Source organism: Diadema setosum, chromosome 1, assembly GCF_964275005.1.
Source record: "Diadema setosum chromosome 1, eeDiaSeto1, whole genome shotgun sequence".
In the NCBI taxonomy this organism is placed as follows: Eukaryota; Metazoa; Echinodermata; class Echinoidea; order Diadematoida; family Diadematidae; genus Diadema; species Diadema setosum.
In genome coordinates this window covers 10047225-10151812 of record NC_092685.1, presented here as the reverse complement: position 1 = coordinate 10151812, position 104588 = coordinate 10047225, and the positions used below count along the sequence as shown (strand labels likewise).

The following is a 104588-nucleotide window of genomic DNA, read 5'->3' as shown; positions in this document are numbered from 1 at the left end:
GAGGGTCTGGAAGTCAGACTATATTTGGTACTGCATTTGGCCCAGGTTGCGTTTACAGTGTGAAAAGGCCAGGCTCGGCCACAGCCGAGCCCAGCCCTTTCACTCACTGTAAACGGGGTCTATGTTATGGCTGTACTGTTCCTGGATGTCAAGAAGATGCCATATAAATTTCATTCAGTTTTTGGCTGGGTGGATGGGGGAATCATTTCTACATTTTGGACAACTTTGTATCCCCTGCTCCCGAAAATGATTCCTGTTTTACTTAAAACTAAATCATGCATTTTCAAAGGAGATAAAAATGTTTGAAAATGTTTATGCCAAGCCAAACTTGATGAAACTTTAAATGCCCAATCAGGTTCCCATTGTCACTGTCATGAACGACCTCTATGAATATCTAAACATTATACATCCTGTACTACTGCTGGGTCCAAAGATCTCTGAAATTTATGTAGTCTTGGGCCTTGGCAGCACATTTTGGGCCCTGGCAGCACATTTTGGGCCCCATGGGAACCACTTTCACCATTTCAATAACTTGTCTCCTCTTCCCCTGCATGCAAGCATAGCTCTTGCAAGCCTGGTAAAAATCTGATCATTGGTTTTGGAAAAGATGATGAAAGTGCAATAAGCTAATGGATGATTAACGATGGTATATGAATGATAGACATGAAGTGATTGAGTTTACCCAAGTCCTTGACTCTAGTGTGCTAAGAAAAAACAAAACATCCAAAACAAACAAAGCTAGGAATGACATAGGTAAATGCCATAACTAACATTGGAAGACATAAACAAAGCCTTTACAGCCCCACCAAAAGCAACCACAACTCATCAATTTGCCATAGAGTGGATACCTGTATGTAACTAAAAACTACAACAATGAAAGTTTATGTCTCGGGGCACTCTGTTAGAAGCTATATTCTGTTGAGACTGTAATTAAGAAAGAAAGAAACATTGTAATGATTTCCTGGCTGCTTTGTTTTCAACCATTGTGGCACTGACAAATCATTGACACATTTGTTTTCATGTCTAATGTATTGTGGCATAACAATAAATCTTGAATGTTTCTCTTTTCTTTCCTTTAAGAAAGCAGCAGCACTTGTGAGGAAAAGAGTTGAAATGCCTATTGATTATTATGTTTTTCATAGATCAAGCTTTAACATCATGGAGAACATGGTCAGCAAGAATAGACAAGGGCTTGCACACAGTTATGCCAAAGAAATTGTGTTAGAGAGTGCAAGTGGAATTAATGAACAGCAAACACATTCAACCACAAAAGAGAGAAGTTACCATCGCTTCTTTCTATCTCAGGTCATAAAGAAGCTACAGTGTCAGTTTGAATTACATTAAACATCAATTTCTGGATAAGCTTCATATTTCATATCACTTTGAATTTGTTATTTAGTGTTCTTTCCAGGTGCTGTGCAATCGTCAACTGCAAACAAGTCATTGAAGTACAAACCTTCCTACCGTTCCACCTTCTCCTTTAAGTGTATTCCTTGACAACTTCAGCGTGAATTGGCCAAATGAACAATACAGGAAATGCTGCTCCATTAATTTCAACATGGAAGCAAAGATGAACACTATAACAAAATATATACCGAATTCAATAATCATTAGCTTCAGGAAATTTCTCCCCTCGCATCGTTGCAAGCAGGCTAGCATCGATTGTGAATCCTACTCTGGTCTGTGTACCAACATGAACAGCTTGCGTCACAGCCTTATATTGCATCAGGGGGCACCTACAATACTACAGTCCTGGAGAGCTTTCTCTGTAAGAATTCTCCTTGATAATGCTGGATCAATACAGGAAATATCGGCTCAATGCACATTGCAATTTCAAAGAGTGGTGCTATGCCAATAATGCCTCTAATGAAAGAATAATCTACCCTTTGGAAAAATTCCCCTAAAGTGGCAAAAGTAGTAAAGCAGCAGGTAATGATAATAATCTAATTGAAGTCACAAAATATTGATAAAGTGAATGTCATTTAAAGGTCACAGAAAAAATATATTATACCACTGATAAGTTGACTACAGGCACTACAAAAAAGCCCTCCTTGGTCTTGTGGCATCTCACATGCAGTATTCTTAATTTCTTTTGCTGACCATGTTTATTTTATGATTGTTATAACATTATACAAGGCATTCAAAGTTTACATCCTGCTAATTCAGTGGCTTTGTCCAATAGGAAACTATCTTATGCTGTCTTTGACATCCATTTCAAAGGTATTGTATATGGATATTTGAGGGATTCAAAGATTATGCAAAACAGGGCAAGAAATTCATACAAATCACTGCAAAAGTAGCTTGTTGTTAAATAACTAACAGTGCTACTAAACAATAAGTATATCATGTTTATAGATGGTGGAAAAGCTTCAAAAAGTCTTTTTGAATTAATAAAGGTACATCATTTTAAATGTTTGTCAGAAGGACAACACTAACAGCTTATTTCTGCTGGATTTATCCACAAGCACTTATCAGTTTGATGATAACTGTCATGTGTGCTACAGAATGACACATGAATATCACACACTATGCATGAAACATGCTTTAATTACAGCAGTCGTTGCATGAACTATGATTATCAGTTCATGCACAATGACATCATGCACTCATGCAGACAGTGAATTTGTGTACAGGGTAACCAGGTTAAAACGAGCTCGCTCTTGAGATGCCACATTTTAACAAATTGAGGTCCGATTTCCCATTGCTATTAACAGCTGGTCTCTTTTTCAGTACATTTACAAGGTATTGATTAAATCAAGGTAAAATCAATAGTCCTGTTGACTTCATTATGACAAGGTTACATGGCTTTGAAAAATGAATGCTTTTGTTTTTATGTTTTCCAAAAGCTATCATACGTTGTTGTCTCAGAATAATGTGGTACATGGAGGTATACACCGTGGCACAAAAAGAGTTAAAGGGAAGGTAAACCCAAAGAGCAATGTGGATTGAGTGAAAGCAGCAACATTAGCAGAACACATCCGTGAAAGTTTGAGGAAAATCGGACAATCGATGCAAAAGTTATGAATTTTTAAAGTTTTGGTGTTGGAACCGCTGGACAAGGAGACTACTAGAGGATATGACGTATGAGTGGACAATAATACAAAGAAAATATAAAGAAAATTCAACAAAAATTCACTTTTCTAGAATTATGAAAGAGCAATGGACCAACCACTTTCAGAAAGCAGGGGGAATAATTGCTACCCTTAACATATGTCAATATCAAGTTGATGGAATTTGTAATTTTCATGAAAAATGGATTTTTGTAGTATTTTCTTTATATTTTCTTGGTATTGTTGTCCACTCATACGTCATAACCTCTAGTAGTCTCTTCATCCAGCGGTTCCAACATCAAAACTTTAAAAATTCATAACTTGTCCATCGATTGCCCGATTTTCTTCAAACTTTCACTGATGTGTTCTACTAATGTTGCTGCTTTCACTCAATCCACATTGCTCTTGGGGTTTATCTTCCCTTTAATATGCTGTCATATCTAGAGGTCACTGACATGACTCAAGAATGTGCCTAGTATCTTGTGTGTAGTTCACTAACATTCAGCAAAACTTCCTGGTGGCAGGCTATTTACCTGACTCTGGCTGCCTTGCATTTTCTCCCATCTTGGCAATTATACCCTCAGCTCTCTCCTTGGCAAATCTTGCGTCGATCCCGCCGTTAGCACCATTCGTAGAACTCAAAACTAGATCTCTGTTACAAATATAAAAAAAAAAAGAAATCAAGTCCTTCATCAAATGATAGAATATGTGTTTTCTTTCCAGGGTTAGACATGTAGTGACATATCCTTATTTTGATTTGCGAAACAAATTGAATAAGAAAAAAGCATTGTATCAGAGAATGATGGTATTCAGTGCTCAGAAAAAAATTCAAAGCAAAAACAGCAAGAGCAAACTTGGAGAAAGTACCTTTATGACATTTCCATGACTTCCTCACTCCTCTAGATATTCCTTTCTATTTTTTTTTTCTTATTTTATTCTTTTTTAATTTTTTTAATTTTTTGTTTAGTGGACTGTACAGCGTTTACACTGCATGTTGGCAAGCACATTTTTTTTTTTTTTTTCTGGATTATGAATCAGTTTACATAACAGTTTATAAAAATTTAATAACTAAATGATCCCTCATACATTTTTGACAAATAACCCAAGATTAGTGCCACTCACCTTAATTCCTGAGCATGCTTCTTCAGTTCTTCATTTTGCTGTCTCACACTGTTCAACTCCCTGGCCAGGGTCTCCAGCTCAAGGGACTTGATGCCTCGACTCTGGCTGGACTCCATGGCAGGAAAGAAGGAGGAGGTGAGGTACACCAGGCTGACCAGCCAAATGGCTCCGAGGGCCAGGCCAACTTTGTAGTGAGTTCTCATGATGGTCACGCTGGTCAAAGCTTATTGCTGCGTTCACCCCTATATACTCCTACTCCCTTTTACACACACACACACACACACATACAAACACCCACAATTGATGCTTTCCTCCTTCCTTCATTCACATCGAGATCAGGCTTGCTAGCCGAGAATTTGTGCCACTGCAAAGATAAAAAAGAGTGGAAAGCAGTCACAAGATGTGCACAATTTGTATATTCATTTCATGATCAAAAACAGATGCTGAAAATGGAAACTTCCATTTCCTTTCAAAGATCACATACCAATGTACAAGAAACATCATAAAAGCTGTTTGCAAGTAAACCTGACTTAAAGGGATCGTATAGTTTTGGTTGAGACCTAATTTCAGGTTTCTAACATTTTTGGTAAGATGAGAAACCTCTTGTGAAATATGAAAGAGCGTGTAATTCCACAAGGAAGTCAACGTTTATTTGATGAAAATTGGTTTTGAAATGGCTGAGATATCCAAAACTGAGTGATTCTAGTAAAGTGTGGGACCCACACTTTATTACGATCGCTTTGTTTTACTTTGTTTTTGGATGTTTCAGTCATTCCAAACCAGATTTTCATCGAATAAACTTTGAATTCCTCCTAAAATGGTATGCACTGTACTATTTTGTAACTGTGTTTTCTTGGTATCTTGCAAAAAGTTAAAAGCCCAATTCTCATCTCCACCAATACTGTACCATCCCTTTGATATTTAACATCAGGAAAGTACAATTTAAATTTGACCTGTTGGACTCAGTCAGATTATTACTGTAAAAGTGGAAATTTTCGCGGTGTTGAAATTTTCGCGCATTTCGCGCAACCAGAAACTAGCGCGAAAATAAAAACACGTGAATATTTTTGCTTGCCATACGTTCCTGTGCATGATGTCTTGATTCCGCGGAATTAAAAACAAGCGAAACTCTTCTGACCCGGCCTAGCGCAAAAATTAGTCGCGCGAAAATATCCACTTTTACAGTATGTTTTCCAAACAACAAATTTGCTGGTCCATGCAATAAAACATACCAAAATACTTGCATCATCAAACATCAAAACAGATCCTTCGACAAATTTGTTTTCAAACATACATATATGTATCACTAAAATATCATTTTACCATAATCATTGATTGTACAATCAATAAACTTATTAATTTTAAATGCATGTATCAAAACATACTGTATGCTGTCTCACAAACTTACAGGCTTGTATGAAAGGCACACACAAAAAAATGAATGCCTGGGATAGTGTAACAGTATTCTTCCTCCTAGATTTCTACAGGACATTCCCAAAAATGTGGTCTACAAGCTGAAAAGATATGATTGGACAATGACAGTTCTAGCAAAAGATCAGTGTACTTTGACTGTGAAAGATTCAGTTCTAAATCTCACTTTAACTTAATCAGCATTATTGGGTACACATGAAACAAAACTCTACTAAAAGATTTGTCTGTACAATCATCCTTTTCAGTGCTGCAGAAAACAAAGAGAAATCTGTAGGGTCTTCATACAATGCATTTCACACATTGTATCGTCTCTGCTGGCAGGGCAGTCTTTTTAACCACTGTAAAAGTGGATATTTTCACGCAACTAACTTTTCGCGCTCAGCGGGGTAAGAAGAGTTTCGCGTGTTTTTAATTCCGCGGAATTGATACATCAACTACTGGAACATATGGCAAGCAAAAATTTTCGCGTGCTTTTATTTTCGCGCTAGTTTTGGGTTGCGCGAAATGCGCGAAAATTTCGACACCGCGAAAATTTCCACTTTTACAGTAGCAGAAACTATAAAGCCAGTATGCATGTCAAACCAGTCTACAGAGAATTTTATGCAAAGATTATGTTCCCTCTGTGCAAAATCTGACCAAGGCCATTATGGTATACAACAACATTTCATTCCAATTTAAATCAAAGCATGATAAATATTACTTTATTAGACGTGAACATGAAGTCGGCAGAGCACGAAAAATTACTCGCACACGAAAATATCCACTTTAAAAGTAGAAGCCTTTTGCAACTGATTGACAAATTGCCCTACATCGACGTAAATAAGCACTGAATCGAGATGAAAACATCTCGACAGAAGAATTTCATGAATTTACATAGAAGCCTTTTGTTTGTTAACATCATCAGCTTCCAGCCAATGCTGTTGATCTCAAATGGAACTGCATTTTTGAAAGTGAATTATGTTTAGAATGGAGCATGTAGGTAAATTTATATGATTATTCATAAATATGTAAAAACAACTTGTGTCATGATAAAAGCAATACTTGACACAAATGATGTCTCAATTCTGGTATAAATAATCTCAATCATAAAATTTCTATAGACAACAGTGCTAATAATCATGATAGCAACAATAGAAATACAGAGAAGAATAAAATTTGACCATTTCCCTAGTTTGACATTCAGATACGTCAGCTTGCAACGGTAAAATGTAGGCCCTACATCGTTATTTCACAATGTTCACATATTTCACAAGTCCACAAGGTGATATGACTCAATCGGGAGCGTCTGCCTCCAGATCCAAAGCCAGGACACCGGTTCTATTCCCAAGTCTTTCTTACTGAGCAATGTTGTGGGTAATCATCCTGTCCCCTCTTAAATGGTAAAAACAGTCTGTCCCTAGAATAGGACATCAGAATGGAGGTCCCGTATGTGAGTCACAACTCATGCACATGCACATAAGCAATCTCGCTTCATTCATTCATTCATTGCAAAGAGCAAGGTAAAGTTAACTATACACAGCCCAGTCGCTGTACATGGTACGTCGCGACAGGGCTGTACGAGCGCGACCACCAACCACTAGGAGAGCGACGTAATAGACCTTATGCATATGACGTCACACGGTCTTACTAACTGAAGGGCGCCCTCCCTCAGAGGGCAAGCGATGCGTTGCTAGAGCGTGCTTTTACACGCGAGGCAATGGGCATTTACACACAACATCGGTGTTTCTTTTACTGTCTTTTCTATTGCATGTAATCTACAGCCCTAGATCGGGAAATTCAAGCTTGTATAGCAAAATCGACATTTGATGTATGCATTGCACTCACCAGGTTAATGATATATCCAACATTTTGGCACAATTTTCATGAAAAAAGATGCAACTACCAGCGGTCGTAACAGCTCATCAACCTACGAATCCGTTAGCCAATCACATGCGAGGTAGATTTCTACGTGTTTTTTTACTAAAACACGTACCTCGCATGTGATTGGCTAATGAAATTCAAAATGGCGACACACATTCAGCGAACGGCGATGTTGCGCTATGGATACAAATTTCTGCGATATAACCTATGAATTCTGTAGTTACTGTGAGTATTTCGATTGCACAATGTGAGAAAATTACCCAAATATTGCTGCATAATGTGTCATGTCATGTCAAACTTGTTTGATGGTAAAAAAAACCTGCCACTAGCCTGGGGACTGGCGGCGAGTGAGGCGATCGCCGCTAGCGCGCATAGGAAAAGCACATAACTAGCTGCACGCCTCTGCGATGTCAAGGACTTCGCTTGCCCTCTAAGATGGCGTCGCGAGAGGTTGTCAAGCGAGTGATGACGTCAATGCATAAGGTCTGATACACGATAGCTTTGACTTTTGATACTTACGATCATTTTTGTTACCTCAAACTCATCGAGTATACTCTTCAATATTTACTCTACATCTGATGCTATCAGTATTCAAATGTACGTAATGAAACTTACCGAAATTGATCATCATATCCAGCATGTCCACACCGTACACAATCTTTCATATCAGGCCAAGTTTAGATATCGGGTGGTCACGTGATGTGAATGCCCTTTCAAAAGGTCGCGCTGTCGACCGTGCTGCTACACTCAAGCAGCGTACGCACGGTTACTAGTATACAGCTATAAACTGTACTGGGCTTGGCGGCGGCTGGCGTCTGGTCGGGCGAGGAACATTGAGCTCCATACCACGCTTATTGTGTAGCAGACGCCAAGGTTTGTTCGACACTTTCAACGCACACGCGCTCGCTCTGGAGCACATCCGGTCACGCATGCGCATAAGTCAAGGCGCCATTTTGAATCCTGCAACGACGAAGCCCGACGGTCAGAAATTGCGCCAGAAAGTGTCATTTATTTGTTCCACGGACTTATCGCAAGTGGTCTCCATGGACCCAGTGTGGCGAACTATTCTTCTGTAATAGAAACATGCATTTAACGCGAGTAAAGTATTCTGTTTAAAGGAGAAAAGTATACATGTTCCTAAGTTTTGTAGTTGTGTTGAGGTTCCTCACTTCGAGGCTGCATGCCGTGCTCGTCAGACGCTGTTTTCGCATAGCGTAACAGTCAGTGTCTGGTCGGGCTAGGTAAAGTGGACACCTGCCTACATACCCACATAAAAACAATGTGATTATCTTAAACTTCTCAAACATGAAGGCTACACTTTTGTGGAAGAAAAAGAAAAAGTGGCATTCATGATCATGGCATGCACTTATTCATTCAGCTAATGTTATGGCTATGCGTACAAAATTGATGGGCCGAACTGATTAACTCCGCTTAATTTACTCTTGTTGTACTAGGTAGATAGCTAGATCCCTTTTTAGTTTTAGGCATCTCTCACTTAATTTTACTAGTCTACTAACAAAGTTAGAACTTGATTACGATCATGAGAGGATAGGAAAGATCTGGCAGTAACACAACACACCCCTGCCTGCCTGCGCATGGAAGGGTAGCTACACATCACCGACCCTTTCAATAGATCTATGTAACTCTGAGGAGGTGAGGTGACCGACCCATCCAACTCCAACTCAACTGACTTAATATGCTTAACCGTTAGTGAGATAGTAAACACTTGTCTATACGTTTTCATACGGCATGTTATAAAAGTTACTTACTGAAAACGGCTTGATGCCCGAACCAAACTCAGACTCAGAGACGCAAGACAGCTGCCATAAATAACTGCAAAACTCTTCCCTTTCTCGTGTCGTCAATTGTAGCTCATAAAAATTGTCTCGCCTGTAATGTGTACGGTCATCATCCACTCTGTGTGCACAAATAATTGAGAAGGTGGTAGCGCTCCACGTAGGTCACCATGTACCAGCTAGCTAGCTAGCTCTACACGCTTCGGTTTACACCCCCGGGATGGGCCGTATAGAGTATAGAGTACCCATACGATCGACACTCACTGTCCGTGCGTACTGCGATCGTGGCGCGTTCCGCTATGTGCATAATTTAGATGCACGCTCCGCAGTAACGCGGCACGTACGGACGAGGTTTCCTTAGCAGACACCCAGTCCAGGCCACGTACTCCGCCAGAGTTTCGGCTCTTGCGTTGCCTCCCACTCCGTGTGTAGCCTCAGCTAAGCTGCTAGAACGATCGGTGTGTTGTCCATGCCCAACTATGGAACGCCCTCAGTTGAAAGCAGAATAATGTGCTGTGATGCCTGAGATGCCATTGCTGTACACTGAGTCACCTCCGATCATGCCATCATGCATGCTATGTATCTCCAGCAAAATTAATCAAAACAAATTAAAACAAATGCAAACAACTGTGATAACAACAAGCGAATAATTGAGCAAAAAATAAAAAGAAGAAGAAGAAGAAAGAGACGTTGATCCGCATTTTTACAGTCTTAGTTACAGTTTGTTTTTCTTTGCCAGAATGACAGCTTTATGGAGCTTCACCTTATTAACCCATTGAGGACGGGCTGATTTTGCTACAACACGCATTTCCCATAGACACCTGCCCGAGTATACTCGGGACTCGTCCTCAACGGGTTAAATCTCGACGATCCGCGTTTTTAACGGCGGGGGGGGGGGGGGGGGGGGGGGGGGGGGGGATGGGAGGGGCAGTTATATTTTGGGGGCCACTTCCGGGTTTCATCAGCTGTTCCTGAGTTAATTGGCTGACAAGCAAAAAAGAAAGGGAAAAAAGAAAGAATTAATGCTTATACGCATTTCTAAGACTTCCAGGTAAAAAAAAAGCGTGTGTGTGTGTGTGGGGGGGGGGGTAAATATTAGACGGTGTGTTAGACCCTACGTAGGCCCTACGTATTCCTATGTATTATGAAAACAAGTGGGGGGCCAGGAGCCCCCAGCGTCACCCCCTCCCCCCCCCCCCCTGAGTTGCGCCCGTCGGCCCTAACAAAAAGAAAAAAGAAAACATCACAATCACACAATTGCATTTACAAAAAAAAAAAAAGGCCTTCAGCGCAACTTCTGGTACCACTTTGAGGTTTCTTCAGCTGACAAGCAAAAGAAAAAAAAAGGTCTTCAGCGCAAAAAACTAAGCTTCCTACTGCGCTCACAATTCAAGGTTTCTATCTATTTCTTTCTAGTACCACTTACGCACTTCCGGGATTTAAAAAAAAATGGGGGCCCAAAGTGGTGACACCTTATGTATTCCTTTGTATGGTGCACAAAAAAAGTGGGGGGGGGGGGCGAGCCCCCCTCTCCCTGGCCCCCTGGTTCTGCCGGCCATGGTATAGGTTTTGTTTATCAAGGAGCTCTTTTGTGAGCCTTATGAAAAGAGCTATTTCTTTAATCTTCACACTAAATGAGTAAGAATCAGTGCAGACAAAAAAGATCATGAACAAAAGAAGTCTATATGAAAGTCAGATTTACAGAGTGTGGATGTCAAATGCTATCTTTGTTTAATTCCCTACGAGTTGAAGTTAACATTATTTATCAAAGTATAGGCCTAAGCACACACACACACACACACACACACACACACACACACACAGGAAGAGTGAAACACATTATATGCCGAAAATAAAAATGATTGCATGAGCGAAAGTTTGTGGAAAGTTAGTCTACTCAGAAATTATTTTATTTTTTCTTTTCTTGTTGTTATCACTAGCCCAGATGTCGCAGGCATATAAAACACTCCATCCCCCTAAAACAGAGTGTGACAAATTAACAGTGTCTGTCCATCAGAACATCATTTACAAATGAAAGCTTTCCTTTAAAAAAATCGCAATGTGACATCAATATGAAAAAAAAAAACTTGACCATCTTCTTTCAGAGGGAATTGTAATGATACTCATAACTTCTGCTAATTCAGTGTCAAACAAGTGGAGGAAATGTTCCCTTTTTCACTTTAAAGAAAAAGAAAGAAATTTTGTGCAATTCTTAAATCTTCCTAGTATAATTTCGTTCTGGCTTGATGTCACAAATTATTTGAAGTCCCTGCCACAGTGGTGATCGACACACATAAAATTCATCAAAACCTTTGGGATAAACGCACTTTCTCCCATCACACACTGTGGGCATCTCTTTATTTACCGACGTACAGAGATTTCCGCTTTCATTTCAAAATTCTCGCTGTTTTCATTCTGCTTTTCCGATTCCACCAAGGCAAAGATTCTACGGTATCTATTTTATTCCACTTTGTATCAACTGGCGTACCATATATTATATTCAAGTTGGCAAACCACGACTGAAAAGTTTTATATCTCAGTCAACCTTGTCTTGGTAGCTTACTCTTTTTAGAACATGGATTCTCTCAAGTTACTACTAAGCTACTTCAAGCAGAGATGTAGAGGTAAGAATAAGAAACACGATTTACGATTCTAGGAATGATCTAGCTCATTGTTTTGAGTGTCTTTCACCGAGGCGTATTCGGCGCAGTCCCATATGTAATGAATGAGGTTGGGCCTTCGCCTTCCCCATGTAGAACCTAGGCCGAACTGAGCTGAGAGAAGCTAGTCCGACCAGACGCCGCGCACGCGCACGTGTGGTGGTTGTATGGCCCGAATGGCTGGATATTCTACAACACACTTCACGCGTGTGACTAGACTATATCCATACATGGATGGAGGAGAGGCTGGATGTGGCATGGCTGGTGGCCTTCATTACATCGACAAAAAATGTACTTCACAATAATAGTAGGATGGGGGGTTGGGTGTCCGGACACTTTAAAGACTCTCGCGTATCGCGTACTGACTTGCTTATTTTACTTTGAATACGCATTTACGCACAGCTCCTCACTGACATTTAGTGACAAACAACTGTTCACGTAGGCGCGTCATTGTCAAACCAGACGCACTTTACACTACAGTACTCGTCCGGTCCCACAACCTGTCCGGACACCCAGCATGACTGGGTATACATCCATGCATAGTCTAGCTAGTAAAAGATTAGTAAGTTTAATAAACTTTTACTGCTAGATGGCTGTCTGTCCATAGCTCAAAGCCCGTGAAGCCAGACGCAGTCTCCATGGAACATATCCCCGACAAGATACAGACTGATCTTTCAGTCAAATCACAACATACCACCTTGCATGAACAAATGATGAATGGCAAAGTAAAGAAAATAAGTTCATTTTTTCATAATTTAGTTCTAAGCAGCTTAATTTTTGTATGTTTTTCCCTCATTCTTCATTCTCCTCGTTTATATCTATGAATTAAACAGATCATTTAACACTCGTACAAAAATCATAATTTATAGACACACGCTAGTTCCATCTACTGCTGTGTAATGGGCCAGACACTGAGAAGCATTGTTGCAAAATGCAGCTTTACTGAACCAGTATACAAGCTTAAGAACAGTGGGTGACAGACTAGAGTACATTGTCAAAGAACTCTGACCAGAATTTTTGCTTTTTGATGAAATGTGTCTTTATATTTACTGAAAGGTTAGGAGTGTTTTGGCTGTAAGGATATGAAAATTGATATTGCTGAAGAATTCTGGGACTGTATTGCACAGAGGAATTTACCCTTGACAACCACAACTGTACTTTGTCAATATCAGGGGATTTTATGTACTTCCATTGCCACCATTCATGTGTGAAGGGCAAAGAGACAGTAAACTATTTTGTCTTGTAATTTGCATATAAATCTAAAAAGAATTGACATATCAGGGCAATTACCCCCCCCCCCCCCCCCCACTAAATACTGGTTAGTGATAGGGTTAGAGTAAAGATTAGGGTTAGGTTTAGGGTTAGGGTCAGGGGAAGGGTCTGGGGTAATTGCCCTAGACCCAGAATAGATTAAGTGGATACTGAGTAACATGAAGAAGCAGATAATGATCATAAATTTCCATTTGTGGCATGACTCTTGTCAATTTGCATCCATAGGCATTCTTGCAAGTACTGGTGTAAGCTGTATTTAGTGTATAGATGCAGCAATCTACTTGAAGGAATGATAAAGGTCATACTGAATGCAGTGTGCAAGTATAAGACCAGATTATTGCATTCTAAGAATATGATTTGTGGTGTAAACCATACTTTTGTCTTATCACTTTCATCTCATGGTATGTTGCTACACTGTTAAATGCCACCTGCCTATTTGGTGACTTATGCAAAATTACATTATTACCTCTGGTCAGATGAGAAGAGTAATTGTGATTCCACGTGAATGCCATCAATGATTTGCTTTGCTTACATCTATAGATGCAATTGTACATACTGGAACATTAAGTGAAAAGCATTACCTTTTAGTATGTGTATCTTTTGGACTAACCATTTTTTTTTTCTCTATGTCCTACCAGATTTTCAAAGTAATGATGGGAATGTAGATTTCATATTGCAATGGGTAACATTTCTGGATGAATTGGAGCAGTGCCATGGCAGCCAGCAAGTTTCAAAAATAAAAGAGGTGAGTTTGTAGAATACATTTGTTACTTCGTAAAATAATGGAACATATGTAGTACAAGTCTACCTATACACCTGAACATGTAACCATTGACAGGGTAAGTAAAGATGACGCTGCACGATGACAGAAACGGAGAAAAATGACTTGATTTGTATTTTGTTTGCATTCTTTTACCTCAAAATGTTTATGTTGACTCAAGTAGGGGATCCTTTATTGGTGTAATTGTTACTACATTCTTATTGTTATGACTATACGGCCCTCATTTGCGTGTTTGTGGATTGCTAGAAATATTCATCTGCTTTCTTGTGATGGGAATGACAAAAATTACTCAGATAGTTTAGTAATTTTTTTCATTTCTAGGGATATTTTTTTTTCTTTCTTTTTTAATAAAGAGTTGCAGTCTGTTTCATCAAATTTGGAATGGACACAGTGGCAGCTGACCCTGAAAATTATGAATTGAAATTATTAGTATTTACTTTGTATGGCAGGATGCATGGTATTAAGTGCCATCAGTCACTCATCCTGTTCTAGTGATACCATGCTGTGCTCAGTAATAGATGTCAGAAACTTTGCAGTGACAGCACCTTGAGTTCTAGCCAGTTTGTTATAGAAAAACAAGCAAAAACAAAGCAAAATATATGGGTACCCATGACCCCATCAATTCGATAGTGAAGGTTTCTGTGTCATTATATGCTGAGATAGTTCAGTGCAAGCTGAGTGCTGGTTATTACAGCCATGAGCAGTTGGGCCACACAGTGCTTGGGGCTCAGTTGGAACTAAAAGTGACCCATCATTCTAAGACTAATATTTTGAAATACCCTGTCAAGCCTGTAACATGATCTTCTACTGAAGAATACTTGAGAAACTAAATGTGGATCACACTGTTTTTGTAGACACAGATGTTACAGTTACTCTGTACTACTGTGTATACTGAACCACCTATTTTGAGGGTCTTACAGTGAGCAAGAGTATTGTTAGTCAATGTGTCAGTGCATTTGTATGGTAAAATATGTCCATAGCATGTAGTATATATGCATAAAATATAGGCTACAGATTGCAGAGATTGTCCACATGATGGGTACTTGCAGTGACTTGCTCTTTCTCAGTAGTTTCACCTACTTACCCATACATTCTGTTCAAACAGCACTTTTGTTTGTATTAGCAGGGCTAGACATAATCGGTGGCCTGGTGGCCCAGGGCTACAAAAAATTGTTGTCTGGCCACCAAATTTATCTGTAGATGGCCCAATTGGGCCAAAGATTCAAAATATGTTGTTATTTTTGCTTTTATTTTGGGCCACCAAAATGTCAGATCTAAAGATTTTCGGATATCGGCCTGAATGGATCACTAGACAAAGAAGTTAAGGTCAAGCCCTGATGAGTATTATGTAGAATAACAGAGCCCATGATTAGGTGAAAATGAATGAAGAAAGTACTCTGTAATGTCAGAATCGTATAAATAGTGGCAAAGGAAACACATGACTGTTTCTCCTTTTTTTTTTTTCATTCTATCTTCCTGTCTCCTCTCCTTTCCTTCCTGCTCTTTTTTCAATCTCTGTCTTTACTTTCTCCCTCCTTCCCTACCATTTCTGTTTTAGTTTGGAGTGCAAGTGAGGAAACTGGAATGGAAGGCAGTTAGTACGGAAGAGAGGGAATTACTGTTTGACTTCCTCACAAGACTACACATGGTTGTTGATCCCAAGGGAATGGCTTGCAGAGCCATTGCCAGGTAAGCCTTTCTAGCCAGTTTGTTTGGCGGCATGGATTCTTTTATGTGCCTCATAGTATTTATGTAACACCTGGAAAGGCAGAAATGTAGATTTGTAAAGATTAATGAGTCACAATGTAATTTTGGATTGATTAATATTCACTTATCCACTCGAACAATTATGCCCGACTAACAAAATCATCTTTCCATCTGAATGTATTCAATTTCTTTCACTCATTCAAGCATTTTTCCGTTATTCAGGGATGAATTCTCCCACATTGAAAAGTTCTATCACAGATGAAATAACTCATTGTCAAACACTTACAAGACCATGAAAAGATTGAAAGAGCTTATGATATTAACCTGCTTCCAAGTTTACCAACAACTTTTTTTTTTGTGTGTGCATGCTTGTATTGACATTTTCATTAAAAAAAAAAAAAAAAAACATGTTTTGTTCTTACAGTATCATCCAGGGCATTCCGCCAAGTTTATCCGATGATATCCTGAAAAATTTGGCTTCACATTTCGGAGACTGTGTCACGTCCACAACATCAACTTCAGACCGAGTGGCGATGCAACATGTCATTGCTGTGGTGGCATCACACCTGGAAAACTTTCCTCTTGGGGAGGAGTGTGTGAAAATACATGTCACGTCAAGTAAGTGTGTGAATCTTGGCCAGAGAGTTGAAAGAGACTCTATTCCCCGATATTCATGGAATTTGTTTGTGGTGTAAACAAATATATTTATGATTTAAACAGCATTCAGGATCATCATACACTGCATAGATTTCAACAATCTTTACCCAGTTCAGATGCAGTACAGCTATGTCATATTGTATGAATATGCCCCTGGAGAAGAAAAATGTAAGTAGTTCCCCAGAGGCCGGAGCACTGTGAGTTTTAACCCTAAAAAGACTGGGCTATTTTGGTAGCTTGAAAGACTGGGGGGGGGCCTAAAGGGCCCCCCCGTAAGATCTCGGCCGTGGATTGCGCGATCGCCGCGGAAATTTGCACAATGGTAATGTGCGATGTAATCTACAAGATTGTATATTTAAATTTTCCAAAATAGTCTTATTTTATTTTATTTTGATTAATTATGCTAATTTATGCGAGAAATCAGACTCTTTGATCTAAATCAGTAAATAAAGCTCCAAAAGTGCTCATTTTTGGTCTAATTATTCTTTGTGGCATTCTTCGCAAATGTACTTGAAAAAAAAATCGGTATCAAAATTAATTTCTTATTTATTTTATTGTTTTATGAATTTCTTATGTATTTCTTTGTTTTTTCGACCTTTTGTTTTTGCTGTTTTTTTAAACAAAATTTGTGGCAGACACTTTTTGAAGCATAATACTACTAAAACAAATTAATTTTAGCCATTGAGAGTAAAAATAAGCATATTTATATGAACCATGTGGAAAAACTCAATTTGCATTGACTTTGTACACAAAATCACATTTTTGAGCCATTTTCGGTCTCACGTGCATGTACAAAAAGTTATGTAACTTCAGAACCGTACCCCTGGGCGTCACAAATTTGGCGTCAAAATGTGCGGGAAACTCGAAAGAAAAAAGTCATGGAGCATCACGGCGAGAGCATTGCGCGTTGCAGAGTAATCGCGCAAAATGTCGAGGGGGGGCCTTTTAGGCCCCCCCTCCAGTCTTTTTAGGGTTAAGCACCATTTCTCTGTCCAGTAATACAGGTAAATGGCATTATCCAAGGTACCTTTTAACCAGCAATGGAAAATAGTGTTATGGCCTGTGAAATTGTAGATTATGGTTAAGGCAATGATTTATCATTGAGGGATGCAAGAGGATTGTTATATCAAAGTTAGATATATCATTTGTCAAAAACTCTTTTCTTTCAGTTCTGTCATTCACAGAGGAGTCCTTGAACACCCTCTTGCAGCATACCAGGTAAGAAGTGATTGTTTCAATGATTCATTGTTCTGTTTTCCTGTATTTTTCTGTCGCATCTTAAAGAAATATAAGCATTATATTTCTTTATTCAAAATGTGACAGACAAATACAGAAAAACAGAACAAGTGGACTTATCATCTTTTTTTAATTTAATTATTGTGTCTTTATAATTTCTTATGCGATCTAAAATGTTGTAGTTTCTGTTATGACTGCAAATATTATTTTATCTTGTGGGAAAAGTTGTTTGATTGTGATTATTTTGATTGTTACCATCTTATTGTCACAAATGCTGAGCTATTTTTTGTTCATGGTTTGTGTGGAATTTTGCTGGAAATAGATCTCAAGGCAGTGCAGTAGGCCAGACACAAGCCATGAACCAGTGTTTGTCCTTGGTGAAAACTAGTATGACTGTCATCCAGAAATCTTATGGGGTCCTGCAGGAAAGAGTGGGCTTGCAGTCAGACTCAGTCACTGCACCCCTGGAACAAATCCTCAGGTTGCTGACTGCTATCTTGAAGACTGGTAAGTTAAAGCATTTCTTTTGTGTTGAAACTTACAGTCACAAATACATTTTGTGCATTAGCCAGTATCTTTGTTGATGATAATGATGATGACTGCATTTTGCAGAATATCAAAACTATTGGATGGATTGATTAATAATAGCAGTTTGAATATACCAATTTTGTATGTGTGCAACTTCTTGATTTAAGATTTTTTGCTGGTGTTTGATGGTTTATATGTAGTTGGAAGATCCAACTCTAGATTGTTCAAAGGCAAGGATAAGGCTGTGAAGTCATCTTTCTCAGTAATAAACTCATATTTAATTGTTTGAAACCATATTATAAGACCAAAGTGTCAAAAAAACCTATTTTGTAGACCTGTTTGAGTGATGTGTTTTACAAATTGGAGTTTGTTTTCCTTCCTGGTATGCTGATCTGCAGACACATTTCTGGCTGACTGCCAAGCCGCTGCTGGAATGCTCTTTGCTCTCATAGTCAAGGTGTTGAGCCGTCCACTGGAGAGAGTAGAGTTGGTGAGTTGACTTGTTCCCCCTGAAAGACTCTGAAACGTCCAGTAGACTGTGTGAAACACACCTAGTTCTTTCTGTGGGCATTGGGTTATATATCAATCCAAGTGCATCCCACCAGGAATCTGGCCATCAGGATGTGTAGTGTCAAGAGACTAAATCATTTTTTTTTTCAGTGGATACCGTTCAAAGGAATTGATTCATGCATGCAAATGATGTGAGAGACTTGATGTCACCCATCTAGATTAAGAGTAATCTGGATGATAGTCATTGTAAATGATTGTGTCTGTAGACAGAGAAAAAAATAACGACCAGGACAAACTTTCACCAAGTGCTTTGCTATGCTCGTATGCCACTATTTCCTGCAATGGCCCACACATTTAGGTCATTACAGTGCTGTATTTAAGGACGATCAACCATTTACACATACATAGAGAGCCACCTACCGTATGCTAGAGTATCCAGCTGTGGAAAGATTCTCTATTGCACAAAAGAATGCCTTTCTCAGGTGTTCTGAGGCAACTATATGACTCTGATAGCATCAGGCTGCGTTCACATAGAAGTATACTATTCGGGTATTCGGGCTCGTTTTTCGAGGGCACGCGAATAGCTTTGAATCGAACGATAGGATTTCCTCACACCGGTTCACATAGGAGGGCACTATTCGAAAGTACCGAATAGCTGCGAAAAGTATAGCAAAGTGGGAATCGAACTTGTTCGATTTTCTTGCAGCGTATACCGTCTCTCGTGTATGAAATAATGACAATTTTGGTCTGGATTTGCCCTTTAGCAAAAATAAGCATGTAGACTGACATTCTGATGCAGTTTAGAAATTGTTAGTAAGATTTGCTAGGATGTAGGAGGAAGAAATCCTCACTGCATGGGATGGTGAGTTGACGGTGCGGGTGATGGTGTATTCGGGGCCCGAATAGCGAATAGCGAATAGCGAATAGCGAATAGCGAATAGCGAATACTTCTATGTGAACGCAGCCTTAGAGTTTGAATGTTGTTTTTGTGTCACCATGTCTTTACTTTTTACAGCTTCTCTCAAAGCTATCCTGTATGTTTGTTAGATAACACAGGTGATGCAAGTAGGTTAATTCACAAATATTTTCAAGTATATTGTTTAACTGATGCATAACCTGAACATGTTAGTAAGTTGGTTTATAGCATCAATACTGTAAAACATGACATTTTGATGGCATGAAATTTTCGTGAATGGGAGCCGATGGCCTTACTTGCAGCATGAAATTTCCGTGAGTCAATACTCCCATAGCACCATCATTCAATTAGTCCCAATAAAACCTGATTTAATAGTGAATTAGATGAAACTCAATGCACCCCACTCATTCTATTTCAAAATCTTGGGTTAGATTTGCCTTTGGCTTTCTCAATGTAATAAAATGAATGCATAATGAATTCTAAACAAATTTACTGATTTAATGGAGGCAGGTTAAGTGGATAAGCATTTAGACTAGATGGAATGATGCAATGACTAAGAGGAAAACTGACTTTTTACTCTGACTGATTTTACTTATTTTACTTGGACTATTATTGTAGTGGGCAAACCTTCCTACTCTTATTTGCCAAAGTGAACTTATTTACAATTCATTGCTTTCTTCACCCCTCTCAATTACATGTTTTTCAATCATGCTAGATTTCATCCAGCCTGTACCCACACCACATAGAACACAGTCCCACCCATACGTCCGATCGTTTCGTAAGACTCCAGGGGCTCCTGTCAGCCCTAGACGTGTATGCCAGTTCTGCTACCCTCTCCCGTCTCTACGTCTGCCATGGCTTCCTGGTCATGCTAGATCCTGGGGATCTCCTTCAAGAGCTTGGGACAGAGGGGAGAACTTTGTTGCTTGATGTCCTCTTCCCAGAGATTTATAGTCTTAGTTATGGGTGAGTGTCATCAATATAACTGGCTGAGATTACTCAGTGAGATCTACTGTAAATGCCAAACATTTCAGCTGGTTTATATCCATTAATTTTGTGATTCAAGAAATGTGCAAATTAAGCAACAAGCCAAAACATTACCCTTCGGTTACGTGAGTACTATTAAGTATGACAATGAGTCTTTTTTTGTTGTTGCAACATTTACGTATCAGTTGTAGAACAAACTCCAATGAAGTTCAGGGGTCAATAGTTAAAGGTCAAAGTCTGACACTCCCTTGTCTTTTGCTAATGGTTCATGTAGTAGATTCATAAAACTCATATTGTGAGGCCTCAGTTAGAAGTAGTCCTTCAGCGTCATGTATTGCAGCACAAATCTCTTCAACCAACTCAAATCAATCTTTTCTGTCTAACAGTGGTTCCCTTCCAGCTGCAAGGACTCTGTCTCAGTGGGTGACGGTGGCAGTAGAGGCACTGACAGCCAATGATATGTCCTCCCATCTGAAGGGAGCCCTCTCTGGCCACTCTCCAATATCCCAAAAGCTACTGGATTATGTTACGACCAACTGGGACCATCCTGTTGATGTAAGTTCCAGAATTATGCACCTGCATCTGTGAAGAGCATACAGAAGATAAATGTTTGATATTAAAAGTTTTAAAAGAAAATTCATTGCTTGAAGAAAACAAGGACCCTCTTGTTTCCAGAAAAAATATAGCTGTTATTACATTCTTCCAACTGTTGGTAAGTTAAGAATTATTACATATTGATTGGCATTTTAAGGAATTAGTGGGCATACATTTTGGACTGGATTAATCCCTATTTGATACTGTAGACACATCAAAACACAGCTTGTCACTCTGCTGTAGATGCTTACTCTCATTAATTGTAGGAAACCACTGGTTACTCAAAGATGTAAAGCTGTTTGTTTTTTTTTTTTGTTTTTTTTCATACATGTGCATACTAAGGTCAATGAGTTTTGTATTGCAATGTTTACCAGTTTTCTTGTGTATCTATTCAGCAAGTGTCATTAGTTTCTTTACCTGAGTATAGATTATTTATTCTGCTCATCTTTCTGCAATCTCAGGGCCTGAGACACCAGACCAAGTCCATCTTTGAAGGTTTGGTGAAACTGCACATATCAACTTTACACGGAGGTAAGTCTGAAATGAGCAGACAGGATTACATGATTAAATCTACCCAGCTGTGCTCACACATGGCTAGGTGCAATCTTTGCATTGTATTTAATTACAGCTTTGATTTCATCTCCTCAGTATCCTAACAATTTGTTCCACTTGGTAATCTGATCAGTGTCAATGCAAATACTGACAGATATTACAATCAATTGCAGTTTCTATATGTCCTAATAAATGGTGGCATTGTTTGCCTGAGCTGAGCTGAATGAGATTCAATATGGAATCATGAAAAAAAAAATGAACACAATGAAAAGTGGTGATAAAATGCTTTGGGATTTAATATCTTGATAGATCATGATTTCATATACTTTTCTAGTAAAATTTTTCTGTGTTACAGAGAACTCAATTCTGCTCCATTCATTGTATGCATTGAGACAATACATTCCTTTGATTGCCAAATGTACTTCTACATCATCTTATAGCCAAACTATGTATCTGGAATTATAATGTAATCATTGCCTTGTATTCTGCTCCATCTGTGAATCATAATGATGTGTAGAAATGTATTCCAAAAACTGGTTTGCCATTATTTTGGGATTGAAATGTATTTTAACATATTGGTTGCAGCTGTTAGAGTTGTGTTACTTTCACAGAAAATCTTGTCAGATACTTGTAGAAAGACTCAATATTCAACAATACAAAACTGAAGGGGCAGAATAAGGTTGCCTCATTAGGCATTGACAAGAGTCGTGCAATATGCCAATAAAAAAAGTAATGTATTCTTCTCTGTCGGCTATTAATCAGTTGAAGACCAGTCCCGGGTATACTTGGGGATGGTGTCTATGAGAAATGTGTGTTACAGCGAATCAGCTTGTCCTCAATGGGTTATTAAAGTTAGGAAATGTCAGCAAACTCTTGAAGCTCATGTTGCAATTAATTCTTTGTTTTTTGTGTTTTTTCTTTTAACAAGATACTGAAGCTTGTTGCTTGTGACATTATGTTCTTTATCCCCTGCGTAAACAGCAGCACCCCATATGGACCCCTTCCTCTTGACCACCCTTGCACGGCTTGTGACCACTGACCGGCACACAAGGGGCAAGTACGCCCCTCTTGGGTGTCTGGCGGAGGCCGTGGGAGCCCAACATGTGGCAGCCCTGTACCCAGGATTACTGGCCCAGCTCCTGGATGTAATGGGAGAACACACCATGGCCACACATGTGAGTCAAATCTAGCTTAGTATCAGCATGATAAATAATTTTCTGGTGTGCAATTTACTAAAATCAAAGTGTCACTGCAACATCAATCATGGACGTAAATAAGCACTGAATTGATCAGTGTTTTTAGTAGTAGCCATGATCAAAAAAAAAAAAAAATCATGGGCGTATGTACTCGAGCAGGATTCGAACTTACGACCTCCTGATCTCACCTGATCTCCGGACAGGCGTCATCTCCACTAGACCACCGTGCTTCCGCCCGACAGCAAGTGTTGATTCTGATCCCTATAGCATATAGCGGGTACTGCGTAATCATTCAAATTCATGAAATTCTTCTGTCAAGATGTTTTCATTGGAACTGATAGTGCTTATTTACGTTGATGTAGGGCAATTTAACAATGAATTGTCATGAATTTGAACATCAATCATATTTTGAACACAACAGAGACTCCAGCCCCTAGCTTTTCTTAACCCGTTTCCCATAGACACCTGCCCGAGTATACTCGGGACTCGTCCTCAATGGGCTAAATTGGAGATTTGCCTGCCTGCCTGGACCCCAAGCAAACTGGAGACTCTGATCACACAAAACTTTACTCAATATCATGTACGCTATGTCCACATTACTAGAGTGAAGCATGGTGTTCCTTGCCTCTGATGTCCAAATCTAGGGTTAAAGTTATTCTCTGTTGCCATCTCCAGCCTTTTTTTTAAACACGTATGACAAAAAAAAAAGTTGGGTAGGAGAAAGCTAAATTTACGCTGGAGCAAATACACCTTAAACAGGAGACTCATGTCTGGAGGGGGAGGGAAAAAAAGAGTAACATGTCAAATTAATATTGCCATGTTGGATCTCCTTCTCATTCATGACACAAACTGCTTCTATTGATTGAGTTCTGTTTGAAGGTTTTTATTGTAATGAGGTCTGTGTCCTTTATCTATTAAAGAAAAAAAAACACAAAACAGAACTACCAACAGGACCTACCAAGTATGTAGAAAGCAAATGTAAAGTAAAGAACGTTGTTCTCTAATTTCTAACTTGGCCTGTCCCATGTTTTAGATTTGTGTCAACAATTCTGAACTCAAATCCTGATTTTTTTTAAAGCAGGTTTATGACCTCGTACCTTGTATCAAGACAGGGAAACTGAAGTCTTAACTTGTCTTAATTTTGCATATTCTGTAACATAAGTGTAATGCTGTATTCTTTCTCACTTTCATCTGCTTGCTTTAAGGCTTGTGAAGTCATTGAGAAACTCTTTACCCAACACAAGAGGACACTGCAAAGGGGTGATGGTGACTCTCTTCTGGAATGGCAGACAACATGGGTGGTTCCTATCCTGCAGGAGTTGAGTGACCAAACCAAACCAGACAAACAGAAGGGTTTTATCATTGATGTAAGTGTGCTAGTATCCTGCAAGCCATCTGAAATAACGCAGGATTTACATTTGCCTTTTGACGATGTGTGGCTGCACAATGTATTGAATATGACGAGTATGCTTGTAGATATAAGTTTACACACACACACACACACACGCACACACAAAATGCAAAAATACAAAGAAAAATAATAATAGTAATGCAGTTTCTAAAAGAGGAAACAGGACTTGACTTGACAGTTGGTTTAAATATTTCCCAGTGAAATTTGAAACGCCATCAAAAGTGGATAGACATCCTGTGATGCCCTGATATCATTACAGAGAAAAGATAAAAGTGCTGTTCAAGAAGGAATATTTTGTGTATAGGAAAGAGCCCAGGTAGCATTTTTTCTAACTACTTGCTTAGGCAAACCTCAGGCTGTATATGCTTCAGATATATGATTCATATCCCAGCATGTCAAAATCATAGTTATATGGTCTTTACTAACTTAACCCTAAAGGGGCCGGGCTTTTTTGGCTATGCTCAACCCGGGGGGGGGGCGCGGATTCCGCCCCCCCCCCCCCCCCCCCCCCCCTGAGATCTCGGCCATCGATGGTGCGATCGCGATGAAATTTTGCATGCGTGAGACCCGCGTCATAATCTACAAGATTGTGTTATAAGATTTTTTGAAACAATCAATTTCTAATTTTAATTAATTAATTATGCAAATTAAGCTCAAGGTGATATTTTAGCTTAATTAAAAGCATTGAGAGTCTAATTTTTGATCTGTAAATCTGTTTTAGCATATTCAACAATTGTACATCACAAAAACTTCCAAAACTCATTTAAATTCTTATGTATTTTATTGTTTTCAGAATTTCTTATGTATTTCCTTGTTTTTTAACTTTTGTTTTTTCTTTGTTTTTTCATTGGAAATTGTCACTGACCACTTTTCTACCATAATTAGCACAAAATTAATCAATGAAAGTGATTAATTGTAAAAATAATCAGGTTTTTATGCCTTTCATGACAGAGCACTGTTTTCCATAGGAAATGTACACAAAATCACAAAATTGTGCCCATTTTGGAGCGACATTCCGTTACAAAAATGGGCGTGGCTTCGCAAAAGTATGCGCGGACGTTGCAAATTTGGTCTCAAAAGTTGCGCGAGACTTGAACGAAGAAAGTCAAGAAGCCTCGCGATGAGGCCTTCTCGCGTTACAGAATTATAGCGCAAAACGTCGAGGGGGGGCGGATTCCGCCCCCCCCCCCCGGCCCTTTTAGGGTTAATGATTTCTCACTCTATGTAAGCACTTGTAATTTGATGTGTATTTGATTTCATTCTGTTGTCATTGATGGATGTTGCTTAATATGTAGTAATTCATGTTATTAAGAGTTTGTGGCCACTTGTTTGAATGAAAGAGAGAATGATGCACTTTTTAATTTGTCAAGGAAAATATCATCTTATCTTTCTCACTCTCTCTTTCCCCTTCCTCCTCCCCCCCTATTTTTTATTTTTTTTTTTTTTTGCTCCTGTAGTATCTCATTCCCAAACTATTGAAAAGTAGCCCTGAGAGCCTGGTATTCATTATCAAGCACTTAAGCGGTCATACGTTTCCAAGCATGAACAACGTAACTGTGGAAAGTTGGACTGCTCCAGGGGAGGAACGTAGAACGAACTCCAAGGTCCCGGATGCAGGGAAGCTTGGGGCGCTCCTCTCCTGCCTGAAGACGTCCAGGGTGTTGGGGCTTCTCCCTAGTAGCTGCGAAGGGAGGATCGCCACCAGTGACTGCAGGCTTGGGGAGGGAGGGGTGTCGGGAGGAGAGATGCTGTGGAAGGGTCTGGTGCCAGTGTCACTGCTCCAGCGAGCTCTCTGCCACTCGGTTAACCAGGTATGGTATTGTGTTTTTACAAGTCAATAATCATACGCTAACTTGTTTAACTGTATGTCGCAAGATTTAACTCAATATCACACTACCACCTCAGTGGATATGTGACCACTTTATTCGTCCTTCTGTTACTTCTATTCCCAAAGCATCATGATAATCACTGATCATGATTTATCACCACAGTACAGTACCAAACATCGCTACCAACATCTAAATCCTCATGGTTCCCAAGGTCATTTTCTTTTCAAGGTCATTTGACAAATAGATCTTGTGTACAAGTGCTTTATCAGAACCGACCTGATTTGTGAATAAACCACTTGCTGTCTGACACATAAGCAAGGCATTCATGTGGGATTTTTTTTTTTTCTCGGAGTCAGTTTTGGACATGCAGGCCAATCATGTTTCATGAATTCTACCCTTTGGGGTCAAAGGTCAGTGAAATGTGCAAATGATGTCAAATTTTATGATTCTTGATAAAGTTAGATGGGATCATTAAATTCATACCACAAACAGTAGTAGCATTGCTGAGACAGTCTACATATGGTTATACTGTAAGATTGTCACCATGATTTCCCTCAATCATGACTGGACTCCATGAAGTCTGTCAGGTACATCTCAGTTAGCTGCAGTGCTATATTTCTTAGTTTGTTAGTTGTGTAATTTCCATTGTGTTTCATTTTTTTTATAGCAATGTTGTTCCCTGCCACATAATATCCACATGAAAATAAAAAAAACAACAACAACAACAACAACAATAAACAAACACCAATTTCCTCATGAAGTCAAAATAAATGAATGCTCCATTCCACACTCATGTTGTGTGTAGATCCGATTGGATGCCATTGGTCTGCTGTGTGACTCCAGCAAAACTACAGAGGGCGTGATACCAGCGGAGCTTGATCTCCTCACCATCAGCATTCCCTTCAATCTCAGCAACCCTTCTCCATCCTTCAGACAGCAGCTTGTCACTCACATCAAGAAGGTAAATAAAACTTGTTGAATTTGAATTAAAGTCGCCCAAGCTTCCCATGCATGTCGTATGGAAAGTTTGTTTCACTTTGTATTTCTCTGTAGAATGAAGTATGGCCATATTCAAATCGGCAACATACCATCTGTGATAGGTAGAATTGCTACTAGCCATGGGTTACATTTACATAGTGCTTTGTATCATGGATGATCAGATAGGACTCATAATTAGCTAACAACAAGCTGCACTCAGTGGTAAAATCTGAGAGTATAGTGCATTGCATGCTTTGACCCCGTTTAATGAATACTTAGTGTTTGCGTAAAACCTCCTTGGTAATGGTGCGCAAATAATTTGAGGTGTTCTTATACCAGAAGTAATTCCTTGCTCAGAGGGGTTGATCTTTACCACAAGCTTGTTGATACCTACATTCACTTAGGCTGCTCACTGCGATGCTTTGTGAGGAATGTAGTTATCGTGAAAGATTCATGACCTATAAACCTAATATATATGTATATATATTTTTTTTTGTGTGTGTGTGTGTGATTTTTGTAGGAGCTTTGCTTATAACTTCAAGGTAGCTAATTGAGTTATGTTCACATGGGACCCTATGGGTTTTCTTATTAGCAAGGCCGGCTAAACTTCAATTTGATTTGAAGTGTAATTAATATATCACACTGTATAAAGAGTCCTTACATCTTACTGATGTGCAGCAGATTTAATCTGTCATGTCATGCTATTGTACAAAATGACATATCCAGACTCCTAGGGGGAAATGATAATTACCATTTTTTTTTTCTTTATTTGTCTTTGTCAAATTTTGCAAAAGCATAATTTTGAGATGAGAAGGGAGCTCCACCTCAGTCATGATTTTGTAAATGTTTATGACTTGAAGGTTGCATAGTAAAGTTGTGAAACTCAAGTAAATAGACTTGTTGGTATCCACTCTTTAGCACATTTGTATTGGTTTTCTCTTACGGAAATGTCAAAACTTGTTTTTTCCTTATTGTCAGCTTCTTTTGCGACTCAGGGAGAGTGGTAGAATACTTTTGAAGAACAGCAGTGAGGCAAAATCAAGCTCGTCTGACAAGACCACCTCAACAGACATGCAGGTGCAATATCAGGTAAAGTATAGAATGTGTGAAGTGTGTCAAAAATGCTTGGGGCAGAACCATTCTTTGACAAATGAGTTATTGTTCATTTTTTTTTTCTAGTTTAGCAGTGCAATTGTTTTGACAGCAAAATGTATGTCACTATAGAAAATGATGTGATCTTTAAAAAAAAAGAAAGAAAGTATAAGCTTACATGATTTCATGTGATGCATACATAATAATGTGAATATCAAAGTATGCTGGGCTTTTTTTTTCAGTAATGAATATTAATGCCATGGGCAGAAGCTACAATTTAATTCAGGTTACAAAATCTTACATGTTAAGTGGCTCCCAAAAGCAAGTACGATGAAATTCCATAAAAAAATCATGGTGCTTTCAATGTCAGTAACTAGAAATATGGGCATACAGTAAACCAGAATTCTTCTGTTTCTTCCTCCACAGAATTTTCTTCAGTGGCTGTGCAGCATTGCCTTCCATGGACTTGCTCCTGGATTTGGGTATGCCAGGCGGGCGACTTCTTTACACTTTCTCGCAGCAGTAACAAACACATTCTCTAATTCAGCTGAAGGTGAGTGGCTGATAACCTTGATGTTATCTCTTGAGTAAATGTAGAGGGCATGGATGACATAAAAATGTAGATCATGAACTGACCTGAAAGCTTTTTGTGCTACAAAGTAATTGCCATTTGCAAACTCAGTGTCTTGCGATTATTAGCCCTGATTGGTAGAACCTCCTCAGGGGTCTCAAACAGAAATAAACTCACTGTAGATGAAATAAATAGCTCATTTGGTAGGCATCACAGAGTCCACCTCATGGTGTATATGAGGTAGTCACCTCATCATGTAGACACTTGTATCTCAAGGTAGTTAGGAGATGTCCACCATGAGGCAAGTGTGATAGGATATTCAAACAGTATTCAGGTTTACCTCAGTTTAGTTGACATTGGCAATATGAGGTGAAGGTTTGCCTGCGTCATCCTAACAATGTTGGCTTCTCACAACTTTTGATAGAAACTTTGAAGGCTTTCAAAGAAGGACTGCCACCTAAGGCAGCAAATAAGCCTGATTTTGGTTCGAGTGAAATACGTCAATTACAATGACCTTTCATGATTTGTTTGGATTATCACGACAGCGTCTTTTTTTTTTCCATTTTTAATATAGTGTGACCTGTGTTTCATATATCATGACATACTGTATACACCGAATATTTCACGAGGTTTTTATTTTCGCAAATTTCGCGAGTCGGCTGCTATTCGCGAAATTAAAGGCATGCCAAAATATTGACTCTAATGCCAATATGAATGTGACGTATGCGTATACATTTTCTCCGTTCAGTACAGGACTCCACGATCGTGAATTTAACCGCTCGCGAAATTGTCAGGAAGTCCCGATTCGCGAAAATTTAGACTCCCGAAATATATGGCGTATACAGTAGTTCATATGTCTGCTTTGGGAAGACGTCTTTCAATCATATGATCTCTTTAAAAAAAAAAAAAGGAAGAAAAACGACAACAAAAAGACACCGTGATAGCTATGAAATTGCAGCTTTCAGGCTTGATTCAAATTCCAAATTCTCTGGTTACTAGCACCAAAATGGTTTATTACAGAATTTTGTAGATGATCACCTGTCATAATTGTTCTAATCACTAAAATTTTTATCGTAAAGTCTCCTACGAAAAAGCAGTGCATTCAAATAGTTGATGATTACCAAGTATTCTTCATGGTTTGTGATATCTTCTAGACAATTTCTCGTAGTATTAATGCTGTAAATCTCATAAAATTTTAGTAGATATATATCTACAAACAAACATACGTGTGTATGTTGTTGTTTAGGAGAAAGCAGCAAGCTGATACTCTGGCTGCTTTAGTTATATATCTCTATGATTATATCCACAGGTCTCTTCAAGATCTCCTCCATATGGAGCAAGGAACGAGTAGCTCTGATGTTTGCAATGCTGAGAGACAACTATGAGAGCAACAGAGACATGGCCTTCAAGATGCTGTGTGGTCTACCACAAGATGTCCTAGGATTGAAGGTAAACCAAATGTCTCAGTGCTAGTAGTCTGTCCCAAACATAGCTTCTTCTTTTTATGCCTCCGCAACGAAGTGGCCAGAGGCATTATGTTTTCGGGTCGTCCGTCTGTCCGTACGTACGTACATCTGTCCGTACGTCCGTCCGTCCGTCCGTCCGTCCGTCCCGTTTTGTTTTTGTCGATATCTCAAGAACCATGTGGTGGTTTTACATCAAACTTGGTATGAGGGTATATCCTTAGGGGATAATACTTTGTGTGGATTTTAGGGTCACAGGGTCAAACGTCAAAGGTCACAGGTTATTTTGTGAAAAAAAAATTGAAATTTCATGTTTTTCTCCATATCTCGCAAATGGTTCAAGGTATCTTCATGGAACTTAGTATATATGCTTGTTCCGATGGGCAGTGATTATCTAGAGAAGTTGGGGGTCATGGGTCGAAGGTCGGGGTCAAAGGTCAAGGTCAACTTCTCAAAATATCACTACTTTCCTTATATTTATGCAATGAATGAAGGTTTTTTTTTTTTTAACTTGATGTATACATGTATTACCCAATATATATTCTGTGGGAGGTTTCTTGCCAAAAGGTCAAAGGTCAAAGGTCAAGTGAAAGTGCTGAATTGCACTTTTTCCTCCATATCTCAAAAGTAACTCAAGGTATCATCATGAAACTTACATATTTATGCATGTTCAACCTAACAGTGATTCTCTTTGGAACTGTGAGGTCAAAGGTCAAAGGCCAGGTTTAGATAATGCTATTTTCCCATTTGATACTGAAATTATACTTTTTCTCAATACCTTGAAAAATTACTCGATGCATAAACTTATAAAAGGGTCAAAAGTCAAGTAAAAATCATCAGTTCCCCAAATACCTGCACTCTGACATTTTAATCATTCATCCAATTGAACCTAGTTCTAGGAAAGTGAACATTCAGCACATTTGTGTCAAACCTGTCATTTTAATATTTTGCCAATTGTTTGAAACTGTCATCACACATTGTCAAGACCTATTAGGAGAACCATGCATTATGGCGGAGGCATATCAGTCGCTGTAGCGATATATCTAGTTCAATCTCTTGAACACTACATAGTATGTTTTATAGAATTTGCAAGTTATATTTTGCAGTTCCAGCAACTTCTGTACACGCACACACACACACACACACACACACACACACACACACACACACACACACAAAATCATTTATTACAAGCTGTGGCAGCCTTTTTTGCATACCCGCATGGCCTACCTGGTATGCAAGTCTTGTAACATTTTCATGTGAGTGTGGAGAGGTTTTTCTCCTGTTAGCAGATCCAGTCAGGAATGCTTTTTTTTTATGATAAGTGCTGATGAAGGACATTAAATGAAGATGATGATGTAACTACTAATTTTTTTTTTTTTTTTAGCTCATCATTCCTGTTGCAAGGTCTCAGCTTGCTTGAAGTAAAAGCAAATAAGAAAGTATGAGGTAAAAAATCTATTATTAACAAAACAAAATGCTGCAATTAGTTGATATATAATATAGGAATTGTGACTGTTGACTGCACACATTTTATAAAGCTTTTCTTTACAGACACTTTTTTCCCATGTCTGATGTGTGATGTAACAAATATAACACACACAAAAAAAAAGATTGTCAATTCTTGGTCTACACATGCAGTTCAGCTACCACTTTTATACCATTTGTAACATAAGCCCAGTAAATGAACTTATTCTTGAATTTAGTACAGAAATGCAATATTTTTTTATGCCTCCGCCAACGAAGTGGCCGCAGGCATTATGTTTTCGTACGTACGTCCGTCCCGTTTTGTTTTTGTCGATATCTCAAGGACCGTGTGGTGGTTTTACATCAAACTTGGTATGAGGGTATATCCTGGGGGGATAATACTTTGTTTGGATTTTAGGGTCACAGGGTCAAAGGTCAAAGGTCACAGGTTATTTTTTAAAATGTGATTTTCAGGGTATTGGTACACTTTAACATAAATGCACAGGAAGGATAGTACACTGTTAGCACAATTCCCGCCAAGGTGTCAATCTTATGGTAGTGCTCTGATCCAGCACCTTACAATGCAGCACATCTATATGAAGGTCTTGGTTTCACTTTATTCAGACTTCGGGAATTTGTGATGATGCATGCAAAGGAAACAAGCCAAATAGCTCAATCACACACACACACACACACACACAGACACACACACAAATCCAACTCAATGAATTGTTGATGGTTTTGCAAGCTCTGTTTGATAGCCAACTGTATGTTTTCCATCTGAAGAGGGCTGCATACCTCTACAGAGTTCAGAATAACAAGCATTGAGTCATTGAACTGTACATGTCTTTCAAGTATTGTTGAATGGTGTGATCTTTCTCCATTGGCTGGTTTAATCAAGTAGCATACTGTACACATGAATGTATGCCATTTATACATGCATAAAATTTGCTATGTATGAATGACTGCAGATCTGACAATGTAACAGAATGGGTGATCACATTTATATATTCATATATGATAATATATATTCACATACATTGCATATATTCATATATTCATATAATCATATATTCATATATTCATATAGTCCTATATGTAGTATGGACCTGTTGATCATTTGTGATTATTTGTAATTATTTGTAATTATACAGTTACAGACAAGCCTGATTTCACATAGACCATGTACAAAGTACAGGCGGGCCAAAGGCGGGGCCTAAGGCCGGACCCAAGGCCACGGGCCTTAGCCCAGAACCAGGGGCCCAGAGCCCAAGTGGGCCCAGGCCCAGGGGCCCATAGCCCAAGTGGGCCCAGGCCCAGTGGCCCAGGGGCCCAAGGCCGGGCCGAGGCCAGGAGCCTAAGCGCTGGCCCAAGGCAGGGGGCCCAGCCAAGGGCCACCAGACTGAGACCACTAAGAGTACCAGTCATGACTTGCTGTGATAATGATGTGACAGGCCTGTTCATACACATATTATGTAAATACACTGTACAGGGCTGTGCATATTATGTAAATACACTGTACACTAACTATACACAGTCATGACTTGCTGTGATAATGATGTGACAGGCCTGTGCATACACATATTATGTAAATACACTGTACACTAACTATACACAGCCCAGTCGCTGTATAAATCGCGACAGGGCTGTACCTGAGCAGCCCACAACACAGAGCAAACACAAAGCAAATTTTACGATTGCATTTAGTTTTGATACTTAACATCATTTTTGTCACCTCAAACGCATCAAAGACAATCTTTATTAATGAAACTTCATACTGTACCTGTTTTCCTGGGGTTATTTGTCGGAATTCTGCGATCTGGGTACTATTCGCAAATCTAACATGTGAAAATATCAACTCCTGATCATGTAACGTGCATGTGTACATTTCTGTGTTTACTGCTGTATTCCATGAACATGAATTCAACAACTACTGTTATATCCTGTAATATGAGCTGCCAGGACAAAACTCACATACGCTCTGATTCTGTATAGCAATCACTTTCAAAGCAATGTATTGATACATTTCTGCCAGCTAAAAATTCTTAAATGTTGGTTCACCCATGTGAACGGGTACAGAAACTGAAGCCTAGGTGGTGGGTTAAGCAGAATTGCTGCTGTCCTTGCAGTCCCACTCATATGTTTTCATGTTAGTCTAATGCTAGTTTGTGGCAATAAGAGAGTGTGCCAAGCAGTTTGCCAAGCAGGGATTCAGCTGGATGTCGAAAGTGATTAGCCATTCTGATACTTGAATTTAACAATACCATTTAACAATTCCATACCACCTAAAACCCCAACCCTATCAAATTCTTTAGAATTTCTGCTATCAAAACAATGATAGGATAATCTGCAGACAAAGTAGATTTTTTCTGTCACAAATCTGCTGTACTGTGTTATTACCTCCGCCAAGGGGGAAGGTTATGTTTTCGTGACCGTTGGTTTGTTTGTTTGTTTGCTTGTTTGTTTGTTTGTTATTTAGTTTGTCTGTGTGCAAAATAACTCAAAAAGTAGGTAACGAATTTGGATGAAACTTGCAGGAAAGGTTTAGATTGATACAAGTAACAGATGATCAAATTTTGGTAGTGATCTGAGAATTTGGAGGAATTTATGAAGGATTTTTGATATTTTGGCAGGTAGGGTCAATGAACTTGGGAGTTCAGGCTGCGCGTATTTGAGGTTTGCATGCGCGCACTAAAGTGCGTGCTCTAGTTTCTGCTAGGGCGAGGCGCGCCGTGCAGCTGAGGGTTTATGACGTAACAAAGGCTTCTATATTGGGAAATTGGGCGACTTTCAGCACACAATGCTATAAGTATGTATGGGTGGAAATCACTTCTATGGAAGAACAAGATCAGTGGTGGAAATGAGCTGCATGCTTGGCGGAGGTCTGCGCGCTCAGAGTGCTTCTGTAGTTTTGAATGTCTTCCTCTGTGAAAAATGTGAAATCAATGAAAGGAAAAAATATGATACCTGGTAAATATTAATACAGTATTCATCGCATAATCGGGCATCTGATAATCGGGAACCTCGCTTAAATGACATACGCTTCCCAGAAACACTTCCAATGCACGTTATTTTCACTGGATAATCGGGCGGGGACCTCTGATAAACGGGACAATTTTTCTTCAAGCGATCTCTGATTTTTTTGATATTTTACACAAAAAAATCTACCAAAATACCACAACAATATTTCAAAGATTCCCTATCAGTTGTCGTTTACATCAAACTTACAAAGCAAGCTTCGGACTGGTGTGTTTTGACCTCCGTCTATCCAGTACACGTACATTTCAGCTCGCTGCCCGCCCTTGCTTTTCTGTACATGTGTATACTAGTATATGGCGAGCTACGTAGATCGCTACATATTGACAACACATGTACAGTGCAGTGATCGCGGCAAGTAAACAATCAAGCCGTATTGATTGAATGATTGAAGGACTTTTCATTGACGTTCCAACATCAGTTCTGGGTAATCATTTCCCATGGTTGTGGATATGTATTTATACGGAACGCCCTACGTGTCCAAGAATTCTACGAATGTTTAAGAAAGTGCTAGCTTCTATTCCACATATTTTGTGTTCGAAGAGAGGTGACAGAAGAAGAACCCGGTTGCGATTACTCTACATCATTGCGAAAATGCAGGGATAGCTAGAGGGTCGCGCCGAGGGGTAGCGTGGTTGTGTATTCATGTACATGTACAGTACGTCAGTATGCATGTGTGTGTGTGTGTGTGTGTGCACTGCATGTACATGTCGTATGCCGTTAGTGTATGGTAGTGCTCATCGCGAAATCGGGCACTCCCCTTAAAGGGGCCGTGTTTGCTACTCCCAACCTGTCTCGATTATGCGATGAATACTGTAGCTGTGCACATTATTCACACATGTACTATATAATGTATGACAGTAGCATATATTCACTCACAAAAAAACACTGATACATGTAAAGGAGTTAAAGAATCAGCAGACATAGTTTTACAAGATGTATTGCAGAGTTCAGTTAGTATTAGTATTAGTATTAGTATTAGTAGTAGTAGTAGTAGTAGTAGTAGTAGTAATAGTAGGAGAAGTAGCAATGATAATAATAATGATAATAGTGGCTACTTGTATAGCGCACAGGTCCGCTTTTTAGTGCTCATGGCGCTTCATAAATGAAAAGGTAGATATAACACATGTTCAAACATGACAACAGAGAAGAAAATGGCAAACAACAACAAACACATACCAGATACCAGATAAAGAATACAATTGCTCCGAACATTATAGACTGCAATTATAGTCCTCAGTGTGAGAGGAATAGGTAAAGTTTTGAAGTTTGGATTTGAATGTTTCTGTAGATGACAATTATAGCTGTACACACAGAGAAAATGTTCCAGTTAAAGAGGAACGTAGTCATACAAAGTGTATGTATTTCACAATTTTCAGTATTTTCAATCTTTCATATCCATATGCAATGGGCATAATGGACTCATTTGCATATCATTTGCATAGTATGCTATCATGGGGTGTGAAAGTATGCTGAGTGTTGACATGTAGGTCATCCACTCATTGTATCCCCCGAACAGAGTTCGGAGGATACTATGGATTTGGCCTCGTTGCGCCGCATCCGCCGCAGAGATTTTCTTGTGAGCACTCTACTGGCTGCAGTTCTTCTTAGATCATCTTCAAATTTGGCATGAAGGTGTGTTATGGTAAAACGAAGACGCCTATTGTTTTTGGCGATGGTGCCCTTGCTTGTTCCGTCTTTATACATGAAAAAGTAAATTTAACAGGGTCTGTTTGTGTGTGCGACGCTGGCCTTGCTTCGTGACCAATTTTTTTTATGCCTCCGCCAACGAAGTGGCCGGAGGCATTATGTTTTCGGGTCGTCCGTCCGTCCGTACATGTACGTACGTCCGTCCCATTTTGTTTTTGTCGATATCTCAAGAACCGTGTGGTGGTTTTACATCAAACTTGGTATGAGGGTATATACTGGATGGATAATACTTTATTTGGATTTAAGGGTCACGGGGTCGAAGGTCAAAGGTCACAGGTTATTTTGTGAAAAAAAAGGTTGAAAATTCATGTTTTTCTCCATATCTCGCAAATGGTTCAAGGTATCTTCATGGAACTTAGTATATATGCTTGTTCCGATGGGCAGTGATTATCTAGGGAAGTTGGGGGTCATGGTTCAAAGGTCAGGGGGTCAAAGGTCAAGGTCAACTCCTCAAAATATCACTACTTTCCTTATATTTATGCAATGCCTGAAGGTTTTTTTTTTTTTTTTAACTTGATGTATGCATGTATTACCCGATATATATTCTGTGGGAAGTTTCTTGCCAAAACGCAAAGGTCAAAAGGTCAAAGGTCAAGTGAAAGTGTTGAATTGCACTTTTTCCTCCATATCTCAAAAGTAAATCAAGGTATCATCATGAAACTTACATATTTATGCATGTTCAACCTAACAGTGATTCTTTTTGGAACTGTGAGGTCAAAGGTCAAAGGTCAGGTTTAGATAATGCTATTTTCCCATTTGATACTGAAATTATACTTTTTCTCAATACCTTGAAAATTACTCAATGCATAAACTTATAAAAGGTTCAAAAGTCAAGTAAAAATCATCAGTTCCCCAAGTACCTGCACTCTGACATTTTTAATCATTCATCCAATTGAACCTAGTTCTAGGAAATTGAACATTCAGCACATTTGTGGCAAACCTGTCATTTTAATATTTTGCCAATTGTGTGAAACTGTCATCACACATTGTCAAGACATTGTACTATAGACCTATTAGGAGAACCATGCATTATGGCGGAGGCATATCAGTCGCTGTAGCGATATATCTAGTTTTTTTTTTTAAGGTAGAGTGAACCTAACAGCACGTGGCAAATTATTCCGTTTAAGCACAATTCTATTTTTTTTAAAAATGAACAATTTCATTGAAACTTAAAAAAAAACAAACAAACAAACCTCCCAAAATCCAAATGGAGAAGTTGGCCAGTATAGTTGTGTGATAGAATGAAAAATTGTGTTTTATATATGAGTATTCACACATACTGTCATGATATCCCACACCAGTTAGGGTAGAGTCTGATGGAAACTGACAGGACTCGAGTGAAACAACTGTTGGCATTCAAGAGATATAAATATTAAAGGGATCGTACAGTTTTGGTTGAGACCTAATTTCAGGTTTCTAACATTTTTTGGTGAGATAATGAGAAACCTCTTATGAAATATGGAAGAGCATGTAATTCTGTGAGGAATTCAATGTTTATTTGATGAAAATTGGTTTTGAAATGGCTGAGATATCCAAAAAAGAGCGATTCTAATAGCGTGTGGGACCCACACTTTATTACGATCTCTTTGTTTTACTTTGCTTTTGCATGTTTCAGTCATTCCAAACCCGATTTTCATCAAATAAACTTTGAATTCCTCTTAAAATGGTATGCTCTGTACTATATCATATGTGTTTTCTTGGTATCTCGCAAAAAGTTAAAAGCCCAATTCTCATCTCCACCAATACTGTACTATCCCTTTAATATTGATAGTGGTATTGAGGTGGATGCAGTGGACACTGATCTTCAGCCAGTGTACTCAATACAAACATTGGAATGTCAAAACATTTTAGCAAAGTTTTATAGCTTGAATGCATTGACATATACCAATGCACAAAAATGTACCCTTTCAAACAAAGCTGTGAAAGATGACACCAGAGAAATAGGAAAGATATTTTTCACATATAGGTGGACTTTGCACAAAGGTCAAACTGCATGTAAACAGGTCTGAAGGGAATCACATTGTCTGCATTGGTTGTCAAAGCCCATTCTTTCATCCCAATGATTTTTCTGCAACGTACTGGGTTACACTGTGCAGGTGTACTGGCATTGTGTTATTCCTAGGGTACAGTATTTAAGTCAAAAGGAATAAACCTGAATGCCATTTTATAGTAATTGATCGCACTGCAATTGCATTCTTATGTTGAGACCTCAATTTACTTTGATTACATAAAATGCAGGATCAAGCATCAATGCATTCGCTCTACACAGCAGCAGTGGACCTGGCCACCAGTAGCAAGCCCTACAACTGTGAGACAGCGGCCTACGCCCTTCTCCTCCTGGCCCGACAGACATCTCCCGGACTGCCGAGTCAACCCTCCTCCACGGTGGAGACGAACACACTGTGGATGATGGGAGACCTCAACTCACAGCTGGAGGAACAGGTGAAGGTAGCTAGGCGGAGTCTGCTGGAGGCTTCAGTCCAAGGTCCAATGTATGGTCTCCTTCACTGCCTACGCATCCTCCTTGGAGTCACAGATTTGAGGTAGGGGAGGGACATGAAAAAAACAAACAAAAGAAAACTTCTTTGATAGAAAAAATGATGTAAATGAAAAGTGATTTGTATCTTTATATTGTGATTAATGGGATTTTTCTTGTGGAAAGATATAAATCATATTTTTGCATTAATCAATTCTTTCACATGGCACACTGTGCCATGTTAACACTCAGTCCACTTGGAAGGGGTAGGATGTAATTCACCAGCTTTCAAGGATGTATCTGGGATGAGCTACTTCAACAGGCTTACACCTTCCTCCGTACGTGGAAAAGTGAAGTGTTATTTGAGTACATGTACATGCTTGAGTTTTGACTCTCTCACATGCTGAACCTTCACTCTATGTCCTATCCAAGGGACAGAGTGTTTTACCCTTTTTCACAGAGGGGACAGCATGAAAAAAGAAACACAACATTGCTTCATATAGCTTCGCTCAAACCTGAACCATCCCAATGTCCTTTGAATTCAGCAGGGAATTACGACTTACTCAATGTACATGTAGACCTTGACATGCAGTAATAAATGGCTTAATCATGCTGGAACTTATATCATAATTCATATTATTAACAATGCATGTTGTGGAACTTGTTTTTACTATATTACCTTTGAAACTTTGGCAACCACGTCAAGATTGTAGTGTGTTCTGTCATAAAGCAAAACAGTCCAAAAGAAAAAAAAATGTATCTGCAATAGGCAAAAACCAGATGATTTAATACAGCAGCTAGGGCAGGTGTATTACAAAGTTTTCATATTTTTGAGTACCGAAACAAGATTTTAAACAGTGTCCTGCTGAAAGAGTTATATTAATTCAGTGATAGCATCAACAAAAAGCCTACTTGACTTTCTTGATTTCGGGGTAAAAAAGTGAGGATGACGGACAATGGCTGGATATATTTTTTGAGAGGAAAGGAAAAATGACTTATCCATGTTGATTTTCAGATGCCTGCAGGCAGTGGAATCTTGGCGAGAAACTGTTGGAAAGATTATCAGCCTAGCATTGCGTGTTGCAGATGTTGCAGCAACTGTGGTATGCAACTCATCACCTGAGGGCTTTATACCATCAGAAGAGAAGCCAGGTGATCATTCTTTGAGCATTTTCTCTGACTACCAAGTATTTTGATGCAAATTCAGGAAATTTGATTATCTTTGTTGTTATATCTTTTGTTTGAGAGGTGTGATCTTAATGGTATTTCATGTTAAGAGTGTCATTTGCATAACGTTGAAAGCTGCTTGACCCATTGGAGCACAATATCATGACTGATATAATACTGAAATTAGTTTTAAAATGCCCACTTTCTCTGAAGAAATTGGACACTTAGTAGACCCTTGTGAAGGCACAGCTTTAAGAGGATAATTTACTTTAATTTCATTTTGATGAGTTTCTGTTCCCTATCTGTGACTGTGAGAAGTTTTATATTTCTCTGCTAATATTCAAAATTTGACAACAGTAATGAGCATAACATTTGGGATATGCATAGGCTGTGACGTATTATAATTTTTTTTTTACAGAAAAGAGCAAAGAGAGATGCCGCTCCAATTTTTGTTTGTGGGGGATAATGATTATTTTGTCATGTCATATATCAAAATTGCTTTAAAGCAACTAGAAATATGGCATGTTTGGGACTTCTATGAAAAATATTCCCCCTCAATGAATGCAGGTGTAGAGAACAACCAGCACGAAAGACAGCCACCCACGTTAGTTACAGCTGCCACAGTGACGAGCACCTCGCAGCTGGAGACGTTCCACGTGACGCCACAGATGATCCTGGTGTGCTGCTGGCGGAGTATGAAGGAGGTGTCACTACTCCTTGGAGAGCTGTCCCTGAGGGCACCACTGATGCCGGAGACCAGTTCCGAGGGCTCTTCAGAAGGCATCATCTCTAACAGTCAGGTATAGTCCTTTTGGAATTCACCCAAAATTGTGTCCCTTTTCATGGTGCTGCATAGGTATGATGCCAGTTGCTTCAAAAGTAGATAGACACAGGCTGGGAGAATGGATTTAGTTACTTCGGTGAGCTGATCTAAAAAAATGGGATTCTCTAAAAAGTTTGAATGTCTTGAAAGTTGAACAGTTTCCATGAATGTTGTTCTTTATTTCATGTATGTGTCGGCAATACAACTGATTAAACTTGCAATGCCTGTTTAGAAATTTGTCCGTTGCCAATAATTTTGTTATATTCATCTAACTTTTGATTATGCCAAGTTTGGCTTGCTTAAACTGGAAAAACAAAACAACACAAAACCCAACACCTCAAACCTCAACTCTGTAAGAAACTCAATAACCTTTGTATGATCACCAACTTTTATACTGTTACTTCAAGATGTACTCAAGCTTTTAATTTACAAGATGAATTTGAAAGAAGAAAGAAAGGAAGAAAGTAAAGGATTAGGTACTTAAAAAAATAACAAATTTATCCCACAATAATGAAATTTCTGAGCAAAATGGGTGCATTGAATATTCATGTAAAACTCTTGAATCAGGATTTGCTGAGTGAATGGCAGTAATATTTCATCGGTTTTCCCCTTGTATTCTGTCACAGATGGAATCTATTGGTTCATTCTTCATGAAACTGCTGAAAGAGTCCAAGCATAGGGGAGCATTTGAACTTGCCTACGCTGGCTTCATCAAACTCACAACAAGACTTTGGAGGTAGGTATTCACAACACCTTTTTGCCAATTGAGTCCGATTGCAACAAACTAGGAATTTGCATTTTCAGTCTAATGGAAAGATTGTTTGAAAAAAAGAAAAAAAGAAAAAAAAAAAACACCAAACACTATACTGCCCTGCTGCTATGCCATGTTACTTGTGAATGTTGAAATCCAAGTGCAGTTTCTGTACGCCATTGTCATGTGCATACATGTATGTGTCATGCATATGATCAGGAGATTCCTTAAATCACTTGCCTGATGCTTTATATCTGGTGTATTGGATCAGGATTATAACATCTATACAATTTGAATGTATTTTTTTTTCTCCATCCATAATCCTAATCTTTGCATTGTGTTCTTTACCCGTTTACTGTCCATGCTATGTTGTTATGACAATGTAGTTTTTATTTCTTGAGTGATTATCAGGATGAGAAAGACGGTGTCTGTCTGTAAAAGGCAAAGCCTAGTTTGAGTTAGCAGAAATATTAATGCTGGTATATCATCTATCTAATTCTCCCCCTCCCCTCAATCAGTGAGGAAGGCTGTCTCCATCAACTATTGTGGCACTGGTTGTCTGGACTGTTGCAAGAGATCACCAGCAACCAATCCATGTTGTGTGCAACTCGTAGGAGTGCTGGAATTCCCTTTGCTATTCAGGTAAATGGACTGATACACATTTGTTGTCATTTCTGATGAATACAGAGAAGTGTTATTACTCACCACTATTTGTTTAATGCCTCCACCACTATAGATTGCCAATTGTTGTTTCAACTATTTCAAAGAAAATGATGCCTTTATTTTCAAGCAATAATTGCCTCTCGAAGGTTGATGATAGACAATTGAATGAAATATGAGAAAATGCTAGCCAAAATCAAGTCAGACTGAAAAATGTGTATATTCAATATTACAATATGAGGGTGTTGATGTATATCATTTACAAAGGGTCATGTGATAAAATGTCCAAATGGCATTTTGATAGTTAATTAATGAATCCCCATTGTTGGCATGCTCTTGTTTCTTCAAGGCCCTGGTAGGACCAGAGCCCAAGGAGCTGGGAAAACCTTGCTTCAACCAGTCAATGAAGCAACTTCTCTCCCTAGCAGAGCCATCACAGCAGCAAGATGACACAGCAAGGGTATGTATCATAAGAAGTGACAATCATTTGAGCATACAAGTAAAATTCTTCTCTTTTGCTTTTCTTCTGTTGTGGACAGCATTCTCTAAAAAAATCCCCAAATATTAATAAGTTGGTTCATTCGTATCATTCGTACCATTTGTATGCTTTTCATTCAGACAAAAGGGAATATGCTATTGTAATCTAGTCAAAATATATAATGTATTCTGAGGCCAAAACTTTTATCCAGTCATACAGTTTTTGTTTGATTTTTTGCTAAGTGTGACTCTGCACTGGTATTGAATATCTGAATTCATTATGAATTCATCTATCTATCTCAAGATGATGATGATGATGATGATGATTCACAGAATTTGTATGGTCCCGTATATCTGTTTTATAAAACGTTCAAAAGTTCAGACTCCTTCAAGAGAATTAGTAATTGCATGTCTGGATTAAAAAATGTGATTCTTGAGTAAAGCTTAGAAGTGCTCCATATCGTCAGTGTGCTTTCATGCTCTCATCTGAGCCTAGGTCCATGCCCTCAACATCCTCCGAGCCTTGTTCAGAGACACCCGACTGGGACAGGAAGTGCTCCCCTACGTGGCTGATGGGATGAAAGTCGCCATCTTGGGATTCGCCGCCAAGCTCTGGGCTGTGAGTGTGGTTGTCCTTTCTGCCCTGTACACATTGAACTGCTTTGTGCCTCTTTTAACATTTGAATGGGTTGCCCTTCCAGAATTAAATGTTTTGATAGCCTGGTGCTAGTTGTGAGAATATCATGGATGCCTTCTTCATTGTCCTGCAAGTTTCAAATTATTAGTTACCAATGCATATTTTGGCAAGATGTTTGCAAAATTAAAAGTACTTGCTTGTCAAAGGGAAATGCTCACTCTTTTTTTCCCATAAATTCAATTTTGTACATTGCGTACACTGTTTCACTTATACTAGTATTTTCTCACCATTTATTTGCATCCGTGACTACATTTCTGTTTTTGTAATTTTAAAGTGGCTGTGAAATTCTCCTCCCTTGTTGTTGTTGTTTTCATCCAGGTCAGGAACTCTGCGACAATGCTTTTCAGTGCTCTTATATCCAGGATATTTGGTGTCAAACGGGCTAGAGATGAGCTAGCCAGGAAAAACTGGTGATTATTATGTATTTTTTAGCATTTCACAGTTTGTTCTTGTTGTGCACTATGATAAATAACAAGTCTGCAAATCTAAAATTCTATGAATTTTCATCAGGCAAATTCAATTTACCTGGTATAACTTGTTGTTTTTTTTTTTTTTTAAGAATGCAAGAAATTTGTGCATTATCTGTCAAAATAATAAAGTGAAAAATATACCTATCAAGTAATTCATTATTTTGTTAGCTACATCACAATTGCCAATGATGATTCTAAAATCAGAGAAACTGTTCAGGTTCTTACCCAGTTGGCTGCCATTTTGATATGCTTGTTTCTCCTCCTCTTTGAACAGCATGACAGGCACAGAGTTCTTCACTCGGTTCCCATCCCTGCATGGCTTTCTGCTGGACCAGTTCAGGCAGGCGGAGCGGGTGGAGAAGAAGTCCAGGTCAGTTTATTGTCTCTGTTTCCACAGAGCACTGGTATGCAAGGGTGGTGAGGTGGCTCAGTTGATAGTATGTCTGCCCTGCGAATGAATGGCTTGGATTCGAGTCCCAGTGATCGAACTGAGCAAATTTTGTGTCGAAACATGCTGTCCCCTCTAGTAAGAGTAAGTAGCACTCAGTCTCTTGGATAGGATGTAAAAATGGAGGTCCCTTGTGTGTGAAAGTTATGACTCGTGACCGTAAAAGTTTCCACTTAAAGGGACTGTACAGTACTGGTTGAGGTAGGGATTCATGTTTTGAACATTCCTAAGTGAGATAATGAAAAGCCTCTTATGAAATATGAAAAAGCATGTAATTTTAAGAAGGATTCAAAGTTTATTTGATGAAAATTGGTTTTCAAATGGCTGAGATATCCAAAAAAGTGCTAATAACAAAAGGCGACATGCCCCAACTTTATTAGTATCTCTTTGTTTCACCTTGTTTTTGGATATCTCAGCCATTTCAAAACCGATTTTCATCGAATAAACTTTTGATACCCCTTAGAACTGCATGCTCTTTGACATCTCATAGAGTGGTTTCTGAATATCTCACAAAATGTTAAAAGCTAAATCTTCACCTCGACCAGAACTGTACACACCCTTTAACTAGGATGCAAACCCAGTGAAGTGGTCCCCCCTCCACCCCCACAAACCCACGCCTGAATAATGGGGGAATAATGCTGACCCCTCTCAATTTGCCATTGGAGACAAGCAATAGTTAGCAAATAGTATCATCCTAATCAATACAGAAGACTGGTATGCAACATTCCCCCCCCCCATGTATCATTCTGGTCAAATAGAGTCTCTTGCTCATTATTCAACTCAAAACTCAAATTTCCCAAGGTCCAAATTTAATCAACTGTTGAGTGTAACCTACACTTTAGAGGAGTTATGGAATGTCATGAAAATGAGTAGGCTTGTGTAGTGCAGGTACCTCTATGGTGTAGCTAAATGCAAACTCCTGCAAAAAACAAAACAAAATAAGAAATGCTTCTATTTTGAATGATATAGGGTATATTACCATCTTTTTGAATAACGAGAACAGAGAGAGCTTATGACACAGTGACTTTGAAATTTCTTTTAAATCTTTTCATGCATGCATATAACTTTGAGGTGAATGGATGCCATATAAATGAGCATGACTATATTAAATTCTATAATCTGTATTCACTTTAATATCTCTTGTCCTCTATGAGAGTGTCTTAATCTCACCCTGGTATTCTAAGCCCTTCAACTGTTGCAGTTAATTAATTAAATAAATAGATAAATAATTGAATGAATGAATGAATGAATGAATGAATGAATGAATGAATGAATGAGTGAGTGAGTGAGTGAGTGAGTGAGTGAGTGAGTGAGTGAATGAATGAATGAATGAATGAATGAATGAATGAATGAATGAATGAATGAATGAATGAATGAATGAATGAATGAATGAATGAATGAGTGAGTGAGTGAGTGAGTGAGTGAGTGAGTGAGTGAATGAATGAATGAATGAGTGAATGAGTGAATGAATGAATGAATGAATGAATGAAAGTTATTATTTATTATTGTTCTAAATTTTTGTTCCAAATGCAAATTTTGTTTGATTTCTGCAGGCAAGATGTCACAGTCCTGCACCCAAGTCTGTTCCCATGTCTGCTGCTGCTTTCCAAGCTCTACCCATCATCTAATGATAGCAACGATGCTAACATGAGCATGGCTCCATTCCTGCCATACATCATTTGGTGAGACCATCATGCTAACTCTTGGTGTTTTCGTAATGAAGCCAGCAAGTTTCCTCCCGTACTTGTATGTGTGTTTTACAATGTAGATTTTTTTTTTTTTTTTTTTTTTGTTATGACAGTCCACTAGCAGTTTGACAGTCACTGGCAGAATGGTGTGCAAGTTACCACAACCCGTTGAGGACAGACTGATTTTGCTATAACACGTATTTCCCTTTGACACCTGCCCCAACAACAAGACAACTTTTCATGAAGATCAAATGCTTCAATAGTTTACCATACAGTTTTACTTTACAGATGCACAGACAATGAACAATTAGTTGTGTTCAATTTGCATATCATGCTCAATGAGTTATTATTGGAAGCAGACATAGACAGTATTTGCCATATTTTATTCTAGAAACACAACCAATACTCTGTCTTTGCCTTCTCACATCAGTGCTGGATGTAGTGCAGTGTATAAGACACGTAGCATTGCAACCACTGCCCTGGTTCCGCTGGTGCCGCTGGATCAACTTGTGCCCACACTCCTCCGCTTGCTGGACATGCTTCCGGGATCAGCAAAGGAACAACTGTCTCAGAATACCATCCATGGTGTCTTAATGCAGGCAAGCAGTGATGCAATGTTAGGATAGGAGGAATACAACCAGATAATGTTAAGAGGGTGGGGATATTTTGTTCATCACCCATATCACACATCTGAGCTGTGGTTCTACAAGAATGTATTCCCCTCATTTTAAGTGCCAGCAGGGAAAAGATGAGTATATTTTTCATACCCCCTCTTTTACAAATGCCTATGGGATGTAGGTGTTGAAAATGAGGGCAATATACTATCCAGGCACTTGAGCATCTGATGATGAAAATTTGCTGTTGATGAGAGTTTTGTGATAGAGGGCAGATTCCCATACGTTAACACGTAAAAATAGAGGATGATCGCTGCATTTGCCTTCTATGTGTCAGCGTGTGTAGCTGTGCGCACTGGCTGTAATGTGCTGCTTGCCTGAGCTGTAAGTATGTGTGTGCATGGTATGGAGGCAGCACATTGGTGTGGAGCTAGAGCTGGCGCCAAGTATAAATTGTTATTGGGAAGTTGTAAAAAGTTTACATTTTTATAATTCTTATTACTCCTCAAGATACTCGGAATGGGTAATAATAATGATATGGACTGGCTTCTTTCGGGGGATACGACATTAATTGCCCTCACTAGAATTGTATTGCCCTCATCTTCCACTCGGGCAGTACGATTCAAGTTCAGGCAATAAATGTCATATCTCCCTCAGGGCAAATCCATATCATGTTATTATATATCCCTCATTAATGAAATTCTGTTCGTTGATTGGCTTACATAGCATCGTGTGAGCAAACATAACATTGCAATGATGTCAATGTTGAAAATAGAATGGTGATAGAGAAAATGTGCTAAACTGTGATAACAGATATGGTATAGTGCACTATATAATTTGTATATATATACCCTTGATTTATATGTGTTTGTTTGTTTGCTTTTTTTTGGGGGGGGGGCTAAAGTATGATTCAGCTTGTTATCCACCTTCAAACTTTGGGGGTTGTAATTTAATATAAATATGGTGGCTTAGAAGTCATCAATACGATTATACCAAAATATTCCGAATCCATGTAGATATAAATATGCTGACTTGTAAGTATGAGAACTGCATTCAGTCAAGTTAAATTTCTCCCTTTTTTGACAATGATCATTCCAAACAAACACAGATCAATGGCCTGCTGTCGAGGCACAGCCGTGATGCCATCATTCCTGGCGACATTGCCGAGGACATCGTAAGAACTGTGCTACCTAGAATTCAACAGCTCATCTGGCTTGCATCAAGGTATAAAAGTGTAATATAGACTCTAAAAAACATGATACCGTGTAGGTTTGAAGGACTAATGTATTCTTCCATAGTCCAGAGTCCTAATTGTAGTTTCTTTGAGCTTTTGTGGCATTGTGATGATCTACAATCTGGCTTGCCTGCAGTATGTCAGAAAGCTGCAGCATGTCAGAAAGCTGCAGCATTTCAATACTCAACTCACTCTATTTGCCTTTTGCTTTATTGTGTGTGATCATGTACACACATCAGTCTGTCTTTGGTGTGTTTTTTTTTTTTCTTTCTGCTTTGATTGGTAGTCATATACAAGTGCTCACCACATCATGCTGTTCTAGTTACTGTGTGTTTAGGAAGAGACGATTACATGCTGTTGAATGTGATTTCCTATCCTTAAGAATATGAATGCTGAATTAGTATATTCTTTTGCAATAAGCTGTTGTCCACGTACCAGGTATCTCTTTAAGAAACTAGATATGACTTCAAGGTTGTCATCCTCTTGAGACCCAGAAACTTACTATGGACATGTTGTGTTTTTAATTGTTTGCATAAAATGATAAGAAACAAAATTCCAGCCAATGCAAGTGTATGACATTTAGATTCATTTTGCTCACTCTGTATATAAAGTCAACATTAATACCTTGAATAGTCACACAGTACTCATAAACGTTGAATCCAAATATAGTGATAGTTATGATGATGTTGATTGTTTCTGTTTATGTGGTGATTTCTACATGCCCTCCTCTTTCTCCATATTGCAGCCAGAATACCTGCTTCGTCACTAGAGCTGCCTTTGCAGCCATCATCAAGGACTTCTGCCTGGACTGTCGATGGTTGCAGCAGCTTGTACCAGCATCTCAGCGGTACTTGAAGAGAGATGTCGGCCCCGGATCATTCCTTGGAGCAGTGGTGGAGTTGATAAAAGCAGAGATTCTCGGTGGAGAATTTCATTCTCATCTGCCTTGCAGCCACCCTGGTTTTCTCCTGTGGCAAGCAACGTTTACGTCACTTTGTTTGATGGTCCACAGCACCCTTGCCTCAGCAACATCCCTACAGCAAGAGGGTTATAGTGACTTTTGGAAAGCTGCTGATACTACACACTCTACAACGAGACCATGCCTGCAGCAACACCAACAACAATGGCAAAGTTGTCCGCCAGACAACATACCAGCCCCCCAAAAGCAACCACATACAGGATCGCCTTCTGTTCCCAACTCATTACACAGTACTAGCGCTAGCAGAAGCCCCTATTTATTTTTCCTCAGCTCACCTTTCCTGGAAGTCAAACTTGTCACACTGACCCACCTCATTCAGGAAATGGAACACTCCAGCTGTACAGACAACAGTGGAAGACCAAGCCACTTCCAACATCATCACAGGGGTGTGCAAAATGCCTGGCTATTATACCACAGACTTATGGATATGTTGATGGAGGAACATGAGCCTGAATGTCTATCCAAAGTGAGTTACAAGGTGTCAGATATGTATCCATAATCATGCCATGATTTTGTTTTTCTTTTTGTGCTAGACTGACAGTAATTATTCTAGTTCCAGTGCAGCAGCCAGCATGGCCACATCAACAATTCACTAGAAAGAGATATATTTCATTTGAGCAAATAGTTGACAACAGATACTAAAGTGCATACCTGGGGCCTGTTTCATAAAACTTGTCATCAGTGACAAGTTGTCATAGATGTGACAAGCTACTGAAATCCTTGCATCTGATTGGCTGAGAGCAAATATGTCATAGAAATGTGGCAGTTGTCACTGATAACAAGTTTTATGAAACGGGCCCCAGGTATTCAATTTATAAATGATAATGATGAGATTAACAATAATGGTCACGATGGTGGTAAGGAGACGGAGGAAAGAAGGTATGAAAGTAAGAGAAAGAAGATGCTAATGAAGATTTTATACAGCATTTGCTCAAAACTGTTATCTCGTATCTTGTTACCTGGTTTGATGCAGAGCGACTCTTATTTCTATCTCTCATTTCATGTGCTGAAGCTGTGTCAAGCACTACGCTCCCTCGTCCCAATGATGCACCATCAACCATTCACATCTGATACCTCATCCTCTGGTCCCACGTTGATGGAACCTGTCAGCTGTATTCGTCTATGCCTACACCTTGCCCAGAACCACACAAAAAGGTACCTTGACCATGTCAAGCTTTCAGTTTAAAGAGGACTTCACCTTTAAATCAAATGTGAACAAAATTTTAGTTTGAGTCTAAAACATTTAGTCTAAAACACTTCGAAAAAGACTTTGTTATGACAAAAATTTTGCTATAACAGTGTTCGTTATAAGCAAATTTTGTACCATAGACTTTAATGGTGACAATTTTGGGAACAGAAGTTTAACTGCGTTGTAACGAAATTTCGTTATAACCATGTTTGTTGTAACGGGAGTGCACTGTATCTAGATACTTGTAGAAGTAAAGAATATTTATTGGTGACAATGGCTGAGGTGGCTTAATTGATCCCCTAATGGGATTTCTTGATGGAATGGGGGTGAATTGTTCAAGTGCCAAATCAGGGTCAAGAAGCAAGGTTCCAAAACAATGCCCTGAAGATTCAAAACATTGATAATAAAAGCATTTTCTCCAGATCAAGTAGTACATCATAGATGTACCTGTGTTTGTAGATTGTTGCCAGTTTCCAGATTCAGGGCAGATTCAGAGGGAGTGCCACACTGGGCTGTCAGAGAAGAATCAGCCCTTAACTTACTTTCTTCAAGATGCATGATCATACTAGGCAGGATTCCTATCAAGGGGATGGTGAATGCAGAGTGCCAGAATACTAAATGTCAAACATCAATTGTTCTCTCCTCTCTATTCAGCCATACAGGTAAAATGTATTTTATGTAGCTACCTGTAATGATAGAGAATGATGACTATCCATGGGTTGAGAATCTAAGAGGTGCATATACAATTTAGTGTAATCTGTTACCTTCGAGGGGCACAGCAAGAAGGCTGGATCAAGGGTAAATTTATCTACAGCAAAGATTTACATGAAGACCCCTTACGGCTCAATTTAATGGCTTACTGTGTTTTGATGGTTTCCAGGGAGGAGATTGTGTCTGCTGCTGTATCCCTGAGTGGAGCATTCCTGCCTCCAGTAATAGCTGCCAGCGGTCAGGTAAGAATGCATGTCTGGTGGATACATTCTGCAGCAAAGTTTTGTACACTTCCGCCTTCAGTCAGCTACTAAGTGGATGATTATGTATGTTTGTACATTTACAAATTTTAAGACTGAGAATAAGAAATTGATCAGTATTAAAGGGAAACTCCTTTCTATGTTCACCTTACCTTTGATATAGAAATGACTGAAGTCAAAACTTATAGAAATGAGTAAAGTTGAAAAGGTGTTTCAGTATTTGGCCTACAGTGATAATGTTGAGAAATTCCAAGGTTTCACATATTTCAGTGAAAGTGTGGTGCCAGGCACAAATACTCAGGCCAATAAGACTGGATGATGATGCCCTCACTCAATCCTTCAATAGCTTTGTTGTACTGTAGAAAGGATGGAAGTACCATTTTTATGCCTCCGCCACGAAGTGTCGCCGGAGGCATTATGTTTTCCGGTTGTCCGTTCGTCCATCCGTCCTTCGGTCTGTCCGTCCTTCCATCCGTCCGTCCTTCCGTCCGTGATTTTTGTGAACAGCGTAACTAAAAAACTGTTTAAGGTATCCTATGAGACTTGGTATGTATATGCATGAGTGGGCGAAGTTGTGCCTATCAACTTTTGGGGGCACATGCTCAAGGTCAAAGGCCAAAAGGTCAAGGTCAAATGCTCAAAACTTCACTATTTTTCCCATATCTATGCAATGCCTGGAGGGTTTTTTTCTGGAAACTTCGTGTATACATGTAATACCAAATAAAGATTCTCCAGAGAGAGTTTCAAGTCATGAGGTCAAAGGTCAGAGGTCAAGTGAAAATATTAAAATTTCACTTTTTTCTCCATATCTTAGAAATGGTTCAAGCTATCTTCATGGAACTTAGTACGTATGCATGTACTGACTAGCAGTGATTATCTAGGGAATGTGGGGATCATGGGTTGAAGGTCATGTGTCAAAGGTCAAGGTCAAATTCTCATAATCTCATTTTTTCTCCATTTTATTGCAATACTAGCCGGATTTTTCTTGAAACTTGATATCATATACATGTATAACCCAATAGAGATTCTCTTGGAAGTTTCTTGCCCAAAGGTCAAAGGTCAAGTGAAAATGCTAAATTTCATTTCCTGGTCCATATCTCGAAAGTGACTCAAGGTATCATCATGAAACTTAGTACATATATCTATGCATGTTCTACCTGACAGTGATTCTCTTGGGAATTTTAGGGTCATAGGGTCAAAGTTCCAGGGTCAAGGCCAAGTTAGAATGCAAAAATGTTACTATTTGATCGTGAAATTAAACTTTTTCCTCCATACCTTAATCAATGCATAGACTTATAAAAAAAAGGTTCAAAAGTGAAGTAAAAATCCTCAAATCCCCAAATACCTGCGCTCTTAGGCAGTATAGCCAGCCATCCAATTAAACCTAGTTCAAGGAAAGTGAACATTCAACACATTTGTGACAAACCTGTCATTTTAATATTTTGCCAATTATGTGAAACTCATCACACATTGTCAAGATATTGTACTAGAGACTTATTAGGAGAACCATGCATTAAGGCGGAGGCATACCAGTCGCCATAGCGACATTTCTAGTAATCAATGATTTAATGAATTTCCTTCCCCGTTAGAAACAATTCATTCTAGCGTATAATTAATGCAACACTGGAATGATCTGATGCAAGGAGTTATTTTAAGCCCCCTTTCAAAGAAGAAAAGGAAGCAATTTTTAGCGCAAATTTTGATTGATTGCTTGGGTGACAGGATGGCACCGATGAAGAGCAAGCTGTCCTGTTGGAGTGGACACAACTCATGATGTCCTGTAGTGACACAGAGAGAAGCTCATGGCTCAGACTTAGTGTGGCACAGCTCCTGGCTGACCTGGCACTGCCTCTCGTGGTGGAGGGACCAGTCCTGCACAGAGGTATGCCGTAACTGTTGAGATCTAGAGACCACATTTATATAGTGCCTCTGGACATTTACCCTCTTGACGATTACCCTAGACTCTTTCTCTGACCCTAACCCCAATCCTAATCCTGAACCTAATCCGAACCCCATTTCAAATTCTAACCTTAAAGGGAACGTATAGTTTTGGTTGAGACTTATCTTCAGGTTTATAACATTTTCTTGGTGAGATAAAGAGAAACCTCTTATGAAATATGAAAGAGCATGTAATTCCAAGAAGGATTCAATGTTTATTTGATAAAGATTGGTCTTGAAATGGCTGAGATATCCAAAAAAGTGATTCTAATAAAATTGACAGGCCACGGCTTTTATTAGGATCTCTTTGTTTCATCTTGTTTTTGGATATCTCAGTCATTTCAAAACCAATTTTCATCAAACAAACTTTTGATTCCCCTTAGAATTGTATGTTTTTAACATTTCATAGAGTGGTTTCTAAATATCTCGCAAAACGTTACAAGATGAATCCCCACCTCAACCAGTACTGTACAGTCCCTTTAAACCTATCCCTAACCCTAATCTTTACTAATCCTATCACTAACTAGTATTTAGCCGGGGGGGGGGGGGGGGGGGGGGAATTGACCTCGGAGGGTAATTGTCCTGATACTTTCTAGTTGGTACTGTTTTTTTTTTTTTTTTGTTGTTACAATATTTACTATTCATTTTTGGTGTTTCATGAGGTAAAGTTAAAAACTACTGTAAAACCGGAAACATTTGCATCATGAAACTTACACAAATCACCAGTGGCATTCAATGCATTGCGTAGACTAACACTTTCGTGTACACTTAACTTCTGTGAATCTTGGCTCCCTGCAAGATTCACAAAAGTTTCATACATGCGAAAACTTTTTATTTCACAATATCTTTCATTGGTGCCCATGTATGTTCATTCCCTAATTCTTTGTTGCATTGGTAGAATTTTCAAACAGCACTTATGTCCTAAATACATCTATTTTTTTTTTTAATTGGCAACACATTTTAGAAGATTGAAGTTCTTATATCTGTCTCAAATTGATGATTTTTTTTGGTAAATTTTTCTTTATGCAGATTTAATAAATGTTACCAGTTCTGTTTAATCCTTCTCCAATGTAAGATACACAGTGCTATTCAGAGGTGCTAAGTTAATGAGGAGAGGATAATATCTCTGCAGCAGAAATACCTCATGAGACTCCATGGGGTAATTCTCCCCTCCCTGATTTCATATACTGTATACGCTGTTATTTTCGCGAATTTCGCGAATTGCAGTTGGGTCGCGAATTTAACAACACGCGAAATTGTCTCCATGCGCTTTCTTAATAGAGCATTAACGTAAGCGTCGGCGTCGATTTGCAAAAATAACGGCGTATACAGTACATGGCTTACTGCCATCGTTCTGTGTATTAATAGCAAGGTAGTGCTTGGATTCTTGTGGCAGGTGAAAAAATAGAGGATATTACAGGGTGTTGTATATCTTCAAATGTGCAGTGTGGCACAGACATAGACTGAATTTTAGTGTAACCTGTGTTGGCATATGTCACTGATCGAAATGATTGATCTATATATGAAGTTAGGCCGACTCAAAGGACCAATATATATGCTCTGTACATTTCTTAACCCATTGAGGACGGTTTGATTTTGCTACAACACGCATTTCCCATAGACCCTTGTCCGAGTATACTCGGGACTCGTCCTCAATGGGTTAATTTTTTTGTGAGATTAGATAGAGTTGGATTTTTTCTGGCAAATGAAAGTTCTTAACTCTTGATGTGCCATGGTGTAAACCCTCTGTGTGCTACATTATTCTGAGACTGCAACATAGTCATGCTTTGGGAAAACATTCTGTTTTTCAAATCTACCTAATTGTAGAGGTGTGACTTTTCACACAAAACAGTGACGGAAACGTAGAATTAACTTGTAAATCCAGTTGGGAACATCACTTGATAGTCAATCACCACATTAAATGCCAACTATGTGTCACAGGAATGGAATCGTGAGAAACGCTTTCATTATACTGTGGCATTTGGTGGTTTATTGATTGGTTTGGGCGGGTTGTGTGTTTGAGCAGAATATGCGAACTTGGCATGCTGTCGACCGAGTCAGACGTGCGAACGTGGCACATAAAGAGTTAATCACAGCGTGTTACAATGGCACCGACTGCAGAGCTTAACTCATTTCACCATGGCAGTCATGTGACTTGTCTGGTAATGTGGGCTGTAGAGTATTACAGAAATTTTCTCTGGGAAATGAATGGGATATTCTTGGGGGAAGTGAAACTGATTGGGGAAGGAAAGGTTATGTTTAGAGAAAAATATGCCATTAACATTGCACACATATGCAAATGACGGAAGAGATCCACTTCTTCCACAGGTTCCATGCGCTGCTCTCTTTTGGGTGTCCTTGTACACCTTCTCCAAGATGATGACCCCAGAGTTCAGGGGGCAGCTGTCCAATGTCTGACCAGAGTATCAGCAGAAGTCTACGCTAAGCTCAGGGCAAACAGCAAACAGGGTGAGTGAGCTAAGTCCTAGAAAAGGGAAGTTTTATTGATACAAAAGTCTTGGCAAGAAGCCTTTGTGTGGGTGACCATATGGTATTCCTTCATCTATTTGTAAATGTAACAGGAAGGTAATCTGTGTATCTGTTGTTTCTCCTTACATGCAATCTGTATTCATCATTGATTATATTTGCCCTTTTTGAATTGTGTCACTTGTTTGGTTTTACTGTGACTATGCTTAGCAAAATTACTGGTAGTGATCACACAGTGAACGACTCTTCACACCTTGGTTTACACTCAAAAGAGCAAAATCAAACTTTATCACCTAGTTTGAGGTCTGCCCATCACTTACATGTGTAGAGCTTGAATGAAATTCATGGCAGATACCAGTAACTGAGATAAATATAGATATTAATCAAACAGATGGCTTCCTTTGTCAAATACATGTAAAGATCCTGTTTGTTAAATCTGCACAAAGCGAGTTATCAGACTTTTGTATACACCAAAATGCCAATTCTGAAGGGAAGTGATGTCCTTGAGAGCGGGACTGATTTGGCGATGGCTTTGGCAGTCAATAGTGTGAGGGCATTTCTATTGCCTGTATTGGAAGTGATGATACCCTCAGAGAAAATGGCGGGGGGGGGGGGGGGGCTGTCTTGACCTTTCTGGCTCCAAATTAAAGACAAGGTGCAACTACCAGCATGAATGTATGGTGTATGGCCTGGAACCAAACCAACAGCTTACTGGTGCTTCCAAACCATGATTCTACCTGCATCTGCACCTTATCATAAAGGCAGTGTTGTCTTTTCCACAGACTTTTGGTAATTACCCATGAAACATTCAGCTATAGGCGGCAACCCTGCTGACTGCACACTCCAGACTTGCTCCTTCCTCCTTTCATATGCAATGTCTGGTTTAAATTAAAACTAAAACATAGTTCTCCGAAGGGCTCAAAATCAATCATCCACCATTTGGAATTTGCTTGCAATACATCAAAAGGGTGTACCAAGAAACTTGTCTAGATGACAGGGTTTGCCAGGATAAGGACTTGTTTTGGAGTATTGTGAGATCAAAAGCGTAACATGATTTCGATCATATGCATGAAAGTGCCCTCCCCATTCAGTAGATGGCAGGTAGAATGTTAGGTGATGATTGACCATGCCCCAGCCATTGTGTGTTTAAAAAGCTGCATTCATTTTACAGCAGTGCTGAAGATCAGGGAGTCTGCTGTGGCCCAATTATTTGATTGGGTTATTTAAAAAAAAAATGCAGCAACCATGATCAGGTGTGCTCTGAGACTGTAGTACTTCTCACGAACCTTTTTGGTCAATATTTGGCATTTTCATCTTAGCCCAACTGAAATGTGTCATTATAACATCATTTCCCCCAGTTCTTATGCATATGTGTAAATTTTAGAACAAAACTTGGCTTTACGCTAGGCATATGTGAACTATGTTTTCACTTCAACCACTCAATGAAGATACCCTTTTATTTCCATGCAAGTGTGGCAGTGCCTGAAACTGCACCAAGTGAACTTATGACAACTCAGTAATATTATAGTCACAGGTTACCGACTAAAAGCAGCATGAATCCGTCGATGGGCGATATTCTTTAATGCAATCTTTTGATTTGGCATGCAAAGTCAATTCAGATTTGCCCCAGATAAAGTGGTAGGGGAGTATTAAGTATTATTACCCTTATCAGGCATCTGAGCTGTGGTTCTTCGAAATTGTATTCCCCTTGTGTAATACGTGTAGAATTATGCGCCAGCAGGGAGAAGAGGAGCAATTTTCCATATTCCCCGCTTTGAATAACGCCTATGGGATTTGCGTGTTAAAAGCGAGGCGAATATAGCATCCGGCCACTTGAGCTCCTAGTGAGGAAAATTTGCTGTTGATGACAGTACAGTTTCTCGCTGAGTGGTCTTGCGACGAAGGGCAAATTCCCATAGGTTAACACGTAAAACTACGATGATCGCTGTTACTGTGTGAGCCTTGCTGTTTCTACGCACGCCGCATACCCCGAGTTTCGCGACAGAAGGCAAATTCCCATAGGTTAACACGTAGAAATAAGAGACGATCCCTGCGCCTGTGTGAGTTAGCTGTTATACGCGCGCCGCGTACCTGAGCTGTGTATAGGGATGCAGCGCGCAGTGTGGTGTAGAGGTGTAGAGAGCTGGTACCGAGTGGAAAATTGTTGAAATTTACATTGTAATGATTTATTTTGCTGCTCAAGATGCTTGAAATGGGTAATAATAATGATATGGACTGTCTATTTTCGGGGGATACGACATTAATTGCCCTTACTAGAATTGTATTGCCCTCGTCTTCGACTCGGGCAATACAATTCTAGTTCAGGCAATAAATGTCGTATCCCCCTCAAGGCCAGTCCATATTATATTAAACATTCACACTAACTTGGTACTTTCTTGTAACAGACTGGACATCTGCAAGTTGAGTGTCATTATCTATCTGTGCCAGTTGTGTATATGAATTACAATATTCATACTCTATTTTGCTGTGCCTTGCATCGCAAGTTTTGTAGACTGATTAAGTGAAAAATCAATGAAAATATGAATGCAAATTTTGTGATTACTAGATGTGTTCATGAATGTCTGTGAGGGCTCCTATATATACACTTGAACCTCTCGTATCCGGACAAGTCGGGACCGGGGCTCATCCGGATAAGGGATTTGGCCGGATACGGGAGACTCAATGCTTTATACATGTACATACATACACATGTACTGATGTAGCCCATTGTAGTACCACATGTAGTAATGTGTATACTGCAACCTTTTCATTGTTACATTTGGGGATGTTTGGGGATGGTAAAATGTCTGAGGGTAAGCAATTTGGAAGGAAATTTGATGTAATGTATGTTAATCATGTTGGAAGTAATATGTAATTCATGTGTGTTTGTGTAGGAGTTCTCAAGGAGTTGGGCAAAATCACGGCGAGATTGCATCCGGATAATAGAGAGATCCGGATAAAGGGAGGCCGGATAATAGAGGTTCAACTGTAATCAGCTTTTAGAAGATTATATGTGATCCTTTGTATCTCCTCTCAGACGTTTTCCAAGGCTTAAGGGAGGTGGAGAACATTGAAAGTTTGCTGGATCATGTCATGCTGGACATCACCACAAGTGATCATATAGATGAGGTATGAACAAAACCAATGTTTCATTTGACTCTCGCTTGATATTCATCATTATTCACTTCTGCTTTACAGTCGTTGTGGACATCATATTGTATTTGCAGTGCTCGACACTATTTTCTCCGGTGACCTGTCAGGGCCATTAAAATCTTACATTTGAAATTTTGGTGGCCGAAAAAGAAATGTATTGGCCCAAAATACAAGGAAACATAATGAGTCAGTTTGAATCTTAGTTGCCCAATCGGGCCAGCAAACAACCTTTTGGAGAATTTGGTTGCCTGAAATCAATTTTTAGTGGCTCAGGGCTATCAGTCCCCTGCTAATGTCGAGCCCTGCTGTATGTAATGTAAATCTGAATAAAGCGTTTTTGCAGCGCCGGGTATAAGTAAAAATCAATATGTGTGCGGTTCTCCTTTCTGTATTTTAATGAATACTTTTCCAAACATTTGGAATCAAATCAAATAATCTAATGCTGTGCGACTGCTCGTGTTTACATTGTCAAGGTTGAATTCTCAGTGTTCTTGCAGGAAACAGGAAGGAAATGGCCATTGAAAAATTTCATCTCCACAGTGCAGAATGTATTGGTCTGGCATTGATCCCACTCTGCTTCTATAGCTGTAAATGTTGTAATATTTTCATAAATAGTGCAAGGCTTTTGCATGAAAATTGCACATTATCATACAAGTATGCTTGGAGTATTGAGGCATGCAATGATAAAAAAAACCCAATCCATCCCAGTAGGATGAGTCTGACTTAACTGCATTTATCTGGTTGGTGTTTTGTTTTTATTATTGTTTTGTTTTTTTAGTATTTTTTAACTCAACGAGTAAAGGACTTGGAACTCTTTGCTTCTCACCAAAGCCTGTGATTTTCATGTTTATGTGACACTACAGATTAACTTGATCTGGTCTGCAGGTTCTTTGGGATTTTCATAAGATAAAAAATTGGTTTGAAGAGTGTTTCCATTTACGGAACTGATGCTCTTATATGTTTGATGCTAGCAGCTTATTTTACCCACATGCCCTCCCTCAACCATGTAGGAACATATGCATGGTGAAAGGCCTGCCACTTTTTGAGTCATGTGTTCGTAGTTTTCACTTTCTTTAACCTGTTTAGGATGAGTCCTGAGTTTACTCCAGCAAGTGTCTATGGGATATGCATGTTGTAGCAAAATCAGCCGGTCCTCAACAGTTAAAGTATGTGGAAAGTAGGAGAATGTCCATGTGGCTATCGGTCAAAGGCTATTCATTCATCATAGGGCCACGTCAGTGTCTCATCCTCGTGGTCAAACTTACTTTTCAGTGAATCTTAGCATGTGTAGTAAGTTGGGGGATTGGTCTTGTCATCTAGTAAGTCAGTAGTGGCATTACTCAACCTTGTATATATCAAGAAGACACGAGAGAGATAGAAATATGTTAATATTTCATGTTTGTGTGTGTGTGTGTGTGTGTGTCTCTGTATGTGCATAATAAAGACAATTCCTGCCAGACAAGAAACCTAGTTCTGATTGTCAAAGGTAGATCTTGCAAATCATCCAGTTTACTACAGTGCTATTTTTGTGTGTGTCAGGGTTTGTTTGTGAGTTGTTGTTGTTGTTTTTTGTTGCTCTCCCAATCAAATCTGTATCATTTTTACCAATTTGCGTCATTTCCGTGGGTTGACTTTCACTTTGGCTGTGTTCACCAGAGCACTATGGAGCAGCTGTCATGTGACTGGCCTGTGCTACTGGGTCTACAGGAGAGCAGTGTTGTCATGGTAACCACCAAGGCACTTCTGGAGCCTTTTGAAGCTGTCTTCCGGATCATGCTATGCTGGGAGCATTGTAGCCTGCCAGGTAAGGAGACAGCAGTAAAGGCTTGCACATTTAGAGATAGTATGTATTGTTCTGTTTGAGCTGAGAGAACATCTTCTCTGTGCTGAAGATTTTACAGTGACAATTTTTAAGGGTAAGGGACTCTAAAGACATGTTGCTTTTACCTTCAAGGAGTAACTCTTCATATGTCACACACACTGCTGCATTTATGGTCTCTTGTGCACAAATGAGCAAAAGCAGTGATTTGTCAAATCAAGAGCTGCATTTAGTTGGTTGAGTTCATTAAAAGAAAAAAAGGACAAAGCTACTTTCTGTGGGTTTCTGCTGACAATAGACTGTTCATGTGTACAGTAACCAACAATGCACAGACTTGCATGTCTCACAGTGAAATAGAATTCCACAGACTTGATGTGTTGATTGGAACATTAATGTCACTCTCCACGATTTCACCTTGATAAATTTCTGAGAAACTTGGATTTTGATAGTAGTACATCAAGTGTGTTTTAGATTTGAGTGCTGAGAAGCAATTCAGTGGACAAAATGTAGAACATGTGCTAACTCATAGTTCGTCAAGTGTGTAAAGTGCAGACAAAGTTGTTGCCAATGTTCAAATCATCAACATCTGAATGCTACATTTGATTAGATTAATATTAAATTTACTATCCAGACAGTTCATTGGTACGATGTACTATATGCTTTCATTGTCATCTTTTCTGCTACTCTTCTTTCTCTTAATGTGCATCATTCATCATTTCCCTACAATTTATGCTGGTATCAGACCTTCTGGCATGGGATTTACACCCCTGCCTGCTGCTGTATGTGGCTCCATATCTCCTCACCCTACTCTCCCCTGTGGATACCATTATTGACTGCATTAAGCTGCTTCACCGATGGGCAACAGAAGGTGTGGAGAAGGACGAGTCTTCTGCTCCAAATGAGATGACGGGCAAAGAGGAGGAACAGATCAATGCAAGTGCTCAATTTGTTTGTCAACTACATTCTGCCAATAATTTCTTTCATCAAGAGGAAACATGAACAACAATCAACAACAACAACAAGTTGAGCAAAATATTGTTTGACTATACGTACAGCATCACACCTTAAACAGCAAACTTTTGCCAGGGATTTTCATAGATAGTTGATTTGGCAGTATCAGGCAAATTGTATGTGGTGTATTCTGATATTCCACCCTGAGTATCACTACTTACCATAACTGCTTTGTATGATCAAGCCCTCAATATACTTACTCTTAAATCCTTCTATCACATAATGTGTCATCTTATATTGTGCTGTACTAGAGTATTCTCCTGTGAAGTAAAGCTCCAGCATACTGGCATCATGACTGAGTAGTGACTTTACCACCTTTATGCTGCGCACTCTCTCTGACAAAGTTTTAGTAACTTTCCGCATACCGGGTAGTTCTTGTCCTCCATGTGCAGTTTTGAATGCCTGGGGGTAGGCCGTATGTCATGATGTCTGCTTTGTGTGGTTTGGATGTTTATGTGTGTGTGTGTGTGTGTGTGTTTGAGTGGGATATGATGTGATAGCACTAATATGGACAGATGGCAATGTTCGATCTGTAGCTCTGCAAATGAAGAGAGAAGGAAGCACTCTCAGGTACAATATGCACATACACACATTCGGTGATCTAGTGAGAGACCACCAAGTAAGGTGACAAAGTGACCTTGGAACACTGGATTTCCAATTTAGGTGTCTCGGTGAGAACATGTATTGATAGAAGGAGTTTTCTTCAAACCCAATCACTTGCTGGCCGCAATGAATATAATTTCTGCTGACTCCCTCTGGACCCCAAGAGCATTTTTGAAACTCTTTTTCATTTTCAAGTTGACCTTGTTAAAGATATGAAATACGAATTAACAGAAGATCGAAAGTCTCGTTCCAATAATCTTTTAATATTTTCACGAAACAGTCGTATTGGTCATGATTATGTATGCAAATTAGATGAGGTCATGATGTCATCAGACTACAACTCTCATATTGGTCTGTTCTTGAAAATATTGTGAATTTTTAAGTACCTGCAGTGACTCCTTTGTTAGGGCAATTATTGCTAAATCATTACAACTGTAGAATGGTTTGATGCAAGGATATCTTATTTTCTTTTTGGATTTGTTTAAAAAAGGAAGCAGAGAAAAGATAAATGTGCAGAACAATGTGTCAGGCTGTGACATTGTCCCTTCATGTAATTTACATGTACAACTGTTTGACCAACATTTGACTACATTATGAAATCATAATACTTTGAAATGATTCCTTTCCATTCATTTGAATCGAGTTGTGGACATTCACTTTGAGATCTGCTTGTGATTTTTCCATAAAGGGCATGCACTTAATGTGTGAGGTATTGATTTAAAGAGCTCGAAAGTATTGCCAAATGATGTGCATAGGGAGTCTTCAACAGTGCATGGTCAGGATTCAGTCTGATGTTGAGGCTCAGAGGAAATCACTGCAACATTTTCAGATCCACGTTGGTGTAGACAGGGAACTGGAGCATCAAGGTACCTCAGTGGCCAAGGTACCTCAATGGCCAATCTACCATCCAGCGCATTGCTGTCAATCTGTTGGACTCTTCAATTTGTGGTTTTACATCTAGGCATCCTGTTTCATTCAGTCGGGTTTCGTCAGCTGTCTGCTCAGAGAAGCTAAGTAGCAGGAGGTAAATTGGCGGGAAGTGCAACACCAGAGAGCTTTTATAGTTGGGTGAGTCTAAGTTTGGTGTAGGTGTTTGCGGGGACAGTAGGAGATGTCGAGGAAAGAAGCCAAATGTCAAACAGGATTGCCTGTCACGCAAGAAGGTTGAAATCGAAGGAAATTCGATGACAAGTGGAGATGTGGGAGAACTCTAGCACGTCAGTTTGACAATGAAACCATGCCTCAACCACCACTGAGGGTGTCATATGCTGACCCCCGGAGTGATCTTGGCCTACTTTCACTCCCACAAATTAACTTAGACAGGGTCTTTTTTTTTTTTTTTCGTCTGTTGTTGATAGTCATTTGGAAACACTCAATACTCACTGAGGATGTTATGACTCTTGATGTAGTTGTCTTCATTTTCTAGTTCTATTCCTTTTATTCCTGGCAGGCAGTGTTGGCAAAACCATGCCTGCATTGCAAATGAGTAGTAAAGTTGCATCAAAGAGGAACAACCAACTTTGAATATGCAGATTGTTGTTTTAGTCAACAACATTTTCTGAACAGGTTGACAGTCCATGGTAGGAGTGGCAGTAGACCTGACATTGAAAATCTGATCAAAGTGTTGCCCGACGGAAGTGTTTCGCTTGACTCTTGTCAGAACTTGACTGAGAAAGAGTACTAACACTCCTTTCACAGGACTGCCATTCATGATGCATAGCTTAACATAGACACTGTAGTTCCACCTGTTGTGTGCACAATGCTTTAACTTTAGATTTCCCTCCGACCTGTTTATAATGTCAGATCATCTGGAATACTTTGCCAAAAATGGAGAGGGCTTACAAATAGGTGCTACTTTTTTCGGACAAGGATTAGTGTCTAAAACCATTGCTTCCAAGTCTTAATCTTTACGTTTTGAGGAAGTCTTAGTCGGGTGAAAGCACTTTATTATGAAGACTATTTTATATCATGGAAAATTACACACCAAGAGCAATTTTCTCTCAGTCACTACTACATAAGCACGAATTGATGAATAGTTACAACAAAGCGTTTCTTGTGCGTTTCAACTCCTCCACCCCCGTACCCCCACGCTTTTTCTCCTCACTAACCACCACCCCCTCTTTATTTGCACTTGTAATATATTATGAACTTTCCCTGAACCCTTTCCGCAGAGATAGGGGGCCCACCAAATGTGGTGTGATACCTTTTTCATTCGCTTTCATGTGTCTGTTGACACTGACAGAGTGACAGCAGTACAATCAATCTGCCTGTGAGACAAGCTAGTTGCAGAGGTGGCTCTTGGGGTCCTCATGTTTGATGTGCGCTAGCGTTTTGAGGTCACACTTTATACGCATCTAAAAGTGCACTCTAATTATCTTGTTTGGAAACCTGTGGACGACACAAATGTCAGAACCGTCATTACCACAGTCTTCCAATTTCTTAGTTTCACAAATTTCTAAGTTTTTCATCTGCAGATGTATTCTGGTGTCATCACATTTCTCAAAACTTCGATCAAGTAGCCATCCGATGTTCAGAATATTGATCTCATTGGTAAGAATGTGTGGGAGGTCCAAAAGGCCTTCTAGCTGTTTCTGTGAAAATGACAAAAAAAGTGTCACTTTTTCATGAGTGTTTCTCATCTACAAGATAGTCAAAGTCTGATACAGCTTGCTTACTGAGTTTCATCAATCTTACGTGTGATTGGTATATTTCTGTTTGAACTGTCAACCTTGACGCGTTGTAGTGTAGGACTCTCTACGAGTCTCCACAGGCCACCTGTTCACAGTGGCCACCAAGTGATTCATCTATGGGGGAGAATCTTCCCAGAAACCCTGCATATTTCAGTCTGCCTATATTGGCTGCTTGCCTGCTGTTATCTTTGCCCAAACTGTAACAAGCACCATGGCGCACGCAACATCAGATGGATGTATGATATATTGAGATGCACATAGCCTTATGCTGTGTTTGAACATTTGCAGCATGTATCTGTGGTCAAACCTCCTTTTTTTTATCCATAAGTATTTGAAAAGACACAGATTTCAGCATCACTGCATGAAGCATTTAAAACAGAATACAAGATACACTTTTATAGGTTGCTGTCTTTATATGTGTGTTTAAAATACAATGTTTCTAAAGCAATCTACATCTTCAAAGTACTTTTGGACATAATGTCTAGCATGAAATTTTCTCCCTCACTGGAACATGTTGTTGTCATTACCTTAGCTGACTAGTGACGGACAGAACTGACAGGGTTGTACAGGGTAGGATCTATCTTCACTTGTGAAGAGCTGGTATAACCTGCTCATATACTGATAATGGAAAAATTTTGAAGAATATGTCATCTTGTACACAACTGTGACAGTGTTGTCTCGATCCATTGTCAGAGGATGTAGTGATTATTTTGTTTGTTTTGGTTGAAATATATGCAGATAGATACACCTTTTACATACAAAACAACTCTGCCATACATTTTGTGAAAGACAGGGTAAGAAAAGTTAAATTTGCAGAGAACACAAAGCCCTCCAGGTACAATAAAACCAGTCATATATCATATATGATTGTGGGTAATGTATGAATCTCTTTCACTGTGGTTTTGATAGGCAGCAATCAGAGACAAAGATGGAAGTCTTGAGTGACGATTTAGCTGATGAATGACAGTCAAGATGGTGTTGCAGTAGGGTGATAATGTGAAGCTGGTAAACTGATGTCAAGCTGTATTAATAGTCAATGTGCACATATTACGATTGTCATCTATTTAGGGCTCAAATTTTGCCCAGGGTTTATCTTCATCTGCCCACCATTAGTAACACTAGATGTGTGCATGATGTATTTCAGCCATACACAGTATGATTACAACAAACATGTAATTGGAGTAGGCTCATCATTAGGCATCTAAATGAGAAACATCATTAGAGTTGAAATGTTCAAAAATTTACTGTTGCCAGCATAAATGTGTTTTGACATCATAAAATGAATACCTACCTTAGTGGATGATCTATGTACTCACTGCCTATAGATTTATCTCTTATGCTGATTGCTATTTCTTATTCTGCATTTTCCAGGCCAAAAAGAGAAGAAAAAAGAAGAAGAAATAGGTTGAGATGCCTCATTTACTGGAGAAGTTCAATCATATGATGAAAATGGAAATGCAGTTAAAAGTTATACTATATTTTAGCATCTGCAGGAAAGAAAAAAAATCACATAAATTATTATCTTTTCTTTTTTTTTTCGCAAATCGCAGAAGTACTTTGACAAGGCTGACAATGATAGAACTTTATTTTAAGTATATCTGCGCAGAGCTTAGTTGCATATTTATAATAATAATGATAATGAATAACACTTAGCGCTTGATACTGATGTTTCTAAGCACATTAGAATGGAAAGAAAAAATTAAATTAAAATACAGCATTTCGTCTCTGGGGCGACAAGACCTCATATAAATGTCAAATGTTCAGGAGAGCCAAAAAACATGGCGGCCAAAGCACAATCCCCAATGGAATAGCCTTTCACATGCTGTTGGGGTTTCATTTTTTGGGTATAAAGACAGTTAGGATTTGGACAGGACATCACCTAACTGATTATCTGACCATCATTATGAAAAAAAGTCATTTTCACCAAAATTTGAGATACAAGCTCTTGTCACCCCAGCAACGATTTATGCCTTGATATGCAGAGACTTTGCATGTTTGACCTGGAACTTCTTGGAGTTCTGGTATCTGTGGAGATTTTGGAGGGCTGCTTGTCTGTGTAAAGACACAATATCAGAAGAGTAAACTTTCTCCTGCTGAACTCCACATCACCTTTGCTGAAAGGTTGCGAGGGATAGGTGATTGTCTTTAGTCTCATTACCTTCTCCCTCTCTGCGGTGTCATATCAAAAAACGGCATCTGTCATAAATCAAACACCTGTGCCCCATTTCACCCTCTCCGACTCTCTTCATTTTTTTTTTTTTTTTTTTGTCTTTCCTGCTGTCTGCTTGCCAGTCGTTAAAGGTGACCCTAATAGATGACGTATTCTCCCATAGCCTTGAGGAGATGAAACTGTCGATTAGTAAAGTGGAGCATGTGTAGTGTTCATTGTTCTCCATGACACTGACCCGGAGGCGCACCGTGGTACTGCTGCCATGTCAACGAAAATGCTGTTTGTAACAAAAGTCGTTCATTTCGAGGGTGGTGCAATGTCGTCAACACGTTGTTCTCAATGATTTAGACAATTTTGTTGTGAAACAACAGCCTTAGTTATGCTTCACTTATCTCTTCATGGTATGACATAATGCAGGTTCAAGATGGCAATCAAGCGAAAAGCCAATTATAACTTTTGATCAGTCTTGCCAGCTTTTGTTTGATCAACCAGATCAGTATGCTAGAAGTAATTTATTGTTTCTTCATGATCCAATGAATGGATGTTGTTGGCTGGTATGCTGGCTTAAATAAAGTTTTTAAAATCTTTCAAAATTGGCAATTCCACAGGATAACCTGTTGTAGTTTGATTTGCAAATTAAGTTCATTTGCAGCAAAGAAAAAGCAAAATGAGGATGTATGCCTGAGTTTGCTCAGAATTCAATTATAGAGCTATGGCTGTTTTTTTTTTTTTTATGAATACTTGATTCAAGTCTCAACTCTGGTGACATGTATCATAAATCACTCCTTGAGTGAACATTAAAACTAAAGTTTCACTGCATGAGAATTGAAATTAAACTTTTTTGTCAACAAGTATGTGGAAACCATGAATGTTGTGTGATTAAACTTTGACTTTCCTGTGATTCAAGTTTTGATAAATTCTGAATGTTATGTTTATTAAAATTATTCTCCTCTGTGATATAAGCACTTGGAAGCCATGCATGCTTTTTTCAGGTAAAGATATGCAGCTCCAATCTACCCATATGCTGCCTCATAGTAGCCTAGGCTGATGGTCTGCTCTCCTGACGGTGAACGTCCCATGCAGTCATCATCTCCTCATTCATAAAACAGCACAGAAGATTCTTTCATGGTTGTTATATCAGGCATGATGATCAGCGAGAATTGCGGATTAGATATTTGTGTTCACTGGTAGGTCAATAAAGTGGTCAAGAGAAGTTTGGTCCTTAGTCAAAAAAGAGAGCAAAATGAAGTGAGAAAATTTTGTGATAGAACCTACATCAGGACTTTTGAAGTATATGTAGCAAGCACAGTATAATACTCCTCAGATCAGTGGTAAGACTCGACGGAAGGTTGGAAGCAGCTGAAAGTGTTGCTTCTTTGTCAAAGAAGATAGAAAGACTGTGACACAATTTGTCCTAAAGGTCAAAGGGACATGTAGTAACATTGACTTGTATTGATTGTGACTGGAAGATCTTTGAGTAGAGGTTCACTTGCCAATTCTGTTTCTACTTCAGACAAGGTGCAAACAAGGGGAGACCTAACCCTCCTTAACCCAGAGTTCATGTTGAAATCAAGAGGAAAAAGTGCATGTAATTGGTCTTCCTCTCCAGGCCTTCATGAAGACATGACTAAAAATAAGTTTAAAAAGCCCTCCATGATCTGCTTGACTTGGTTGAGGAGCAGAGTTTGGGTGCGGAGGAAGTACCTGTTACCCGTCGCAAACAATTGCTCATCCCCCGTGATGACAAGACACTGACTGCCAGTGTGCATCTTCAACTTCGGGCCATATATCAACGGTGAGCAGGCACTTGTTCCAGACAGGTGTGGCGAGAATTCATACGCAAATCGGGATTTGCCCCCCAAAATTATATTAGATAAACAAATAGGGCAAGAGAAGATCGAAATAGAGAGAGCGAGCATTCCACCATCACTGCTGATAACTGGAGAACATTTGCCAACGTTGTGGCAACAAAAGCGTAGCAGCTGCTCCCGCAGACAAAATATGCCACATTTGTTTCCCTGCTAAGGTGGGGGCATCACAATGAATCAGGAAGTTGGCGAGGAACACGAGGTGCAGCATTTTATCCCAGCGCTCGGCATTTTAAAGGGAAGATGACTCACAAATTGTGGTGGTTGAGAGCGCAGAAAAAGTGCAATGGCTGTTGATGGCCCGCTCCAGTTTTGTTTGTGAAGGGCTGGAGTGGAAAGTTTGGGAAGGGGGAGGGGAGGGGAGGGAGAGGGGCTAAGGGAGAGAGGGACAGAGAGGAAAGAGTCACCCGCTGTGAGAACTACAGAGGAAACATAGTAGGTGACGTAATCAGTTTTGGCACCAAGCTCTGGTAATTACCCCTAAATGAATGACGAAATGCACCTACGCTAACCACCTTAGCAAACAGAGAGTGAGGAAGAAAAACAACTCGTCCAGACCTTTGGTTGCAATTTGAGTGATCTTCTCATATCAAGGAAAGGGAAAGACAATGAGATAAGGACTTAAGATAGATCTAATTAGAGTTGATGACCAGTTTCTGCCAGTGTAAAGGTCGTATGCATACTTTGTAAAAAAGTAAAGAAAGACAACCTTGGTAGACACGTAATTATTTCACAGAATACTTAAACAAGCTTCATAGGATTGTCATACAAATTGCAGTGCGTAGGTTGTAGCCAGGTTGTCGATTTGTACCATCACCCACATGCTTGTAAGAGATGGACCACATTTTATCCTACGTACGTGTGCCTTATTCTCTGACTGAAGTGTCCACGTTATTTACAGCCATCAGTAGACTGATAAGGTTCACCGATGTTTTGTGTAGTGAATATTCAAGAGTATTCCAAAGGCCTTGAATGACAGAGTGATTTATTTGTTATATCAAATTTTGATTTGATTTGGTTTTGGATTCTTACACTATCACATTCTTTGTATGGGCTTTTGGATTTTTTTGTCAGTTTGCCTCTCTTGCATTATTTTTCTTTTCTTTTCTTCTGCTATGTTTTCCTTTTATTTGATCTGTTATGCTGGAGAGATTTCTGTAAGTGGTATGTTAATGTATTGGGCACCTTGAAATGCTTGAAAATCAAATGTGTGACAACAGCATATTGACACAGTCTTGTCATATACCTGCAGTAACACTTTTCAAGAAAAACAAAGAAATATATATTTTTTTTATTGTCAGATGAGGAGATAATTTCATATAATTATCAGCTGTGACATCTTCTGCATTTGCAACCACATGCTATCTCGTGTAAAAACCATATATAGTACTATGGGATATAACAGTTTACTGAAGCATAGGATTTTCAGGCTATAATGTCGCTTCTTTGAATGAAAAAAAAACAACAAGAAGTAATGGCTGCTGTGTATGAAATAGGGAAGTGTATTGGTTATGCTTGAACTAAAAATTCTAAAATTGTTTCAAAGAACAGAATTATCTTTGATTTCATGTCAAGTTAAGAAATCAGGGAAGGTTTTTGGGGAGGTCAGTGAGAGAATTGTAAGTTCATAACATTGTTATTTGATCTAATAGGGATATGTAGTTGCGACCAATATGACCATTTTATGAAAATGTGAAATTTTTGACACTAGCTCCCTTCATCCCTTACTGCATAAGCTGTTATTTTCTGCTGTGGTCATTTTCGCAGATTTCGCAACTCACCGTTAGACCGCAAATTTAACGACATGTGAAAATGTCGCCATGCGCCAGGAAAATTGTGCGATTTTATTAGCCTCAGTATCAATTGACAAAAAAACAGCATCTCGCGAAAATGTCAGTGACCTCCTCATTCCCAAAAATATCTGTATGTGGAAATAACAGCTTAAACAATATTGTGAAACCATAATCGTCAACTGTCCCTTTCTGATGTTCACATCAGACGCTGTTACGACATTTGAGTGTCAAGCATGCCTTCTCATATTCAAACTCTCCCGGTAGGTTTATGAGAAAATAGTAAAATTTCTACAAGGAAGCGTTTATCTCAGTCCTGTGATTTACTTGTTTTAATGATATATGAAAGTACTTATTTTTTCTTCCCTATTTAATGCTCGTTAAAATGTAATTTAAATTATTTCCATCATCACCAACTTTAGTATGGACTCAGTACCTCAGCTGTGCATATGTAAGTCATACTGCAGATTTGCAAGTTCTGTAGTATTACAACTCTTTAAATCAATACCTTACACATTGAATGCATGCCCTTTAAAGTAAAAAAAAAATGTATTAAATTCTTCTTCAGTCTTCAGAAGAAGTATGTCAGACCAAAGTTATTGCACACCACATGAAATCATAAGAGCTTTCTTTTCCTCTATTCTGACCATGAATGGATCAAGAGCGAAAAACCCTTCGTGATTCATGAGATAGAAGTGTCTGATTAGTTCACAGAATGATATTGTATTTTTAGAGTTGCGCGAGTTCATTCAACTTGATCCAACAGGATTGCGCGAGAGGCCGTGAGGTGAGACAGGGGTGGGGTAGTGGGGTGGTGGGACTAATGCCAGCTAGCCACAGCACAACTTGGCTTGCTTTCAGTGAACACAGGTGGTACCCAGACCAGTCCTTCCCGGTCCCCCGACAGACAGAATTGGAGTCAGAGCGGAGTTTAGATATGAATCTTCTGGAGAGGGAGCCACTTTTTCCTGTGCTCTGTGACATTAACCTAGTCCCTGAACAAACAAGTAACATGCAGTTTCTGTTGGAGTGCTCAACTCGATCTCTGTTTTGATAGTTTTGACTCACTGTCCATACAAAAGATAGTTTTTTCTTTCACGTTGAGAGTTACTTTCAGATCAAATATTCTCTAACTTTGCAGAGTGTTTACTGTTTTTCAGTCTAACCTCTTTCCAATGCCTTTCTGACACATTTTGGAAAAAGAAAAAGATACAGTATATGAATGCATTTTTTACAATGTACATGTATGTTAAGAATATCGCCTCCCTTGTTCTTTTTTATAGAAAAAAATAAATAAAACATCAGCAACAACAACAACAAAACTGTGCTTCTATCAGCCAGCACAGCTTTGATGTGAAGTTATAAATGAGTTTACTTTTTAACTTCTTGTGTTAGAACTGAATGAAGTCAGCTAGCATATCTTGGTGGAAGGTCTTGCATTCAAGGATTTTAAACAAAAAGATCATAAGTTTCATCATTTCTTTCTTTTAATGAATGAAATGAATGAATTCCAACAGGATTTGAACCCGAGAACTGTGGATTGCTAGACTGATGCTCTACCTGCTGAGCTACAGAAAGCCTTAGTATAGTGTTCATCCCCTGAAACCCCTAATTTTCATTGCTCATTTGTTCCTTTTAGAGTGATTTTCAAACTGTAGCTGGTATTAGCACAGCAGGATGTACTATCAGCACTTGGGACATGGAGTGCCCTGTAACTGGCCTTAAACAGGTTTACTGAATACAGAGGGATTTTCAATTTAAATATATGTCTGCCTCTCTTTCATCTGTATATATAGGCCTATATCCTTGGAGATCAAAGTTCTACTCTCAGTTTAAAGCAGTTTTATCATCTACAGTTGTGATGGTTTCCTGTGTGTTGAACTTTCTAGAAACTATCCATACATTGGCTTAAAGCATAGGTGACTTGCCAAACAGTGATTATAAAACTTCACCTGATATTGTTAATGTCATTAGAAAACAATGAGAAAGCAAATAAACACTCCCTTCTGCATTTGACTTTCAGTTTGAAAGGAGAAATATAGTGATTTGTTTTTAAAGTTGTGTGAAATGTTCAGTGCTGCTACTCTGCTAAGTCAGAAATTCTTTTCGCTGGTTATAAACCAGTCATTTTTGACTTACACAAACTGGAGGCATAGTGGGATGCTGCGTGTGTGTGTACCAACCATATTCTGCCCCATATTATATTGTGCTGGCATATGGGGGATTATCAAATCCATTAACCTGCTCCCCTCTCTATGAAATCCACTAAAGTTTATCTTCATATATGTAAAGGCCCGGTCCCACTGGCTGATGGACACAAAACGTATGCAGAAAGGACAAAGGGGACGAGCAAAATTTCGGGGATGGCTCCATCCGCTTTCATCCGCTCCAGAAATTGACAGAATTGGCGAAAATTGGCGAAAACAGAACGGAAAAAGAACGGATGTGGGTAGTATGTAGCGGGGATGTTAAACGGATGTTCATCGGAAGCCTAGCGGATGAAAACGGATGGAAGGGGATGACAGCTCCGAAGGGGTAACCGGAGATAATTGCGAAATGGACACATAGTGGAAAGAGCGGATGCAGAGCGGATGAAGCGGATGCATCACTTACGCCTAACAGAAACAAATGCCTTGTCCATTCTAGATACTTTATATATGAGATGCATACGCTTACATCCTTTCTATTTCCGTGCTATTAATGATGTATAGACATTCCATGTACCATATCTTTCCTCCCTCTTTCCGTTTTCAGCTGCAGTGGATGTGAGTTGCGAGAATGCCCAGAGGATGCAGAGAGAATACAGAGGACGTTTAAGGGATGATAACGGACATACAACGTTTGTCGCTCGTATGTCGCGGATTTACATTGTACATGGCAGAAAGTTCATCCGTTCTAAAAGTTTTAAGCAGCTTAAAACTTTTTGCGCGGATGAAATCGCAGTGGACGGATGCTCGATGGATAGAGCGTATGAAACATGTATGCGATGAATACACAGTGGATGCGTAGCGTTTTCCAACGGATGGCAAGATTTTTTTTACGTTTTACATCCTCTTTGCATCTGTAAGTGCAATGGCACCGGGCCTTAATTTGACATTAATACTTCTCAGTCATTAGCGAAGCATGTTATGCATTTTACTTTGTTGGTAAACCCTGCGGAGTTATTTTTTTCATTCTTAATTACAAAGACATATTTGAAATGACATGAACTCATGAGGCAAGTTCCAAGGTTGCATGTTCTCTAAACTGGTCAGTGTATTTTGATAAGAGGCCAGAATATAACAACAAAACTCTACACTGTCTGTAAGTGTGTCAAATTAGTGGTACAGATTTTTGTGATGTACAACTGCAAGATGTCATTCTGTGTTAAGTGAAAAATGATTGATGGTGAATATTCTGCTTGTGGTTTTGGATTGCCAAGTAAAAGCTACTCTGCAACCTGATGTCTTGGGGCAAGGGGATTTTTTCAAAACTTTTCAAAGAAGTGATTGCTATGTATAAGGGAGGGGTGGTTCAGTGTGGTTTGAGCTTTGCTGTGTACGTTAAAGGGAGACTCTGTCGTCTAGGCTTCCGTGGCGAGTGCCCCACCCCTGCCTTGGGGCCCCTGGCTGGTTGAGTCACAAGCCTGGAGGGGCTTCCCACAGGAAGTACCCAGTTAGAGCCCAAGCAGGGATGCTAACAATCCCTTACGAGCTCTCTCTAACACCCCATTCCCAAAACACACAGCACCACTATGACTACTTACTACTACTACTACTACGACTACAACTACAACTTTCGTCCTCGCTAGGACGTTGTTATGGCGCAAATTTTTATATTATGATCCCTGATCGAGACTATGCCATATCTGGCTGGGATCACTACCTCATATTTTCTCTCTCTCTCCCTCTTCCTCCCCCCCCCCCCTCTCTCCCTCCCTCTCTTTCCCAACTCCCAAATATTCTATGCTGTTGCAGAGTAGAAGAGTTCTTCAGTTACTTCAAAATACCCCAATAGTTAACGAGGACCACTTCTCTACATTTATGTAAGACACAGTATGAATGATCACTTCTAGAATATTTTCGTTATCAAACATGCCACTGTTTGTAGCTGTGTGTGATGCAGTTATCATGCTAAGGGAGGAATATAGTTCATTTCACAGTCATTGGTGATTTCTCCCACTATGCAAGATGAAAGAAGTTGATGATAAAAATATTACAGAGCAGAACAAATATTGTTATTAATAGGACAAGATATCTAACATTGATACAACTAAGTTGTTGTTTCAGCAGTGTTTCTGATGAGTAAAAGAGGTCACATAAAAAAAAAAAAAAGATTTCAGAAGATTATTGTCATGTTTGATTCATCAGGTTTTTGGTTTATATCCTCAATCCTCCTCTTTTCCTTTCCATTTCTGAAAGCGATTCTACAGCAGTGGTCTGTACTACTGAAATACCTTGGAGTTTGCTTGTCAATGGCCTTTTGTTCCATTATCAGTAGTACAGTTCAACCTCAGTGATCTGGCCATAAACTTATTTGGATCTCTCTGATATCTGAATGTGTGCTGGCTCACAATTTTGTGTATATTTTCATGCATTTTCAGTGCCAAATCTCACTCAAAATGAACACAGTTTTAACCATTATCATGACATTTGTCAGTGATTTTTTTTAAAACAGAAAATTAGCAAATTGGTGCATACAATTTGATGTTCAGTCATGTCTGCTGTGAGATATGATGGCATTTGATGGTGCACTGGTCGACCATCAGTGCACTGCGTTACTTTGTACATAATGTACAATTGCTAAAAAAATACCCATTTGCGCACACCTGATAGTTCTTGTGTGTTGACACACAAAAATCACAAACTATCGCAATCCACATCTTGATGCAAAAACATTTCTCCTTGATTTTTTTTTTATTATTATTATAAGGGAATCATGAATTTGCAGTTTGTGTGAATGGCATGTTTAAAAAAAAAAGATGGATTGTTTTTATTTTAATAATGAGGCAGCTCATTACAGAAGGTCTCAGGTCCTTTAACCCTAATCAGGCTGGGCTTTTTTGGCTATGCTATATCTGGGGGGGGCGGATTCCGCCCCCCCTTCAGATCTCGCCTATGGAACGCGCGATTGCGCCGAAAATCGGCACACGCGACGCCCGCGACGTATTCTATCAAAATGTATGGTTGCTTTCTCCGAAAAATTTTTCTTATATTTTATATTAATTAATTATTGTAATTTATGCATAAAATCAGTTTTGGGCTCTAAATCACTTATTAATGCTCCAATTAAGCTAATTTCTTTTTGAAAATGTTTCTTGTATCATTCTTCTGAGACATAGGATAAAAAAAAATCTGTATCGAAATTAATTTCTTATGTATTTTATTGTTTTTTGAATTTCTTATGTATTTCTTTGTTTTTTGACCTTTCGTTTTTGTTTGTTTTTTGGCCAAAATTTGTCACAGACATTTTTCGAAGCATTATTATGCTACAATTAATTTATTTCGGCCATTCTAAGTGAAGATATGAATTTTTATGTGAATTAATTGAAAAAACACAATTTGCATTGGATTTGTACACAAAATCACGTTTTGGAGCAATTTTGGGGTTGCCAATTTTTTTCCGAACGGGCGTCGCGTCAAAACGGTACGCGCAGGTGCAACAATTTAGGTCTCAAAAGTTGCGCGATACTTGAAAGAAAAAAGTCATGAAACATCGCGGCGGGAGCTTATCGCGTTGCGAAGATATTGCGCGAAACGTCGAGGGGGGGGGGGGCGGATTCCGCCCCCCCCCCCCCCCCCCCCCCAGCCTGATTAGGGTTAAAGTGCTTTGCTTACAGCCAAATACATTTTTGTTTGGTTATGTGTGAATGGAGACATATTAAATTGATTTTTGCATCATGATCCAAAAAAACTGTTGATTCTTGTGTGTGAATGGACACCCAGAGTGGGTCAACATCAGGGAAAGGTTGTTGGATAGGTTCCAGAGCACTACTAGGCACAGACCTCAGGCATCAATTCCAGAAAGAAGCAAGAAAGGCTCTTCATATAGCTGTTCAGTATATTAAGTTCCTATTCTCCACAGGTAAGCTCTGGGTAGACTCCATTCCTCGACCAAAGCCACCAGGATGCTTCTTACCTGTAGACTATCTGTGACTAATGAAACCTTCAGCTTTTGAAGCAGGGTTTTCAAGGGGGAGAGAGAGGGAGAGATGAAGGAAGAGAGGGAGAGAGGGAGGGAGAGAAAGAAAGATAGAGGAGAAGAGATGGAGGGAGATATTCTTCTCTTCTGTCAAGATTAGAGGGCGGTTTGCTAGTGAGTAGAGGTAGGATTTACATGTCAGAGTGGGTTGGTGTCAAGGTTCCCGTGCCCCCTGTGGTGGTAGTGGTTTTTCCCCCCAATGATGAGGGTTGATCCTCCCTTTCCCCTCCCCTCCTCCCCTCCTCACTCCTGAGCTAGTGGATCATTATTAGGGGGTAATGTGGATGTGGTTCAGTGAAGATGTTAATGCATGTTGCAAAGAGATGGCTTGTCACACCTCATAATATAGACCCAACAACCTGTTGCTCGGTAACATCTTAGCACAAATATTGGGTGTGCCATACATGTAAGTGTTGTGTTGCCCTTTGGTTGCAGAAATGACAAGATGAACACTTCGTATTTTGGTCAAATCATTAAAGTCAACCAAGATTTGGATAGATCCTATCAAGACCCCGTCAATTTTTCTTTCTTTTTTTTTTCCTTCTTCTTTTGTTTTTGTTCTTTTCTTTTTATTCTCGTAGTATCTGACTGAAAATCCTGTGCACAGTACCTCCTCCTATTAAGGTCATGTAAAATAGTAAGCTGTAGATGGACCGGTAAAAATTACACATGAAGCATGTGAATTTTGATCAAGCATGATGATAAAAAGAAACCCTGGTATCTTAAAGATAAATGATCATGACTGGTTTGAATATTTCAGAAGATGGAACCTGTGTGTTTGACATTACTGTATTCACAGTGACAGCTATCACCACATATCTACAAATGTTACCTTTTCATGATCTGATGAAATTACATGTCCATACTATGCTTATAAAGCAGTGAAACAGGATGTATGTGCAAAAGAGCTGCAAGTCTGATAATGACCATCTCATCAAATAACCTGATGTTTGCAATACAGTCATTTATGTTAGGGAATCGTACAGATAAGCGACTTTTGGATCAAATTTAAGGCCCATCAGAAAGATCTGTGTTTTCTGTGAATCGTTTCTCAGTAATGCCTGGCACCGTATTGTACCTTGTGTTATATTGAGAATATTTGGTGAATGGTTTCATTTCCTACTTATGATCAATGACAGACCTCATTTTTAGTACACCTTCATTCTTTCTAGGTGAGGATTGTTAAACATGGACATTTTCCTGTCTTTATATAGGCCTAGTCATTAAAGGTTTACATTTGTTATGTGCTTCCTCAAAGTTGCACAATTGAAAAGAAAAAAAAAATAACACAATATAATTTGAATACTTAGTTCTGAGCATTTCCCCAGACAACAAGCCTGTCAGCCAAAGGTTAACTTCAAACTGCAGACACATACCACACTTTTACAATACCTTCCATAAAAACCAAATACCATGAGAGCAGTACAAACTGTAGTCTGTGTGAATTATGTATCAAATGATCTGAAGAAAGTCTGGTCGGTGATTGGCCATAACGCGATCACATGACTAATGCAGAGGATTGTATAATTGTGAATTCAGAAATATCAGGAGAATACATCCATGAAGTTTTAAAAAGGGTGAATAATATGTTTTGAAAGTTATGTTGTAGTCCTACTTCTTCTGCATTCATGTGAATTTACATATAGTTTCAGGTGAATTTCCCTTTAATGTAGACACAGATGGCTTTTGCTTGGGGAAAATCCCTGCAATGATAACAGGAGCCACCAAGCCAGACCTTGACTGACCCAACCTACATCATCACACAGTAACAAACTACATTTGTTTGTATAATGTAAAATGCTCTTCTGCACAACCTTCCCAAGGAAGTCCATGCACATTCACTACATTCCAGCCACCCCGAGAGTTACAAAGGCCATGTTTTCAGATTTGTTGCAAGTTTGTTTGGTGGCAGCTACATGCTACAAAGGGTGATTATCTGTAGCAAACGAGCATTCCTGTCTTGATGCTATCATTTTTATTGCACAAACATGCAAAAATCAGTCTAGAGATCTTGTCTGATTTTTCACCTTTTGTTTCTGATTTTGGTTTTTGTTTTTATTTTTTGCTTGTTTTGATTTGAAACACCAGACCATAGCTGACATACATGTAGATATACAACAGCCATAGAATAAGCATTTCATAATATGTGTGTGAATGACCTAGCATAACATTGTGTGTTTGTACAGCATGCAGGTGAATTTTACAGGGAGATGAAATCTTTCTGGCCTTCTCGACTCAGTCTGAGGACTATAATCTGAAGGACATCAGTTATGACAATGAAAATTGATATGACAGATTCTCAAATGAGTTTTGAGATTTTTAAAGGGATCGTATAGTTTTGGTTGAGACCTAATTTCAGGTTTCTAACATTTTTTGGTGAGATGATGAGAAACCTCTTATGAAATGTGAAAGAGCATGTGATTCTATGAGGAATTCAACGTTTATTTGATGAAAATTGGTTTTGAAATGGCTGAGATATTCAAAAAAGAGCGATTCAAATAAAGTGTGGGACCCATACTTTATTACGATCCCTTTGTTTTACTTTGTTTTTGGATGTTTCAGTCATTCCAAACCCGATTTTCATCAAATAAACTTTAAATTCCTCTTAAAGTGGTATGCTCTGTACTGTATCATAAGTGTTTTCTTGGTATCTTGCAAAAAGTTAAAAGCCCAATTCTCATCTCCACCAATACTGTACCATCCCTAATAAGCCCTGAAAACAAAGTTAATGGAGTGAGGATCCTGGCCAAAATTTAACTTTCCAGACAATCATTAGAGAAGTGTTGTCTGAAAATCGGACCAGATCTGTGCATTGTTTGCAGGACTTTTAATAAACTCACATGATTTTCTGTAGGTAGGATCATGGACACAGGTGGTTGCCTTTTTGTGCAATATTATTATTTGCTAAACATTTGATGAAGTGTCATTAAACTGGGCACAGATCTCTGGTTAATAAGTCAAGTCAGTTATATATCATTGTGAAAGGATACTCAGTGGTATATTATCATGAAAGGATGTTGAAAGTCAGAAGACAAGGTCAGGAGTCTCAAATACTAAAATGTGGTGGACACCTGAAGAAATAATTAAATTCATGCTTATGGCTTATGGCTTAGCCAGAGCAAGACGTGTATGGCAAGTCCTTCAGAGAATCTGTCTATGTTAGTGTATTCGTGCAAAATTTAATGTTATGATTTGAGAAATGTGGTCGAACAAGAGTAAAGAATGAACAATTAATGGCTGCCTTACTGTATATCAAGTGAATATTGCATCATTACATTCACATCTTCATCAATGTGTGTTTGCTTTTCTCTTATAAAAATAATGTAAGAAGACACACATGCATCCCTCCCCCAGAAAAAACAAAACAACAACAAATCAAACCCAAACTTAAACCTAAATGTAGAGGATGGCAATTGAAATTGATCCTATATGCAAGAGAAACTCATTCCAAGCCTAAAGCCAACATCTGTTGCCCATATCATTTGGGTAAACAGCATGATACATGGTGGCATGCCAGACTGCATTGTTATGTCAATGTTTTGATAGCTTCATTCTCTCAATCTTTTCTTCCTTTTTTTTTTTCATCAGTGACTCCAGTTTCAGACACCAGTGGCATGTTATCTTTGACTAACTTCTGTGAATTTTAAGTTGAATCCCTCAGTGATCCTTGTTTGCCACAGTCCTATATCATTTGTAATACCTCTTTGAGTATCTGACTAGCAAATATGGTTTCAAAACAGGGTGTGGAATGTTGTTATGTGGAAGGAGAGAACACATCACTGGCCCATTCTCAAGTACAAAATATTGTGACATCAAAACTTGTAATGTGATATTTGAATTTTCATGCACATTGCAACCGGTACGATAAACTGCAGCATCAGGAGTGATGTTCCCAGTTACTAGATAGTGACTGTTCATTGTTGATGTGTGTGTTTTGGGGTGTCTTTTTTTTTTTTTTAGTGTAGGGGAATTAAAGGAGGGAACATTCGGTCTTGGGTATGCTTTTCACTGTTCTTGTTTCTTGAAAGAAAAACAACAACAACAAAGTGCTGAATGTTGCTGTTTCTGATCAGAGAAGAGCATTTGCTTGTGGTAGGTGTTTTGCACAAAGCAGTCATGGGCTGCTGTGTGAAATGGCATAATTGATTCTCAGTGTGCATATACCATTCCTGTCACCATGTCAAGAGCCCAATATGTGCCTAATTTGCTGGCATAATGAACAGCAGGCTATTGATTAACAAATTGCCCTTCATCAGTGTAGATAAGCAACAATTATTTAGTGTTTTAGCAGTTGTAGCCATGATAACAAATATCATGGGCATACATACTCGAGTTGGATTTTATAAAACGATCTCCCGATTAGTATAGACAGTCAGTGTATCCACCAGACTAGTGAGCTGTTTTCTGGAGCCGGCTCCAGTGATTTGAATTAATGAATCATGACTTCCGTAGATCCCCATTATGAGGCTTGTGTCTCAGAAAATATCGGGGTTTTTTTATCAGTAGGTGAGAACCTGCATACAGTGATGGAGAAACTGCTGCAGGTGAATACTTCTGTCTTACCTCTGTACACCTTGAATGGTGACTGGAGAACTGTGTTATGATTGAAAACACAGTATCATAGCATTTGTAGTAATGGTATACCCATTTTTTATCTAAGGTGTTATGAAGGCATGACCTTGTGCACAAGTGATGTCATTTCAAACAAAATCAACACGACACTTATTTCATACAATTAGACCCATGTGAGAGGTCCATGCCATTTGGATAAATTTGGATCTGAGGAGTGTTACATTATTACACAACAGTGAAAGTATTGGCATACCGTCATTTATCCCTCCCCTGTCCCTTACTTTGCTGATGCAAGAAGTCATATTGCCTGGTAGTTTGCTAATGTCCCAAATCCAACATGTTGTCATCTCTGGTCCTTTATATCACTTCAAAAACCTGTAGTTTGACAAATAGCACGCCTGTCACTTCCTGCTCTTTTTCCTCACCCATTCATTCTATCCAGAATGCCAGGATTAATGCAATGTGATGCAATGCATACTTTACCCCTTGCCCTGACCCACAACAGGTGAGGGCAAATATTCACTATGCATGATTCATCACCCTTTGCCTGTTATGTACACCTGTGTACATTCAAATCAAAAGGGTTTTCCCTTCTTTTCCTTCTCTTTTCATTCCTGAGACGTGTTTATTTATTTATCCAGTCGTATTTAAAAACAGGAATGGTAGTCACATTTAGGGCCCAGCTAGGAGCATGCTGTTCATGTGAGCCCTGGTTTAAGAAAAAGATAAATGTCTGTTATTTTGCAAGTTTTTGGTAAAATCACATTTCACATAAAAACAAATATTGGGGAACACATTAGAGCAGTGAAAATGCATTGTACAATCAGAGGTTAAAAAACTGAGGTTGAAAATTGCCAGTTTTAAGCAAAATGAATAAAATTGTGACACAAAGACATTTAGTAACAGTCATAAAAAACAAACAGGATTATAACAGAAGAGAACAAAAGGAAACCTTTGTAGCCTTGTCTTTTGCTTATGTGTGCTGCACTCATAAGCTGAATGCAAAATGAAAGTTTTAAGAATGAAAAACAGAAGTAAAAATGTAGCCTAATAGAATCAACCTCTTATGCATAAAAGGAAACAAAGAATTTTCAGTTTGTACGACATTTTAACCATAAACATATCATCATTCCATACTACCGGATATTCAAGGACTTGTAGAGTGGAAGACAGGATACTATAAAAGTGGAAACTTTCATGTGATTAAATTTTGCTCTTGGCCAATTTCAGCAGACTTCACTGGTTGCTAACTGTAATAATATTTTCCTCATATAGTGCTGTGTTTTACATTAATTTATTGCACTACTGCAGTAGGACAGAAATTTCACACAAAGATGTACACACCACAAAGTATTCCACATTTACATTAGAGTCCATTTAGAGTCATATTGGTGTCCTGTATCTTTTCTTGGTACTACAGATAAGATTCCTCAATTTGTATCATTTGTCAAGTGACAAAAACAATAACTTACTATCAAGGTATGTTTTCAATCTATCAGATGATTTTGTGCCGTTAGAGAATGTTGCACTTCTGGATCGCCTTTATTGTTTGGAATATCACTCGAAATTGATGTTTTTGAGTGTATTGTGGAAGAGCTCTGCATTCTGTGCTTGCATGTCACTAACTACCATTCTAATGTGCTGAAAGTATCATGTCTCATGTCAATAGGTCATCTATAATTCATCCTATCCAGAGATAAATAACAGCTGCTCATGTTCTTTGTGCATGGTAGGTCTTTTCTACATAGTTGCTGATATGTGGATGTTATGAAACATGTGCAGAATTTGATTGATATCTGCTGCTGTGTGTTTCAATATGCTAATTCATAAATTCAGTCCAACTGGAATTTGAAAGTCTGAAGTCGCCTAGATGCCATATGCTATCTAGCATGCCTTCTGCATTAAAATTTTTAACATTTAATTCATATCAGTTTATAAAGCTATTAGAGTTCAGTGCTCATTCCAAACATACATAAACTCTGTATCCACCCACCCTATATACATACATACATACACACACACACACACACACACACACACACACACACACACACATACGAGTACACAAACACAGGCCAGGAATGCAGGTATGCAGATATTCTTTGTGCATATTTTTCAAGTGATTGATATAGGCCTACCAGTAGTGCACCTTTGCTTATGACTCTCCAATGTTTTGATTAGGTTTGTTGCTTATTAAAGACATTTTCATGCATAGCCCTAAAAAGGTGATGTCACTGACTATAACTGAAATGCTTCAAAAAATGATCGGGGTTTGTTCCTTTTCAAAAGATAGATGTAAGGAAGGGGAAGGATGAAATTTAAATTGCCCATCAGGAAGGAAAGACACACACACACACACACACACACACACACACACACAATAATAATCATATTCACATAATCGATGTCATTAATGTTAGTATTAATACCAATGAAATAGAAATATATAATACTAATATTAATACAATTTATTGATGCTATATATTGAAAATAAAAACTGCATCTTAGATAGCAAATGATTAACCTAGACAATATAGGCACCCGTGCCTCAGGCGATGTGTGAATGATAACCCCATGTGTATTTCCACCATTGACCCAGTCTTACAGGGTTGTATGTGTCAGGCTTCCCTTCTGACCACCATGTGTTTTCATTCTCACTGATTATCAGTTTGAGACCAGCCAACAGAAACAACGTGACATAATTGTACTGCATCGTGTAAGGCTTGAACTTGAATTCTCAAGTATCAGTGTTGACTTATGGGTCCAGCATTTTATCAGCATTCCGAACGTGGCTGTGTCTGAGGAGAGCCATGTGTTTCTACAGTATGTGTCTCCTGAGAAAAGCTTGTGAATAGATTATCAAACACTTATTGCTATACTGCCATGCAACAGGAAGAAAACTTCATAAATTTTGAAGAGAGTGACATTGGCTACTGTGAGGTCAAAATTTGATGAAGGAAGCAGTAACAGTCAATGTTTTGATAGAGGCAACAGACCGAAAGTGATGTAGATGATTTCCATTACACAACTTTCCTTCCCTTTCCTCTTTCTTTTTATTCAAAAGAAAAAAAAAATGAGCATAATGAATCAACAAACAGCTATTACCAGTGAATATTGAATTCATAACATTTTTTAAAGGGAATTTAATCAATATGTGTGTGGAATTAATGAATGTAGAGAAATCGAGTACTTCAATTAGATTTTAGGGAAATTGGAAAATCCATTCAAAAGTTGTACATTGGTATTAAAGGGTGTGTACAGTTCTCGTCGAGATGAGGATTTAGCTTTTAACGTCTTGCGAGATATTCAGAAACCACCCTATGAGATGTCAAAGAGCATGCAGTTCTAAGGGGTATCAAAAGTTTATTAGATGAAAATCGGTTTTGAAATGGCTGAGATATCCAAAAACAAGGTAGAACAAAGAGATCCTAATAAAGTTGTGGCATGTCGCCTTTTATTATTAGCACTTTTTTGGATATCTCAGCCATTTGAAAACCAATTTTCATCAAATAAACGATGAATCCTTCTTAAAATTACATGCTCTTTCATATTTCATAAGAGGCTTTTCATTATCTCACTTAGGAATGTTCAAAACATGAATCCCCACCTCAACCAGTACTGTACAGTCCCTTTAATTGTCGTAATAGTAGTAGTAATATTAGTAGTAGTAATAATAACAATGATGATGATGATAATGATAATAATAATAGTAATAATTATAATAATAATTATTATTGTTATTATTAGTAATAATAAGAATGATGATGATAATGATAATAATAATGATGATGATAATAATAATAATAATAATAATAACAATGATAATAATAATAATTGTTGTTATTATTATTATTATTATTATTATTATTATTATTATTATTATTATTATTATTATTATGATCATCATCATCATCATCATCATCATCATTATTTCTATAATGATAATAATGGCTGCTTGTATAGTGCCCAGGTGCAACTTTCAATACTCATGGTACTTTGATACAATCAACTACACATGACACTACTGGAACAGAGCAGCAATCAAACAACAGAAAGAAGTAAGGTATGAGCAAAGTTTTTCTGATTTAACTTGATTTTCTTTGATTTATTTTTCCATAATAATCATAAACAAGCAATGAAATAACATTACAAGACATTAATAAAAATATTTAAACAATACATATTCTTCTTAAACTGGCAAAATTGATACAGTACATAATTATAGAGGGAAACCTAAAGAAGCATCAAGCTTGTTTTATAGGTTACCCATGAGTGATGTTATGGCCAGAGATACGGGAAATGCACATAATAATGATTACTGCAATATTTTACTTTCTTGTTGTAACGTCTTAATTCAACATGCACTAAAATAAACAATTTTCAATCTGATATAACTACAGGTCTCTGTCTTTAACAGTTTCTTGGAAAATCCATGTACTGTCACGACTGAATTAGAAAGCTACAACAATGTATACTGTCATGGTAGTACGATATAAAAAGGATTAGAGAGAATTCAACAGAGTTTTAATTCGTATGAAAAATAGACTTTCCCTCAACTTGTTAATGAAATATGTTGGGTAATATTTCTACATTTCTAATACTTTTACAATTTTTTAAACCACACATGTATTGCATTATTGAGAGTAAAAGTTCTCTTGTAGGCCACCAAAACATTTTCTGTCACCGAACTAATGAAGGACGGAGGGCCCCATCATGTGTTCAGCCTGCATTTAGCAGCTCCGTGGAAGTGTGTGGGCCGACGGAACCCCATGGCACCAGCTGATGGGTCATCTCTCTTTGTGGCTTGCGTGGGATGATTGCACAAATTGGATGGCCCTTTTTCCCTCCCTTTCTTATTCTGTGGGGGCTAGACAGGTTAACTCTGTTCCTTTAACGAGTTCCTGGAAAAGCGGGGTGAGGAAGATGATGCAGGAAGTTATCAGGGTGGACAGGAGACCCCCCATGAATCGGCATACCTAAACCAAGTTAGCAAAAAAATGATATGGGTGTAGAGCTTTGATAACTTGAATAGCGCTACTTGGCTGTAGTACGATTGGACTATCAGCAAGTTGCTCGAAACCTGGGGCCTGTTGCATAAAAGTTACTATTGCGGTAACTTTGCCATCCAATGGTAACTACCATGGTAACAATACTCAACAGCCAATCAAAATCAAGAATTCCATGGAAGTTACCATTGGATGGCAAAGTTACCATGATAGTAACTTTTATGCAACGGGCCCCTGATTCAAAATAAACTGGTAGTCAAAAATGGAAATATGGTGATCAGTGTATATCAAAAGTCAAGTAGGCCTACATCATTTCCTTTCTTCATGACTTTCTATAAGCAGTCAATCAAACTCTTGTGTATGCCAGTATAGATACATTCTCATTTCTGCGATACCTGAAGAATATGATTTAAGACTTAACTTTCTTATGTACAATACCAAAATTATTCTGTTTGTAGGGAGAAAAAAAGCAGCAACAACAAACAGAAACAGCCTGCACTGAGAGCCTCATGATCTTGGAGAACAAGAGTTCCATTTCTGTAAAATTCATCTAACCATTGTTAAAATTTGATAGATTTGTTCTGTTTTGTCTCAGCTTTCTTTATTTCCCTCCACTGTATACAAAAAAAAAAAACAAAGAAAAGAAAAACAAAGAAAAAATAATCTAGACTTGATTATGGTAAACAGAACTTTGTGGATTTTTCTTTTCAGTAGAAATAGAAATTTATGAGTTGGTGCAAAACGCCCACTGTGGTGTCTTGTAGGCGAGTAGTCGGGCAAGCAGCTACATTAACCCTGGCACGGATATTGACTTTGATTATTGCCCCCACTGCTCAGGAAATCGTCAAGATTACTGCGGATTAAGATCTTCTTCTCCTTGACTAAACCTGAAAAGGGAGGCAAGGGCTAAACTCAAACCTTCATCTCCTCGGGCTGTCTTGTCTGTCTGTCTCTCTCCATCTCTCTCTCCGTCTCTCCCTTTCTCTCGCCCACTATCTAAGGATGTTGAACTGCCATGTGACCTTGGCATGGTCACTCTTCTACACTTTTCCAAATTAACACCCCATGTAAGTTTGCCTCTCCTTGATTTCTAATGGGGGACATAGGGTGTCTAAAACCTCTCCGGTCGTTGCACTCCTGCGTGCTCATCTCGCCGATGGATTTCAGAGAGCTTTATGCCATTGTGGGGCAGCTGATGTAACTCATCATATCATGTAATTATATTAATAGTTATACTTATGTTCATTTATGGTCCCCTTAAGTATACTCATATTTCCTTTTATTAAAGTGAAATCAAGCCTGGTCATTTGTGACCCCACCCCCCCCCCCTGCATTTGCACCCCCTCCCCCCCCCCTTTTTTTTTTTGGGGGGGGGGGGGGAGTAAATCCCCAAGAATAGTCTTAGTTGTTCTGTCAGGAAAGGGCTGTCATCTCGTCAAACATCATCATGTATGCTTATTGTGACGGCCTCTGCAGCGTAGAACATGAAAGTGAAAATGCAATGATTAACAGCATTTTATTTATTATTTTTTATTTATTTTTATTTATCAATTTAGTTTGAACACCTGATCTTTGGTAGAAAATGTTATATTAACCAAAATGGGTATTGTATTTTTGTCTGTAGGCCTATATTGTATTCTTGAAAAAGAAAAGAAACGTTGTAGAAATAAATTGAAATAAAAAAATAACAACGCCAGTTTTGCTGTCTTAGTTGTAAACCAATTCAATCATTGTTTTTTACACCTTACATAATGGTAGGTCAAGTGTTAAAAAAGATTCTTAAAGAATTATTAGTTTTACGAGTCAGGAAAGTTATATCTATTAATGCAAATGGTGTATCCCTCAAGTGAATGATGTTGTGGTATTTTGTTTGACAAAGCCAAAAAATATGGAAAGGAATGTCAGATCATTTATGAATTCAGCTCACTTTATCTTATCTATAAGTATTTAATCTTCTGAAATGACAAAATATGCTTCTTTCTTAGGTGGTTTAAATCTGATTTTATGTCCCACACATGATACAAAATAATAAAGGCAGCAATACTCTCTCTCGAGATATGTATTCCACCTACATATCAGTTGACTTTTGAAATTTTTGAAAGTTGAAAAAAAAAATAGTATGTGGCATGTACAGGAAGTGAATGGAGGAAGTAAGAAGAAATTTTGTCATTATAATATGAAATAAGGTACTTGGGAACTTTTCCCCTTAAATGTCTGATACTGTGTCAAAAGCATATGGCCAAATAAATGAATGAATAAATACATTTTTGAATAAAAAGATAATACTGTATCACAGAATTCTGACTGTTTGCTTTGTATTTCTTAAATATATAATAATATTGGTGTTCTGTTGTGTTCACTTTGAAGTAATGTTTATTGAGTTGCTCTGAGTTCCACATTCATTTCCTGAACATTGAGACATGCATCAACCACCCCAGATAAATAGATATATATATAGATAGATATTAAAAGTAGGTGGATAGATAGGTAGATGTATAGATAAACACTTCATGTACTTCATGTACCCTTTAATGGGATGATCACATCATTAAAGCAAGGCACATACTGTATATGCAACAAGTATTTATATGAACTATGACTATAGTTATGAAACTAGTAACTTTGCTTATAGTTCATAATCTAAATAAATGTGAATATATACTTTAGATTTTGAGATAAGAAATGTTGATAAATGAATGCATTAATGCAGCCATCACTATCACAAGACATAGTAGCTGTCAGGGAAGTTGGATGTATGAAAGCAAATTATGTTCAATATTCAGGAGGTCAAGATTTATTGCTGCACAATGTATCATAATCCACAGCTGAGCCAGGCCTAACCTCAAAACTTGCTTGCCACATAACGCGAAGTTCAGGCAGCTCATTGTGGACCTCACTGCTGGTTTTCTCCCCTAATGAAGCCTGAGACAAAATTAGTTTTGGCAGGACCTCAGAGAGGAACAGGGGCTTTCCCCTCTCAAGTCCTTCATATCACGATTTCACAGGTACAGCCTTAGTCCCATGCAATGCCGGGATTGCAGAGATTAGAAAGTACTTCTGATTAATTGATGGCTTACCAACAGTATGAGAGATATTCAACAACATTTCATCTTATTCCTTTGAGAGAGAGAAAAGAAGATCTTAAAAGACCAAGAACATAGATCTCTGATACTGTAGATGGACTGCCAATTTATGTCAGTGTATCATCACACTCTATTCAAGGAGTTGTTATACTAAGAGACATTTGACTTTTAAATTGTTTGTCAATACCATCCATCCATCCATCCATCCATCCATCCATCCATCCATCCATCAATCAATCACTGAGAATCATTTGCCTCATTGCCTTTATACCCTGAAAATGATTATGACATAGGGTATCTGAATGATGATCAATCTATGCAAGGATTAACAAAGGTGAGCTGGGTAGGGATTCAGTGGGTCAGAAATGAAAGCTCATGGGTGTAGTTTAATCTTATCATTTTCAGTCGAAACTTTTCCTAAAATGTAATAATGTATTTGATAGAAGAATTTTTGTCTCTTTGATTGTTTGTTTGTTTGTTTTGTTTTTTAATGGGTTTCAGGTTAAGAAATAGAGTTTACAATATATCTTGATCACATGTTTGGGTCAGAAGTTGCATTGCCTTTATTGTTGTGGTGACCAAGAATTTACAGGCATGACTGAAAATGTCAGTGAGATGATTCCACAAACTATGACTTGGAGATGACTTGAGATGATTTTTGGCTGGCTGTGTCAAAGGTCACAGGGATTCTAATGGAGCAGTCCAATTTTAAGAGTTTGCAGTCTTTAGAGTAAGATTGAGACTTCTGACAAGTTCAATAAATCTCGATAAAAAGTATGAGCTCTGACACATCATTAATTGCAACTAGGTATGTCCAAAGATTGATTTATTACAAGGGTCATAGGTCAAAGTGGTGCAGGTTACAGAGATCACAATCATCAGCCACAAAGGACTGATATTAGACCAGACATGTGGAACATGTCACTGAAAGCGAAGAGTAACAGAAACATAATATCCTGATGCTGATTGTTCCAGATAATATAGTTCCATTATCAAGATACATAAAAAAAAACCCAATACAAAACAAAACACACAAAAAAAAACTCCAGCGATATATGTGTACTTTAAAAGAAAGAGACACTGATTTAAAAAGAAGGAATGAGCATATTACAGTCATTGTTATATTTCATCAACAAAAATAAAAATCAGTAAGAAAAAAAAAAAGATGTTTTTAGGAGACATTTCTAATGAACATGTCTCTGTTGCATTTCCTGTTAATGATGTTTTGAGGTTATGGCATAAAAATAAAAATATATAAAGTTAAGTAATTAGCATATTTTTTTTCTTTTTAGCTCACCTGAGCCAAAGGCTCAAGTGAGCTATTGCGATCGCCCTTCGTCCGGCGTCCGTCGTGCGTCGTGCGTCGTCCGTCGTGCGTAAACTTTTTACATTTTCATCTTCTTCTTGAAAACCCCAAGACCGATTTTCATCAAACTTGGCAGGTAGCATCCCTAGGGGGTTAGGAACTCAATTTGTTAAAATGGCCACCATGCCCACCCAGGGGGCCCCCAGGGGGGCCCAAACCCCCAAAAATTAAGGAATCTGCAAAAATCTTCTTCTCTAGAACCAGAAGTGATAGAGCTAAGTTAATACTAAGAGTTAGTACATTGATGACTGTAGTTTCAAATTTGTTCATGGCAGAATCAGGGGTGCCCCCCTTGGGTCCCAAGGGAGGGGTCCTCATGGGGCCTAAATTGTACATTTCATCTTCTTCTTTAGAACCCCATGACCCATTTTCACCAAACTTGGCAGGTAGCATCCCTAGGGGGTTAGGATCTCAATTTGTTAAAATGGGCACCATGCCCCAGCCAGGGGACCCCCAGGGGGCCCAAACCCCCCAAAATGAAGGAATCTTTAAAAATCTTCTCTAGAATCAGAAGTTAAAGAGCTAAGATAATACTATGAGTGAGTACATTAATGACTGTAGTTTCAAGTTTGTTCATAGCAGATCCAGGGGTGCCCCTCTTGGGGGTGGGGGAAGGTCCAAATGGGGGCCTGAATTGTACATTTTCATCTTCTTCCTGAAAATGTCATGATGGGTTTTCGTCAAACTTGGCAGGTAGCATCCCTAGGGTGTCAGGATCTCAATTTATCAAAATGGGCACCATGCCCCACCCAGAGGGCCCCAGGGGGCCTCAATCCCCCCAAATTAAGGAATCTCAAAAAATTTGGGCCCTTATTGTACATTTTCATCTTCTACTTGAGAATGCCTGGTCAAATTTTAGTAGAGCTGTGAATAGTTTAGATTAGTGACTGCATGAAAGGTGAACATGCGATACTCAGGTGAGCGCTAGACCCGCGGGTCTCTTGTTTTGTGCGTGTAATGGTTTTCCAAACCTATATTGATACTATAACAGTCCTGTGCTCTGCTTGAGCAGTGATTAAAGCATAAAACAGTATGTAGAGTTTTAATGTACTCTTTGTATGTATGAGAGGGGAATCATTAAAATCCTAATCTCTGTTCATTTTTTTTAGTTTGGCTATTCAAGTTTGGCTGCGAAGAAAACCCAAGGTCATTTTCCACTCTGTGTTATTAGGTGATCCGAGTATCCTCTCGGATCACCTTCTGTATCTGTACTGATTCTTTGTTTTTCTTCTTCTTTTTCTTTTTTCTCCTCAAAAGTTGTGCAGAGGTTAGCTCAGAAAGTCCTCTTCCTATCAATGTCAAAATTATACCATGTATGTATCATGTCCCAAAGACGACAGCGCAAGTAAAATCATTGTGATCAGTCGACCGTGACGTCACTATGACGTCATTATATGAAAACACATTCTCATTCATATCTCATTAATGGAATGTAATTATTCAATGAAATTTACGTCACATATATTTCAAGTCAAGCGCATTCTACTCATATTCTCAAAATTCATATTTATCCTTAAAGCGTGCGCGTACGCGCGCGTTGAAATATTTGTATGCTCAAATCGAGCTCAAAAGTTTTTTGCATACGTTTCAGACAATTTGGAGTATTTTTTGAAAAATTGAAAAAATTGGACGGACGCGTACGTGCGCGCACATATACGCACGCACAGCTCTTATGCCAAGGAAATTTCCCGTTTTTTCACACTTATCGGATGCCTGAAATGTCAAGGAATATTTCTACCAAGTTTCAAGTCAATCCGACTCAATATGACGTCATACGGGCCCGTCAAAGTTGAAATTCCGCGCGCGCGTCAATGGCGATATACAGTGCAACAATGCCAAAAAACCGCCAATTTTAAATCCGATTTTACTAGTCAGGATGGACGGTGACCCCCCATTTTCTTTACATATTCTGAAAGCTGATGAGTTGTACATGTCATTTCATGGGTTGGCGATGCTGGAAAAGTGATTAAAAGATATCAAATCTCTTAATAAAATAAAAGAAGTAAATTTTCAAAATTACGTCATCAAATTTCAAGTTTACTCGAGCGTATCTCACTTATCCTTTGCCAATTTGTACCCAAATTTCAGTATGTTGTAGCTTACTAAATACTCTTTCATTAATATAATAACAACATTTTGATTAGATGACGGCATCACCTCGTAAAAATGGATTGAAAGTAATCTTGTCAAATTTGACCAGTTTACGTGTTATCTTTATGGGAGTGCAGTTTTTCTGGAAATGAAAATTGACATGACTATCTTTTTCGAGCACTAGCTCACTTATGCTTCGGTGAATTTCTCCCAGATTTTAATATGTTGTAGCTGAGACTTTGAGCTATCTTAAGTGTGCCCTCCATTTTTTCATACGACGTCGGTATCACGTCGAAAAACTTGGTTGAAAATGACACGAGGCTTCGATGCAGCGTCATTTTGCTTAATTCACAGAGCCTATGGAGAATGAAATAGGTCATTGCGTAGCGCATCCGACTCGTAATCCTAAGGTCCCTGGTTCGAGGCTCACCCCTGCCAATATTTTTTTTAAATTTTTTAAACACTTTTTTTTCTTTTTTTTCTTTAGTTAATCTTAATCTCCCTTTCCTTACTTTATCTTTTTCTGATTTTTTTATGCTTCTCCTTCAAATTTCTATAAAATAACATAATTTTTCTTTATTTTTCTTTCTTTCTACTACTTTCTGTGCAATAGATGAACAACAACAATGGCTATCAGTCCCATATTTTGCACATGTTTAGTACACGTCACGTACATTATTTCATAATATAACAACTACTTAATCGGACACCATCTTGGGTATGTAAATTAGGGTCAAAGGTCATAAATGTTTCATCCTGTATCTTGGTGAATACATGTCCTATCTTTCCCATATTTTGCACATGCAAAGACCATGTTGCAAGAATCATTTCATAAAATAATCACTTTTTGCTTAGACGCCATCTTAGGTGTGCAAAGTGAGGTCAAAGGTCAAATATACTTCATTCTGTATTTCCGTTAGTGTATACGGAATTCGGTACCAAAGATGGCAGGTCTCATTCCCTTTTCTAAATGAGAATCCAAACATCACACAGCCAATGTCCCGTCAACACAGATGAAACCTGTATGGTCATGAATATTTGGATCAGGACTCAAATCATTGATTTTCGAAGAGATCGGATCACCTAATTTGTCAGTCTTGACAAATTCCGAGTCTAGTTGTTTTGTCTTTCTCTTCCCTGCTTTGTAATCTGTATCTTTGATCCCAGGTCTATGGGGTTTTCATCTCCTCACACAGCCCTCTATCCCAGATTGAATGACCCGCTGTGTCGCTGGAATAATAAGTCCAGTGCTGACAGCCCATGTTGGCAACCCCATGAGCCGCAGGGAAAGGGGCAGAAAAACAAGTCGAGGGACTACTGACAATTTTTTTTTTTTTTTTTAACTTTTGTTCTCGGCCCCATGAAAAAAAAAAGAGAGAAAAAAAAAGAGGCTCGTCAGGCATGTGATTAGTCCTCATTAGCACTGCATGTAGACTTCATGCCTATTGGAACGCTGCTGATTAATACACAAAGTCTCAAAAAACAGCATTGTAATGGTTTGGTGCTATATCATTTGCTTATTTGTTCTTTTGAGGTTTTTTCTTGTTATTATATACATATATTATATGTTAGAATATAATCATTAATATTTCATAATGTAATATAAATACTTATTTTTCCTCTGAGCCTTAGATTGGCCATAAACCATCCTGCAACTGTATGAACTCTAAACAGTCTTTGACACATCCACTAGCCTGAATAAATGTTTCAAATGTTTTATGCTGTACCAGAATTTTAATCAACACTTCTGTGTCTCTTGTCCTGGAAAGTACAAGATTCTCTTTACTGGAAAGTACAAGATTCTCTTTATTCTTAAGTGCAAGTTGAAGCCCTAGTAAAGCTAATGTATCACTTCTGTTGCAACTTGTAGATCTATCAATTGCTTCTTTTGCTGGAATGATCCATTCATCAAATATTTTTTTTATCCCATCCTACATACACTGTATTGGATCTCACCTTCTTTGACATGCACTGATATACAAATGATGCACAGGATAGAGTGCGTTAGTGGAGATGTAGCGCACTCGAGGGTATTTACAATTGTGAAACATGCACGAGGCGAAGCCGAGTACATGTTGCACTACATTTTTGCACATTTCGCGCAACCAGAAACTAGCGCGAAAATAAAAGCACGCAAAATTTTTTGCTTGCCATACGTTCCTGGGCGTGATGTCTTGATTCCGCGGAATTAAAAACACGCGAAACTCTTCTGACCCGGCCAAGCGCGAAAAATTAGTCTCGCGAAAATATCCACTTTTACAGTACTGCTTATAATTTTTCAGTCTTTGTAAAGTCCATTCACATTCAACTGTCAAAAAGACAAAAATATCTGCACAGGTGATTGTTGTAGGGCTCTCAAATCAGCTTTCGAAGTTACGAATTTGTCATTCAAGTCTCTCACTGAGTCGTCGTCCGCTGCCACTCCACGGCACTTCTTCCCCGATTCCTCCCGATCACATGGCTCAATAATGCTGTACATTTCAGCTGCTTTCACTGCCAGTGATTCGAGGTCCGGCTTGCGTTTTCCATGACAAGGAATGCCTCTTTTTGTCAAAAATGCTTTCAGCTGGGGAAGTTTCGAGAAGGACCTTCCATGACGATATCCAGGTGGATGAATACTTTCAAGTATTATTTTCAGCGTTGTCGTGGGGTATGCAGAGATGACTGATGTGCAAGTCGATCGCTAAGATCAAGCAGTATGTCTAGCTTGTATGCAAGGCCGAGGGCAGATATGGGGGCTAGCTATCACAGGCCTGGCTCGGGTACTGGCGCTTATCCGTGGCCGGTCGGCACGGCGCTAAGTACGTACACCTACACGCACGCTAGCACTGTGCACAATATTCCCCGCACCAGAAGTGCATGAGTCCCAGAAGTGCACTTAATCTTGATGAAAAAGCCACATCCAGGTACTTTTTTGCCTATTTGCGAGTGAGCGAGAATTCTCACATTGATATTCTAATAATAATAATATGTTGAATATGTTGAGTTGAAAATTGTAAAGATAGATGACACTGGCCAGTACATACCCATGTACAGTGTGTGCATGCTCGTTCAGAAACTTTCTAAAGAAGATGTGAATGAAATGTTCCAAGTCCAACCACACAACATGAGTCTTTGACACAGTCACAGGTAGCAAACATTTCTAGCAAGCCTTCAATATTTTTTCATAAAGTTGACATTTTATTGTGAATTCTTAAAAATCATTACGTGTGTGAAGCGTAAGCTATTTTGATATGAAGTTGCCATGAATTAGTTTACTTCTTCTAAAACAACCAATCAAAATATTCTTATTTTGTCAGAATGATCTGAACCTTTTGGCTGGTGCCTCATTTTCTTACTCTGCTCAATTTTTGCAAAAAGTTCTCAGAGCAGAAAGTGGACCAAGGCCTTGATCAGCAGTCCTCGCTCACACAAAAATGGGGGAAACATGAAAAATATAAGCCTGAAATAACAATATTATTAATTTCAGATATACAGGTTGATTTATACAATAAAGCAGAAAAACCAGATTTCATTTTATTTCTCTTGTTGACTAACTGTACGTTCAAAAAGCAACATTGAGTTGAAATACAAAGACGAAGTTTCTCAGCATGTATTTAAGCTAAATCTGAGTGTAGTTTAAAAGGTGCATGAAAGTTTATATCATGTTTCCATTATTTATGAACGTTGCCAATTTGATAGGATAAGGTGAGAATTTCTACAGCAAGGTTACTCCATGACTCGACTAGTTAACAGGGGCCTATCCTTGCTGTATTACAAAAACAGAGATCAGATTGGTGGAACGAATTGTTTCAGGGAAGAGCATTTTGTCAGGGAAAAGCAGTTTGTAATGCAGCATTGTAGTTTGCGATAGCTTAAATTGAAGTAGATTTTTATTAATCCAGTTGGAAGATACGCTCTATAACTTGTTCAATGTGGGCACCTGCTTAAGTGGACAACATGATATTACATAAGGGAACTGGTCATACGCTACAAAAATTAAATGATATTTAACAGAGAGCTCCTCTCTAGGAAATTGGAGTTTTGATTTTCAAACGCTTGGTCATGGACTGCTCTTTATTTTGTCCATGTGTAGATGCATCTCTGTGTCAAAAACATGAAAATTGGTCTGGACCAGCAGGCAGTTAACACAGTTTCTACCAGTGAATCATTGAGGATTTTTGTTTTTCTTTTAAATTCATTGGAGAAAAATAGGGCCTCATGCACGCTGTTTGTGATGAAACAGCACATACGCCTTGTAAACAACAATGACCAATAAAATGCTCTTGTAATATCTATGGTAGATATAATGGCAATTAAAGGGGAAACAGTGACGTAAAAGAGTAATGTTGAAATGATTCCCCTGTCTGATATTAATTGGAGTCCCAAAATATTTATCATTAAGTGTCGACCAATGAAGTCAAAAAATTGCTTCTCTCATCCGCTTATTTGTTAGTGCTTATCTGATCATGATAGGGACTATAAATGTAGACATGTGAGTGGGAGTTATGAATGTCAAACACTGCATGTAAACTTTACCTTCATCATACACTGTTTGCTCATGATAAGTTTATCAATGATTAACAAAGATGACCTCAAAGTCTATCATATAAACTGGAGTATCAACATTGTAAAAACATGATTCAAACTTTTCACTCGAGGGCAGTTTACCTAGCAATACTCGTCCCACCATTACGTGGCGATGTGTTTTAAGTGCAGACCGTAAAATCTACTCGGTTTCTTGTAGATGTTGGTAGATGATGCAATGCGTGTGCATTGTTGCAATGGGGCCACTACATAGTCATGTTTTTGTGGTTATAATAAATCCAAACCTGTTTGTATCTAAATCAAAGAGAGGATCAAGCCACTTGCCGAGTTTGTTATACACAGCTTGCAATAAATCACCTTGGAGGTACATGTCCATGGTACCAATATATATATACACAGCTCTCATTCCCTTTAGGTTTAGGAATAGATGTAAGTAGAAGATGATAGTAAAGATAACTTATTTTGTGAATTCAGGCACCTAGGAATATCACAATATGATTCAAACAGATTAAGACAGTAATAAAGTTTGGTGACCTTGCATGTTCCCATTCGATAGTCAATGAGATAACAAAAAAATTGTGTTACAGGAATTAACACAACTTTCTATCATCTTAATGTCTTGATTATTTTTTCCCTAAAAAAAAGTGCTGTAGATACTGTAAGGCACATCATTTCCTTTTAGACCAGATTCATCACTATGTTCCATCATCATCTTAAAAAAAAGGAAATCTACAATTTTATTGTCTGGAGTGTAATATTGTGTAATGTGTGTATTTTGTTTCTGTGTTGCTAAAATTGTTTAGCACCCATAACTTAAATGCTGTAACACTCAAGATTCTAACTAATAGCATTCAATGTCAGTGACTACTTGACCCATCAGAATGAGTAGGGGTTGATATGTAGGGCAAATTTAAGAATTTTTTAGGGTATTGGCAGGCTTTCATATATATAAAAAAAAAAAAGAAGAATGCATTGATGACAATTGTCTGTCGGCGTATGCAATCTATCGTGTATTTAGGCAAAAGAAATTTATATAAACCATATTCTAAGTTTAAATCACCTTCGTGAATGCGGGCCTTTGTGTTTCAGAACAGCAAATAACCTTTCAGTAAGGATAGCAAATAGCCTTTCAGTAGGAGGTGCAGTGGACACATGGTTAATAGCTTATCATAGAGAAATATATGTGATGAGGAAAGAATCTAAAATCTGTGGAATACAAAAGCTATGATAATTGAAGTGTATGAAGATGCTCATTCATTGTGTACTTCATTTTGCAATCTTCAAAGGCTAGGGTTGTACTGCTTTAACAATGGAGCACGCAGTGTTATAACAGGATATCTTTACATCAAAGCAATGTGAACGCTTGGTTTTTTGTGATGTTTGCTGCTATGCAAATAAATAATGCAGCCGCTGCTACATTTCAGCTCTTGAAATGCATTCCATAATCTTTGATTTTTCCTCAAATTTTCTTTTAACTCTTTTCAAAAGCTCTCCTACTTTTAAAGCAGTGACTGTTGTAGTACCGGTAGTTATGTTTGAGACAGTAGAGGGAGGGATAAGAGGAGAAGGAATAGGGGGAAGAGAAGTGGGATGAAGAGAAGAAGAAGTAACAGCAGTCACAGTTGCAGCAGTACTGGGCCCTGTTTTATCAAAAGATATTATCGATTTTCCTTAACACACAGGCTGCCATAGACTGATGATAGAAATCAACTTGATAATCAATTCTTTAACTCTTCATAAAACAGGGCCCTGAAATGATTGAGCTTTAAAGTGAATAACTTCCCTCTGGTAATCCAGCTTCTTGTGCAATGCTTTTTTTTAATTTTTCATTATTGTTAATGGTTAGCATGCGCTGCATTTTTGAATCTTTGGTGACTGCTTTGGTATAACCGAAGCATGGTAACTTCTTATCAAGATCACACATAACTGCTGACTCAATTTTCATCCCCATTATGCATAATATCCCATGGGTAGACTTGAGGCCAATGTAACAAGAAAGGGAATAAAGATTTAGACCACACGGAATACAAGCTATACTGCTATCAGGCCATCGGTTGGTAAGCGTGGTCTCTGGGTATCCATCCCCCAGGATGCTGTATGATTGGAACCATGTGAACTCTAGTCGTACAATGAAGAACAAATCTACATCAAGCCATATTATTTTTTTTTTTTAGTACACTGTATCGCTCTCCTTTTGCACTTATGTTTGAACCAGTGCATCTTCCATGGTTTACTTCTTCCATTCAAGAACAAACAAATGAATGCATGATTTGAAGCGAGGGGTAATATTTCTATATGACATTATTTTTCTTTTAGCACACAATCAATAAACTGTGGTGAGATAGGAAAATGCATCAGAGTTCACACATCAAATTTCATGATTTATATAAATCTGTGACAAAGTTGTTATGTTAGGGTATGATTTCCACATGCCTTTCAGTTATGAATGTAGAACTGGTTTGCCCAAAGGATGGTATCAACTTCTGCTTACAAGGCAGCAGATTGCTGAAAGCTGTGCTTCTCCTACCGTCCTATATTCTCATTGATGTTTCCATCACTTTAGGGAAGTAAACAGAGGGATGAAAAATGGTTATCATACAAATATATTAAATGGGTAACACTTGAAAGGAGAAAGAGAAGACATCCAAAGAAGGTGTTTACCTTTGAACTGAGCAAGTTTTGTTTTATCCAGTGGGATGTGTGATTCTTGTATACTGTGTTTGCTGCTTTACTCAGCCCACAGTCGTTCCCCCCTGCAAGGGCTTCCTTTGCTGAACACTGCTTCTTCCAGCAGGCAGACTAGAAGAGTCTCCTTTCGTGACCCCTTTCGAAAAGCAGTCCTCTTCTCTGCTTCTCACAGAATAGGAATGTTGCCAGGAAACAATGGTACCAGATCCTTGAAGGACAGTAGAACACATAGTGCATTGTTAAATAGAGACAGTTGTACATCCATGGATGGGTGAATAAATGAGTCAGTAGTATAATGTTCTGTATAGATATGATTTCTGTAATGGTGTCAAGTCTCACTCTTATGCAGCATGGACAGGGTTGCAGACTATGCTGACGATATTTGAATGTCCACGTTAGTGAGGAGAAAAATTTTTTTGATCTACGGTGAGCACAAGTACCAAATACATTTCATTTTAGTATAAGAATGCTCAGATGTGAAAGAAAAAAACCCAGTCATATTACAGCCATATGTTATACAGTCATATGGTGCTTCAGTACAGTATACAAACAGTCAGACACAAAAAAACGGTCTCAGACGTAGCATTGTGAAATGCCATGTGAGATGGGGGGGGGGGGGGGGGGCAGGTTCCAGTCTTTACATGCTTCTTCACATTGACCATGGTGGGTCTAGCTCCAGCTTATAAGAATAGAGCCACATCAGTGGTCTTTGGGGATTGGTCAGCAAGTTACCTGGACTTCACTGTGGGAAGTCAACATCTTCACCTTCTAGTTAGATTCTCCTAATCAAGTGTTGTTTGTGAATGTTCTAATCAAGTGTTCCTATTTTAGAACAATTTAGAAATAGTGTATGTATTGAGTACGGGATATTCATCATATCAAATTGATATTTTAAAGCTATCTGCCTCACTGATGGGTTTTTCGTGTGGCCAACCTATACTGCAGAACATGTCTTGATCCCCAGAAGATATGAACATACTACAAAGAGAATAAGCTTGTTTTATTGTTGTACGATAGCTGATGATTTATCCCATACCACTACGTCAGGTCACTGTAGTCACTATACATGCAAGCTAGCTCTAAGCGGCGTCTGTGGTATATACAGCAAAGGAGTGACTCGCACAGTATCAAATAAGCATTTGAGTGGGCTTACACGTTTGAGTTGTCTTGGTATGGAACATTATACAAAAATGGGGCCCAATGTGAAAAAAGAAAAAAAAAAAGAAGTGGCATTGTGTATCCAATGGCAGTTCAGTTTAGGATCTACTACAAAAATTTCTCTTGTTCTCTCTTCTTCTTTTTTTTTTTGTTTTTTTTTTTTTTTGGGGGGGGGGTTGTTGTTGTTGTTGTTGTTGTTTTTTACATAACCATTATATAGTAAGTAGTAGGCGCGAAACAGGTTGATGTCAGTAAGCACTGGCAAAAGTCATTCCACAGGGAGAGTTTGTCTGATGGGTTATGAGTATGGAGAGTATGGTTTGTGGGTTTGTGGGTTTACCCCCTGATCCTAGGGTTGTGTCAACCCTTGTGTACCTGAGGTTAGGTAACAAAGGACCACAACCCCCTTCCATGCCATGATGCAGCTCTCTTGTGTAAATCATCTGTTTCTCATGTCAACTTCTGTGTGGATGATCACCTCCTTGGCTCACCCTTTCTCGAGAAAGAAATGAGGCAGAGTTTGTTCAGATAAAAATGAAAGAAAGCGAGCCAGGGAGCCTATAGCAGGTTGTGCAGGTGTCTCACTCCACTGGGGCGAACATAGCAGGGAGAAACTCTGTTTAACTTTTTCCACCAGCGATCCGACACCCAGCGGGAGAGCTCCTCTCACTGACAGATGATGCCATCAACAAACTGTAGTGGTAATTGGAGAGATTGTAAGAACAGAAGGGGACTGAGTGGGAGAGACTGATGATGAAAAGAGACGAGGAAGAGGAGAGCTGAGGCACGGTCCCAAGATTGGAAGGGGAGTGCGTGGGTGTGGCTAGTGTCGTCTTGTAGGTGAACCAAATTGTGTGGTGCCCTGGGTACATGAATGTTGTCAGGCAAGTGTTGGGGAGCTCTCAAAACCATAGCTGAAATTCTGCTGCTGTGATTATTGTTTAAAGGTAAAACGTAGTTTTTATATGCCTGCAGAAACTGTCGTTTTTTGCTTTGAAGTGGACATGTATGCATAAGAAATGTGTGTAGTATTGCTCTTATAACACAGTTTCACTTTGGTAACAATGGACATGCAAAATATTGGCCCCCCAAAAGAAAGAAGCTCTTCTGAAAATTATATTTAACCTTTAAGACTGTAACACTGTGAGGCCACACAGTCCTCTAGTCTCTTTCAGTCTCCTTCCTGTTATAGTGTATTGTAAGAAAAGATATGAGAAATTGATTAATATCCTGTAGCCTAATGAGACTGTCTTGCAAGGGTTGTAATCCCATGTGTGAGTATTATAATCTATGACTGAATGATGAATGTGAAACTGAATGTACAGATATTGAGTTTTCCCATACCCTTTGAATAAAAAACATAGCAAGTATGTACAGCAGAATGGGTAAACCTATATAACTGCCTTCCTATAGTTGCAAGTATGTATTGTCATTGTTTATCCTTAATAAAGAGTACAGCCTTTCCTGGCTCCTGCCTTCATTGACCCCACCCCCCACTTCATATTTTTCTCCCTTTCTCTGTGACCAAAGTTTGATATTTGACTTATAGGTGATAGGAGGATTTCCACAAAAGGAAACATGACACATATGGGTACATGATTGCCTAGGGGCTTGGTGAATTTGAGAGGCACTTTGGGGGATTTATGGGTTTTGATAGGCATTTACAGTTTATACCCTGCAGAAGCATCTTAAATTCAATTTGTAGGGTTAGTCTTTTCACAAGGCTGTTTGTAACAATTTGCTGTAATTTTATCTCATTCATCTTATTGATTTTTTTTTGTTTGTTTTTTGTAGGGGGATATTGAGGATGGAGTGGGTGAGTTAGCTATTTAGAGGGACTTAATATATTTGTTTGGAGGAATCCAAGCCCCTTCCTTTCCTTTCAGGGGAATGCTGTTTCCTCCCAGGGCCATCATTCTCCCTATGAAGGTATCAGTTTGCTGTACAGTAATACCTGGGTTTGATGATGGAGCAGTTTGGCTTGTGGAATTCTGTGCATGTCTGTGTGGTTGCCTTGATTTCGCCATGGACTTCGCCCACTCTTTCTTGTGTGTCTCTCTGAAGTCATTCATGAGCCTGGAGGTCACTGCTCTTTGAAGGGGAGAGAAATTGCTGTACAAATGCCAGACTCCATGGATTTGTAACTTCTGAACTTCTTTCCCTATTGGACATTATTGATATTCCTTAAGTTTCCATTGATATGACTGACTTTCTTTGCAAAAATATATAAATATTTGGCTTCGTATTTGAAACATGCATGGTTTGCCAAGGGTCCACTCTGCAGGATTTGGGAACGGTAATGTTCCAAGTGATGGTGCGTGTTAATCAATCTTGCATCAGGGAACAAACCTCTGAACAAAATGTCGTGCTCGATGATCAAATGGCGTAGGTACATATGTGATTTATGAACTGGAACTGCTAAGATTATTTCCACATATTTTAGCAGTAGCAAAATCATCTCATAATATCTGTTTCCAACATTTACTCTGTCCCCAATCAAGAACGGCAGCATCCTCAGCAAGCACCTCATTTGGGAAGCTTTTTGTCCAGGTTTGTGTTCGGTCAAATTTGACAGTCCAGCCCTGGTGATATTTGCTGTTGGCTAATTCTTCTTATCTGTTTGAAAAACATTTGGTACAATTGTTCAATTTATTTATGAACTGTCATGACCTGGTCCTCTATGGGAAGTTGCCTAAGTACTAGTTTTTTTTTTTTTAGTTTTTTTTTTTTTTTAATACTTCATATGGAGCTGTGCCCTCATAAATGTTATGCATTACATCGAAGTTAAAATTGATTACACTATGAAAGGTTTTCAGGTTGTTCAAACATTAAAAATTTCTGACACCTGTAGCGGGATCACCATTGTGTAAGTTTCTTGCTCTCTCAAAGTGCACATCATGGGTTTCAATGTCTCACATGACAAAATCACTTTCAAGGAAATGGCTCTTGAGCTTGATCCTTAGTGCTAAGACATATAGGTATAAATAAAACGAAATAATAATAATAATAATAATAATAATAATAATAATAATAATAATAATATAGGTGACCAAGTCGGTCCACAGATGGACCTGACAGTCCAAACATGTCCTGGATAGCCAGTGTGTCTCCTACAACTTGTGACAGACTAAATACGTACACTACCATACAACACATACATTAACAATGGGATCCCTGATTCAAACACTTGAAGAAAAGGTGAAAAGGAAGAACTCAAACAATATTTCCAATTTCAAATCATTGCTTATTTATTAAAATAATTACAGATAAAATGAAAACTATAAATATTGTAGAAAATTCAAAATATATTCAAAGAAGGAAAAGGTGAAAAC

At 38.6% G+C, this 104588-nt stretch overlaps 2 protein-coding genes across 2 annotated transcripts in view; one reads left to right on the top strand and one right to left on the bottom strand.

Moving 5' to 3' along the window:
• LOC140232364 (alpha-(1,6)-fucosyltransferase-like) overlaps positions 1 to 9333 on the bottom strand; it is an 18761-nt gene extending 9428 nt beyond the window's left edge. Inside the window, exons 1-3 of the mRNA XM_072312493.1 lie at positions 9233 to 9333; positions 4173 to 4536; positions 3584 to 3702 (exon numbers count right to left, since the gene is read on the bottom strand). Of these exons, the coding sequence (XP_072168594.1) occupies positions 3584 to 3702; positions 4173 to 4375 (322 nt within the window). The 5' untranslated portion in view covers positions 4376 to 4536; positions 9233 to 9333. The remainder of the gene's footprint in view (positions 1 to 3583; positions 3703 to 4172; positions 4537 to 9232) is intronic.
• An 8199-nt stretch (positions 9334 to 17532) lies between these two features.
• On the top strand, positions 17533 to 94204 carry LOC140235814 (tRNA (32-2'-O)-methyltransferase regulator THADA-like). The gene is made up of 33 exons (XM_072315817.1): positions 17533 to 17554; positions 17895 to 18079; positions 18499 to 18590; positions 20242 to 20485; positions 20839 to 21068; positions 21569 to 21638; positions 22641 to 22834; positions 24061 to 24222; positions 25724 to 26077; positions 26901 to 27056; positions 28052 to 28162; positions 28592 to 28718; positions 30046 to 30185; positions 38651 to 38955; positions 39904 to 40040; positions 40623 to 40855; positions 41505 to 41614; positions 42148 to 42271; positions 42639 to 42749; positions 43263 to 43385; positions 43782 to 43873; positions 44208 to 44303; positions 45935 to 46063; positions 46500 to 46668; positions 47792 to 47907; positions 48663 to 49362; positions 49909 to 50051; positions 50966 to 51038; positions 52779 to 52938; positions 55371 to 55463; positions 61196 to 61390; positions 62823 to 62933; positions 94080 to 94204. The coding sequence occupies exons 2-33, from the start codon at positions 17929 to 17931 to the stop codon at positions 94202 to 94204; spliced, it is 5376 nt and encodes a 1791-aa protein (XP_072171918.1). The 5' UTR covers positions 17533 to 17554; positions 17895 to 17928.
• Positions 94205 to 104588: the final 10384 nt, after the last annotated feature.

Bases quoted from the DNA above. Each gene is read 5' to 3' on its own strand.
- LOC140235814 (XM_072315817.1), top strand. From the start codon at position 17,929: ATGAACCAGTGTTTGTCCTTGGTGAAAACTAGTATGACTGTCATCCAG. The intron at 18,591-20,241 runs GTGAGTTGACTT...CAATCATGCTAG, and splicing joins CACTGGAGAGAGTAGAGTTG to ATTTCATCCAGCCTGTACCC. The intron at 28,163-28,591 runs GTAAAGTATAGA...CTTCCTCCACAG, and splicing joins ACATGCAGGTGCAATATCAG to AATTTTCTTCAGTGGCTGTG.